Raw genomic sequence first — 144,179 nt, 5'->3', positions numbered from 1 at the left:
GATGTGAACTGATTTAACCATTCTGTACAGTAATTTGGAACTATGCCCAGAGGGATTTAAAATCATGCATACAACTTTCAACCAACAACATCCCTATTAAATCAGTATCCCAAAAGAGACTAAAAATAACACAAAGGAAAAACATTTCTATATGTACAAAAACATTTAGAGCATCTCTTTCCTGGGGACAAAGAATAGCTAACTAAGAGGATGCCCATCAACAGGGGAATGGATGAACACATGATAGAATACTGTTGTTCCCAAAGAAACTATGAGCAGGATAATCTCAGACATAACACAGAAAGACTTACATGAGCTGATGCAATGTGAAACATACTGTGTACAAAGTAACAGTATTATTGTACAACGATCAGCTGTGGATCACTTAATTATTCTAAGCAATAGAAAGAACCAAGACCACTCTGAAAGACTTATGATGAAAAATACTATTCATCATCAGAGGAGAAAGTGATGGTGTCTGAATACATATAGAAGCCTGTGGGGTATTCTATTTTCTTAAATTTTCCTGAGGGTTTTTTTGCTGTTTTTCTTTCAAACCATCACTGTTATGGCAATGTTTTACATAACTCTGCATGAATAAACTGTATCAAATTCTTTCCTTCTTAATGAGGAGAGGTGGGGAGAGGAAAGAAGAGTTTAGAACTCAAAGTTTTAACAATGACTCTCAAAAATTGTTTTTACATGTAACTGGAGAAAAATAAACTACTAATTAACTTTTTAAGATGGAACATCAAAAAGCAGAAAATAAATAGGAAGAAAAGTCCAAGCGATGCAAAAAACTTCCCTGAAACTTGTAGCTGAAGGGCACAGGTTTTGTTGTTTATTGTTTGTTTCTTCTTTCCTTTTCTGAAGGTGATACATGAATGCTTTAAATTGACACTATTTCCTTAATCAGAAGTTCTGGGCAGTTTTCTTCTGTTATTTCTTGCTTCGCTTGTAATTTCTCCCTGCCATGGCTTATGAATATATACATAAATACAAGCATGGGAATTCTTGCATGACCACACATGAATATTTGTGTATGTTTACACTTTTTTGTTGTTGTTCAGTTATATCCTACTCTTTATGACTCCATTTTGGGGCAAAGATACAACAGTGCTTTGTCATTTCCATCTCTATGTCATTTTTCATATGAAGAAATTGAGGCAAAAAAGGTTAAGTGACCTACCCAGGGTCACATAGATAATAAGTGTCTCAGGCCAGATTCAAGCTCATGAAGATGAATTCCTAATTTCAAGATCAGTGTTCTATTCACTCTGCTACCTCACTGCCTATATTTATATCTATACAAAGATATTTATTGCTATGGTAACGGCATAGCACACTGAGAGGAACAAGTCTTATGCCTGACCAGCAGGCTGCTCGTCCTCCTGTGGAGCTCGCGAGTAAAAGAATGAGTCAGGAGAGTGGGTCATGAAGCAACTCTGATTTATTCAAGCAAGCCCTCTGATTATATAGTCTCTGCCAGCCGGCCCAATGAACCATGGTAACACACACAAACAAACCTGAAACTATAATAATGAACACAAGCTGGAACTATAGTAACAAAAACAAACCAGGGGTGGGGCTGTCCCTTCCAGTACCATCTTGTTCACCCTTCCCTGCACTGGACTCAGTTTACCTGATGTCCGTCAGTGTGGCATCCCAGATGGCATGGCGGTCAGCTCCCCTTACAATTTATATACATACACAAACTACCTTTGTTCATATGTGTACTTGTGTAAACATATATATGTATGTGCAGATTTATCAATAAATTTTGTTGCCATGTGTGTGTATGCGCATAGCAAAAGCCTCTCTCCAATACATTAATGAAGTAGTCAGAGCATATGAAAAAGCAGTTCTTAAAAGAAGAATTACAAACTATTGATAACAATGTGAAAGAATGTACCAACTTACTAAATATAGGAGAAATGCTCATTAAAAAACTCTGAGGCTTAGCAAAAATGACAGAAGATGGAAGTAGTCCATAGTTTAAGGATTATGGAAAGATAAACACATGGGCATTATTGGTGGAGCTCTGAATATATAACAAAAATGAAATTATAAAATAACATGACTGTATTGTTAAGGCCATGGTGACTCTTTATATGAAAGCATAGCTCTCAGTTGCCAAGTATAAAAGATTCTCTATATAGAAAGCAGAAGAAAAATATTTATTTAACACCAGAAAGTCAAATCTTAGAACCACAAAGCAAAATCCGTCATGGCAACCAAGAAGTTAATACACATGATCACAGCAGGGGGCAAAGCCATTCGCAAACCTCCTTTCCCTTAGCCTGGGCCATCTCACTATCAACTGTTACACTGTGTCAATTACCCTGTGCCAGGCCTAGAGGCCTGTGTGGGCTACCCGAGTCTTCTTACCTCACCTCCGAGGTCTTCGGTTGGCCAAAACCGGATGCTCATATGAGAGAAAGGACGTTCCAGAGTCGAACAAGGGTTGAGCTTTATTTCAGGGTCTCCGTTACAAGTGCAGGGGGGTCTTCCTTAGGAGGAAGAGGGGGAGATTTCCTAAGAAGGCTAGGATCTTAAGGGATTGGAAGTAGAAGTACAAGCGGGGAGAGAGGGGGAGGGGAGAGAGGAAAGAAGAGAAGCGGAGCCTACTGTCCTCTTGGCTCCTCACGTGCTAAGAGAGCTTTCAGGCTTCCTCAATCCTACTTAACCTTCAGCCACATAGTTTGCATCTGAATACCATGCTGTTAGGTAACTAGGTGTGCCCAGATCCGGGACAATCTCGAGGGCGGGGAGATCTCTCTCCCATCACGTTTCTCACGGGAAGAGGCGGAATTACTCGAGATAGCTCAGTTCACCTCGATTCCCTGCTGTTTCCTGGGGGGGTCTCGTGAGAGCTCTAAGATTTAGAAGCTCCCACCTTTACCCGCCCGAGACTGTCCACACGGAATTGAGCTTCCAATCCCAACAACCCTGCATTCTATCCCCTCTGACCTGACCCAGCTCACTCACTTCCTTCCAGTTCTGCTTCACCCTTCCTGTTCTACCTGGTCAGGAAGCTCCTATAAATACATGTGACTTAGGCTTCCAGGTGATTTAAAGAGATCATATGGGCCTATTAATTAATGAGAAAGATCTTTCCATTTAAATTACTATTAAATGACTTATTTTATTATTTATATATTGTATATAACACATACAAGCATATATTTTGTTATTTATGGATTTCGTATCTGTCCATATATATGATATATGCATATATATGTGTGTGTGTTTGTGTCTGTGTATATATATTCATGTAAGTATCTATACATGTATGTATGTATGTGTGTATATATGTGTACATACAGGGTAGGAAAGTGACACAGTTGATAGAGCCTGGGGCTTGAAATCAGAAAGACTCTTCCTCATGAATTCAAATCCAGCTTCAGATGCTTACTATCTGTGTGAACTTGGCAGGTCACTGAGCTGTATTTGTCTCAATTCCTCATTTGCAGAATAAGCTCAGAAGGAAAAGGCAAACCATTCCAGTAACTCAGCCAAGAAAATCTTATATGTGGCCACAGAGAGGCAGATATAACAGAAATATGACTTGAGACAAAAGGAAAAGAGATAATTTAAATAAGTTTTATCTCAAGAATGTTATTGATAAGAAGAAATATCAATAAATATCAAAATATTTATGAAAGTGTGGTAGAAAGGAATTGGAAAAATAATAGATACCTTTCAAATGAGGATGAAGTAGAAAGGTTAAATAAATTGTGGCACATAAATATTAGGGACCAATGCAAGTCTTAATACATGTGATAAATCCAGACCTATAAGGTAATATGTAAATGATAAACTGTAGAGTTAAATTAGCAGAATCAAGAAAACAATACACAAATGTCTGTAACAACGTAAATGTAAAAATGAACATAAAACCATAAAAATGAATGTTACAAAAGTTCAAAAAGAAACATTGTCCCAAGCTGTATTTACAACCGTACAGAGTGTCAGATAAAACACAGACACAGACTTTCATTCAAACAGAAACATCAATGTAACACATACAGACAAGAGCAATACAGATCCAAGAATCAGTTCTTTTGGTCATCTAAAATCATTACCCTACGGCAGATACACTACCCCAATCTACTAGCATTTCCCTCCTCAGTGGACTCCTTCAGGAATCACAGAGTGCCTCCTAACCCTTGTGCGTACCTCAACCTTAGAGCTCCAAAGCTCCCCAAAGGTCTCTGAAGGACCATTCTCTCCTAAGACCCCTGAAACGTCGCTCCAACTGGCCAAAATCCAGGTTGGTCCAGTTAGAAGAGAGGGATTCCTGGAAAAACAAGAGGGTATTTCAGTCACCAGTTTCACCACTCTCTTTAGATCTACCAACATTTCTAGTCAAGACCATCACCAATTTCACCCTATGGTTTGGTTTGTTTTTTGGCATTTCTCTGCACACTTTTCTTGTTTAAAGAAGTTCAGGGTTTCTTCAGGACATCGGGGGAGTTTTCTAAGATACACCAACTGCTCTAAGATTCAGCAGGACCACTCTTACCTCCCTTCTTCTACTTATAAACACCCCTCCCTCCCCCACAGTCTTGAGCCCCACATTAGGCACCAAATTGTTGGAAACACACCATTCTCATGAAAGTAATTCAAAGAATGAACTGAGGAAGACAAATTTCTTTACACATCCAGATGATGGTGCTGTTCTCAGAGAAGTGAATAGAATAGAACCCTGTACAGAAGCAAAAGTGAATTTAAATATTCTTTGGGAGATCAGACCTCTCTTTAGAATCAGAATTGGTCCAGACTCCTCAGGATTACAGTCTTTCTGACACTCCCATTACACAGCAATCCTTGGTGTGTTCCCTCTTCCCAAACATACTTCATCATGGTTCCCATGATTAGAAAATTAAAGGAATAATTTTATGTGAAGTGTGTCAGTTAACATACATGAAACTTACTAAGCAAGCACAACTGAGGGAATGCCTTGGTCTCATCTTCCCCTTTCTTTTGGCACTCTCCTGCAAATGCAGGACCTTGACTTCTTTTGATCAGTACTCTCTATAGTACTCCCTTCCTGTCATTTGGCTACTACATGTTTCATTCTGTGGAGGATTAACAAACTTTATCTCTTTCTTCCTCACAAGGGTGAGGCTTTGTTTTCACAAGTGTGGCCCCAACAGTGGCCATGAATATCCCAGTACAATTCTGAATTGTGAAATACTCTCAGAGGGAAGGTGCTAAGATTAAGGAAAACTAGTTAAGGCCTCCTATAGAAGGAGGGACTTAGAAACCTGAAACTAGGTCAGCTAAGAGGTAGAGTTGAGGAGGAATTGTATTCTGTGAACAGGAGGACAATTAACGAAAATATTCTGAGTCTGGAGATGGTATGTCATGTTCCAAGAACAGCACTGCATCAAAGACTACATGATGGAGAGTGAGGTAGAAGAAGATGGAAAGATAGGGATTGTTCAGGTTATGAAGGATTTTATAGAGAGGATTTTATATTTGATTCTGGAGTTAATAGGAACCAAAGGAGTTTATGAAATATGTAGAGACTATGGTCAGATATGCGTTTAAGGAAGATCACTTTGCTTAATAAAGAATGGATCCTGGAGTGAAGAGAGACTTGAGGCAGAGAGATCAATCAGCAAGCTACTACAATTGCTCAGGTATAAAGTGATGAGGGCCTGTAACAGGGTGATTTCTGTGTCAGAGAACAGAAGGAGGTAGATATACAAGACGTGATAGAGGTGGAAATGATTTGACATCTTATTGGATATGGACAGTAAAAGAGAGTAAGGGGTTGAAGGTGACAACACTTTTTGTGATCTTGGATGACTGGGGAAATAGTTGTACCCCCAAGAGTAACAAGGAAGTTAGGCAGAGAGGAAGGTTTGCAAAGAAAAATAATGAGTTTAGTTTTTGACACAAAGACTTTTACATGAGTATAGAATGTTGAGTTCAACATGTCTAAAAGGCAGTTGGACATGCAAAGACTGGAGGTCAGTAGAGAGGACTGAACAAATGGATCTGAGAGTGATCTTAAAGAGGATAATTGAAACTGTAGGAGCTGACAAGATCACCAAGTGGAACATAGGAAGAAGAGCAGAGGGCATGGGATGGAACCCCAAAGAACCCTCCTTATTAGCAGGTGTAATATAGATAAAGAAGGAGCAAAAGACATAAAGAAAGAGCAATCAGAGAGATAGGAGAAGTAGGAGAGGGAAATGTCATGAAAACCAAGAGAGAAGAGAATATGAAGGAGCAGAGGGTGCTTGATAGTATTAAAGGCTCAGAGAGGTCAAGAAGGAAGAGAATTGAGATGAGATCATTAGATTTGACAGTTAATGGGTCATTATTAACTTTTTGAAAAAGGAGTTTCAATTAAATGATGAGATTAGAAGCCAGTCTCCAAAGAGTTAAGAACAGAGTTAAAGGAAAAGAAACTGAGGCGTTCATTTTAGACATGTTTAGTTTAACCCCAAAGGGGTAAGATGCACATAATGAATGTTCATTAATTCTTGATTTGCCTCATGTTTGACAACTACAGAGAAATTAGTCACCATGCACAAAACATGTAAACCACTAAAAGAATACGCTTTCTCTCTATACCTGCAGACATCAGAAATAGGAAAGATTCTCAGGGACACAAAGGTTATTGGATGACAGATAGATGGATAAATGGACAGATGGATGGAAGGATGGGACAGATTTTCATTGTGAATTAGGAAGTGTTGACGTGAAAACTTGGTTAAAGAAAAGGCAACAGGCTAAATGCACACATTTTATGATTTAATTAATTAATTAATCAGTTCCTTATTAAAGAAAATGATAACATAATGCATTATGGAGCCAGAAAGATGTTCTGGCTACCCAGTACAGAAATCTTCTGGCTTAAATATATTTTGCCGTGAGAAAGGAGTTCTCTTAGATAAACACACTGTAAATAAAGTAGCATCAGTTGGGTTTTATGATCCCACGTTATGGGCATCTTCTTTCCGTAGCATGCCTTTGTGATTTAAGATAAGGAAAAAGTCCCATCACCCAGATTACAGACATCCTGTCCTAAACAGGCCTTTGAAGCTGTTTATCTTAACAGAGTTGACAAAGCTGAAGTTACAACCCAAGGTATCTGTGTTTTTCTCTTATCACTAGGATGCTAGAAGAAGGGTCTGGTAAGGAAGTCCCATTTGCTTGACATCAAAAGGCATCCTCTAAGTTAAACAAAGGGCATTATTAGGTTCAGGCTCTTCTTAAATCAAACTTTGGCCCTTATTAAAGTCTAAAATTTATATTAAATATTATCATTCCCTCCTTTTGGTCAAAGGCAAGCCGAAGGCTTCACCTGTAGACCAACAAAGATATGAAGAACTAAGTTTTCATGTAGATCTTGGGAAAGCTGTCTCTGTCTGGTGTCATCTTCTTCAGGCCCTTTCAAACTTGGAGGGCATGGTCCACTCAGGAGCAGGGGCAATGGAGGTGACAGATGGATTCAAGAGTCTATACAGAAAACTTGACAGGGTCTCCCAGAAAACATATGATTTGATAGTTGACATGAAACAATACAACATAGTAAACATGGCTAAAGGCACTCAGCAATAGTTTGACACATTGACTTTAACATGAGTATAGAATGTTGAGTTCAACATGTCTAAAAGGCAGTTGGACATGCAAAGACTGGAGGTCAGTAGGGAGGACTGAACAAATAGATCTGAGCGTGATCTTAAAGAGGATAATTGAAACTATGGGAGCCATGCAGGGCTAGGCTCAAACAACACATTGAAGTTTTTTTTCAGTTCAAAAAATTGCATTTTTACATTAAGTCAGGTATAATTAAACTTAGATGGCTCACAATAGGCTTGTTTTGAAAAAGGGAGATTTACATGTCATTAAGATAAACAAGAAAGCTTAAACATGAACCACACAAATCAGTGCTAACTAAACAATTACCAGTGTTAACTAACATTAAGTTCCTTGTATCCTAGTAACCAATTTTTAATTTTCATTTAAACAAAACTTTTTGAATCCCAGATTTCTCATGTAGTTATCTGATACCTAGATATCTTTTCTTTGACAACAGGTTTTATTCTTGGGATAGTTCAAAAAGAAAATTCTGCCTTTCTGGTTCAAATCTAGAAGCTCCCGGATACTTCTGACAGTATAAATTAGTACAATTACTTAAAATTTGTTCTCCATTTTTGAAATTTCAGAAAATTTCAATTTATCTTATTTGCTGTTTCTATTTTTACCTAAATCTTCTACCTGGAATAAGAATCTCTTAAAATGTGAAGGTTTAACCATAAAATGAACTCATCTGCCCTTTAAATTACTGGACAGATATTTTAACAGAGAAGAAATAATTTACCATTATCCTATACAATTTGTGTGCAAAATCCAGATTTTAGAAACCAATCATCACATTACATCTTTGTCTTATTACCCGATCTAATAATTTCCTCGATGTTATCTCTATATTATATTTATTTATTTGTCCAGGAATATAGGTTAAAGTTGTAAGCTATTCATTCCTGTACCCCATCATATTAACTCAGAGATGCTCCAATTTCCATTTATTATTTGATAGACTTAGTATTGTACTTACAGACACCCTGGTCTCATGTGACTTCTCAGTTTATGAGGTTTCTCATTTAATTCTGAATTATCCATAAATACTCAAAAAGTCCTAAATGCATATAAATGTCTCATCCTTTACCACTCCTCTTTGAACAGATGAGAATATTGTCTCACTCTCTAGTTTAAAAGGGTCTTCTAAGGCAACAGTGGAGTTATAATCTTTGTAAACTGTGTTTGAAATCTGGCTCATTCCAGGTCCCCTTTGTGGACCTGGGCCTTTTTCTGTTTTAGTAGTTCACAAGGATTTTTATTTTAACAAGAAACACATACTATATGTTCCATAATTTCTGATTTTTATGTAACCATGTCTATATCTCAAGTCTGACAAATTGAGAGAAGTTTGAGTCACCATGTATAAAACATGTAAACCATTAAAAGAATTCATCTCTTCTCTTCAGAGGAAAGACAGAGAGACAGAGACAGACAGAGAGAGAGACAGAGAGATAGAGAGAGAAGAACAAGAAAAGAGGTGGGGGAGTAAGGGGTGGGAAAGATATTCACTGAGAATTGTGAAGAAACTACAGACATTCTAAGGAAATTTGCCAGTCTCATTTTCCATCTGTTATGTTAACTGGTCTCCTTGTGTTCAATGTTCTAGAGTTCCTTTTCAAATAGACCTTTCTGAATGAGACTTATGCTTGTCTCATACTCCTTTTTCTCACTGTATCTCTTGCACAATATATATGACTGTGTCTTCAGTGTTTAAGGAATTCATTTACAGGAGCAACATGCTGCTGCTATTGTCCCTAGAGATGGTAAATCTGCCATTCATAGAGTCTCCATAGTATGTCTTAATAATGGGGTATAGACTCTGGGACCCACCTTGAATTCTCCTTGAATCTTCCCACTTCATCTGGCATTCATCTGAGGTTATAAGCTTTTCATTACCATTATGCCCAAATCTCTCTTCAGATAGTTACCATCCTTAGTCCCTTTCTCCAGGCCACTGGCCACTTCTATCAAGATCCTCCCTAGATTCAACTTTAAGCTACTCGAGGGTAATGGCTATTCCCAATAAGATCCTCCCTAGACCAACCCTCTCCTCTAGACACCCCAGACTATTTGACCACACCTAGATCCCTCCCCTCAGTCTTTCTTGTGACTGAAACACAAACAGGTCTATCTTATTTCCATGAAGGTGCTCGGATTCAATCTGGCCCTCTGGCATGAGAGATACAAATGCTCAGATTCTTTAAGAGTCTGCCCAATATGAAAGATCTTTAATAAATTTAGGGTTTTTTGACTGAAAGAAGGCTTGGGTCTAATTCATTTGGGCAGAACCAATGTGTCACTCTTTTGGGGTCCCAGCACTCCTAAACCTCAGCATTACTGTCAACATGATTGACACTCATTCCAGTTCCTTTCTTGGAGTTTGGTGCACCCAGGACATGCGATAGCTACTGAAAATGAATCCAGAAGCATTGCAGGAAAGGTGAAGAGATCCTCCAAGCTCTCTGATAACACCCCCAGATTTCACTAGCAGAATAGTACAATGGACTCCTGCAAACAAGAAATCATTAAAGACAAAAGTTGCACAAATACAACATTTCAAAGAGAGTTTCCTAAGCCCAAAACTAAACAAACCTTGTGAAACAGAATGAAAATTCCATTGAGCCTGAGTCCCATTGCCCTGGCTCTATAGTGTCACTCCTTAGGACAGAAAGTCCACAAAAAGAAGCTGCAGATATAGATTTTGTGGTGGTTTTCATCCCTACAGGGAGGGCCTTAATTTATATGTCATCCTCTCTTCAATGTGAAAAAGAGAAACTATGCCCCACTGTGAAGAGTCCCCTCCCTGAGCTGCAAAGAGAAGGATCCCTTAGAATTAGGGGGTCTAAAGTTTTGAGGAAGGTGGGCAACACTGAGAATCCAAGTTCCATTGATAAATTCAGTGACTATCCTCTTTCATCACTCCAATTGATCTATTTTCAGTACCAAGAGAACTCCCATTAGGCTGTTCTCTGGTCCTGATATTTTCTGAGTTGACTCTAGTACTATTTCTGATTAGTAAGGTACCCCAAACCTTTGTCATTTCTGATCTGCAGCAGAGATGGACTCTGTCTTATGACTACATTTCTTTATAGGGTTCGTAGCCCTGTTCTTTGGTCTCTCTGCCTATTTTGGGGGCTATGTTTTGCTCATTCTCTTTGCAACTGGATTTCATGCTGATTTTTGGCCCCTGATCCTAATCATATTCCTTCATATCCAGGGTGATCTGGAGTAAGCTCATAATGGTCCAAGAGAGCTCATTGTAAAATTTTCACCTTGAGCATTTCTGCTTCAGAAATCAGTGGACACTAAAAATCAGGACTTGACTCTTTCTATTGTCATTGTTGAGATTTAAGAAAGGGATGAAGAAAATGTTAAATGCAGCTAAAACTATTAAAGACTATCTTCTCTTAGAAACATTTTTTTCCTGGGTTTTTGTGATGCAACACTTCTGGCTTTTTCCACAACCTATTTGGCCATTTAGTCACTTCACATGGTTCCTCACAACTAACTCTGGGTGTACACTGAAGCTCTCTCTTCTAGTCTGATATTCTCTCCATTGGTTACCTTATCTCCATGTGAATTATTTTTCCAAATCTGTATATCCTCCTTGAATTTCTCTGTTGATTTCTGACTGCACACCTTCAAGTGGACAATTTAAAGTGAATGTTCTATAAGCACAGGAAACTCAACATGTGTACAAACAAGAACTCATTACCCTTTTCTGTCAGAACTACTCCTCTTCTGAACTCTCTTTTGAGAACTTGACTACTTTTCATTCATACAAGTCTTCAACCTCAGTATGTTTCTACTTTCTTGAATCTAATTTCTCACATCTAATAATTTTTAAAATGTAATTTCTTACTCTACAACATCTCTCAACTACATGCCCTTAACATGACTCACCTGTGGTTTAGGCTTTCCTCACCTCTTCACTGGACTCTTACGGTACCTCATAATTAGTCTCCCTGCTTCAGATTTTTCATTTTTCCATTCCTCTCTCCTTTATCTGCCAAAGTTCTTTCCCTACTACACATGCCTAACTATATCAATACCTATTGACCATAAAATGCTTTAATATCACAAATTAATTACAAACTAAGTTTATCCTGAAGTACTAAAACTCAAGAAACTAAAAACTTCTCCACAGCACAGAGAAAGTTTCACTTAAAATTATTTGTCTATCACTCATGCTAATGGAGTTATAGCTGGACTGGTATATATTAGTTAGGCTAAGTTTTTTCTAGATTTTTGAGTAAACTATCATATATTCTGTATGTGCAATTCCAGAATGTAATTACTTTCTTGATTTCTAGGGAAAGATTTTATGTCATGACAACCATAAATTCTAATAAACAGAGACAGAAAAAGTAGGGGAAGGAAAGGATATTGAGGAAATTCTTCAAGGCATGGTAAGCTTTTGTTATTTCAACAACAGGAGAGAAATAAGAGTAACTTAGCTCTAATCTATGTTAGAAAAACCTTGCTATTTAAGGTGACATTTCAGGTGTCTGAAATCTTATATCATTCTGAATTCTGATTACAGGTATGATTGTCTTTGTTGTCATGAAGCTGATAATCTACCATTCAAGGTTGGAGCCATGTGCTCCCCAGAGAGAAAACAGTCTAGGAACCATTACAAGTGGGAAGATGATGTCTCTAAAAAGTTGAGACAATGACTGTGGAGTGGTCGAAGGTAGGATTCCCTTGACCTGTTTTCCCCACTGTATTACTTCCTTTTGAATAGGAATGTTTCCCACTTGATTGAATGTGGAGTTTGGCTTTGGCAAGCTGTAAATAGAAATGTGACTTTTGAACTCAAATAGAGCAAAGGATGCGTTATCCTGATACACTTGTGATAAGTCATACTGAATCCTTGAGCTTAAACCTAGAAGCACAGTAGTGATGCTAATGTAATCATGTCCCTGCTTCTTCTTGTCATTACATATCTCTCCATATTTTTAAATTTTTATGATGTTTTATTGTTTACAATACCATATCCTGAAAAAGTGTGTAAATGAGGATTTGGACTTGTCATCTTCCTGCTTATACTTATTAGTATTTGTGTATTAGAAAAAATCCTTCAGTTTTTCAAAATAATTAGACTACAATGTAAGCCTTTGTAAATGTATATATACGTGTATATATATATATATAAATGCATAAGTTAAAATCAGAAATATCTTCAATTTTCTTTTAATGAAAAGAATTCTTGGAGCAGCATATCTAGTAACATATGCAATATCTTGGGTTCCCTCTATGGAAAAGCCACAAGTTACAGCATGAGCTACAGAATCACCAAGCACCTCCTCCCTCCTCTTGGAGGCCCCCACCAAAAAACAACAACAACAACAACAAATGGTCAAGCTTAAACTGACTGAGCTCAAAGGATATAAATGGTTTTCTTTTTTTTCCTCCTGTAATATCCAAGTCTCCTCATAGATACCAGCGCCATGTTGTCTGTTCTCTTGAACCTCCCAACCCCCATCCCACTCTTAGAATTCTAGAAAGGTTTCAATAGTGGGGATCACTTATCATGAGCAGCCGGTATGTTTCCCTCCCAATTTGCCTTTGTTCGTGGAGATTTGATTGGAATTTGATTGATCCCTTCCTTCTTTCATGAGATACTTCCTCCACTGCTACTTTTTAGGTTGTAGTTTTCTCAAGACTGTTATCCACTTTCTTCTCTTAGAAACATTTTCTAAGAGAACCCCAATTGAGTTCCATCCCCAAAATGATATTCCAAGACCTCTGTATCATCTACACTTCTGTGATCCCTAGAACACCTGTAGTGTAGTCCCTAACCTCCATAAGTTCCTGAATCTTGTATCTATGTAGCACTTTTTTCAGTGTTCCCCTTGACACTGATAGTCAATTCCTTTTCACTTTCACCTGGGAAGGTCAGCAATATAACCCAGACTGTCCTACCTCAAGGTTACACCAAGAAGTCAACCGATTTCTCACAGGTCTTGAAAGCAGACTTTTCTGATCTTGAGTTTCCTATAGGGTCCACCACATTCCAGTATACAGATGATGGATTCCTATGCTCCCCAAATCTCCAGTCCTCCAAGACTGACTATTTTTCTCCATAATTCCTTGACCTACAAAGGCCTTATAAGGCACCTAAAGAAAAGGTACAATTTGCTAACTCCCAGTGTAGGTTTTGAGAGCATTTGACCTCAGTGAATATCTCTACTTCAACCCAGACAAGTTGACTAAAGTCTTGGATTTCACCTGTCCTTGAACCAAGTGACAGCTTCACAGTTTCCTAGGACTCACAGACTACTGCAGGTTATGAATTCCCTCCTTTGCTCTGTCAGGTTACCCCCTTTATGCCTCTTTTAAAGATAGCCCTTGAGCTGCTCACCTGGAACAAAATTTCTAGGCTGCATTTGTCAGTCTCAGGGGACTCTCTCAAGTGCCCAGGCTATTCCCTTCTTAACTACTCTCTCCCTGTTTCCTAGTAGAAAAAAGGGGGAATAACCTTGGTGATATTTGTTGACTATTTTAACCCATTGAGAGGGTCTCCAGGAAAATGAGCTAGGAAATCCAGATTTTACTGGTCCACTGATGGTTCCTGCATCTGAAATGATTCCAATGATCTGAAGCCAGGTACACTGTCGCCAAAGTCACCAAGGGAAGAACCCTCCCATTGGCCTCCTTGGATTATATTTGAAGCCCTAACCCAAGTCTGTAAATTGACAAAAGCAAAACAGAGAGCAAGTATGAATTTGGAGTGGAATATGACTTCAAAATGTTGTCCACAGATACAGAGTTCTTGATCTCCTTTGGTAACCCCATTAAGAAAAGGGCATAAAATCAGAGATTGCTTATTCCCTCTTGTTGCCAGTAGCAGTGGCTATTATTAAGGTTCTGCTACCCTCTCATGAAAACTCTGCCCATGCCTGGGGCTATGCCCATACTGACCTGCATTTCAAGCATCCTTGCAATCTCCAGTCACCATAAGCCTGTCCTCCTCTACTTCTGCAGGGCCTGCCCTAGATTATTTCTGACCCTGGCAGAAACTGTGGAGTACCAAGAGATCGTGTCTTGGTTCAATCAGGACAGGTTTGAAAGAGATAGGTGTACAAGGAACAAGATTCTCAGCTCTGGCATAGACCCATTGACCATCTCATCCTTTCTTACTTTCTGTGTCATCCTATGATGGAATATTTGCATTCCTTGAGTTACTGGGGCCCTGATAAAGTGCTTAGTTCATTCTGAGCTATGTATGATGCAGAAGTCTATGGTGTGAAGTTTGTCTCAAGCATAATGCTGGCATGCTTCTGTAGTATCCCCCCAGGAAATTCCCTCTTCCCTGAGAGCCTGTTTCAAATCTGTTAGGTTGACTTTATTCAATTCCTGCAATTGCTTGGATATTAAGTTGTATTAGTCCTATGACCTGTATGTTATCCTGGTGGACAGACTTTTCCTTGCAGGAAAGTCCCTGTAATCACTGTAGTGACATGTTTCCTAGACAGGATTTTTCCTATCTGGGGGATCCCCAAAGAAATCCATAGTGACAAAGGAACTCAATTCACCGATACATTGGTCTCCCATTAGCTGTCGGTTTGACCAGTTCTTCAACACCTACACTAACTCAGCATATCATTGCAATCCTTGGATCTAGTAGAGCATATCAAAGGAGTCATTAAGGTTCAGTTTGCCAATTTTATACATGACTTGATTTCTCCTTGGTCCACAGCATTTTCCCAAGACTTTTAGTTTACAGGGCAACCTCTTTTGGGAAGTTTTCCCTTTTACCTTTTGAGATTATCACGAGGTCCCATGCCCCACCATGGCATCTCTCTTTCTGCCAAAGTTTCCCTTTGGTCCTAATTGTCACTCAAAATCTTCAAGACCTTAACCACCTTGCCTCTCAGTCATTTGCTAAGGACCCAGACTTGGACCTTTTCTATCTTACAACTGGCACCTGAAGCCTGAGTCTATTGTAGAAAAACATCTGCACAAGGACACTCTGCAGCTCAGATGAAAAGGACCTACGAAATCATCCTCCTCCATCCCTCCCCCACAAAGCTGAAGGGAGTTGACAACTTGATGCATCAAACACATATAGAAATGGCACCAACTTCTTTTTTTATGTTTATTTATTAAAATTTTGAGCTCTGGGGGATGGAGCCAAGATGGCAGAGTAGAAAGACACATATACTCTAGTGTTTCCCCCACAGTCCACACAATACCTGTAAAAATGACTCTCAGCAGAGTCTAGATCAGCAGAAGCCACAGAACAACAGAGTGAAAGAAGTTTCCAGTCAAAGGTAACCCAGAAGGCCAACAGGAAAGGTCTATTTCACAGGCCACTGAGCAGGTGGAGCATAGCCCTGGCCATGCAGCACCAGGAGGAACATGACATGAACAGACCTCCAGGCAGAGTTCCTAGCAGGGAAGGTGCCAGATACCTCAACCCACACACAACAAAGACAACTCCAAAGGACAGTGGGGGAGAGCTTTCCCAGCTGAGCAAGAAGGAATGGAGTTTCTCCAGCAATAGCCCGAGGTGATGGCAAAGGCTGCAGCAGCAGACCATAGGCAGCTACAGAGGCTGGGAAGCAACCTGGATCCATTGTTCAGGTAGCTCAGCTTAAAACCTTTGGTGGTAGGGAGCTAAACCCCAGCCTTGAGTGATGGCCCTGCCCCACCCAAAGCCTAGGGGAATCAAGCAGTTGAGTCTAATTTCTTGATAAAGTATTCAGAAGTCAAATAACTGGCTGGAAAAATGCCCAAAAAGGGGAAAAATAAGGCCACAGAAGGTTACTTTCTTGGTGAAGAGGTGTCTCCTCTCATCCTTACAGATGAGGAAGAATAAGGCTTACTGTCACAGGAAGTTAAGACCCCTGCTTCCAGGGCCTCCAAATTGAACTTAAACTAGGCTCAGGCAATAGAAGAGCTTGAAAAGCAAGTTAGCAGCTTGCTAAAGGAGAACCAAAAAAATGCTGAGGAAAAATAACACCTTTGAAAAGAGGCTAACTCAATTGGATAAAGATGTCTAAAAAGGCAATGAGGAGAAGGAGGCATTAAAAAGCAGAATTAGCCAAATGGAGGAGAAAATTCAAAAGCTCACTAAACAAAATAGTTCTCTAAAAGAGAGAATTGAGCTGTGGAAAATGAATGACTATGACATAAACCAAGCAGTTAGAAAACAAAATCAAAAGTTTAAGAAAATAGAAGATAATGTGAAACATCTCATTGGAAAAACAACTGATCTGGAAAACAGATCCAGGAAAAACAATTTAAAAATTATGAGACTACTTGAAAACCATGATCATAAAAAGAGCCTAGACATTATCTTCCATGAAATTATTGAGGAAAACTGTCCAGATATTCTAGAACCAAAGAGAAAAATAAATATTGAAATAATCCACCCATCACCTCCTGAAAGAGACCGAAAGAGAGAAACTCCTAGGAATATTGTGGCCAAATTTCAGAGTTCCAAGGTCAAGGAGAAAATACAGCAAGCAGCTAGAAAGAAACAATTGGAGTATTGTGGAAATACAATCAGGATGACACAGGGTCTGGCAGCTTCAACATTAAGTGATCGAAGTGCTTGGAATAGGATAGTCCAGAAGTCAAAGGAACTGAGATTAAAACCAAGAATCACCTACCCAGCAAAACTGAGTATAATACTTCAAGGGAATAAATGGTCATTCAATGATATAGAGGACTTTCAAGCATTTATGTTGAAAAGACCAAAACTGTATAGAAAATTTGTCTTTCAAACACAAGAATCAAGAGAAGCTTAGAATAACTCCAAATCTAATGAACGGGCTGTGAAGACTTCACTCACCATCAGCTATTGCTTCACCTTTCAAACTCTTTAATCCTCAGGGAATTGGATTTCTATCAAGGCAGAATTCAATTATGCTATCATCCAAGATAATCAGAAGATGAAGCCAAATGTTTTCTTCCAAATATTTCATGCCTGTTATTTTGGCAACATAATTAACATTGGAACCTAGGATAGTGTAATGCAGCATAAGTGTTACATAGGAAGTATTTGTTTGAATCCTCACATCATAGTATATGGTTCTATTGCCATCATCCTTTTCTACTATAAATCCATTTGTATTGGCATCAGGGATCACCCAAGCTGAAAATATAGAGTTGGTCATTGTGTTACTCCTGGTGGGATGGTACTTTGAACTAATGGTGCCAAATGCATCCTCCATTCCACTGAAATACAAAGCATATGTTCCACTGTGATGGTGTCTCCTATGTGACTGTGAATGTACTGAGTTGGGAAACATTCCAATCAATAAAATATCTATCATTGGAGGTAATCCAGCAGTGAACTCATTGGACAGTATTTCTTACCCTACTCATACATCTCCAAAGTTGCCTTGTTGTCTCAAAACAGTGAAGCTGGCAATATAGGACATATCATCATCTGAAAGGATGTCTTCTGCTACTTCCTGTTCCTGGCAATCTGGGTCCAAGACAAAAACTCGAAAAGGGTTGTCATTGAATGGAATCATTACTGTGACATGGAGGTTGGTGTCTGCTAGTTGCCCACCATGACCTGGGGATCCACCTGTGTTTGAAGAATAAAAAATGAGTAAGAACCCAGAATCTAAAATCAGTATATTGTATACATGGAAGATTTTGACTTTATTTAAAAGATAATTTTAATATTAAAAACAAATGCATATTTAACAAAGCTAATGTCACCTATAAAAAAATGCCATAGGAAGAGGGAAACAAAAAAAATCAAATAGAAAGAGAGTGGGAATGTCTGTGAATTTCCAGAAGACAGTGGAAAAGGCAAATTGAGAGGGAATAGGAAAATAGAACTGGTTGACCATGAGCTGAAACTCTAACTCCTTCCCAGATTCTTCAGTCAAACAATCACCACCATAGCTCAAGTCCTTACTGACTCTGAGCTAGACTCTAATAGTTCCTGATTAGACTTCCAACTTCCAGTCTCTCCTGCCTCCTGTCTTCCATGTAGATATAAAAATAACCTTTCAAACCACAATTGTGATGATGCCATTTTCCCTGCTCAAGAAACTTCAGTGGCTATTTAACATGGCCTCTAACATAAAATATAAACTTCTCAGCTCAGTTTTTCATGCAGGCTTCCATCCATCTCTTTTTCTGGGATAACTGCATGGTATTACCCTAACTTATTCTAATGACAGCTTCTGTGGCCAACTTGCTATTACCTGAAGAAAGTATTTAATTTCCTGACTCCATACCTTTGTACATGTTATTTTTCATGTCTGAAATGCAATCCTGACTGACTTCCACTTTTGAGAATCGCTATCTTCTTTCCAGGCTTCATTCATTTACTATCTTTTATTAGAAGTCTCTCCTGGTACCCCTAGTTGTTAGTGTTGTCTCCTTCATCAAATTATACTTATGTATTTACATGTTATATCCCTCCAATAAAATGTAGAGAAAAAAATTAAAATAAAATGAAATGTTGAGTTCCAAATTTTGTCCCTATCTCTCCCCTTCCCTCAATCAATAATGCTTTGCATTCTGATTATCCCTTCCCTCAGTATGCCCTCCTTTCCATCACACCCCTCCTTTCCCTTATCCCCATCTTTTCTCTTTTCTTGGAGGGCAAGATTGATTTCTATACCCCATTACCTGTATTTCTTATTTCCCAGTTGCATGCAAAATCAATTCTCAACATTCGTTTCTAATACTTTGAATTCCAACTTCTCTTCCTCCTCCCCACCCATTCCCACTGAGAAAGCAAATAATTCAATATAGGCTATATATGTGTAGTTTTGCAAAAGACTTCCATAATAGTCATGTTGTGTAAGACTTAACGTAGAAGCTGCTAGACCTTCTGCTATCCTGATTATATTCCCACAATACTCCAATTGTTTCTTTCTAGCTGCTTGCAATATTTTCTCCTTGACCTGGGAACTCTGGAATTTGGCTACAATATTCCTAGGAGTTTCTCTTTTTGGATCTCTTTAAGGAGGTGATTGATGAATCTTTCAATATTTATTTTACCTTCTGGTTCTAGAATATCAGGGCAATTTTCCTGGAAAATTTCCTGAAAGATGATGTCTAGGCTCTTTTTTTGATCATGGCTTTCAGGTAGTCCCATAATTTTTAAATTGTCTCTCCTGGATCTATTTTCCAGGTCAGTTGTTTTTCCAATGAGATATTTCACATTATCTTCCATTTTTCATTCTTTTGGTTTTGTTTTGTGATTTCTTGGTTTCTCACAAAGTCATTAGCTTCCATCCCTTCCAATCTCATTTTTAAAGAACTATTTCCTTCAGTGAGCTTTTGAACCTCCTTTTCCATTTGTCTAATTCCACTTTTTAAAGCATTCTTCTCCTCATCGGCTTTTTTCCAATTTGAGGTAGCTTATTTTTAAAGGTGTTATTTTCTTAAGCATTTTTTGGGTCTCCTGTAGCAAGCTGTTGATTGTCTTCTCATGATTTTCTTCCATCACTCTCATTTCTCTTCCCAATTTTTCCTCCACCTCTCTTATTTGATTTTCAAAATCCTTTTTGAGCTCTTCCATGTCCTGAGACAATTGAATATTTATTTTTGAGGCCTGTGATGGTAAGAATTCTTCTTCCTCATCTGAAAGGATGGAAGAAAATACCTGTTCACCAAGAAAGTAACCTTCTATAGTCTTATTTTTTTCCCTTTCTTGGGCATTTTCCCAGTCAGTTACTTGACTTTTGAGTCCTTTCTCAAGAGGGGGTATACTCTGGGGACCTGTAAGTTCTCAGTTCCTCCAAGGTGGCTCAATCAAGGGAGAGAAGTTTACTTCTCTCCTGGCATGCACTCTGGTCTGGGAGCTACCAAAGCTTTTCTGCCAAGGATTTTCAGGTAGAATTTCCTTTCCAGAGCCTTCACCAGCTCCAAACAACACTCTTCCACCTCCCCAGAAAGCCACTCAGGACTGAGAACAGGATCAGTGGCTTGATTCCCCCAGGGCCTTTAGGCCAAGGGCTCCAAAAATGGATACTGCTGCTACTGCCACCACCTGGGGCCAGGGTTAAGGGAGGACCCTGCTCCCTTCTCACCCAGGAGAAAAAGTTATTTCACTGACCTTTGAAGTATCTTTGGTGTTTGTGGGTAGAGGGATCTGAGAACCACCACTGCTGCTGAGGATTCTGCCCCGCACCAACTTCTGAATGGAAAGCTCAAATTACTAATGGTGATCTCAAGTTCAGTTTGATGCAGAAAAAGCAGCAGATGACAGCAGTTGTAGACCACTCCCCCAAAATGCCCAATGTAGGCTGAATCTTCTGTGTTACATGACTCCACCATTCCACTATTTTGTTCTTTGCTCCTTTTTACCTCCCTTGTCCATTGGATCTCCTGGCATATGTCCTGGCCCTGTTGATAATGTTTTGCTTCCTATTTATGGTTGTTGCCATCTTGCTCACTGACTTGGGCTTCTGGTCCTAACCATTTTCTTTTGTTCTCTTTCTGTTTCCTAACACTTGAGCCATCTCTTTGCCCTTTGCCTCCAGCAGGTTGTTTCCTCTGAAGGCCTTAATCCCTGCCAGATCTGTGCCTATAACAACATTTCTGACCTAGGCCCAGAAATTATTTGCCCTTCTCATTGATCTATCTGAGTAGGTCAATTCAACAGGGACCTGGGTGATACCTTCCATAGATTCCCTTAACCTAATCATTCCTGTCTATGATGATTTGGCCATATGCCCCCAAAAGGAGTTGTCTTAGATTTTCTTCTGCCTTTGAGACCAAGGTGATCAATAGTATCGTGGTTCAGTAGCACATAAAATTACTCATTGCCTCCCTTGGTCAGTGATGTAAAGCCTCTTAACCAAAAGGGGCTATCTAACTCTGACACCATGGTCAGAACAGGTTGAAATGAGTTGGAGCTTATAATGTGGCTTCTCTGGAAGCTCTGTGTTGCAGTGTGGCAGTGAAACACTTCTGGGATTTTGCTGTGACTGAGTTCATCCAAAGGGTGAGGACAAAGGATGCTAAACTCATGGCACAACTTACTTTCTGGGCTTTAGTTCTGGAAAACAGAGTATCTCCTAATAGTATCTTGACAACATTCTTGGATGTAGAATAATATTTAATTAAATAAAATTGTTTTTCCAGATGAGTCTAAAACAAAATAAAGTACTATTTTTTGACAGTGTGCTCTTGTAAAAATTTACTTTAGTTCTTGAAGAGGACCATGATGTAAAGTTGATGACATGATATGACTTGCAGTTGACTTTGATTTGAGTGAGGGAGGGCTGTGCAAGGTCACCAACCTCACTTTCTTCTCGTGAGCCATCTGGAGCCAGTGGCCTGATATTCATCAGGACAACAGACTGGAGATGGCCCAGGATGCATTGTGAGACCTTGAGCCTTTCAGACTAAAGTAATGTCACATGCTCATTTTGAGTGAGATATCCCCATTGAATGAATAGCCTTCTTTAAGTAGTTACTCAAAGGATGGTTCCTTTAATTAAAAAAAAATTAAAATGAGAGAAGACCCTCAGGATTCCTGGATAAAGGAGAAACAATTACTATTTAGTAATTTTTACTAAATTGATTTATCATTACTTATGCTAATTAACTAGTGGACAGAAACACCAATTAGACATGCTTCTCATTGAAAACCATGAAATTTTTTTTAAACAACATTTCAAAACAATACAAAGATCATCCCTTCTAGGAACAAGTCATCGACATGATTTTCTAAGGGTCTCTGTAAGTGTGACTTGATAGTTATGACTCCTATGGCATCCTAACAAGATTTCCTCTCTACCAAGCTTGTAGGTCATGTATCATCCTCCCAAGTTGTCATCTGCACAGTTTCAGTCAAACCTCACTATTCTCTTCACAAATATGGGAAGGATGCTTGGTCTAAAGAACAACACATGACAAGCAGGAGGTGTATCTTATCAGGAGAAAGCAGAAGTCTTAGTTGACATCAAAAAGAGGACTGATGGTTGGGGCCTCTGATTTTTTTTTCTTTTTTTTTGTTTACTTTTACTTCTAGCAATAGATGGTATTTGCTGTGATGAAGTTCTGATTTATTTAATTTAATAATTTTATTGGTAGTTTATTACTTAAGGCTAAAATACTTTCAGGAATCAGCCAAAGTGTGATAGTTTTTATATTTTTTAAATAAAGTTTTACTACATTTTACTACTCATGTGCAGTATGCAAAAAGGTGTATGTTGGGGGTGGAGTATGGATTTACCTCTGTGACCATAGTTTGTAGATACTTGATATAAGCCATTGACAAAGATGTTCGCATTATTTTCCTATTGTCTGTCCATATCAAGAGTGACAAATGCTTATTAGGTTTTTTTAGAGGTACACACAATGTTTAGCAAATCTTATCAAATGAGTGTTTATCTTAAAAATGAAAAACAATTATATAACTTATTGTATTACAAAATAGATGCACAAAAAAAATAGAGTGGATTTTGCTAAACTGACCAAGTCTTTTCTCTATAGACACCACCAGCTCTTGGATAGGACAGAATTCTTCAATTTCATATTAGACTGTGAGAGACAGCAGTTCTTCATATTGTTAGTCTGGGGTCCCAGTAATGAGTGAGAGTAACAGCACTTTGGATAGAGTACTAGTGTTAAAGAGAACTCAGCATATACAGAAAACATCCCATTCCCAACTCATGTCAGTAAAAATTCAACTTTTCTACTTCCCAGAGTTACCAGGGAAGTGATTGATTAATGGGATGGAAAATATAGGATCAGAATGCTCTCAGTATGTGGAAATTTGTCATTTAAACTCCCTAGAACTAGTGTCCTAAAAAAATCAAACCAAATCAAATAAACAAAATAATTTCCTTTATTTTGAGATGATATCAATTGTGCATGAGGTGTTTGGTGTTGCAGTGCATAGAGTCCTAGACCTGGAATAAAGAACACCTGAGTTTGAATCCTTCTTTTCCACATTTATTTAGCTATTTGACTCTAGGCAAATCAATCTCCCTTAGTCAGTTTCCTAACGTGTAAAATAGGGATAATAATAGTACTTACAACAGATTCTTGTTAGGACCAAATTAAGTGCATGGAAAGTGTTTTTCAAAACTTAGAGTGCTATATAGCTGCTAGTTATTAATATTATTACTGTTTATCAGCATTGCCATTATTGTGGTTATTTAGGAAAGTAAAAGTCTTTTCAACAGTTCAGGCAAAGAAGGGGAAAATAGGCAATAAATTACCTGGAATGGGATGGGAGATTACACAAAGCATCAAAGTGTTGTAAGGACTGTTGTCTTTATCTTTTAAATTTAATTGGCTTTAGGTTGACACCTAAATGGGACTTTTCTCAACAGAGTTTAAAACTTTTTCTAGAGATTCTACATTTAAATGCTGACCTAGATAGGGTAGACTAGAGGAACTTTGGGGCAGTTATGTTCCACAGTGGAGAGAACAACTGGCCTGGAGTCAAGAAGACTCACCTTTGTGAGTTCAGATCTGACCATGGACATTTCCTAGTTGTGTTACCCTAGGCAAGTCAGTTAAATCTATTTGCCTTCATTTCCTCATTTGAAAAAAAAAAAAAAAGAGCTGGAGAAGGAAATAGCAAGCCACTCTAGTATCTTTGCCAAGTAATCCCCAAAAGGAGTTCTCAAAGAATTGGGCAACAGTTGAAATGAATGAATTATGAAGATCCAACATGGCCATTTCAGTCCACGGACTTCTTGACAAAACCCTCAGCTAATCCCAATGCCCCCCTGCCCTGATGAGACAAGAGCTGCTTGCTTTTCCAGGAGGACTGACATATGTGCATTAGATAGGTCAACCTCCATCAGCAAGCTACAGAAGTGAGCAAGTGAGCAGGGAGTCTGCTGATTTCATTCTCATCTTACGTGTTGGAATGATGAATGATTGGAGCTCAGTGCTGTGTAGGACATGTGTGTGTGTGTGTGTGTGTGTGTGTGTGTGTGTGTTTTAGATGAATGGTTGTAGATGCATTTGTTATTTTAGGGAAAATAAGGATATATATGTAGTAGCATAAATGCATGGCCATATTCTCTAGTAAATATCAGTAATTCTTTTACATTTAAAAATAAAAATGGCACTTTAGTTAAATAAATTTTAACTGTAAACATATCCTTATGTTATCAAAGAAAGTGAAAGAAAAAGCAGATCAGACAGTGTTGGATGCATTGTGTTAGTCTTACTGGCACTCTCTTGAGAGCCACACTTCTTGGTTCCCTCCCAACCCGAATACTGAAAATAACAATACAGACAATAATAATAATAATATAAGTTTTATATACCACTTCCTATAGACCAAACATTATGCTAAGTGCTTAACAATTATTGTTTAATTTCATCCTCACAAGAACTGTGGAAGGTAGGTGTTATTATTATTTCCATTTTACCGATAAGGAAAGTGAAACAGAGGTTAAGTGACTTGTCCAAGTTCACACAGGTAGTAAATGACTGAGCTCAAACTCGAAGTCAGATCTTTCCGACTCCAGGTCGAATACTCTATCCACAATGCCCTTAGATTAGACCAAATTCATGTTGAAATCTTTAAGTCCTGGAGACACAAAGTGAAAATTGAGGATATTTGAGACTAATGATGTGTTAGTAAATATTTAACAGCCAGCTTTCCTAAAACAATCCACTTGGAACAAACTTTTAATATTTTTCACATATGTAATCTAGATAATGAACAAGAAAATAACATAAAAATTGAAGCCTTCTCTTTTAACTCCCTCTTCTCTCTACTTCATTTCATATCACTTACATGCCTTTGACTACTATGGTCTCTTTAACACCTGTCTCACATGATGAAGTGAACTTTTCCCAGTCCTCATTCTCCTTAAGCTCTTTTTTGCTTTGAAATTGGTGATGACTGTTTTCTCTTTGATACTTTCTTTTTTCTAGGTTTATGTGACACCACTTTCCTGGTTCTCAATCTACTTCTCCAAGTTCCTATTCCTCCCTCTTTTACTGAATAATAATCTAGATCATGCCTTTTCATCACATGTGTTGCACAGGAATCTGTCCTTTGTCCCGCCCCTTTCTTTCTCGCTACTATCTTATTTGGTGATCTTATCAGCCCTCATTGACTGTTGTTCAGCCATTCATGATCTCATGGGCCATAGCATACCAGGACCTTCTATTTTCTGCAGTCTTTCAAAATCAATCCAAGTATATGCTTATTGTTTCCATGATACTATCTATCCATCATATCCTCTCCTTTCCCTTTTCCTTTTACCTTCAATCTTTCCCAACATCAAGGTCTTTTCTAATAAGTCCCATCTTCTCATTATCTAATCAAAGTATTTTAAGTGTCAGTTTTAATATTTGACATAACAGGGAGTAGCTTGACTCAGTTTCTTTAAATATTGACTGACTTGACCTCTTTATTGTCAAAGAGACTCTAATATGACAAAATCAAGAGTGAAAAAACAGAAGAAAATGTAAAGTATTTCATTAGAAAAGCAACTGATCAGGAGTGTAGTTTGACATATTTTTAAGAATTAGTGGATTACCTGAAAGCCATAATAAAAAAAAGAGCCAAGATTTTTTTAAAAAATTAAAAAGAGAACTGCTCTAATATCCTAGAATCTGAGAGTAAAATAAAAATTGAAAAAATCCACCCAACAACTGTTGAAAGAAATCCAAAAATGAAAACTTTCAGGAATATAATAACCAAATTCCATAGCTTTCAGGTGAAGGAGAAAGCACTCTAAGCAGTCACAAAGAAACAATTCAGAGACTGTGGAGTCATGGTCAGGATTGCCATAGGCTTACATAGAATTACACAACTTCTACCTTTAAGGATTAGAGGGCTTTGAAGGCAAAGGAGCACAGATTACAACCAAGAATCATCTACCAAATGAAACAGTATAGTTCTTCAGGAGGAAATAATGAAGCTTCAAAGAAATAGAGGATTTTCAAGCATCCCTGATGAAAAAGTGCAAACAAAACAAAATCTGATTTTCAAGTACAAAGCTCAAGAGAAGTATAAAAAAGTAGAGAGGAGAGAAAATGTAAGGCTTTCAATAAGGTTAGGCTGTTTACATTCCTACATGGGAAGATGATATTTGAAAGTCTTAAGAACTTTGTCACTATTAGAGAAGTTAGAAAGAGTATACATAGACAGAGTTGAGTATGATGAGATGATGTCCAAAATAAATTAAGCAAAATGATGAGAAAGAGGTTTATGGGTAGGTTGGAGTAAATGATCTTACATGAAGAGGTATGAAAGAGCTGTTATAGTGAAGGGAAAAAAGTGGGATGGACAACACTTGAACCTGAGTCTCACCACAATTGGCTACAAGAGGAAGTAACATACACACTCAGTTGGGTATAGAAATCTATCTTACCCTGTCAGGAAGTAGAACAGGAGCAGGATAAGAGAAGGGGGGTAACTGATAAAAGAGAAGGCAGACCGGAGGCAGTGGTGTTCCAAAGGAAGAAAATTTTCAGAAGAGACAGGGTAAAAAGAGAAAGAGAGATAGACAACAGACAGAAACAGAGAAAAAGTAGAATCAAGGGAAATACACAATAATCATAACAATAAATGTGAATGGGATGAACTTACCCATAAAACAGAAGTTGACAGTAAAGTTGATTAAAAACCAGAACTCTACAATATCATGTTTACAAGAAACACATCTAAAGCAGAGACACATGCTTAGATTAAAGGTACGGGGCTGGAAGAGAAATTATTATGCTTCAGCTGAAGTATCAAAAAAAAAAAAAAGCAGGGTCAGCAATCATGATCTCAGGGAAAAAAAGATCTAATTAAAAGAGATAGGGAAGAAATTATATCTTACTTAAAGGTACCATAGATAATGAAGTAATAGAAGTACTAAACTTATATGTACTACATCCAAAATTTTAAGGGAGGAATTAAATGAGTTATAGGAAGAAATGGACAGAAAAATATACTAGTGTGGGACCACAATTTTCTCCCTCATGGAACTAGGTAAATTTAGCCACAAAATAAGCAAAAAAGAAGTTAAGGAAATGGCTATAACTTTAGAAAACTTAGATATGATAAAACTCTGAAGAAAATTGAATGGGAATAAAAGGAAATACATCTTTTTTTAAGCAGCATATAGCATCTACACAAAAATTAACCATCTATTAACGTATAAAAACTTCACAAATATAGAAAAGCAGAAATATTAAATGCATACTTTAAAGATGATAATACAATAAAAATTATATTCAACAAAGGGCCATGGAAATGCAGATTAAAAATTAATTACAAACCAAATAATCTAAACCTAAAGAATGAGAGGATCAAATAACAAATCATAGAAACAATCAATAATTTTGCTACAGAAAATTACAACAAAAGGTAACATATCAAAATTTTCACATCATTTTCTTTAGATAATCAAAGAAGTACTTAGGGGGAAAATTATATTTCCAAATAAAATCAATCAATAAAATAGAGAAAGAGTGGATTGATTGTTTTAATTGAGCATGAAAATAAAAATTAAAAAACTGGAAAAAGAACAAGTGAAAAATGCCCAGTTAAACACCAAATTGGACATCCTGAATATCAAAGATAAAATTAATAAATTTGAAAATAGGGAAAGTTTGGGACTGCTAAATAAAATTTGTAGCTGGTTTATGAAGGAAAAAAAGATAAACCATTGGTGAACTTGATTTTTTAAAAAAGAAGAAAACCAAATTACCAGCATCAAAAATGAAAAAGATGAATTCATAACCAAAGAAGAGGAAATGAAAGTAATTATTAGGAGATATTTGCCCAATTATATGCCAATAAATCTGACAATCTATGAGAAGTGCATGAAGATTTGTAAAAATATAAACTGCCCAGATTAAAAGAAGAGGAAAGAGAATACTTAAGCAACCCAAACAAAGAAGAATAAATTTATATTTTTGTAAATAGTCTTCCATTTTACTTAAATTCTTAAATTTGTTGGCATAATATTTGGACAAAATAATTACTTATAATTGTTTTAAGTTTATCTTCATTAGTTGCATATTCACTCTTTTCATTTTTGATACTAGTGATTTCAGTTTCTTTTCTTAATGAAAATAATCAGTTGTTCATCTATTTTATTTGCTATTTTCCCATAAAAGCAACTCCTTGTTTTATTTATTAATTGTATAGTTTTTTTTTTACTTTCAATTTCAGTAGTCTCACCATTAATTTTTAGGATATCCAACTCAGTGATTAATTGGGGATTTTTGTAGTTTACTAGTTTTTTTTAGTTGCATACCAAATTCATTAGTCTATTTTTTCTCTATTTTATTGATATAAGCATTAAAGATAATGTTTTCCTCTTATCACTGCTTTTACTCTATCAAAGGATCATGTCTGGTCAGTACCTCTAGGCCTGACTTCCCAAAACATCAGGGGGTCCTTCAATCTTTCCTCACTCAGCATCTGCTGTTGTTCAAATGACAGTTTGGGAGGTAAAAAAAGTTCTTGAGAAAAAATTTCTTGAGGCCATGAGAGAGGTGAAAGTTGAGGTAAGATTACTTGAGACTTAATCTGCTTCTCTGTGGGTCTATTGTATGTTAATTCAGTGACATCAGCCTGGAGGTGTTGACACCTCACTCAGATCAAATCTCTGACTCTAGAGCAGGCCTGAAGAGCCTAGGCCTGCTGAGGGGCAATATGTTGTGCAGGCCTGTTTGACATGCTTTACATTTTTCAAGGACTGCCTGAAATCCTTTGGCAGGTCATATGTTTTATATGCCACTTCTGAAGTCTTTTCTGAGGCCCTCTACAGATATCTTAGGACGACAACTGCTTTGTCCCTTTATTTTTGCTATTCTACATTCTTTCTTGGCAATTTTTGTCTCTCTGTGGGGGAAATTTGGAGAGGCTGGAAATTTCTGACCTACTCTGCCATCTTCCCAGAATACTCAGGAATTTATTTTCTATGTCTTCTCTAGTGAACAAATAATAGAGGATCTCAGAGTCTGATCCTGTTCTGGGTTATGTAGTCTGTACTGTAAGGATTCTGAGCTTTGTCTATTTGTCACTGTGTATTTTTTCCCTCTGGTAGAGGACTTGCCTTTCCTTGATTGCCCAATAAGTTTTTTAAAAAAGTATGATTCAAAGAAATCCCATAAAACATTAAAAAGAAGTGGTTTATATGATCTCCCTTGCAGGGCTGATTCTATATATTTTGATTTCAGCAGCACAGGGGAAGCCTCAATCCCTCTCTTCCTTTCCCAAATAATACTTTCATTTTCTTTGATGATGAGTAAATAGAATGCCTTTAAACAGTAAATGAAGAAATTTAAATCCATAATTCAACAGAACAATTCTTGCCATAATTTTGTTTAAATTATTCTGGTTATGAATTTGTTTGCTTTCTATAAATTCACAGCTTGTCAAACTCACATATTTTATTGTCATCTCTGACAATCCTTGCCATGAGTCCATTGAGTTGTTTTCTTAAGTAAGATCATCACACCTATCCAATCTCTGAGATCGTTAGCATCAATGTGATCTTAGGATATCTAAATTATGGTCAGAGAAGACATATAAGGCCATTCACCAAGAACTCTTGTCTTCCTTCCATGTGTTTCAGAATAGTTTGTTGCAATACCTCATTGTCTCTTCTTTTACTTTCTAACAATAGATACCCTCTGTGGGCCCAGAAAGCCAAATGCATTGACATACTTTCTTGTAAATCGGTTCCACAATTATTCCTTCAATTCTTAACCTTGATTCTTTCCTTTTTTGCTGTCTCCTTCCCTGCTCATAAGATACACTTAGGTCTCTCCCTACCATGTAATAAATATTGGTAGATTTTACAATTCTATGAGTACTTATTATCTTATATCTCTCCTTCACTTGACCCAATGATCCAACCAATAAGAACCTTGCTCTTAAGGAACGCTATTTTACCTGATTATCTCGTGGCTCTATTCACTATAAGAGAGGCCTATGCAATTGGACTGAAGCAACCACTATTCTGATGAGAGGAGATGCGTAGGGAGTAGGAATACTGACAACTCCTTCCAGTTGGCTGAACTCCATGCTGCATAGTTGGCATGTGAAAGAACCTAAATGTTCTCCCTAAAGGGATGAAAAAAAGATAATCTTCATCTATATCAGTGACTTTGAATCAGGGCAAATGGTCTGAGGCCTGAAGAAAAAAAGGCTGAACTATCAAAGACTGTCTCCCTTAATATTCAGACCAGTGGAGGAATTCTGCTTTGTCTGGTTATTTCTTGGATCCAATCTCCAGGAAAATTGACCTGATAAGAATGGAATGCTTTGGGATATTGTTCTGGCTAATCTTCTCAAGCCATTCTTTATTCCTTTCCTGGAACAGAGCCTCAAGATCCTTGCCTTCTCAGAAGACTCCATGCATTCTGGAAAAATGATATACATCCTGTGAGGGCAATGCTGAAAGCTCCCGTTCATATTTGTTTCTCTGGTTCCACATCACTGATAGATTCTTAGATGTTCTTTACCTTTTGCAAAATATATTTTAATACAGTTTAGGATGTTAAAGTTTGCTTCTCCAATAACTAGTTCACATGGTGAAAATTAGCTGAAATTTTGTGGATTTATATGAGATCTTAGCAATAGCACCATGAATAGAATACCAAATCAGGAACCTATACTTTACTTGAAACCTCAGAGCACAGGCCAGGGGAGCAATAAGCTTTAGACCATATCACCTTTGAAGAACTGAAAACTTTAAATCTCCAAAGACTAGTTTTGAAGATATCAGGAGGAAATACAGAGCATTCTTCTTCCCAGGAACAATCTTAAAAGTCAAGAAACAGACTGGAAAAATGAGCAAATAATAACAAAAAATGACCTGACCATAGAAAATTCTTATAATGAAGGAAGGTCAAAGCACAAACTCAGAAGACAGAGAAATCGAAATAGCAAATGTGAATGGGTTTCCAGCCCAAAGAGAATTCCTGAAATACCTGAAAAACAATTTTAAAAACAACTAAGAGAAGTAGGGGGAAAACTGAAAAAGGAAGTGAGAGTGATGCATGTATGTATATATGTGTGTATGTATGTATATATGTATACATATGTATATGATATATGTATATATGTATGTGTATAAACTCACTGAAAATAAAAAATTTTTTTTAAAGAAGAATTTGCCAAATGGAAAAAATGTACAACAAATTACTGAAGAAAACAGGTGAAAAGAAATAGGAATAAAAATAGCAAATATAAAGTAGAAGTGGTGAAATGGAAAAGTGGTACAAAACCTTAGTGAAGAAAATAATTCCAAAAAAATCTGATTTGGCCAAGTGGAAGTTAATGACTCCATGAGACGTCAAGAAACAATAAAACAAAATCGAAAGAATAAACAAATTGAAAAAACATGAAAGATCTTATCTGAAAAACTACTGACTTTTAAAAGAAATAGAGGAAATAAAGTTTAAATTTATTGGACTACCTGAAGGCCATGATCAAAAGAAGAGCCTAGACATTATATTTCTAGAAATTATCAAGGAAAACTACCTTGATATCCTAGATCCAGAGGTAGAATAGAAATTGAAAGAATTCAACAATCCAGTCCTCAAAGATATCCCAAATAAAAATTTCAAAGATTGTTATAGTCAAATTCCAGAGGTCCCAGATCAAATGAAAAATATAGTAAGCAGCCAGAAAAAAAGCATTTCAAATATTGTGAATCCTCAGTTGGGAACACATAAGATTTAGCAATTTCCACATTAAAAGATCAGAGAGCTCATGATACAATATTCCAGTGGGCAAATGACCTAGGATTACAACCAAGAATCACCTATACAGCATAACTTTAGGGGAGAAACGTGTATTTCATGAAATAAAGTATTTTCAAGCATTTCTGATCAAAAGACCAGACCTCAATAAAAAAAAATTAACTTTCAAATACAAGATTCAAGAGAATCTTAAAAAGTGTGCGTGTGTTTTCGCCCTTTGTTGCCAAAGACTATGCCATCAGAAATATGATGACATGACTTGCACATGACTTTGTTTTGAGTGAGGGAGGGCTATCTTAAAAAGTCAATGTTAAAGAAAGATCATAAGTGATTCAATAAGGTTAAACTGTCTAAATTCCTGCATGAGATGATGATACTTATTACTCTGAACTTTATCATTATTAATGAAGGGAAATAACTGTGAAAAATTTAAACAAGTTTCTCTTTAATCGAGGCCTCATTTTTTTCAAATATTTAGTGAACTGAGTCATATTTATAAAAATACAAGTTGTTCCACAACTGGTAAAAGGTCAAAGATATGAACAGGCAGTTTGAGATAAAAAATATCAACAGTCATCTAAAAAATGCTCTAAATCACTATCGATTAGTGAAATGTAAATCAAAACTATTCTGAAGTACAATCTCACACCTATAAGATTGGCTACTAATATGAAAAAGAAAAAGAAAAATGCTGGAAGAGATGTGGGAAAATTCATACATTAGGGGACTTTTAGTAGAGTTTTAAACTGATTCAAATATTCTGGAGAGAAATTTGTTCCAGGTTTTTGTGCAAGCATCCTCTTCATCATTCCATCACAGTTATATACCACAATTTGTTCAATTATTCTCCAGTTGATGGACATCACCACAATTTCCAAATCTTTGCCATTACAAAAAGAGCTAATATAAATATTACTGTACATATGAGACCTTTTCCTTTTTTGCCTTTTTTTCTCCATTTGGGATACAAAATTAGTAATGGTATTACTGGATGAAAGGGTATGCACAGTTTAAAAAACTTACATAAACTGCCTCAAAGTGAAATGAGCAGAACTGGGCCAAGTGTCCACAGTAATAGCAATATTGAATGCTGATCATCTGTGAATGATTTAGCTATTCTGAGCAATAAAATGATCCAAGACAATTCCCAAACTCTTATGGTAAAAAATGCTTTTCATCTCCAGGGAATGAACTACAGGAATCTTAATACAGATCAAAGTATACTTTACTTTTCTTCCTTGTTTTTGTCTGTGTTTTTTTCCCACAACATTACTAATATGGGAACATGATTTGCATAGTTGCTTGCCCTCTCATTGAGGGGTGGATGAAATGAGGGAAGGAATTTGGAAGTCAAAATTTTTTTAAATGAATGCAAAAAAATTTATATAAAAATGGAATGAAATATAATAATGAAAAAGTCAAATAATTGAGAATTATTTAAAAACTAAATATTATAAAATGTCATAGAAGGCAGAACTCTGAAAAGCTTTTCTAATTGTGTATATATGTGTGTGTGCGTGCATGTATTCATCTGATCATGTTGCATTTTTTTAAAAAAACTTTACTCCAATTTATTTTCCACTTCAATTCTAATTAACTCTAATTCCTCCCTCAGCAGGAATAGAGGTTGATAGTTATCTAATCCATACATCAAAACATAATTAACAATAGTCTTTGTAACTGGGTAACCACTATTACATAAATTAATTTATTTTTAAGATCTTAATTTTACTCCAACTGGGAAAAAATATGTGGGCTGGGATATACAGGTACAATTAGTAATTAGTTCCAAATTGGGAGAATAGTGTTGACCAAATGAGTGGCCTATAAAACAAGTCTGTACTTAGGGACATGCTCAACACAGATATTTATCCCAAATTACACAGTAAATGTAAGTAAGTAATAAACGTAAGCAAAATTGGATTTCCTTCTCAGTTAAGGTAAAATAATCCAAAGCTTCTTTCTTCTTAGATAACTGATTGAACTAATTTTTTTTTCCTTAAAATAAAATAGAAACTCTAGTACTGGCTAATATGGCTAAAAAATCAATATAGAAATACTGGAATTCCAATAATGGAAAAAGAAATTCCTCTCCAAATATCTAGAAAATGCATAAAATATCTTAGAATCAACCTACCAAACTGACACAAATAGATACAAATCACAAAATGTTCCCTAAAGAAATAAATGACAGGAATGGAGTCAAGATGGAAGAGTAAAAGCAGAGACTTCCCTAAGCTCTCTCCTGAATCCCTCTAAAACCTGTAAAAAATGACTATAAACAAATTCTAGAGCCACAGAACACACAAAATTACCAAGTGAAACAAATCCCCAGCCCAAGACAACCTGGAAGTCAACAGAATGGGTCTATCACAATGAGCAGGGATCACAGTGCAGTCCAGCATGGGCCTCACCAGCACAATCAGGCCAGAGGAGTTCTAAGAGGACTGAATCATTGGCAACTGTGGCAATTTCCAGACTTCTCAACCCACAAACAACAAATGGTCAGTGGGAAAAATCTGTGAGACCTGGGTGAAAAAGGAGCAAGCAGCCTGGCCTGTCCAGACCCATGCCCAGGGTAGTGAGTGTGATGGTGTCAGTGGCTGTGAGTGGTGGCAGCAGCAATGAAGGCTGCTTCTGGAGCTCTAGGCCCACAGACAGTGGGGGATCAAGTGGCTGATACAAAATCCCCTAAGCCTGGGACAGTTCACCCACCCCCACTTGAAGGAGAATCCTACCTTGATGAAGAGTTTAAATGTCAAGTATTTGACTGGGAAGATAAGTAAGCATTGTAAAAGAACTTAGACTATAGGATCTTACTCTGATGACAAAGAAGATCAAAATATACAACCAGAAGAAGACAATAAAGTCAAAACTTCTATTTCAAAAGCCTGCACCAAAAAAAAAAGAATTAGTCTCAGGCCAGGGAAGAATTCAGAAAGGATTTTGAAAATCAAATAAGAGAAGTAGAGGGAAAACTGGGAAGAGAAATGAGAGTGATGTCAGAAAATCATGAAAAATAAGTCAGCAGCTTGCTAAAGGATACCCAAAAAGAAATACTGAAGAAAATAACACCTGAAAAACACAGCAACCTAAACAGCAAAAGAAGTCCAAAAAAACAATGAGGAGAAGAATGCCTTAAAAAGCAGAATGGATCAAATGGAAAAGGAAGTCCAAAAGGTCACTGAAGAAAATAATGCCTTCAAAATTAAAATGGAGCAAATGAAAGCTAATGACTTTATGAGAGATCTAGAAATTATAGAACAGAACCAAAAGAATGAAAAAGTAAAAGACAATTTCAAATATCTCACTGGAAAAACCACAGACCTGGAAAATAAATTCATGAGAGAAAATTTTAAAATGCTGAGACTATCTGAAAGCAATGGTCAAAAAGAGCCTAGACAACATCTTTCAAGAAATTATTAAGGAAAACTGCCATGATATTCTACAACCAGAGGGTAAAACAGGAATGGAAAAAATCCACTGAATGCCTTTGGAAAGAGCACCTAAAAGTAAAACTCCTAGGAATACTGCAGCCAAACTCCAGAGTTCTTAGGTCAAGGAAAAAATATTACAAGCAGCCAGAAAGAAACAATTTGAGTGTTGTGGAAACACATTCAGAATAATAAAAGATCTAGCAGTTTCTACAGTAAGGGATCGAAGAACCTGGAATATGATATTCCAGAAGTCAAAGGAACTAGGAATAAAACCAAGAATCACCTACCCAGCAAAACTGAGTATAATACTTCAAGGGAAAAAATGGTCATTCAATGAAATTGAGGACATTCAAGCATTCCTGATAAAAAGACCAGAGATGAATAGAAAAATTGTCTTTCAAATACAAGAATCAAGAGAAATATGAAAAGGCAAACAGCAAAAAGAAATCATAAGAAACTTATTGAAGTTGAGCTGTTTACATTTCTACATAGAAAGATGATATTTACAACTTGCGAGACCTTTCTAAGCATTAGGGTAGTTGGAGAAAATAAACAGATACAGATAAAGGGCACAGGGTGAGTTGAATATGAAGGCATGATATCTACAAAATAAAATTAAGGGGTGAAAGAGGAATATATTTGGAGAAAGAGAAAAGGAAAGATAGAATGGGGTAAATTATTTCACACAAAAGAAGCAAGAAAAAAAGTTTCTCAATGGAGGGGAAGAAGGGTAAGGCGAGAAGGAATAAATTAACCTTACTATCATTGTATTGTGCTTAAAGAGGGAATAACATATGCACTAAATTGGATATCTCACCCTACTGGAAAGAAAGGAGAAAGAAGATAAGAGGAGGGGATGGTGGAAGGCAGGGCATATTGGGGGAGGGGTAGTCAGAAGCAAACACTTTTGAAAAGGGACTGGTTTAAAAGAGAAAATAAAATAACTGGTCGGTGGGATAGGATGGAGGGAAATATGACTATTATAGAAGTGTTTTGCAAAACTATGTATAACCTATGTTGAATTACTTGCTTTCTCAATGAAGGTGGATGGGGAGGGAAGAAGGAAGAGAATTTGAAACTCAAAGTTTTAAAAACAAATGTTAAAAAATTGTTTTTACAAACAACTGGGTAATAAGATACACAGGTAAGGAGGTATAGAAATGATCTTTACCTTCAATAAAATAAAGGGGAAGGGGATAAGAAAGGGGGATGATAAAACAGAGGGCAAACTGAGAGAAAGGGTATTCAAGATGCATGCCATCTTGGGGTGTGGGGAGGGGAGACATTAGGAGAAAATTTGGAACTTGAAATTGTGGAAATGAATGTTGGAAATGAAGAATAAATAAATAAAATTTTAAAAAAGAAGTAAATAATGTAAATTGATGGAACAATATTAAGTGTTCAGGGCCAGAATTTGTTAACATAATTAAAATGAAAAGATAGCAAAATTAATGCAGCCTTTAAATGCATTCAAATGACTGAAGGGGTACGCTATAGATATTGATAAAATAATAACAAAATCCATTTGGAAAAGTAAAAGATCAAGAATATAAAGGGAAATTATTAAAAGAAGTAGAGAAGAAAGAACAAGGATCTTTTCCTTACCTCAAATAGTCATCAGCTTTCTATTGTTTAAAAAAGAGAGACAGATTACTTGAGCAGACTACACAAGGGAGAAGCAGAAACAGTGGAAATTTGTATTTGAAAAATCCAATGTTGCATAAACTGGAAAATAAACTGGAACTGGAAACAAAGTAGATGTCCATTAATTGAACAAATGCTTATCAAATTGTGGTAAGTGGCCATAATACAATATTATTGTGCAATAAGAAATTTTTTTGTATGAGAAATACACATAATAACATTAGTGATAATTAGAATGATTATTATGTTAACTAATATTTTCATGGGAAAGTAAGGACTTGTTATCCTAAGTAAAACATGGAATATTAATGTAATGAAAGATTACTAATGCACAAGAACTGATTAAATGGAAAAGTTCAGAGAGAACATTTATAAAGTGCTGCAGAGAGAAGTGAGTAGTACTAGGAGAACAATGTACACAACGACAACACCACTGTAGAGAAAAATAATTTTAAAAGACTATAGAATTCAGGTAAATACAACATGAGTCCAAAAAACTGAAGATAAAACATAACTCTCACCTCATTTAAAGAAGTAATGAATTTAAAATAAAGAGGAAGGTCATGTACTTTTTAACAGGTGCTATAACCTGTATCAGATTCTTCTCTGTTTTAGGGAAGTGGAAAGGAAGGGAAGGAGGTAGAAAAATTTAGAACTCAAAATCTTGTAAATATGAATGCTGAAAACTATCTTTACATGCAACTGGAAAAAATAAAATACTATTAAGTGCAAAAAAAATAAAAAATTTTAAAGTTAATCCATATTGGTCAGTAACAGAGTATATACATGCATGAACACACAGAAATGGAGTATGGTAAACATAACACCCAGCACAGTACTTTTCTCTTTTTTTATTATTTTATTTGTTTTCAGTGTTCTACAATCACTTCTATATGACTTGGATTTTTTCCCCTCCCTCCTTACTTAAGCCCCTCCCTCCCCGCTCTCTCCCTGAGATGGTATACAATTTTATATAGTTTCTATACATACTTTCCTATTAAATACATTTTCACTTTAGTCATGTTGCATAGCAGAATTAAAATGAATGGTAGAAATCATAAAACAAACCAAAACGTAATACAAAAGAAAATGATCTGCTATATTCTGCGATTGAACTCTATAGTTTTCTCTGGATGAGGAAGGTATTATGCCTTAAGAAACCATTGGGAAATTTTTACGTCCTTCAATTCTAATGAAGTTCTAAGTCTACCAGAGAAAATCCTGGCACACTGTAGTTGTTACTGTGTACAAAGTTCTCCTAGTTCTGCTCCTTTCACTCAGCATCAGTTCACATAAGTCTTTCCAAGTCTCTCTGAAGTCTTCCTGTTCATCAGTTCTTATACCACAATCGTATTACATTACTTTCATATGCCACAATTTATTGAGCCATTCCCAAGTTGATGGGCATCCCCTTGATTTCCAGTTTTTGGCCACCACAAAGAGAGCTGCTATAAATATTTTTGTACAAGTGGGACCCTTTCCCATTTTTGTGATCTCTTTGGGATACAGTCCTAGAATCAGAATTGCTGGATCAAAGGATATGCACATATTTGTAGTCTTTCGGGCGTAGTTCCAAATTGCTCTCCAGAATGGCTGGGTCAGCTCACAGCTCCACTAACAATGACTTAGTGAACCAACTCTCCCACATCTTTTCCAACATTTATCTTCCTATTTTACCATGTTAGCCAATCTGGTAGGTGTAATGTGGTATCTCAGAGTTGTTTTGATTCACATCTCTCTAATCAATAGCGATTTAGAGCATTTTTTCATATGACTATGCATAGCTTTAATTTCTCCTCTGAAAACTGCCTGTTCATATCCTTTGTCCATTTATCAGTTGAAGAATGACTTGTATTCTTGTACATTTGATTCAGTTCTCTATATGTTTTAGAAATGAGGCCTTTATCATAGATACTAGTTGCAAAAGTTCTTTCCCAATTTTCAACTTCCCTCCTAATCTTGGTTGCATTGAGTTATTTTGTGCAAAAACTTTTCAATTTAACATAATGAAAATTATCCATTTTGAACTACATAATGTTTTCTATCTCTTGATTAGACAAAAATTCTTCCCTTCTTCATAAATCTGATAAATACACTATTCCTTGCTCCACAAATTTGTTTATAGTATCAATCTTTATACCTGAATCACGTACCCATTTGGACTTTATTCTTATGTACAGTGTCAGGCATTGATCTATGCCTAGTTTTGGCCACACTGTTTTCCAGTTTTCCCAGCAATTTTTGTCAAACAATGACTTCTTATTCCAGAAGTTGGGGTCCTTGGGTTTATCAAACAGTAGATTGCTATATTCATTGCCTACTGTGTCTTGAGTACCTAGCCTATTTCACTTATCTACCCTTCTGTTTCTTAGTCAGCACCAAGTGGTTTTGATAATTGCTTCTTTATAATGCAATTTGAGATCTGGTGGAGCTAGAACACCTTCCCTAGCATTTCTTTTCATTAGTCCCTTTGATATTCTGGACCTTTTGTTCTTCCAGATGAATTTTGATATTATTTTTTCTAGCTCTAGAAAATAATTATCTGATAGTTTGATTGATATGGCACTGAATAAGTAAATTAATTTAGGTAGAATTATCATTTTTATTATGTTGACTTGCCCTACCCACGAGCAATTAATGTTTTTCTACTTGCTTAGATCTGACTTTATTTGTACAAAAAGTGTCTTGTAATTGTGTTCATATAGTCGTATATGGATTTAGTTTGGCAGGTAAATTCTCAAATACTGCTTATAATTTTATAGAAAATTCCATTTATTCCTATGTTCTTCAATGTTTTCAATAGGAATGAGTGTTGTATTTTGTCAAAAACTCACTCTGCATCTATTGAGATAACCATGTGGTTTCTGTTAGTTTTGTTGTTGATATGATCAGTAACATTAATAGTTTTCTTAATATTGAATCAGCCCTGCATTCTTGGTATAAATCCTACCTGATCATAATGCATTATTCTCGTGATAAGCTCCTATATTCTTTTTGCTAAAATCTTATTTAAAATTTTTGCATCTATATTTATTAGAGAAATTGGTCTATAATTTTCTTTCTCTGTTTTGGCTCTTCCTGGTTTAGGTATCAAAACCATATTTGTATCATAAGAAGAATTTGGGAGAACTCCTTCTCCTATTTGCCCAAATAGTCTATATAGTATTGGAGTTAACTGTTCTTTAAATGTTTGATAGAATTCACCTGTGAATCCATCTGGCCCTGGAGATTTTTTCCTAGGGAGTTCATTGATGGCTTGTTCAATTTCTTTTTATGAGATAGGGTTATATAAGTATTCAACTTGCTTTTCTGTTAATCTGGACAATTTGCATCTTTAGACTGTTGAACTCATGAGCATATACCTAGGCAAAGAATTTCTTATTATTGTTTTAATTTCCTCCTCATTAGAGGTGAGTTCACCCTTTTCATTTTTGATATTGATAATTTCATTTTCTTTTTTTAATCAAATTGATCAAAAGTTTATCAATTTTATTGGTTTTTTCATAAAACCAACTCCTAGTTTTATTTATTAGTTCAGTATTTTCTTAACTTCAATTTTATTAATCTCTCCTTTCATTTTTAGAAGTTATAATTTGGTATTTACTTGGGGATTTTTCAGTTTGTTCTTTTTCGAGCTTTTTCAGCTGCATGCTCAATTGATTGACATCATCTTTCTCTGTTTTATTCATGTGAGCATTCAAACATGTAAAACTATCTCTAAGAACTGCTTTTTCAGTATCCCAAAATATTTGGTAGGTTGTCTCATTCTCTTGAATGAAGTTGTTGATTGTTTCTGTGATGTGTTGTTTAACCCATTCATTCTTTAAGATTAGATTGTTAAGTTTCCAATTAGTTTTTGATTTATATTTCCATGGCTTTTGATTACATATGCTTTTTATTGCATTATGATCTGAGAAGGATGCATTGACTATCTCTGCCTTTCTACATTGGATTGTGAGGATTTTATGGCCTGTTAAATGGTCAATTTTTGTATATGTGCCAGGTGCCACTGAGAAAAGGGTATATTCCTTTCTATCCCCATTCAGTTTTCTCCAGAGACCTCTCATATCTACCTTATCCAGAGTTTTATTCACCTCCTTAACTTCTTTCTTGTTTATTTTGAGTTTATATTTATCAAGTTCAGAGAGGGGAAGGTTGAAGTCCCCCACTAGTATAGTTTTGCTGTCTATTTCTTCCTGTAACTCTCTTAACTTCTCCTCCAAGAATTTGGATGCTATACCACTTGGAGCATGTTTGTTTAGTAATGAAATTGCTTCGTTGTCTATGGTACCTATTTCAAGGATGTAGTTTCTTTCCTTATCTTTTTTTATTAGATGTATTTCTGCTTTTGCTTTGTCTGAGATTAGGATTGCTACCCCTGCTTTTTTAACATCAGCTGAAGCACAAAATATTCTGCTCCAACCTTTTACCTTTACCCTGTGTGTATGCCCCTGTTTCAAATGTGTTTCTTGTAAACAACATATCGTTGAATTATGGTTTTTAATCTGTTCTGCTATCTGTCTCCCTTTTATGGAAGAGTTCATCCCTTTCACATTTACAGTTATGATTACTGTCTATGTCATTCCTTCCATCCACTTTCCCTTTGTTTATGTTTTTAGTTCTCCCTTCTCCCTTCCCCTCCACAATAGAGTTTTAATTTTTGACCACTGCCTCCCTCAGTCTTCCTTCCCTTTTTTCAGTCCCCCTCCTTTTTGATTCCCTTTTCCCTTACTACTTCTTCCCTCCCATTTAGCTTCCCCTCCCTTTTCTTTCCTCCTTCCCCTCCTACTGCCCATGTAGCTAATTGTATTTCTATACTTAACTGAGTTTGTTGTATCCTCTCTGAATCAAATTAGATGAGAGTACTTCTCAAATAGTGCTCTTCTCTCTCCCCTCTTTTCTTCTACTGTAATATATTTTTCTGCCTCTTCCTGTCAGGAAATTTATTTTTTCTGCCTCCGTCTTTTCACATCTCCCATTACAAGCCCTTCACACCCTTAAATGACATTTGTTATCATCACATCATTTAACTTCTACCCACTCTATCTCTGTATAATCCTTTTACATTTCATAATAAATATGCTATTCTCAACATTAACAAGTTTCATCTTCCTTTATAGGAATGTAAACAATTTGCCCATATTGTGTAACAAGTTTTTTTTCCCCATTTATGTTTTTATGCCTCTCTTGAGACCTGGGTTTGAAGATCAAATTTTCTGTTGAGTCCTGGCCTTTTCATCAGGAAGGTCTGGAAATCCCTTATTTCACTGAACGCCCATCTCCTTGACTGAAATATTATGCTCAATTTTGCTGGTTAATTAATCCTTGATTTTAGTCCCAACTCCTTTACCTTACAGAATATGATATTACAATTCCTTCAATCTTTTAATGTAGAAGCTACAGGGTCCTATGTGATCCTGACTATAGCTCCTCAATATTTGAATTGTTTCTTTCTGGCTGCCTGCAATATTTCCTCCTTCACTTGACAGTTCTGAAATTTGGCAACAATATTCCTTGGTGTTTTTAGTTTTGGGTCCCATTCAGGAGGTGAATGGTAGAGTCTTTTGATGACATTTTGCCCTCTGGGTCTAGGACTTCTGAACAATTTTCCTGGATTATTTCTTGGATGATATTGTCCAGGATCTTTTTTTCATCATGGCTTTCTGGTATACCAATAATCCTTGAATTTACTCTCCTGGATCTATTTTCCAGGTCAGTTGCTTTTCCAATTAGATATTTTACTGTTTCTTCTGTCTTTTCATTATTTAGATTCTGTTTCACTGATTTTTGGTGTCTCATAAATTCATGAGCCTCTACTTGCCTGATTCTATTTTTTATCAAATTGTTTTCTTCAGTTAACTTTTGCATCTCTTTTTCCATCTGTCCAATTGTTCTTTTTAAGGAGTTATTTTCACCAGTTAGGTTTTGTACTTCCTTTTCCATTTGTCCAATTTTCATTTTTAAGGAACTGTTCTCTTCAGTGCCTTCTTTTTTCATATTTTTAAAATCATTGGCCAGTTTTTCTTCTGTTTCTCTAATCTGGGTTTTAAAATCCTTCCTGAGCTCTTCTAAGAAAGCTCTTTGTGCTTCAGGCCAGTTCATATTCTCTTCTGAAGTTTCAGATGGGAGTACAGTCTCAATGCTGACCTCTGGTATTTGTGTTTTGGTCCTTGTTCCCATAGAAAGATTCCATGGTCTTTTCTTTACGGTTTTGCTTCTTACTCATGATAATAATCCTTTCCCTGGCTTTTTAAGTAGATTTCTGTGTTGTGACACAGGGAGCTCTGTCTCACATTTCTTGTGCCTAAAACTTGAGGCTTTGTGTTATATGGCCTCTGGTTCTTTCAGCTAGAAACTAAAATGCTGCAGCTTACCTGGTGGTGAGCTGGCGGGTGTTTGATAACAGAGACAGGTGAGGTCTTTTTGAGTTTTCCATGCAGTTACCTGAAGATATCTGGTTAAGTGCGGGGAAGGGGTGGTTTGAACACCAGAGTCTCCCCTGCTGAGCTAGAGCATAGGCAAGCTCAGCTGTCTGTGCTAGTATCTTCCCAATTCCACTGGGGTACTGAGGCATGCCTGGGGTCCTATTGTTGGCAGTTACTGGCTTCACCCCCCCTGGGGCTCAGCATCTTTTCCCAGTTTGTTGAGGTAGAGCTGTCTAGGGTAGCTCTGATCCTGCACTTGCCACCTTCCGCCACAGCAAGAGGAACCTTCCTTAGCGATCTTTCTAGCCTCACGGACTGAGAGTCTGTTTACCCCTTCTGCTGCTCCCACTGTTCCAGGGTTTTTTCCCTGGAAGATATTCTCTGGGCTGGTCAAGTTCAGCAAGGGGAGGGAGAAAGCAATTACTGATCACTCCGCCATCTTGGCTCCCCAGTTCTTTTCATTAAGGTTAGATAAGTTGAACCCTCACTTTAAAAGATGTTGACCATGATGACTGCCTACACAATTTTTTCTAAACATTTCTATTATGGAACCAGTGGAGTCAAAATTACTGAGTAGAAAGTGCTCACAGTTAACTGCAGGAACCCAAAGCCCCACAGTGAGAGGGCACCTAAGAGGAGCAACTAGAATTTCCTTACTTTTAAAAAGAAACTTAAATCCTTTTCACTACATCATTCCAGCAATGTTTATGCATTTGCTTTAACATATTCGGAATTGTACTGGTCAGTCAATCACTAGAAGTTGCTCAGTGTAGTGTCAATTCCCTTCATACTATATGCTTCAAGGCCCAAAACTCCACTCAGGTTGATTAATGAAATTCTTTACATCAGCTAAAGCTACAAACATTTCTTTACACTTGGTGACAAACTGTGAACTGGACACTCTTTGGACCCTTTGTAAAGGCATGTTTAATCTATACATAATGCATGTGGTATTACTGTATGCTTGTAATACTGAGAAGGTTAAAATTGATCCTGTATTATTGTCTTATTGATCTCATTTACAATTAATTATGTCCTGTAACTGACTACTTGGTTATGGTTCTATGTCTCTGAACTTAGTTCAGAATTCAGCTGACCTATAATGTGTTAAGTTTTGAAAGCCAGTTCTCTTGCTAAGCACTGCTGTATTCTAGTCTCCAAGAATTCTGTGAAGCTTAAGGGAATGTGGCTGCCATAAGGGAATTGGGCCTACTATCTATATACCACCAAACTATCCTTCAAGAATATCTGGTTTGCTATCCAAAGAAATCTAGGCTATTTTCTTGAAACTTTCAAGTGAACTCAATTAATAACCACTTCTTAGTCACAAGATGTGAGAGTTCTTAGGCCACATTCTTAACTTCGAAGCAATCATGTTGTTCCCCAGGCCTCAGCTATGTAATCAGTCCTATTTACCTCAAGCCCTTGATGTTACCTATAGTGTTCTATTCTTTGCTCTGCACTCACCAAAATCGATAAAAGGAGACCTGTCTTTTACTTGGAGTCTTTAACTGGAGAATGAGGCAATTACTGTCCCATCTTATTCTCAGATGACCAGCCTTGATAGTGGAATGTTATCTTTCTTGTAGAAAAGTGCCTTAATTTACCTTTTTTTTAATTTAACTTACAATAATACTCAATAATTTGTTCTACTTCATATGGATAGTTTTGTGCTTAATGTATTAAGATGTCAGCAAATTTACTCATTACATATATCACATGCAAATCATGAATAGAATACATCTCAGTAATATGAGAGAGTCTCAATCAGAAAAGAACCAAAGGTCAAATCAGCAATAAGTTTTTATTTATTAAGCACTTACTTTGTGCTAGGCACAATGTTATCCTAAGTACTGGGGATATAAAGGATGGAAAAAAATAGTACCTGTTTTTAATGAGGTTGGTTTCATTCAGAGAGACAACAGGAAAATAACACTTATATATACAATATATGTATATGTGTTTATGTATATATGCATATGTATACATGTACATAAATTATGTTTTTATCTATGTTCAGTGTAAAGATACTTGAATTAGAGAGGATGGGTAAAGTAGAAGGAGAGGAATATTTTAGGTGAGATTTGAAGGAAGTCAAGGAGTACAGAAGGTAGGCCAGGAGAAGAATTCTAGGCAGTGAAAACACATATAATAGAGAGATGGAATCTCTTGTGGAAGGAACAGTGAGGAGGTCATTGTCACTGAATTGTCAAGTATGTGAAAGGAAGTAAGATAGGAAGGGGTCTTCCTAGGGAAGGATTTAAAAACCATATAGGACTGTATATTCTATCCTGGATATAATAAAGAGTATCTGTAATTTGGGGAAGATGATGAGACCTGTGATTTAGGAAGGTAATTTTGAGAGCTGAATTTACTATGAACTGGAGTGAAGAGAGTACTAAGCTATGAGAATAACCACCAGGCTAGCATAATAGTCCAGGTTGAGCTGGTAAGAGTCAGCCTCAGGGTGTTTACAGTACCTGAGGAGAGAAAAGAGAATATACTAGATATGTGATGAAACTAGAATTGACAGGACATAACTACTGACTGAACATTGGGTGGAGGTGGGAGTGAAGCATTAGGAATGATAGCTAGCTACTGGAAAAGTTTCTTTCTCCTGAGACAGAAGAATAAACAACACAGTCCATAAATACAAATGGTTCAGATTCACTCTACACCTGTTACTGGATCTAAGTATCTTGTACTCCATGCATCATGAGCTCATCCCCTTCTAGACTCACTGGTACCTTACCTTCTGGCAGGGGAAGTTTCTTTCTTGTCTCACATTCCTTTTCCTCCAGAATTGTATCCCCAGTATTAAGGAAATTCATCTCTAGATATAACATGCTGTTGCCATCATCTTTGGAGATGGTGAATCGACCTTTCACAGAGTCTGTGTAGTATGTACTAGTTCCACAAATGCTAATTCTTGCAACCCATTCCAGTCCCTTCCCTGGAGCCTGGTGGACTCAGTTCATGTTGTAATTGCTGAAGGCAAATCCAGAAGCTTTGCAGGAGAGATGCAAAGAATCCCCAAGCTGTCTCACATCTCCCCCAGACTCCACCAGCTGCACATCACACTGGACACCTGCAACACAGAGACATTGCATTAAAGTCAATAGTCACATTAAGTCACCACTTCATATTTTCCTTCCCTCTCCATAAAACTACCTTGGAAAATACTCAGAAGGAAAATCCAGTTAAGTCTAAATTTCATGGTAAATTTGTAGGTTAGTCCTATAGAGCACAAAGAGAGGGCTTGCCTCCCAGAGATACAGGCACAGGTTTGGGGCTGCTTTTCATCCCAGTAGGGAGGGACCGAATTTGCATGTCTTGTTGTGTTCAAAAAGAGAAATTCTTCCTCCCAGTGAGAAGTCTCTTTTCTGAACTTCAGAAAGTTCTCCTAGAGCTGGTTCCAAAATACTGGAGAATGTTGGTGACACTAAGACTCCCAGAACTGATGGTTTGGACTCAGAGTCAATCACTCCACATCATTTCAACAAGTAGACCACATGTAGTAGGACTTTCTCTGTTCCTAATAAACTTCTAACCAATGTTAATCCCATTTTTGATTGTCAAAGCTCCTCAACCATCTTCCATTTCCAATGACCAACAGATTGAATATATTTTGTGAATCAGTTACTTCTCAGGGTCTCTTGTCTCGATCCTTGGCACCTCTACAACTTCCTGAGTCTATTTTATGTTTCCATTTAACTAGCATTACATTTCACCTAAATTGTTTGCCCACAGTCCCAGTTATACTCATCCATTGCCTAGCTAAGAGTAGCTTATGTTTCCTGTTTCACTATTCTGTAGTGACAATGAACATTTAAAAAATTGCAAGTCTCTTCCCACAAACACCTTGTCCTCAGAAGGACATATTCTGTTTGATGGGACAGAGAAACTTTTATTCTTTGTGACATTGACCTAATTGTCTGATTTATGGAGAAAATATTAGTCAGATCTCCATGAGATGATCTTCATATTTCAAATACCATTCTCATAGCCTGAAATATCCAGCTCTGCTGCCACCTGCTGTACATTTAGTTGTATACATTTTTTCATTCTCACTTCCACTTTGTTATTTAGAAGAGGATTTTGTAATTTCAGGGCCCTTATTCTTCTAGAGATCTCAATCTAAAGATCATTTAGAGATCATCATTATTTTCAGAAATTCAACTCAATGGGGAGGGAGAGAGAAGTCACCAATCCCTTTTGACCACCATTATACTTTGGAGTCTTCATCATAAAACAGGGAGTCCAAACTATGTCTATTTTTTTCTCTCTCCTGTTACTGTTATTATATTTGAAGTGGTTTCTTCTTACTCTATTATTTACCAAATTAAGAATAATTTATAATACTACAATGTTGTGAACAGAGTTCAATGACTATAGAAGAAAAAAGTTCATGATTATCTTCTTCAAGTGCTAAGTTTATAAATCATTGTTTTGCACATATTGGTATAAGGTTCTTAGACTTTTAGACTTTTCCCTTTTTAGGCATAAAATTTTCACCCTATATGTCTTATTCACAGATAGTAAAGTTTGTATAACTTGGGAATGTTTCATTCATAATTTGCAAAGGAAATTTAAAGAAATATTTATATTTTTTACTCCCCTTTTACTCCTCAAACAATTTTAATCAATCTGAGAGTATTTGGGGTCCTTGCTCATACGATGAAGGCAAAATACGAGCAAGGACTAGATTAGCCATGTCCCTTGGGTTGATATAAAAAAGCAATCTAGCCAGTTCTGTTGTAAATAGAGGCAAAGTCAGTTCTACTGTAAGGAGTTGAGCTAAAGAGAAAAGCAGGCCCAGGAAATACAATTATAAGATCTGTCCAGCAAAGATACTGTTCCCACAATGAGCAGCATGGAAATTTCACAATAAGGAAAAGGAAGCCAGGGTCTCAGTGGCAGAGATTTGGTCATGTGTATTCCTTATATGTATCTTTCAACTAGCATACTCAATGTATGTGCCCAACCTTCCTTCTGACTATATGTATTTGTGGGAAAGTGGTCTCATGTTTATAGTGGAAAGGTTCATGCTATATATGACCTTTGTGTTTTCTTTGCACTAATTGTATCAACTGGTTTGTGACTGTGAGTGTAGATTCACAAACTACCTGGCTTATTGATCCCCGGATATTCCAACCTGTAAAAGTGATTTTGGAGTAGTAGAGCAAGAGAGAGATGCTACATTGGAAATGATACCACAGCAAAAATATATATATAATCTCCTTAGGTTTCCTTTAATAGGAGTATAAAGAAAGTTATATCAAAATCTGATCAGATATTCATAGTCATGTGACCAACAAGATGGAGGAATCTCTATCCTCATCAATTCTCACAACTTTTCAGGTATTTCCAAAATAACAAGAATGCCTGAGAAGTAAAATCAATTTCAGCTGTCAACATTATTTAAGCACCAAGCACTCTAACAAGACAGCAAATTGATGAATTTAGTAGCAGAGAGGGCTTATTATCCCTAATTCCAAACATCTTCACTCAGAGTTCCCTCTCACATCAGCTCCCAAATACTTGGAGAGGTAGCACAATGTGACCCATGGGCTTACAACAGAACTCAATTCTTCTCACTCTGGACTGTGCAACAGAGGTGGAGGTACAGAATGTCAGATTTGTGCTTTCTTTGGTGTAGCAGTATATCAGCATGCTGTGCTGTAGCAGTACTTAGCTAGAAAACTAATGAACAAAGGGAACTGAAGTAGGAAAACAGAATGTATGAGGCTCCACCAGTTCTGAAGGAAAACGTCCTGGTGTCCACCTGAAGCCATTTTGACCCTTCAGAAGTCACATGGGCAAAAGTTATGATCACTACAATGTGAATCTCCCTAGCACAGGAAGAGAATGAAGCAGCTTTGAGGTCCAGACATTGAGAAATCTACCATCAGAAGGTAAAGGACAGGTGAATATAATGAAAAAAAAATGAAATTACCTAAGATCTCAATAAGAAGAAAATCCAGGTAGATACCTTGAAGACAAGCAAATAAACAAATAAGGAAGACAAAAATAATAAAAGGATAGCCCCTAGAACATCTAAACAATTCCAAATAATGAATAAATATTGCAATACAAAGGAAAATTAATCAATACATGATGCAACAGAAAGATCTGTGGATTCCCAAGCTCTCTTGGAAAGTGACAGTATGGAGTTACAGCAGAATATTTCCTAATGTTGGAAGAAAGAAATAAGAGCTGCAACAGTTTAATTAATCTCCTCCAAAACAGAATAAATGAAACCATATAAAAACTTAAATCCGTGGTGGCAAATCTCACCAAAGAAAAAAAGAGAGAGCAAGTGATTGGGAATATAAATATACAAAGGTGAAAAAGAATCTGGAAGGAAAATCATGATCTCTACCTAAGTAAAATACATTGTTTTCTAAGACAGGATGCAACAAGGTAATTTAAAGATTTGACTCTTTATAATCCCATTTTGAGGTTTTATTGGCAAAGATACTGAAGTGGTTCACCATTTTCTTCTCCAGCTCACTTTACAAATAAGAAAACCGAGGTAAACATGTTTAAATTATCTGCTCAGAATCACACAACTAATAAATGTCTAAGGTCAGTTTTGAGTTCTTGAAGGTGAGTCTTCCTGATCCCAAGCCCAATGTTTATCTACTGTGCCACTTAGCTGACCATGTTTATATCTATCTGTATATGAATTTTTGTACACGTTTATACTTATGAATATGTGCATATATATGCATATGTGTGTATATATGTATACACACACATATATACATACACACATATACGTAATTCATATGTGTATTGTATACCAGAAGCCATTCTCCAATAGATAAGTGGTTAAATGGTCAATGAATATGAAAATAGTTCTCAAAAGAAGAATTATCAACTATCAATAACCATATGAAAGAATGTTCCAAGTTGCTAAAAATAAGAAAAATGCCATTTAAAAATCCACTAATGTTTGGCAAAGGGACTTGCAGAAAGACAACCATTGTTAATGGAGCTCTGAATCTGCAAAAGAAAAAAATAGAATTACAAATAACATAATTAAAATGCTAGGTGGTATAGTGGATAGAGCATATGCTTAGAAATAGAATATTCGGCCTCAGACATTTAATAGCTGTGTGTCCCTGGGTAAGTCATTGTGAGAAATGTACTTACTCTAGAAAGAATAATTTCAATGTTGAATCTAGGAAAGTTCTTATTTTATTTTATATTCTTGTGAACTGGTAACTCCCCTGAACACTTGTTTAGACAAATGCAAGGTTATTTCTTCCCTGCAACTGATTCGAATTTCCCTTGTTCCCCACTGGCTGGATGCAACTTCCTGGACCACATATTCCATGTTTTTCTCCTTGATGTATTCCCCCTACCTTGCCATGCATTGTATGTGCATTTAGATTAGCTTGCTCTGACCTGGGGGTGTGTTGGATAATATTAAACAGCTTGTTAAGCATGCATACAAGCTTCTGACCTTTTACTTATTCAGAAGCCTGGTTCTATTAGGTCACAGCTCCAGTTAGAACCAGTTACTTCTAATTTACTTCCTGTTATTTTTCCTGCAAAGCTGGGTGTAGTGTTGATCATGTGAGAACACAATTCCTTCTTTTGTTCCTCACATCACTTAACTCTGTTTGCCACAGTTCCACACTTGCAAAATGAGATGGAGAAGGAAATGGCAAATCACTCCAGTATCTATACCAAGAAAATCCCAAATTGAGTCACAGAGAGTCCAACACAACTGAAAAATTTACTTAACAACAAAGCTTAACAAAAAAATGTCCATGTTCTTTGACTCAAAGATTCTGCTACTAGGTTTTACTAAAAGAATGTTTCTGATAAGACAATTCCAATAGTGCCAAAATATTTATAGGAGCATGGTACCAAGGAGCAGGATATATAGTAGATACATATCAAATGAAGTAGAAGTGGAAAGACTAAACAAATTGTACCACATATATGTAATGGATACTGTAAGACATAATGAATACTGAAACATATGGAAAGAGTTAAATAATAAAATGTAGAATGAAATAAGCAGAATCAAGAAAACAATACACACAATAACTATAACAATGTCACTGAAAGAACAATAAACATAAAACTATCAAAATGAATGTTAGAAAAGTACAAAAAACAAGCATGGTCCCAAGGAAGAGATATGAGAAAACCCTCCTTTCCCCAGGCTTCAGAGGAGGTTTGTGAGTGTGGTATGTTACATATAGTTTCAGACTTATTTCCTATTTTGATTGGTTTTGCTAATTTTTTTCTTATTTTTTTAAAACAATATTTGTGTTATCCGCAACAGCTCTATAAGAGTTGGAAGGGAAAGAGATACTGGAAGAAATTTTGATGATGAAATAGCAAAAGATAGCATTTGAGAATCATCAGCTTTAAAATGATCACTGAATCAATGGGAGGTGATGAAATCACCAAGTGAAGCAGAGGGATGTGAAAAAATGGTGAGGATAGAACTTGTGGGACACCCACAGTTAGTGGATGCAGTAAGAGTTCTCCATGAGACCAGACAACCCACTTAGGAGACTCCAGTGTTTCTCTACTCCCTAATTACAGAAACTAAGAACCAAGGTGGGAAGTATTGGACTGAAGTGAGATAATGTAATGAAACAGAGTTAGATAACATTAGAAAAAAGCATTATAAAGATGCTGGTGAGTCCCTGGAAGAGTAGTTTATCTTGTTCATTGATAAGAGAGCAGGACCAGTCTTTCTGTTAGGCAAGAGTTGGTGGTCTAGGGGGACTAATAAATAATACTATGGTTATTTTGACACTTGAAAGGTTGTTTCCTATTGGAATGGCTGGAGGGAAGGGTGCTATTATTTTCATATACCCCTACCTGAAGTGACTTTTCTGTTGCCCCAAGAAATGATGGTTAAAACCATCATGGAAGGAACAATTTTGCTTGGTCAGTTGGATGTTCTACCATGACTCTGTGATAATGCAAGAGCAAAAACCTCTTCTGATGATATGCTAATTATCTAGCAGATGCTAGATGACCTGATTTCCACAGAGATGGTTCTGTCATGCTCCTATGAAAACAGGGAGGAGAGGTTGTCAAGGGACAATCTGTCTTAGCACCTTCCTCCTTTGGATTCCAAAGGGGAGCAAAACAATTGCCACCCTAGCAGGATCTACTGGTAACAAGAAGGCCCATAGGAAATATGCTTGTAGAAGATGGTGCTTTACTCTGCAAAACATGCCTTCCAATAACTTCTAGGAGTATGCTGATGCCAAGAGAGAGACCTCTTTCTGCCTTGCACTCAGAAATCCAAACATTTAAAGGGACAAATCTAAATTACAAATATGACCAAATTCATAGTTAAATCCCTCGGGGAACTGAAGGCCTGACTACTGGTGACTTTAAAGTATCCATCTGAAGGAATTCATGACTGTTTCAGTTCCATGTTGGGAAACTGTTCTACATCACTAAGTTTGGACCTGATGTCATCTCATGGTGACTCCAGGTCATTGGAAATATTATTGCTGGCCCTTTCTAACCACTAACATGGATAGTAGTATCAAAGTCCATGGAGGAGTACATTATAGAAATTGACTTGCTAAATTGGCTTACTAGCTTGGCTCTGTACAGAAAATGGCTCTGCTCCTGTAATACTATCTCTATCCTAGCCTTAACAGTTAGGTACCTGTGGCACCCAGTGTTGTTCTCACCTCAGCAGTAGTAGTGGTAGAGTTAAGGCAATATTGAATCCCAAGAGAAGGGAACATAACTCTGTTGATACAAGAATTGTTAGAGGCTGAAGTCCTTAGGTGAACTATCTCTCAGTTCAACAATCCTCTTTGGCCAGTGCACAAGGTAAATGGGGCTTACAGATTAGCCATAGTTTGTTGTTGTTGTTGTTTGTCCTTCATTCTCCAAGAGGACCATAGCATGATGGTATGACTTGTAAGTGAATTGGATTTAAGTGAGGGAGGGCTGTGCAAGTTCACCAGTCTCACTTTCTCCTACAGAGACATCTGAGTCCAGTGGCACGATATAGATCAGGATGACTGGAGATGGCCCCAGTCATAGATTACTAGTGTCTGAATAAAGAAGTTGACTCATTAGCTTTGAATGACACCATCCTAATATTATGACTCTGTCAGAAACTCTAGAGACCCTTTAGAGAGTGGTTTGTTGTGGTTGATTTGACCAATGCATTCTTTTTGGTTCTCCATAAGATGGAGGACTGGAATTAGTTTGTCTTGTGGTATGTGAAAAGGTTTGAGAGACACAATTTCTGAGTAATTAATCATTTTATTAATAATGCTAGTACATTACTAATAAAAAGGGTCAGTGACATCTTCAAATGCCAAAGACAAATCATGGAACCCACTTGAAAATCAACTCTGATTGGTTAACAAGTAATGAGAGAGAATGAATATTATAATAAGAGGTGGACCTTTTCTAATGAGGGGCTGAGAGAGGTGACTCTGATCATATGCCATTTACTTCCAATTCATACCCCAGCCTTGGGCAATCTAATCAAAGAATTTATCATCACTCAAACCTGAGTAGTACACAATGGTCAGGAATTCACCTAGATAAGATGGTCTAAGTGGAATAATTTTTGACAGAGGTCAGTAATGTCTTTTAAAGGCTGGACTTCAAGCAAGGAAATAGGACATGGAAAAAGCCTGAGTTTCTCCAATAACTGGTTACTAATAATCATTTCTCTCACTGACTAGGCATAAATTATTTTTTAATGATTCTCCCACAGGAATATATTGGTAACCTCACAATTTGCCACAAAAGGGCAATCTGGACAAATTTAAGCTTCTGTTTGATCTAAAGGCAATCCATTATCAAGACAATATGTCAGAAGGTCCTAATGAAGAAGCAGTGAGCACTGCTTTTTATATATTTATAACAAAATGTCTGGATTACTAGCCCTGACAATTTCCAGGGCCCCACAAGTTCAATTTCTGGGAACTCAATGTGTAGATTTCCCAAGGTCAGGAACAAGCTTCTGGCCCTTAAGCTCCTGAACAACAGAAAGAATGCACACCCACTTATTAGCCTCTTTAGGTGCTGAAGACAGCATGTCCCCCACATGGTGATAATTCTGAGACCACCTGATATAGTGACACACCAATCTGTACATTATAAAAAGCTTGCAAGACAACAAGAAACCCTAGAAGCTGCTCGGAGAATAGTTTAGTCCTTACTCCTAAAACCCCTGCTGGCAGATGATGCTACCCCTCTGCAAGGATCTATTACCAACAGTGATTCAAATTGGAATTTGTGACAATAAGATATGGCTTGAGTATATACACTTTTCAGATTCTGGACCTGAGCTCTGACTACATCCATTCAGAGCCCTATTTGAAAAATAGTTTCTCATTTGTTACTGGATGCTAGTTGAAACCATGATTGACAGAAATATTTCAATCACTTTCCCACCAGAAAGTCTAATCCTTCAATGAGTGTTGATTGATGCCAAATCCCAGGTAGATCAATTCCAAGAATCATCTGTCATCAAGTAGATGTGAGCTGGATCAAGCCTGAGTCAAGAAAGCCACCTACTTGACTCTGTTGCCAAGCAACACACAGCTAAAGATCCTGTTCCTGGTGGTCTTCCAATGACAGTCTTTGTAACCTAGGGTCCAGAGTTTTTAGAGGAGATGAATCATGGATAACATAGCCCACATCAAAAACAGTCAAACAATAGAATGCTTTGTGCAGCAGATAGGATCATCTATACCATCCACACTGCTGGTCAATTTGTTCAATGGACAGAACACCAGGCAGTTGTCCTTGTGCTGAAATGGTGTACCACCACAAAAGAGATATTTCTTTTCACTGACTGCTACAAAGTAAGTAATAGTATTGCTGTATGGTCAGGCCAGTGGTATCTCCTCAGTGCATAAAATCAAGTTATCACCGATTTGGTGAGCCTCACTCTGCATTGACTGCAAGCTCATTTATCAAACACTCTATCTAATACTTGCTTCAGCACTTCCTAGAAAGAAATCATACTAAAATGAGCAAGCTGACCAATTCAAATAGCCCCCATTGCCTGGTGGCTAATCAACAGCCAGACAACATCCTTTATTTTTATCAAAACCATGGGAAACTGGAGGATAGAGCTTGTTTATACAATTACTGAGGATGCCAACACCAAACTAGGCTTCCTGAACCCTTTCACCACATCACCTTTCTCCGTATCCCTTTTACAGAGCAGACATTCATTGTATTTTCTCTCCCTACAGGTCACTTAATTTTTCTCCAAGAACTCAATATTAAACCAGGGAATCCCATAAGAAGCTTGTAATTATTTAGGATAGCAGTGTTTTATTTAGTCATTTTCACTCATACCCAACTCTTCAAGAGCCTTTTTTGAGGTTTTTTCGGCAAAGATGTTAGAGTGGTGTGTCATTTCCCTCTTCATAGGACATCAGACCCTGTGCTTATATCTGTCTACTCTCAGAAGCTGGTACAGCAATATGGTGGAAAGCTGTCAATGACAGATGGTTCGCTAGATGAAGAAAGAAACTCATGACAAAACACAATACATGTTTATGTTAAAAAAAAGACTTTGAAAATTTATGTTAAAAAAAGAATTTGAGTGAATGATTAATTCCTTAATATGTAACATAGTATATAAGGTATTTCAACCTGGCCCTGGCATCATCTCTAATGGAGAAAACCTAGAGGCCTTTCCGATAAAATCAAGGTTAATGCAATGGTGTTAAAATTGTCAAAAATATTATTTGATATGATTAAGTAAATGCTAGCTATAACAATGACAAAAAATGAAATTGAGCAAACACAAGCAAAAGAAAACAAAATTACAGCTCTTTAAAATAATGGCTAGCATTTATGTATCACTTATTATGTGCCAGGCACTGTGTTAAGCACTTTGCATCTTTAATGCAGTCCTAGGAGACAGGATTAGTCTCTTTTCATAAAAGAGGAACCTGAGACAAACAGAGGTAAAGTGACTTGCCTAGGGTCACAAGGCTAACAAATGTCTGAAGCTGAATTTTAATGCAGGTTTTCTAGACTCCAGGCCTGGCACAGTATCCATATGCCTCAGATGACTAGAAGTTTATTTAGAAAATTTTAGAGATCTGATTAAAATCAATTGTGACAAATTATTTTTGTGAAGGAAAAGGATGTATAATGAAGCATAAGCTTTTCTATTTATTACCAACAGAAAGAAGAATTAAAATGAAAAATTCCATCTAAAATACTACAATATGAAAAAAAGGTTATTGGAATCTAGCTAGTAAGAAATACAAGAATTACTCAACTGCCCCCAACAGGAAAAGATTCTTTACAGAAATAAAGGAGGAAGTATATAAACAGAGAGATATTCATTGCTCATCAATGGGCTGTGCCAATATAATAAAAATGACATACTACAATAATTTAGTTATTCTATCCCATACCCACCAAATTACAAATGGATAACTATAGAATTAGACAAAGTAATAATAAAAATCACATGAATAAATAAAAACAGTCAAGAGATTTAAGGGAAATAATGAAAAAATGTGAAGGAAAGAGTGCAGATTCATTTTCTTACTTCAAATTAAATATTGGGATGAAATTAGACACTCACAAAGCATTTGCAAAAGGAAATTTTTTCTCACTATTGAAGAGTATGCAACAAGGATATGATGGAGTTTAACTTCTCCAGATATGTCTCTGCTCCTTGTCTCCAGGTGGAACTGTATTTCTTCAGCAAGGGAAAGTATAGTCTTCAGAAATTCATCAAATTAGAAAAGTCTGACATCACATGAGATGGACTTTTTGTGTCCTTTCAAAACCAGGAAGCTGCATCAAGGAAAATAGGAACCAATCAGACCCTAAAGACAGGGTGGTTTTTTTGTCTTTTTGAACAAACTAATTCCTATTTCAGCAATTAGTGATAGCTCCACCCCAATGATAGCAAGATCCCAAGGATCTTACAGAGGCCCTTCCATCAGTTAAATGGTTTCAAGACTTTATTTGACATTTCTCCTGGGATAGGCTCTACTAAGAAAAAAAGAGGGATGGAGGAAAGATAGTACCTCTTCCCTCCACCTTGCCAAGCATCATTTTTTTTAAAGTAGAAAGAAAAAAGTGTGGAGGAGTGCAAAAGTCAGAAATCTCAGCTTTCTCTGCCCTCTTTAGTAGGCCTAAGTCTCAAATCTCAACAATCTAGTCTATTTTTGCAATTCACAGTGTATCTCTTAATCCAAGATGTAGAAAAAAGTCAATTAGCTTGAGCAGCACCGCTAATATCAAGGACACAATACAGAAGATGATGCCTCCAGCACAGCTGCAGTCTTTTCCTTTATATATGGCAGTACTGGTGACCAGGAGCAATATCAGAAACATAAGAACTACAACATAGATGGCACTTCTGGCAGAGTTATCAATTCTTAATCACATAGTAGAGTCACGTGTAATATAGCTATTAAAAATTGTACGCCTCTGGCATGCAACCTGTCCTAGAATCTAAGTTTAAATTGAGTTTCTCCCAACAATAATATCCCTTGGTCTACAAAAATCCTTTCTGGGAGAGAATTGTCTGAATTATCCCAGACAAGATATCCGTGAGCAGGTATGAGGAGATCTCTGAGGAGGAAGAACCACTAAGCCAAGATAACTTTTCACTGAAAAAGGAATAAAGAAAGACTAAAGAGGATTAAAAAGAATGATGTCCAAAGACAGTCTATTCTTTTCAATTGTCTTCCTGGGATCAGATCTCCAAAATCATAGTCCAAAGAGTCCTTAACTGAGGGAATTATGGGAATTGAGTGAATTATATTGACTCTATGTTGTGATAATTCTGGATCTAGTTCAGTTGCCTGTCTTTAAAAAACCTTTTCTTTTTGGCAATTACATGTAAAAACAATTCTAACATTCCATTTTTTTTTTTGAGTTTCAAATTCTATTCCTTACTTCCTCCCCCTCTAACTCCCTGAGATGGTAAGCAATTTGATATAGGATATGCATGTGCAGTCATGCAAAACATTTTCATATGACTCATTCTGTAGAAAACTAAAAAAAAAAAAAGAAAGATAGGAAGGAAAGAAGGAAGGAAGGAAGGAAAGAAGGAAGGAAGAAAGGAAAGAAGGAAGGAAGGAAGGAAGGAAGGAAGGAAGGAAGGAAGGAAGGAAGGAAGGAAGGAAGGAAGGAAGGAAGGAAGGACTATGCTTCAGTCTGTATTCAGACATCATTAGTTCTTTCTCTGGAGGAAGAGAGCATTTTTGATCATCAGTCTTTTGGAATTATTTTGGATAATTGCTGAGAATAACTAAGTCATTCATAGTTGATTATTACATAATATTGCTGTTATTACGTACAGTGTTCTCCTGCTTCTGCTCATTTGACTCTACAATATTTTATGTCAGTCTTTCCAGGTTTTCTGATAACATCTTGCTTGCCATTTTTCATGGTACAATAACATTCCATTATAATAATATACCACACCTTGTTCAGTCATTCCCCAATTGATAAACATCCCCTCAATTTCCAATTCTTGACCACCACAAAAAGAGCTTTTACAAATATTTTTGTACAAACAGGACTTTTCCCCTTTCTTTGATTTCTCTGGGATACAGACCTAGTGGTGGGATTGCTGAGTTGAAGTATATACAGTTTTTTTTTGCCTTTGGGGTATTTTGGGGTATTACCTTTGGGGTAGCAGATTGTTCTCTAGAATTGTCAGGCTGATTCACAACTCCACCAATAATGCATTAATGCAATAGTGCATTTTCCAAATCTTCTCGAGCATCTGTAATTTCTCTTTTCTTTCACATTAGTAACTCTGATAGGTACAAGAAGGTTTCTTAGGGTTATTTTAATTTGCATTTCTCTAATCAAAGTGATTTAGGACATTTCTTTCATATGACTATAGATAGTTTTGATTTCTTTGTTTGAAAACTACCTATTCATATCCTTAATCATCTATCAATCAGGGAATGACTTGTATTCCTATAAATTTGACTCAGTTTTCTATATATTTGAGAAATGAAGCCTTTATCAGATATATGTGCTATTAAAATTTTCCCCACTTTTCTGCTTTCCTTCTAATTTTGGTTTCATTGGCTTTGTTTATGCAAAGACTTTTTAATTTAACATAATCAAAATTACCCATTTTACATTTGCAATGCTCTCTATCTTTTGTTTGGTGCTAAATTCTTCCCTTAGCCACAGATCTGACAAGTAAACTACTCCATGCTTCCCTAATATGCTTGTGGTATCACCCTATATATCTGAAACGTATTCATTTAAACTAATCTCAGGTTATACGGTGTGAGACATTGGTTTAAACATAGTTTCTGCCTTTCTGTTTTCCAGCTTTCCCAGCAGTTCTTGCCATCTAGTAAGTCTACATCCCAAAGGTTTTGGTCTTTGGATATAGCAAACAATAAATTACTATTGCCATTTTCACAATGAAGTGTGTACCTAATCTGTTCCACTAATGTATAGCTTTATGGATTAACCAATACCAGATTGTTTTGTTGACTACTGCTTTATAATACAGTTTGAGATCTGGTATATTTTTCTCCCTTGAAATTCTTGGTCTTTTGTTCTTTGAGATGAATTCTTAAATTATTTTTTTCTAGCTCTATAAAATAAATTTCTAGTAGTCTGACTGGTAAACCTCAGTTCCCTTTCTATTTAATTATGAGTCTGGTCCAATTTCTCCTCACAAAACTCATTTGGACATCCTGAGCTAGATTAAAACATAATTGGATGAGATCTTAAACTATATTATAAGGCAAGAATGATCAGAATTATCTTGTATTGGATAAGAAATAGAAAGACAGATCATTGGAATAGAATAGACATGCAGTTTACAGCAGCAAATAAATATAATAATTTTGTATTTGACCATTGTAAAGATTTGAGATTTGGGGATAAGAATTCATTATTTGGTAAAAAAAAAAAAAATTGTTGGGAAAACTGGAAAGCAGTATGGCAAAAACTGGCATAGACTAATATCTTAACGATTTACTAAGATAAGGTCAAAATGGATACATGCCCTAGATATAAGAAAGATTTTACAAGAAAATTAGAAAAACATGGAAAATATTTCTTATCAGATTTATGAATAGGTAAACAATGCAGACTCTGAAGCTGAAATGCAACAAAGTATGGATCATTTCTCTGCTGCTTGTGCTAAATTTTGGCATAACAATTAACACCAAGAAAATGCAGGTGCTTCATCAGCCACCACCACACCACCCATACATGAAACCAGAAATTACAGCAAATGGAGAAGTTTTGAATGCTGTGCATAAGTTCACTTGTTACTTTTCAGGGATATACACATTGATAATGAGGTTGATGCATGCATTGCCAGAGCTAGCTCAGTGTTTGGGAGACTCTGGAGGAACATATAGGAGAGAAGAGATACTAGACTGACTACCAAATTGAAGGTCTACAGAGCCATTGTGCTCAATGTTGTATGCCTGTGAAACTTGGACAGTTTATCAGTGCCATGCCAGGAAACTGAATCACTTCCATTTGTCAGGAAGATTCTGTCAGGATAAATAAAAGAATGAATAGATAAATGAATAAATAAGTGGATAAATGAATGAAAAATATACATAGATAGGTAGATAGATAGATAGATAGATAGATAGATAGATAGATAGATAGATAGATAGATAGATAGATGGATAGATAGATAGATAGATAGATAGAAAGATAGAAAATTTGTCTAATGGTAGCCAACTCCAGAATGGGGAGATGAGGGTGAGGAAAGAGAAAAAGGAAATGTATATGATAATTTTGTTGTATATTTGAAAGGAATAGCAAGTTGTGCATAGTGGATCTGCAGTTTCATGTATACTTTCATGTTTTTTTTTATTTTACTATGTTAAGGAAATGCTTGTTTTATTCCATAAATTAAAAATATAATTAAAAATCATAACTGTAAAATTATTAAAATGTAAATAAAAATAAAATACAATATAGAAAACATTAATTTGAGATATAAAGACAAGTTTGGGGGATAAAAATTCATTATTTGGTGAAAAAATGTCTGGAAACCTGGGAAACAATGTGACAGAAACTGGGCATAGAGCAATATCTAAACACCGTTTACCAAGATAAGATCAAAATGGATACATGACCTAGATATAAAGGGAGATATCATAAGAAAATTAGGAGATAACTATCAGACTTCTGGATAGATGAAAAAATATGAATAAACAAGAGAGAAAGAGCATTGTGGGGTATAAAATGTATAATTTCACTTGACTAAAATTTTAAAAAGTCTCTGTACAAATAAAACCAAAATAGCCAAGAACAGAAGGAAAACAGAAAATTGAGATGGGGGGGGCAGAATTTATGAAAAGTTTCTCAGATAAAGGTCCCATATATCAAATATATAAGGAACTGTGTCAAATCTATTTGAGTTATTCCCCAGTTGACAAATGGTAAAAGGAACCAAAAACAAGTTGCAGTCATATAAAAATGCTCCAAAACACTATTAATTAGAGAAATACAAATTAAAACAACCTTGAGATATCCTCTTAAACCTATCAGATTGGGTAAAATGATAGAAGGGGAAAGCAACAAATGTTGGTGGGAAATGTGGAAAAACTGGGACACAAATTCACTGTTGGTGGACTGAATTAATCCAACCATTTTGGAAAGCAATCTGGAATTATGCACAAAGAGTTATTAAACTACCTATATACTTTGATCCTGCAATACCATTACTAGCTCTATTTCCAAAGATAATTAAGGGAAAAGGAAAAGAGCCTATATATTCTAAAATATTTATAGCATCTCTCTTTGTGGAAGCAAAGAAATGGAAATTGCAAGGATGCCTGTGAACTGGGGAACGGCTAAACAAGTTGTGTTATATGACCGTACTGGAATACTATTGTACTATAAGAAATGATGAACTTGCTGATTTTAGGAGAACATGGAAAGATATATGAAATAATGAAGAGTGAAATGAGCAGAAACAAGGGAAGGTTGTATATAGTAACAACAATTTTGTTTTAAGAAAAATTTTGAGCAATTTTAAGAACAATTTATACCCAAATTAACTACAAAGGACCTATCTGCTATCAGCATCCAGAGAAAAAACTGATAAATAGAAGTAGCTATAGTATCATTTTGTATATTACACACATATATTTATGTCGGATAGTAGCCATCTAGGGAAAGAGAGGAGTAGAGAAAAAATACCAAAAGTGCGCAGCAAAGATTATAAGATAATGTAAAAGAAAGCACAGAAAGAGTAACATTGAAAATGATTAGCAATACTTATACAATTTTTCAAAAGTTGTAAACTGTGAAAACTAAATTCATGATTTTGCAGTGAATATTCTTTTAAGGTTGTGCTATGTGCATTGAAATGTTCTTTTTTTTGTCTTTATGTAATTAATTTCAAAATGAATTAAAAATAAACCAAAAAAATTACCTAGGCAATTAAATTCTGACAAATCATTCACAGAAGACAACTGTTTACTTTTAAAATGATATTTGAATTTTTCAAATTTACCTTTGACTCAAACATCTTTCTCTTTCTAAGTTGGAGAGAAGAATGAAAACCTGTTTTAGATGATTCTTAAGTACCAGATAAGAATTTGCTGTTTTAAACTGCAAATTTGTTTCCTTTTTTTCTTTTTCTTTGGCATCACTGAGGAAAACTTGTGGAATTACTACAGTTCTGTTTCAGAGTAAGATTTCTTTAATCCGGGAAATCATTTTCTTATCTTCTAGGAATAAATTTTCATTCTCCAAGAGAGGGAGAATATGATAGAGGGTTGAGGTTCCAATCCCCTAATTCTGAGTGTTGTTCAAGGCAAATTATTTCTCTCTACTTTTAACATAATTAGGAAGCTGAATAACAACCCCCCAAACCCACTAGGCTATTTCAGCATTGCTGCCTGAAGTCAGGAAGATTCTTTGTGAATTCAAATCTGGACTCAGACATTTACTGTCTTACCCTGGACAACCTGTTTGTCTCAGTTTCCTCATCTACAAAATAAGCTGGAGAAAGAAATGACAAACCACTCTAATATCTTTGCCAAGAAAACTCCAAATGGAGTCATGAAGAGTTGACCTCAACTGAAACAGCTGAACAGCAACAAAACATTCAAACCTATTCAAAACCATTCAAATAGTTCTACCATAATTTTGGAAATACACAGCATTGATAGTATACTTCAGTCACAAATTTAGTCTTGAGTTTGCAATCCCATAACTTTTTGCAAATGAAAAAAAGATCTCTCTCTCTCTCTCTCTCTCTCTCTCTCTCTCTCTCTCTCTCTCTCTCTCTCTCTCTCTCTCTCTCTCTCCCCCTCCCTCTCTCTCTCCCTCTCCCTTTCTCCACAACTTCACCAAAATCAGAATGAAGAAATGACCAGCCCATAGGAAAAAGTCAGCTGGATATAACAGAATGTAGAATATAAAATAAAGACAATGCTGATAGTGTGTACTCTAAATTATATAAACCAAACAAATACCATCAAAATGCTGCTCAACCTTCTTAACGATGATTGCAATGTCTATAGGGTTTGGGAGCCCAGAGGAGTAAGACTGAGGCTTTATAGCTTTCTGGGGTATAGGGGGAGGTGAAGGGGGATGGAAGGAGGAGAAGAGGTGGAGGAGGAGGAGGAGGAGGAAGAAGAAGAAGAAAAAAGAAGAAGAAGAAGAAGAAGAAGAAGAAGAAGAAGAATTTTAATGATCCTTAAGTGGAATGGTTTTTTTTCTTTCTCCAGAGCTTTTACTTTAGCAATAAAACTCTAGCTTCATCTTTTTAGTTTCTCCTTTCCAAAAATACTGGTAATCCATGTCTTAGTTGGAAAACTTCTCCAGACCTGCTCTGAAAGTAGGGCCATCATACACTCATCATTTCTTATAGCACAGTAATATTCCATTACAGTCATATTCCACAACTTCTTCAGCCATTCCCCAACTGATGGCTATCCCTTCAATTCCCATTTCTTTACCACCACAAGAAGAGTTGCTATAAAAATTTTTGAAAGAATAGGTCCTTCCCACACACACATTTTTTTTAAAAATCTCTTTGGGATAAAGACCTGGTAATAGTATTGCTTGATCAAAGGGTATGCACAGTTTTATAGCCCTTTGGGCATAGTTCCAATTTGTTTTCCAGACTGGTTGGATCAGTGCACAACTCCACCAAAAATGTATTATTGTGCCAGTTTTCCCACAATCCTTTGAACATTTACCATTTTCCTTTTTTGTCATATTAACTGATCTGATGGGTGTGAAGTGGTACTTGAGGGTTGTTTTAATTTTCATTTCTCTAATCAACAGTTATTTAGAGCATTTTTTCATGTGACTGCATATAACTTTGATTTCTTTATCTGAAAACTGTCTGTTCAATTGACTGTTTATCAATTGGGGAATGACTTGCATTCTTATAACTTTGAATCAATTCTCTATATATCTGAGAAATGATGCTTTAATCAGAGACACTTGCTGTAAAAATCGTTTCCCAGCTTTCTGTTTTCCTTCTAATGTTGAATAAACTAATTTCAATTATGCAAAAAAAATTAATAAGTTTAAAATTGTCCATTTTACATCTTGCAATGCTTTCTATCTCATGTTTGGTCATAAATTCTTTCCTTCTTCCTATATCTGACAGGTAAACTGTTTTTGCACTCCTAATCTGCTTATATTATCACCTTTCATGTTTAAATCATGTACCCATTTTGATCTTATCTTGGGATACCTTGTAAGATTTTGATCTATATCTTGTTTCTGTTGTTCTCTTTTCCAGTTTTCCCAGAAATTTTTGTCACATAGTGAGTTCTTGTCCCAGAAGATGAGGTCTTTGAGTTTATCAAACACTGATTGTTTTGATCATTTACTACTGATTCATGTGTACTTAATGTATTCCACTGATCCACCACTCTATTTCATAGCCAGTACCAGATAGTTTCGATGTTTACTGCTTGATAATATGCACATTCCTTTATCCTAATTCACTTGATATTCTTGACCTTTTGTTTTTCCAGATGGATTTTTTATTATTTTTTTCTTTGGTGGTTTGATTGTATATCTCCAAGGCAATATTCACAGCACTGGTGGTGACTATAAATATTCCAGAGTAGTTCTCAATTGCAAAAATATAAAAGACTCTCCATGTAGAAGACAGAAGAAAAACATTTATTTAAATACCAGAAAGCCAAATCTCAGAACCAGAAAGCAAAATCCATCATGGTGACTAAGAAGTTAGTAAACGTGATCACAGCAGGGGGCAAAGCCATTCTCAAACCTTCCCTCGCTCAGCCAAGGCCTTCTCACTATCAAATGTCACAATGTGTCAGTTGGCTTGTGTCAGTTGGCCTGTATCGGTTGGCCTATGTTCTATCCCCTCTAACCTGAGCCCATTCACTCACTTCTTCCCAGTTCCACTCTACCATTCCTGTTCCACCTCTTCAGCAAGCTCCTCTCACTACATGTGACCCAGGCTTCCAGGTGATTTAAGCAGATAAGTGCCTATTAATTGATGAGAAAGATCTTTCCATTTAAATTACTATTACATGTGGCCCCAAGATCTTTCATATTCATTACATAGGTCGGTGGGGCAATTGGTATTACAAGTACCCCATCATTCCCCCTCAACAAATGAGGCCCAAAATCTTAGGGGTAAGGTGTGAAGGTCTCTTCTTCCACAACTACTTCCTGTTGAGATTGGATGCAGAGCTGCCCCTGCCCCAAGAAGTCCCATTTGAGAGGTCAGTTCTTTAGCTGGCATCTGGACTTTGGTCAGCTTCAGGTTCAGAGATGACACATCATCATCATGGATAGGAGGTGACATCCAGTTTAAGAGATCAGGCATCTGCAGGTGGAGGGTGCTAAGCCTATAGGAAACAAATCTAGCAAACAAGTTTAACAGATGAAAAGACAAAAACAAACAAAATAAGGAAACAATATAAGGTCATATATAGATATAGATATGTAGATATATATGGTCAGCTGTGGTTCTGGAGTCCATAAACCCACTATCACAGCCTCATTCATAATAGAGTATATAAGTTAAGGGTACAATTTGGTAATCATCCTCTCCTGAATAACAACAGTTATGGTATTAGTTTTCCCATGTGCTGTAATTTCCATAGCCTTTGGATCATCATCTGGCTTCCATTTTACCCATACTTTAGCTCCTTATTTTATTCTATCAGTAGAACCCAATTCTTCAGCTCCTCCATTAATTATTTCAGAAGGAGGGTAAGTTTTCACAAGTGCTCTTCTTTCACAAGGAATAATAATCACTTGAACTATTTTATCATTTTTACAAAACTGTATGAGTATATCACCTAAATTTTGGAATGTTACAATAATTTCTCCTTGATAATTAGAGTCCATCACTCCTGCCAATACATGTATTCCTTGAGCTGCTAATCCTAATCTGAGCTGGGGTTTGGCTAAATTCCTGTTCTCTTTGAAGGTAGGGGCTCAGCAGCATCTGTAGGGGCAGTTCTTACTTTTCTATTTCGTCTAGTATCAAATCCCTTTTCTTGGTACATTCTGTATAGTTCATTAGTTAGAATACCATCTATGCTTCTAAAATCCACCCCTGATCTCAACAGAGCAGCAAACAATTCTCTCTTTGTCAATTTTTTCTGATTTTGAATCCGCTGGCTATTTACTCTTCTCTCTTTCTAGCAATGTTGTCTTTTCCCCAGGCTCCTAAGTCATCTAACTGTGAAATCTTGTCCAGCACCTCTGAAAGAGAATGCCCTATTTACCCAATTATTAGAGTCAAAATCAAATGCTTGTAAGTAGGAAGAGCTGTCTTCAGTATTATATTCCTCTGGTAAACTGCAAAGGTAATATCATAGTATGCATCTACATTCCCAGTCATTGTGGCAGTCTTCATTCCCTCTTCCTTTAACTTTCTTATACAGTCCCTAAGTGAACACCAGAGTCTGTCTCCACTAGGCCACAAAGAGTCAGTAGGATACTGTCTACTGCAGCCTTCTGCAGCCAAAGCTAACAGATTAGTTGTATTGTTACCTCCTTGCATATTGTAATCTCTAAAAGTTTGCTGTACAAAAGGATTCTGACTAATATCTATAAATTTCAGGCAGTTGACGGAATCTATAGCTATTCCTCCAGCTCTGTCATCACTGATTCTCACTATCCAAGATACTAACATTTCTCCCATCCTTTGGGTGAACAGACTCAAAATTTCTATGACCTCCTGCTGAGCAAAACCCTCAGTTATTTCCCTAAACACTGAGTTACTTACTTGGTTCTCCTGTTTCCATCTCACTATTGGGTGTGCTTCTGACTGAGAAACTTCTTCCTCTAAAATTATTTCACTTTCCCTGTCACTGTGGCAACTAGTCTGGGTCTCCACAAAGGTCAGGTGCACATTTCTTTGTTAGCCTTCAGCTTCTTCTGAGCTAAATGAACAGCCTTTCCTTCCACCTGAGACCCCCCCCCCCAACTGCTCTTGTACTCTTTTATTCATCTGATTTCTTTCTTTAAGCAGCTCATCCCTGTTTCTACATATAATACGGTAAGCCATTAGTAAAATCCAGCCTCTCCTACTTACCCTTGCCAACTCCTTCCCTGGTTTTATTGGTATTCCTTGCAAACACCTTTCCAAATCTCCAGGCTCCCCCTCCTATAGCTTCACTTCCCAGTTTTCACAGGGTCCAGTGCTTTTAGCCCACTCCTTTGCTAGCTAGAAAAAAGGAAAATTTTCCCATCCTGAGATATTGATGTCTCCCTCTAAATCATTTCCACCTCCAAATAGAGATTTTTAACTTTGTGATCCTGTTCGTGACACCAAATGTATCACCAAGGCAATATTCACAGCACTGGTGACTATGAATATGCCAGCATAGTTCTGGACCGCAAAAATATAAAAGACTCTCCATAAAGAAGGCAGAAGAAAAACATTTATTTAAACATCAGAAAGCCAAATTCCGGAACCAGAAAGCAAAATCCATAGTGGTGACGTGGAAGTTAATAAACGTGATCACAGCAGGGGGCAAAGCCATTCTCAAACCTCCCCTCCATAATGTATTTTAATGTTTTCTGGTTTAACAAGCAATAGATTATTAAGTTCCATTGATTATGATTCTCCCTGTCTAGACCTGTCCATTTATCCATTACATTGTTTTTTTTAAAAAATAATACCAAACTGTATATATAACATATAATATGTATATGTATATATAATATAATTTGAGGTTTGGAAGCACTATTCCCCCTTTGTCCTTATTTCTTCTCATCATTTTCCTTTGTGTTCTAGATCTTTTGTTTTTCCAAATGAATTTTGTATTATTTTACCATATTCTATAAAGTTTCACCTTGGTCATTTGACTGATATAGTATTAAAAGTTTCCATTATTGCTTGAGTTTTCCTACAGCATTACTAGGTATCCTCAATGAAATCTAAGGCTATTCAGAACAATTTGGTATAGCAATACACAACAATTAATCAGCAGCCTTTTATTAAGCACTATCTTTGTTCTGATCACTGTGCTAGATACTAGACAGATGAAGCAGAAGTAAAATAGTTCCTGTCTCAAGAAGCTTACATTCCCTTGGGATGATGCAGCATGTTCACATCTAAGTAATTAGAGGATATATAAAAAATAAATACACACTGCTTAGGGTAGGACACTAAGGATTAGCTGAATCAAGAAAGATCTCTTGGAGGAGGTTGAAGTTGAGTTGATCCTTTAAGACAGTTGGAATTTCCAAGAGATGATAAGGAGGAAGAGTAATCCAAACCTTGACAATAGAATGTGTAAAGGCACAGTGGTGACCACTAGGGTAGTTGTCTGAAGTGTGGACTGTGTAAAGGGTAGTAACATGAAATAAGCTAGGAAGAAAAAGCTGAAAGCTTATTTTAAGTGCTTTAAATGACAAACAGAAGTATTTCATTTTAAATGAAAAAAGAAGCCTTTGAACTATCTTGAGCAGGAGAATGTTATAGTCAGATCTATACTTCAGTAATGTCAATTTGGCAGTAGATAGATTGAAGAGGGAAGATATAAAATACAAGAAGCTCAATTAGGAAGCTATTGCTATAATCTAGGTGAGAAATGATGAAAGTCTACAATAGTGTTACTGTTCTATGAGTATACAAGAGATAGATGTTCAAGATGTTGATGAAGTGGAATCAACAAGTCTAGGAAACTAACTGTATATGAGATATTGATAAGAGTGAATAGAAAAGGGTCAGTCAATCTTAGTTAATAGACATTAAGGACCTACAAGGTGTCAGGCACTGTGCTAAGTGTTGGGGATACAAAGAAATTAAAAAGACATCCCCTGTACTAAAGGAGTTCACAGTCTAAATGAGATCACATATATATCCTGTGTATACAAGCTCTATATAGAATAAAATGGATGTAGTAAACAGAGGTAAGGCACTAGAACTAAGTCAAATTGGAAAAAGTTTCCTATAGAAGGTAATGTTTTTAATCTGTGATTTGAAGGAAGCCAGAGAAGCCAGGAAGCTGAGATGAGGAGGGAGAAAAGTTCAAGCATAGATAGCTCCTGGTCGGCAAATGTGTAACTAGAATATTGTCAATGTGTTTGAGGGGAATGTGAAACTTAGGTAAAGACACTGCCTTAGAGAGAAAGATAATTGGTTCTGTTACAGACATAATGAACTTGAGATGCCAATGGGATATCCAAATGGGAAAATCTGACAAGTTAATTAGAGATGGAAGGTGAGAACAAGGGAGAGATGAGGCTTGGATGTGGATGATAGTTGCATTCATGAAAGAAGAAGTTGATAAAACATGAATAATGTGTACATTGTAGTGTAAAGTTTGATTCCCAGACTATTAAGTTATTCTGTCAACATAGGAGACACTTTATTCAGAGGGGCAATTTAAAAATATGCTTCTTTCTACCAAGTAACATTCTTACTATTCTTGATGTTGTAATAAACAATAAATAATGCCAAATGTTGTGTATTTTATAACTGTCAGTTGTGCAACTGTAAATATGTAGTCTGCTTTAGAAAATCATTTGTGAGAGTCTGTTCTACATGTTCAACTGTATTTCTGTGAATGGTCTTTGCATATATCGATGATAATCTTTATGAAAATGTTAAAGAGAAAGAGGCAAAAATTTCAAAGATGTTTAACAGTGGTGTAGAAAATAGTCTCTGCATAAAAGTGAAGTCAAATTGTAGAATTTCACAATTAGAACAAAGCTTAGTAGACGTCTAATCCAAAGGAGTCACATTTGTAATATATATATTAGATGTTCATCTAAATCTTCCTTAAAGACCACTGATGGAGTAGGACACACTTCTCTCCAAGACAGATATTCTGATTTTGAACAGCATTAACTGTTAGGAAGTCTCTTTCCTAACCTTGGACTTAAATTTACCTTTTCCACAGATTGTTGCTTATTCTACTCTCTTTAGCCAAAAAGAGTAATTCTCTTCCACGCAACAATCTTTCAAATATTTGAGCATAGCTATCCTATTCACTCACCATTCCTATATTTTCTCGTCTAGGTTAAATAATTGAAATTCTTTAGAACAGTAAACACAAAATAAATGCTTTAGCATTGTTAAGACTGAGAGAAAGAGAATTGGTGGGAATAAGGTTGCCATAAAGTAGATTAAGCAGTATAACTGAAGAAACAAAGCACTGTCTTGAAGGAGGAACAGAGAACAAATTCCTAGATCATGACTGTTGAAAGGATCAAATGAGTTAACATGCGAAAAGAACTTTGCATGCCTTAATGTGCTAGATAAATGGTATTATTCTTACGACTATGTAAACCCTACTCTCATAACTTTGGACATAAATAGATAAACAATTGAACAAAGTGAAAGTGACACACTGAAAAAGAAAACAGAACTCCCCAATCTCTTATGAGAAGAAGCCCTAAAAACAAATACACAGAATAAAAATGAGGGTGCAGAAACAAAATTCACCATGCAACAGATGAATAATAATAAAGCAGGCATTGCTGTTATACTACTAAACAGAGCAAAAACTCAACACATAGAGATGAAAATGAAATATCATTATGCTGAAAGGAATAGCAAGCCATACCAATATTAAATAGTCTTGGCAGCTAAATTTATAATACAAAAGTTGAATGAACTACAAAAGACACAAATAATACAATAATAGTAGAAGAATTTAATAGCTATCCCTTGGTTTGGGATAAATCTAACAAAAAGATGAACAAACAAGCAAGAAACTTACAGAATTGATTAACCTTTAGCGAATTAAGAGAACAGACAGTCAAATCAGCAAAATATCAAATGAAGAAAGTGAAATCACAACAAAACATGAAGAAATAAAAGTAACAACCAGAACCTACAATGCACAGTGATATGTTAACAAAACTGAAAATACAAAGAAATAGAGAAATACTTCAAAAAATATGAAATACCTAAACTAACAGAAGGTCAAATAAAAGTATTAAATAATCCAGCATCAGGAAAGAAAATAGAGATAAGTGTAAAGGAACTATTAAAGAAAATGCCCTACCCCTGTTGGATTCACAAGAGAATTCTCCCAATTTTTTTAAAAGAACAACCAATTTAAAAAAACACTACACAACTTATTCTCAAAAAAATGTAGACAAAACACTGCCAAAAGATAGCTTTTATGAGAAAAAAATATGGTTCTAATACCTAAATAAAGAAAAATCAAAGAACTATTAATCAATATCATTAGTTAACATTGAATAAAAGTTTTAAATCAAATCCTATCCTACTGTAGCAATTCTTCCAAGAAATCATTCTTTATATCCCAGTTGGCATACAAGACTTTTTAAGGCTGTTTCAATATTCTTTAAAAATAATCAGTATGATTAACTGTATCAAAAAGAAAAACAACCAAAATGTAATCATTTCAGTTAAATATTTTTCTGGGTTTTTTTGTTTTGTTTTGTTTTGGTTGGTTTTTTTTTGGATAGGGGAAGGCAAAGCAATTGAAGGCAAGTGACTTGATCACACAGCTAGTAAATGTCGTGTCTGAAGCTGGATTTGAACTTAGGTCCTCCTTACTCCAGGGTTGGTATTTTATTCATTGCACCACCTAGCTGACCCTAAATAAAGTGTTTTTAAAAACCTTTTGACAAACTACAAAACTGTACCAAAAAACTTTGCAAGCTATAAGCCTACCAGAAGCTTTTTAAATATCATAAAGTGCATTTATCTAAAACCAGAAGTAAGCATCATATACAGTCGTGGTACACTAGAAATTTCCCAATAAATGCAAAAGTAGTACAAGGATTTCTGTTCTCCTCACTTTTACTTGATATAGTTCTAAAAATGCTAGCAATTGCAATAAGAAAGAAATTAGAAGTTTAAATCAGATTAAAAAAAGAGATAAAACTCTATTTCCTAAGGACACAGTTTTACTTGAAAAATCTATACTGATATAATAACAATGCTCATTAAAATAATTAATAGCTTCAGCAACATTGCAAATTACAAAATAACCTCATACAGATGGTCAATATTTCCATGCAATATAATTCTATGTATTTCTAAACAATATAATTTATATAATATAAAAAAATCCAAGAGGCAATAATAGACTAAGAAATCTCATTTAAAATAACTAGAAACTACATAAAATATTTTGATATTGACCTTCCAATGCGAATAAAATACTTGCATAGGTTTAATTATTAATTTCCCTTTAAAGAAAAAAGAGCAAAATTCATTTGGAGAAACAAATGATTTAGAATAATAAGTGGAATAATGAAGAAAAAGCTAGGGATGAAGGCAGAATAGTACTTCCAAATTTCAAATCAAATCACAAAATATCATTCTTAAAAATCAGTTGGTATTATCTTAAAAAATAAAGCAGTAGATAAATGGACCTGACTAGACAGGGAGAATCATAATCAGTGAAAATTAATAATCTGGTATCCACTAATCTGGACAAAAAACTAGTTAAGAATTCCCAATTTATTAAAACATATTGAAAAATTTGAAAAAAGTCTGGCAGAAATTAGACTTAGCCCAACACGTTACATATCTTTCCTAATATATTCAAAACAGATATATGTCTTAATATTTAAGATTGTACCATTAATATATAATAAAAGCAGATCATTTATTTTCACAGCTATGCATAAGAGCTGTATTCCTCACTAAATGAGGGACAGAGTTAATTGCAAAGATAAAACAGATAATTTTGATTATGTTAAATTAAGAAGTTTGTGAACACACAAAAATCAATAGAGCTAGATTAAGAAAGGTCAAATGTGAAAAAAAGTATTTTAATGTCTCAAATAGATGTTTGGTGTCTCTAATATATAGACAACAAATAATTTGGTCCTGATTTCTGCTTACCCTTCCCTGCTTGGAGAGAGTGAAGGGAGTTCCTTAATGATTTACTCTGTTTCTTTTTCCTGAATTTGTGATAAATTCTCTATTTCTTATTCTGGTAATCTTGTAATTTGTTTTTCAAATATGCATCTTCCAAGTTTCATTTGCCAATTTTGCTTTCATATAATTGGGAATAAACAATTTCTTATAATTTCCATATTTCAATCTTTATTTACTGTGGTCTCTCTTTTTCCTTTTTTCACGTGACCTTTAGGTTTTCTTCAAGCTTACTGTCTTTTTTATTTCATCTAATTTTACTTTATTCATTTTCTATTTTAAAAGGCCAATATTTATAAATTTAAAGTTTTTGAGGGCTTTTTTCTACATTAAATTTTGTTAATCTCTTCCTCCCTTTACTTTTTACTATGTCTAAATTTCTGCGTAGATGGGGTTTTGAAATTTTTTGCTTTTCCAAATTTGTTTTTTTTTTATTTTCAATCCCAGTTCGTTAATCTGGTTTTGTTCTCATTTGTTTATGAAAATGATTAGTTATGTGAATTTTTCACAAAAGAGAACTTTGGCCGAATTCTCAGATCATAAAAATAGGTAGCATTTATGTAGCTAACACTTTAATCTTTACAAAGGACTTACTCAGGATAGCTCATTTGATTTTCATAAAAACCTTTTGAAATAGGAACAAGTATTATTCCCATTTTACTGATGAGGAAAGTGAGGTTGGGAGAGGGTAAGGGGATGTGCCCAGGATTACAGATCTAGTAATTATCTGAGATAGGATTTCGCATTTGATATTCCTGACCCTAGAAAAAAGTTTTGAAATATTATCTGATCTTTGCCCTTTCCTTTGATGATCTATTTGTCCTTTCTGTGATTTGTGCTTTGATTTACCAGTTCTTTAGTCTCCATCTACTTTGATTCTGTCTTCAATGGTATTTTATTGAATACATTTTTGTATGATATTGCAGTCCCTAAAGTATATATTTTATAATTCTGTTTTTCCACATTTTGGGGAGATTTCTATAACTAACATTATCAGTTTTGTAAAAGACAAATATACACATTCATTTCTATTTCCATTCAGTAATTACTACAGATATATGTCTTACTTTTCTAAAATTCTAACCAAGTCCTTCACTTGTTTCTTATTTAACTTTTTGTTAACTTTAAAAGGAGTGCTTTGAGGTTCCTAATTTATATTTTGACTATCCTTTTCTCCCTGTTATTCTATTAACTTTTTCTTTAATTGATTAGATACCATATCATATGTATCAAGTAATGACATTTATTCATTGTCTGCTATATCTTTCAGCAAAATTTAGTTTCCCTTTTCTCTCTTTTAATCATATCTTTAAATGTGTGTGTGTGTGTGTGTGTGTGTGTGTGTGTAACTTGGTCAAAGAGCATGATTGCTACTTTTACTTTTTTGTTGTTACTGTTGTCCTTTTAATTCATTGGAAACATAATCAATTTTGCTCAAGTACCTTCATGCTTCAGTGGATTTTCTTGTAAATAATACAGTATTGGATCCTACTTTCTAATACATTCTACTTTTCTCTTCCTTTTTATAGGTGAGTATCCTATCCCATATAATTATGGATGCCAATTGTATATTAATCCTGCATTGTATCCCATTATGCCTTTTACTTTCTTTGCTCTCCTCTCTTTACAAAGAAGGCAGTTAAAGAGAGAGCATGTGTTCCTTAGTAGCAATCCATAATGAAAATTGGCTTAGCTGTGTCTGTCCACTTAGTCATGCGTTCTTTGGCCATGTCAAATCAGGAAACAAATCAAAATCCAAAATTACCATAGTCCTGTGCAGACTCTTTCTACTTCTATAGTAATAGTATTAGGGTACCAAAAACATGGAGAAAGGGTTCTAAAAGTTACAAGTCTTGAAATAAACTATGAATATTAACTTCTCTGTTGCTACTTTAAATATGAGATTCTGAATTGTACCAATTTTGACATTCTCAGAGAAAACAACATTGGCTCTAGTCTCAAAGGACCTAGGTTCAAACCAACCCTTCCTCTGATGATTGCACCTGTTTGATTGGAAAAGTCATTTTACTTCTCTAGGCCTCACTTCCTTTACCTGTAAAATGAGAGAGATCTAGTAAATAGCAAGTGAAATCTTTTTTGAGCTCTTGGTCTCTATTCACTATAACTGAAATCAGAAAACAGGCAGGAGAGGCAAGCAAATGGACAGAGAGCTCGTAGGTTAAATCTGAAGAAGCAAATAATGGTTAGCTTATTTGGTTTTATTATGCAGCCAAAGGCAAGAAGAAGAGTTGTATCATGGGATATGTAAAAATTTCATGTTGTTTGTTTATGCTATATATTTGCAAAAGATCACCATGAAAAGCATTTTAGCTATGTATCAATGTCTGTTGCAGAAAATGACGTAAATTTTATAAGTATCTAAATTATATCTTACAAATTAAAACAACATTTTCCTTGATATATAGTGACTTCACTTTAAAGGTAGAAATAGTCAAGGTCATCAAAAATATTGTTACCCATGGCCCAAGACCCTCTAAGACTGTGCTCCTAGAGACAGAATCTAATTCTGAGAGTGTGATCACAAAGTTGGTCATTTTCTGTTTATTTCTTGCCCCCATTCTAGAATTTTAACCTGGGAAAAGCTCCAGAATAAAATTTAAGTGTGAATCATGTTTAAGTTTCATCAAAATTGCATAATAGAAAGAATAGTCTTTACAAATATGTATTACAATCTAATTAAAAGAATAGGAGTTAACATTTTATCAGTGTTTACATCAGTGGTACAGAAGTGTTTCATATTTTCATTTTTTTCTCAGGGTAATGGAAAAATTTTTGTTCTCTATCATCTACATAACCCAAAATTTAAATTATCCCAACTAGCTTGGCAAATTATAAATAAATAAAATATGGAAAAGTTAAAATGATGATTTTTTCTCTCATGAGATTGATTTATTTTATGTTTTTCCTACTGTTGAAAACACTAGCTCTCTAGAAGATGCAGTTAAACTTCCTAATCTCCCTAGGCTTTCTATCAAAACTACTTTGTGTTTCCTTTGTATATAGTTTTTATTTACTTACTTGTGTAAATTTTGTTCCATCTATTACAACTCAAGTTCCTTGATGGAAGGAACTATTTTATTTATGTTGTTTCTCCATTGCTTACTTCAGTGCTTAACACCTGTTGGCACTTTGGAAATGCTTGTCAAATTGGAAATTTAATTACAATTAGAACTTTAACATACGATCCACAGATAGCAAACAAATAAAAGACAAAATTACAATAGATTTACAAAACAAAATACAAATATACTGTAGTGGGAGCAATATTTTAACTTCCTCCCTCATGAAAGTTAATCTTTCCTTAAAAAGAATTGAAACCATTCCTGAAACTTGATTAGCTTAGAGAACTAAAGGCTCAGGTGATAACCTTTCTAGTCACCTAAATATAAAACATCTACAATGAGCTTTAGATGCACTGTAATGCTTGGCTGGTAGAAAATGATGGGCAAGAGAGCTTCACTTAACTGAATCAGCTTGAAATATTCTCAGTCCACATCCTTGTTGAATAGCTTTCTTCTGTGGCTACAAAAATATGTGTTTATATTAAATGATCTATAAGAGTGTTATGTGTTCCAACATTAAACATAAAATACCAGGAGATTGAGCTGAATTAAGTCTAGTCTGGAACAACTGACATAGTCATACAGGTTTGGAATAGAATGATTTCTTTGAAGGGAGGGATAGGCAGTTCATAGAAAAGTGATTCCAATATGTCCTTTGTGCTTTTGGGGGTGCATTTGCTGATGCATCTTGAGATGCTAGTTACTTACTGGAAGGTCAAACCCAGGCTGAAGATATTAGAATATAAACTTCTTGTGGTCTTTCAGCAAGGAGAGACTTGATGGGGTGTTTTGGTGCATGTGCTCGGGCCCCAATTCTAAAATCACATTTCTCTTTAAAAATCACATTTCTACCTAGCCTCAACACACTGTCCCAGGCAGTTTTTTCCCCACCCAAGGACAGCCTGCCCCAGCAACAACTGTTATCTTCCTTTCTGATACAGTAACCATCTGTACCTATAGATCTTATTAGTCTGAAGCAGCTGCTTACTGGCTGAACTGGCTGTGTACTGGGTCATAATGACATTTACTACTCACTGACCAATCATATGTATCCTAGATTTAGACAAACATATACTCCCTTACATTAATCTTGTCTAACAAGATACTGATGAGAGCAGCCTGGTATTCCTTAGTCAGCCCTGACCATTAATTGACTTAATGACGTTTCAGGCCTAAAACCGCACTTCCATGTAGCCCCTCCTTGGTCTCTTTCCCAATAAACTCTGGGTAAAATATCTGCCCAGTAGATACCAAAAGTGCATACTCTTTTAATCGTGCTTTGAATCACCTAGTTAGCATATTTGGCATGTGTTTTACTATAAAATATCCTATATAAACTTTATCTGTCTTCCTGTAAGGTTGCAGGTTCCCTAAGAACTCTTGCCCAGTGAAAAGCATAAATCTTTACCTTGACCTCAACATTGCTTGAGTCCTTGAATTCTTCTTCAAATACCCCACACAGGAAATTTCAGTCCTGGAGTTCCTGTACCCTCCCCCCTTCCAGCCCTCATCAGCCTTAGCCTGATTGGCCAGAATCCTTTGGACTTGGCAAACCTCATTTACTATGACAGACCAGCCAGGGATAGTGACACTTTGGTATGCAGCAGTCATCCCCAAAATAGTTACACAGAGTGGGGTCTCAGCAATAAAACATTCACAGCATTGCTGGCAAGTAGTATTGTATATCAGCACCAACCCTCTGCATAGGAGGCTCTAATCTGGCCTAAGAGTAAGGCATTGACACTTGCCCCAAACACAGGGGATAGAACTGATTCAGGTCTACCTTAAGAAGGATAAATTTAGGCTGAAGCACTGACACTCCAATACTTTATAGTAAATGCTCTGTCCTAGCACAAAAGAGCAGAAATCTAAGCCCCAGTGTTGGTGGCTAGAAGGTAGTAGGCAGATATGGGAGTCCCAGTGGCAAGGGATATAAGTTGACAGTGGAGTGGCAAGCACTGGAAGTGGGAGCCAGGAGAAGGAAGACAAAAGAGCCAGATAGCCCATTTTTTATTCTAATGTACAACTAATTGTCTCGTTCCACATTGTTGACAGTACAAAACCCCGTGATCATTGTGGATTTCTCCACTGGGAGGGCATGGAAGACAAAATGGTAACACTGTTGGTGGGTGGTTTGCTTTCTGGCAGTGAGGTGAAAGTATTTACCACCCCCCAAAGAAGAAAAAGGGAATGCCTCAGAGAAAACTAATGGGTAAATATTTTTAATTCCCCCTTTGGGGCTCCCAGTGAGAGAGGGGTCAGAAAACACTAAGTGGTTTTAAGTAAATGGTATTTCTTGACGTGGGATGAAAATTGGTGATTACACAAGAAGTGATATCATCTTTGCTGTAACCCTAATGTTCCTGTGCTGCTTCTGTTTATGATCACTTCCTTACACTGAGAAATTCACTGTAAACTACAAAGTTTGGCTTCATCCACCAAATGGACTCGGTTAAGGTCATGATTGAATTCTTTTGAAGGAGGAGAATGAAACCTAAAATTTCTTATCTTTTTTTCCCATCATCAGAAGATCCTTTAGGAAGCTGTTACATTGTTTTGTTTTATTTTTAGTTTAGTTTGAGTTTTCCTCCTTTAGTGCTGACTATATTAGGCTTCTTGAATATGGGAATTGTAACAGTAACAGTAATAGTAACAGTAAGATTTAAGGTTCTCTAAAAGGATCTTGGCACCAAAGGGATATATTGTGATTGGAGCAATAGCTTAACATTTTCCCCTATTCGAGTTAAGCTAGTTTTTCTTTAAAAAGGTTTTAAAAGCATCCCTGAGACTTGATTGACTCAGGGGACTAAAATCCCAGCCTGCTGAAATCATTCCATGGTCACTTGAGTGTAAAACAGGTATACAGAACTCCTGGTGCTCTCTGATGCTTGGCTGGTAAAAATTGATGGACAGCTAAAGTAAGGCAGATTCACTAAGCTTAATCAGTTTGAGGTGTATTTAATCCAAGTCCTTCTTTTGCCATAGCTAATGGAATCTCCTTTTATTAACTATTGAATGACCTGCTGAATGCATGTCATTTCATTCCACTCTTGAACATAAAGTACCAGGAGATTGACCTAAGATAGGCCTAGTCCAGAACATAGACACAGACACAGATGCGGGCACTGCACACCACATACATACACATACACACACACACACACACACACATCATGTATTGGCTTAAGGAAATGTAATATTAATTGAATATTTGAATACTTAAAATGCTAATGAAGCACACCAAACACAAATTAAGTTAATTTAAAAATATTTTGTAGACTGCAATTTTGCTAAAGCTACTGTGTCAATTAAATTAGTTTCTTTACAGATTCTAAACAATTGTACCATCAGCAACTAGGAATAGTTTTATTTTCTCTTTATCTATATTTGCATGTTTAATTTCTTTCTCTTGTCATTGCTATGGTCAGCATTTTCAGAAACATATCTAATTATAGTAATGAGAATAGATATCCTTGCCTTGCAATTGTATTTGTTGTAAAAAGTTCTAAATGGATCCTAATTGCATATGATGGTTTTTGACAGTTTGATGGGTTTTTTTCTATGATATTAAAAGAAGACATTTTCCTCCATTTGTTCCTAAGTTTTTCCAAAAAAATTTGGATGTTTCCCTCTTCCACTGTAAACACAGTACTATGTCTCTTAAATTATTTTAGCTTGAAGCATTTTGAAGCAACCCTATTTCCATCAGTTTTCTTCCCCTTATCCCTTCTTAAGCTTCTTAAGGCAGCTTCCATTACTCTGGTACAGCTTCTTCACTACACACAACCTCTACACAACTTTCTTGTATACCATTTTCCCTAGTTCCTCACCAGTTTCTTTGGTGAGACTTCCCTCATGAATCTGATTGGCCCTACCTTCTCTGAAGCATCATGGCTTAGAGCCAATAAAAAGTTCATGCCATATGGGATTCAGGTCTCTCAGACTTGTTTCCTGCTGGACAGCACACTGGACCTATGCCTTTAACAGCTACAGACAGTGCTCTTGGCTTTCAGGGACTGTGCAATGGAAAGGGGCAGCTAGTAGAGCTGATGGGGCAGCTAGGTGACACAGTGCTGAGTCCGAAGTCAGGAACGCTCACCTTCTTGAGTTTAAATCTGGCCTCAGACACAACCTATGTGTCCCTGGACAAGTCAATTAACCCGTGTTTGCCTCAGTGTTCTCATCTGTAAAATGAGAGAAGAAAATGGCAAACCAATCCTGTCAAGAAAACTCCATGTGGGGAAACAAAAAGTCAGATACTACTGAACAACAAATAGAACTGATAGCTGCAAAGGTGAAAAAAATGCTCTTTGGGGGTAGGGTAGGGGTTGTGGAGAGTGAGTGACCATAGTCTATGAACTATGATCTCTGACCTAAAAGTTTCAGTTTCTGATGAAGTAAGAGACTTAAGACTGGAGCACCCTAGAGGAAGAGACTAGGGAATTTCCATCAGGGATTAGAAAGTCCCAGCTTTATTTTCTGAGAAAAGTTGTAGTCTCTACATGCTAAAGTAGTAATGGTTGCAAGAGAAGTTCAAACAGAAACCTGAGGAACCCCTGGAACAATGACTCCTGAGGGTGTGGTCAGCCAGTGCTGGAAGGCTCTTTAGGCGCTCTCTCTCTCTCTCTCTTTCTCTCTCCCTCCCTCTTCATATATATATATATGATACATGTAAACTAACTTTCATGTTTTCATCTGTTACATGTCCTTTATCTCTATTATATGCTGTTTTTGTTTTTGCTCAGTTTGCAGTTGGAAATACTAAGGCAGTGAAAGCTCTTATCAAGATAAGGAAAGGAATGCAGATGTCAAGTTTTTTTGGTTGGGCTTGAAGTCATGAATGACCATTTCTCTCTTTCCCTTCCCATGATCTAGTCCTAACGTATAGAAACAAAATTTTTAAAAAGTAGAAGCTGTAGATGTTTAGAGGCAAGTAGGTAGTGCAGAGGAGAGAATGCTGGTCAAAAGACCCATATGAGTTCAAATCTGGTCTCAGACAGCTTATTAGCTGTGTGACCCTAGGCAACTCAGTTTTCCCTGTTTGCCTCAGTTTCCTCATTCATTAAATGAGTTGCAGAAAGAAATGACAAACCACTTCAAGATATTTGCCAAGAAAACCCCAAAATGGGGTCATGAAGTGTCAGACACAACTGAAACAGCTTAGCAACAAGTAGATACTTTATAGTTGTATAAGTATGTACATACATACACTATACATACATACATATATACATATCTATATGTATGTGTATAGTTATATGTGCATGTATATAGATATATGTGAATATGTATGTGTGTATACACACATTTCTCTTTAAAAAAACTATATTACTACCTAGCCTCAAACACTTTCCCAGGAAGTTTCTCCCCAGCCCAGGGACACAGCCTGCCCCAGCAAAAACTGTTATGTCCCTTCCGGATACAATAGCCAGCTGCACCTATAGAACTTACTAGTCTGAACCAGCTGCATACTGGCTGAACTGGCTGAGTACGGGATCATAATATTTACTACTCTCTGACCAATCTTATGTATCCTAGACTTAGACATACATATACTCCCTAACATTTATCTTGTCTAACAAGACATTGATGAGAGCAGTCTGGTATTCCTTAGTTAGTCCTTTTAGTTGACTTAGAGACATTTCAGGACTAAAACCACACCTCCATTTTGACACCCCTCCCACTCCAATTTGGCTATTTCCCAATGAACTCTGGGTAAAATACTTGCACAGTAGATATTAAAAGTGCAAGGTACTTTAAGAACTAACCACCCCCTAATCATGCCCTAAATCACCTAGTTAAAATATTTGGCACATGTTTTACTATAGAGTAGCCTATATAAACTTTACCTCTACTCCTCTAAGATTGCAGGTTCCCTAGGAACTCTGGCTTGCTGAAAAGCATAATAAATCTTACCTTGACCTCAAGAATGCTTGATCCCCTAGCACTCTGGTCTTGGGATTATTTCAGAATTTCATCCATCCCATCCCTCTTTCTAGCCCTCATCAATACTGTTACTAAAAAACCTTCTGAAATTAGTAATGACCAATTCCAGCAGCTTATTACCAGGTTTGAAGGCAGCCCAAAGTTTGCAATTCAGTTAGATGAAACAACTGATATTTCTAACTTGTTTACTTATGTAAGATATTTACTTTATGTAAGATATGTTTATGAAGAAAGCATACATGAGGAATTTTTATTTTCTTTCCCTTTGAAAGGGCACACAAGAGGGGAAGATATATATCTTAGAGTTGATGAATTTTTTACAAATGAAGGTTTACAGTGGAAAAATTGCATTGGAGTCTGTACAGACAGTGCTGGAGCAATGACCTGTGAGAATGTTGGATTTGTAGCAAAAAATTAAAGCTGAGGCCAATGAACATGTCACTTTTACTCCCTGCATGATCCATGGCACTCGTAGTCAAAAAAAAATATCAACAGAGCAAAATGTTGTACTTCATGATACTATTAAAATGATTAACTTCATAAAATACCATGCCTTTAATAGTCATTTGTTTTCAGGGCAGCTAGGTGGTACAGTGGACAGATCACCAAGACACCTGACACTCACTAGTTTGGGCAAGTCACTTAACCCCAATTGCCTCATCCTGGGTCATCTCCAGTCATCCTGATGAATATCTGGTCACTGGATTCAGATGACTCTGGAGGAGAAGTGAGGCTAGTGACCTGCACAGCCCTCCCTCACTCAAAAAACAAAGTCAAGTGCAAGTCATGTCATCATTTCTCTGATGGCATGGTCTTCTTTGGCAATGAAGAATGAACACACATGTTTGTTTTCAAACCTTTGGAAAGATTTAAAAAGCTTATTATTTATATGCAGAGGCAAAGTGGTTCCCAAGAAGGTGAAGTTTAAATAGATTATTGAAATTAAAAGATGAAATTGTTTTATTTTTTGACTGAGCAGAAATCTGATTTTGTTAAATTTTTCATAACGATTTTTGGCTTTCAAAACTGTATTATTTGTTGTATATATTTTAAAAACTCAATGACTTAAGCATGTCAGTTCAAGAAAAAAATTGTAACATTTATGTTAAAACATAAATTTTTTAAGTTTTACTAAAAAAAGTTAACATATGGAAGAATTGTGTCAAAAATGGTTCTTTAGAAATGTTTACAGGTAGAAATGATTTTACAATTGAAAATAACCTTCCCAAAGATTTTATTGTAAGAGTTATAATTGACCATCTGAAGTGCTTGGAGACACAGTTTCAGAAATAATTCCCTTCAAGCTTTGATTCTAAAAAAACTAAATTGGGTTCATCAACCATACTTGATTGAAATAAAAATCATCAGTCATCTGCCATTAAGAGTTCAAGGAGAATTTGCCGGGATTTCATGAGACACGGGTTTAAAACTTGAGTTTTCTAAAAAATCATTAAGTGAAGTTTGGCTTGGGATTAAGATATCATTTCCAAAAATTTCTGAAATATTCCTGAACATACTTTTGCATTTTTGTACCATGTATTTAAGCAAAGTGGCATTCTCAGCATGGACGATTACAAATAACTGATCAACTCTTGAAAAACGTGGAATATGCTCTACGGCCTGCAGTACCAAATATTCCGCCAAGACTTAATTCTTCATGTAGAAATAAACAGGCATATCCCTCTTATTAATATGCAAATTTGCTTTCTTCTTTAATAAATGGTAAAACTACATGTAGAACAAAGAATTGTTTTAAAACAGATTTCTCTATGATTTATCAGTAAATGTTTGATTTGTATACCTTTTTTTTTGTACCTATATACCTGAGGTCGGGCATAAATGTCTTGGGTGAAAAGGAGTTGAGAGCTTAAGAATCTGTGGTTTAGGACATTCTTATTCACATCTCAAGCCCCCGTGCTCCTAGCAATGCCCTTCGAGCCACCGCACAATCAGTTCAAACGCAGCAAAAGAGAAACTTCAGCACTGGTGCAGGGGAGAGACCGCAAGTGTCCAACCAATCAAGAGCCTGGAGGAACGCAGATTCTTAAATCTTAAATCAAACATTTACTGAGAATGCCACTTTGCCATTAAATGATTATCACTGGTATTAAAATATTACATATTTTCTGTGGAAATATAAGTTCAATTCAGCTCTCACAATAATTCTCATAAGTGATAGTCAAATAATCCTAGATGAACTCACACTTCACCATAAGCAAATTTTTAAATTACATTACCTTGGCTGGAAATTGTCCTAGGTTCTCAACTACAACACTTCAGGATTTTTACAGCACATGATCAGCAAGGCAGATAAAAAATCTATAATCCAACACAACTAGAAAGTCCCCAAGGAACCTCACAGGTAAGGATAACTTAAAGGGTCTGTAGTATTTTTCTCTCAGCAGTAAGTTATTATTATCCACTTTAAAGCAAATATACCCTATTAAATATTTAACAGTTTTCAAACATTCTGACCACATTCTTTTAACAGCTCAACTCATGATCTAACGTTATCCAGATGTTACTTTTCTAACAGTATTTCTGACATATGGTATACAAAAATTTCACAATTTAAGAAAATTTAGAAACAGAGTAAGAACATACCAATCAGGTAACATTAATTCTGTTGAATGCATTTCCATATTATCTTATCTAGAAAATCATAACATGTTATCAATTTTGGCATTTTATACTAGCCATATCTGAAACTCAGTATAAAATAATGCCATAGGGAGTAATTACATTTAATAATGGCAGTAGTTAACATTTACATAGTGCTTACTATCTACACTGTATTGAGCACTTTACAATTATGGGATCCTCACAACAGTCCTGGGAAAATTGAGGGAAACAGAGGTGAAGCACTTGCCCAAGGTCACACAGCTAATAACTCATATACTTCCCAGCATTATTGGCTTAAATAGCAAACATATTTTGTATGAAGTTCTGATTTACCACACTTATAACTTAGTTTCAGAACAAAATTTCAACCAAATTTAATCTGCATTTATTGTAACATCTAATTGTTACTTCTAAACTAGTTTAACATCTAAAATGCCAGCTTTGCTACCTGTTCTACACTCTTCTCATCCCCTGGATGCTGCTTCAGTCTCATTTTATTCTCCTCCCCACCCCCACTCAAGCAGGGACAGTTCCTTTGTCCCTCTCTCAAAAGCGTTTGAGTGGATGGTGAAGCAGACAGGAGTGCTGAGGCAGAGAAGCAAGCAGGAGGCAGAATATGAGATGTGAGATAGGATGCAGGGTGTGACTAGCCAGAAAAGACTATGCATGGAAGCCCCTCACCATGGGGACTTGCCTGTGTGCTTTCTAGCTATACTGTGTTCTGGGCCCCACTTTGAATCACTTTTGCTTCTAGTCCCCTGATTCCTGATGCTCACCCTGTGCCCAGGTTTAGACTTGCTTCCTCAGGACTTGGAAGTATAATCCTTTAATTCAAATGGGGAACTCTGTGGAGTGGGGCAGAGTACATGATCGCTGGGTGTGTCACCATCATGGCCAGGATACTAGCTTACTCTTCATAGCTCTCCTCCTGTATTCCCTGAAGATCCTACATGGAAATTTTCCTTTGAGGACTCAGAAAATATTATAGGCAGCTTCTTGAATGCAAGACATCCACTCCAGCCTGATATTGTCCCTTGCCTCCTCTTGCAGGTCATAATTTCTCTTCCTTCTTTCACCTTATTGTGACCCCATTATTGATCATTTTACTTGCTCTTATACTTGGTCTGTGCTTGTTTCACCTTCTTTCTGACTTGCTTTGTATCTTCTCTCCAGCAGCAGCTTTTAGGATACCAACTCCTTAACTTGATGGCCCCGAGTAGTTTGCCTTTGTTCCTCTACCTTGGACTCAGTTGGCACCACATTCTGCACCCATGCTGATCACCCTACCCCCAACCTATTCTGACCCCTGAAGTGGACTCTTCGCCCCTTTTCAACAGGAAGCAGCTACTGAAGACAATGACTTTTGCCCCTTTGCCTGAAAGAATTCTCCTACCTAGTGATTGAGGAGAGAAATGATGTGGATACAGAGGTACTTTAAAGGCTGAGCTGCCTTTTCCCTGGTTCATCCTCTAAAGGTGCCTTAAAGTCTCTTGATACAAAAGCCCCCTAAGGGGTTGAGTTGCTCTTTCCCTGGAGCCTTAACATCTCCTCTTATCTTGGAAAACCATAAAACTTCTCCCTTATCCTGGACCATGAAATTCCTTGTCTCCTCTCCCCCATCCTGGGTCATAATACTCCCCTGTCCCTCTGTAAATTGCTAGTCCTTCCTCCAGGGCTGCTGCTTTTGCATCAATAAAGCTCCCTTTGGCTAAAGAGAAGATTTAAGTGAATTCTTTCAAATTTGAACCAGCTCTCCCATCTCTCTCTATTCAGAACTAATCTCTCTCAAACCACTTTCCTAACTCTGGATCCTTCCCTCCAAGTTTCTCTCCACTCCCCATGAAGAGAGAAAAAGGGACTCCAACTTTCTTTAACTTTCTCCTCATTTTCCTCCTACATCTTTTTCATTGCCTTCAAATTCAACTCATCTACTGAATATAACCCTCCAGAAGGGAGAAGTGGTTTACCCTTAACTTTTGATGTGTAAACCTCCAAAATATGCAAAGATGATTTTGCAGTTATCAAAAATTGGAAATTTACAGTAAAGATATTACATTTTATGCACAAATTTGAATTTCTAGTTCATAATGCTAAATTTCTTCAAATTGGAAAATTCTTTTTTTATGAGTCTTTTATCTGCCCTATAAGTTTGGCTAGTTAGAAAAGTAGAGGAAGGGAATTTTTTTTTTGAAGAATTTGAAAGTTCAGCAGGAAGTTTTCATTCTCCAAACAGGTATTTGGGGGGCTGATTAGATCACAGGAAAGAGCTAGTTTAATTTGCCAAGACACAAAATACAATTTGGCAAAACAACTAAAATTCCATTTTTGCCTAGGCTGTTAATATGGAAATCTTTTTTTTTCCAATTTAGTATTTTTCTCCATGTGGTTCACCCCTCCACTACCATTTGATGCTTTAAATAACTTGTCTACCCAGGAGTCCCCAGGAAGTTTAGTCTGCTGTCTCTGATTTAAAATACTAGCATTTCCTTTGCAATGAGGGACATTTCCATGCCTGCAAGCCCATTTTTTGCCTGCCTCTTACATACATGCCTTACCTTCCTCTACCTGCACAAATGAGGAGGAAAAAAATCAAGATTTGATTTTGGTGATTTATTTCTCATTTATTCATCAAGAGTTTGTGGGAGTCAAATTTTCCATTCCTTCACAGGAATGATGCAGCTTAGGGGTTCAGGACCCCAAAATTATCATGGTACAGGGTGGAGTCATCTGGAAAGAATTCTCATTACTCTTACAGTCAAGTGGCAAAAGTTTATTGTAGCTCTAATAAAGCAGTCCTTAGGGAATTCTATTGGGGATGAAAGTAAAACTTATATAGGAAAAGTACAGTGAATGGTGTGCCAAGTATACTAATTGGATGGTATGGGGTGGAATCAAGGAATGATCTTAAAGGAACATACAGTTTCTGTACCTTGAGTGCAGGAGTCATTCACTACTGGAATGACTGTCCTATTTGTACAAGATAGCCTCAGGAACTGACATCTATAGCTAGACCTCTGGATTGTATACAATAACTGTGGGAATCAGCACTTAAGAGTTGTGCTGGTACAAGATATCTTAGGAGTTAGTACAAGATAGTCCTGTTTATACAAAGGAAACTCTATATAGGTCAATTTCTTCTTGTAACAGAGAGAGAGAGTTTGCTTCACTGGGGCTCACTTAGGAGCTATTTCCAAAGATAGTGTCTTTGGGCTAGGGAGAGATATGATCCTAAGGGTTGGGGTCGAAGTACCACACCATAACCACCTAAGGGGAGTCATTTCCACCCCATTACCAGGAAGTACCTGTTTCTGATGTCTATAGGGGTGGAGTCCTCAGGAATAAAAAATTAAAAGGAGTTTATTTTTGGAAAATGGCAAGACTGGGGCAGCTAGGTGATGCAGTGAATATACCACTGGCCCTGGAGTCAGGAGGACCTGAGTTCAAATCTAGCCTCAGACACTTGACACTAGCTATGTCAACTTGGGCAAGTCACTTAACCCCAATTGCCTTGCCTGTCCCCTGCCAAAAAAAAAAAAAAAAGAAAATACCAAGACGGAAAACATCTTAATGGGCTGACCCCACAAAGGGATCAGCCTGGAATTCAAGATGGAAGACACTTTTATTGATGACTTTTGTAATAGGAGTAGACAAATCTCATAAGCTCACATCACCAAAAGGGGATGGGCCATTTCATCTCAGCTCCTTCCCTACTGGAAATCATAGGGAAATAAGATTAGAGATAAAAGGGATGGGGTGAGAGGCCAATGTGACTACCTGTAACTACATACTAATTTACAGGTAAAGGATCGATTCAAAAGCATAGGAAGCACACTGACTATTGTCTCCTCCAACCTATTAATTAAGAACACCCAAAAAACAAGCCATACTGGAAACAGTTAGTCTTGCTATTATGGACATGGCCTCTGTAATGTTTGTACTAACCAGTTAAATATACTACAGTTTCCCTTTTTCACAGAGAAACAATATAATGGAGTAGTGCAACAACTAGCAAATCAAGAGGACTTCTGATACTCATGGCTGATTGACATACCATTGATCCTTTGAGGAGTAACCTTTAGCTGAATTCAAAGACTCCTGCAACTGCTGAAACCAGTTTTGACCAACTCAGAGAGAAAAGAAGATATCTTGCTTTGTTACTTATCCAAAGAACAACAGTCCTCCTTGCTTTCTGATTTATTGTATTTAAACATATCTTCTCCCTAGACCCTCCACTTCCTGCCTGACTTCCACTCAAAAAGTCCTAAATACCTCAAATATGTACAAATACCTCCACACTTTCCTACTTCCCTTTGAACAGTTGAGAACATTGTCTCACTGTTCCAGCTTACAGGCTGCTTCTCAGGAAATACAGTTATAATCTTTGTAAATTGTGACCTGATTCTGGCTCATTCTGGGTCTCCCTTTTGAACTTCAGGTTTCTTCCATTTTAGCAGTTCACAAGGGTTTTTATTTTAACTCTACATAAATTTCAAGTGGAGCAGGAGAATAATTCATATCATAATAATAACAATAACATCATAGGAGAAAAAAACCTTAGAACTCTGATTCAGTGCAATAATGTGTTCAAATGAAGGTGAAATATGCATCTCATGTCATGACAGAGAAAGGATAAACTAAAATGCAGAAAGAGATATATGTGAAGTTAAACTGACCCAACATATTAAGCAGGTAAAGATGGAGTTCATGGCTTCTCATGACCATGTAGTCAAAAATGAGGGACATCTAATGGAGCAAGTGAAAAGGGTTCTGCTGATTAGGGGAAATGCCAATCTGAAGCTGGGAACAGGGCAGCTAGGTAGTTCAATGCTGACCCTGGAATCTGAAAGACTCATCTTTCTGAATTCAAATCTTACCTCAGACACTTACTATCTGTATGACCCTGGGCAAGTCACCTAATCTTTGTTTGCCTCAATTCCTTATCTATAAAATTAGTTGGAAAAGAAAATGGCAAATCACTCCAGTATCTTTACCAAGAAATCCTCAAATGGGTTCATAAAGTCAAACAGAATTGAAAGCAAATGAACAACAGCAATGTGACAACGTGTTGATATTGATTCATTGCTTATTGTGCCTTTAAGCATAATATGCTTTCCTTCTTTTTATGTTACCGTCAAACTGTGAAGATAAATGAACAAATAGCCACAAGGGTTATTATACCATTTGTCAACACTTGAAAAATAAAGCAAAATAAAACAGAACCAAAGAGGTCATAGGCAAAAAGCCTTCTTTAGGGAAACTAGATATACACGCTGGGGTCGGCTCTAGTACTGAGGAGATCCAAAGCAGCAAGGCTGAGCCTTCATATAGATAGTAGTGGCTAGACAAAGAAACAGGCAATGAGCTGTAGCTGTGGAAATGAGTAGGCAATAATGGTAAGTTTGATTCATAACAGGGTTTGATTACTGCAAGTGCTTGTCTGAGTCCAGGGAGTACTTGGAATTTGTGTGAAATAATCTGGGATTTTGCTTCAGTAGAGTTCATCCAGATGGTAAGCACAAAGGATTATTGTTAAATCAAGATCAGGGCAAAGTTTGCTTCCTGGAAACAGGACATCTCCTAATAGTAAGAAAGAGAGAAATGAAAAGAGAGGGGTTGTCTTGGCATGGGGAACCTGACATCTACATTTACTACAACCATACTGAAGTCATGTCTGCTACCTCTGCTTTTTTTTTAGATCAGGTAAAGCATAGATTTTGCTTTAGCCCCTTGTTTTAATTCCAAGTAATTTTTTTTTTCAAATATGTTGCAATATATATTTGGATTCTGTTTTCTCATCCATTCTGCTATTTGCTTCCTTTTTACAGGTGAGTTCATACTGATAGTTAAGATTGTTAACTGTGTATTTACCTCCTTCAAGGATATGGGGTGTTCAAGGAGGACTAGCACCTTTGGTATAAGAGCTGTCTGAGCCCTTTTCAGGACTTTTCATCTGCATTTGGTGTTCATCTGGCACACAATTCTTACCTGTTGCCCCAAGAATCTGTAGTATGGACAGAGGATAAAGCCTGGTAAAATTGTCTCAGCAGATGGGTTAAACCAGGTTGAGGGTAACTGACAGGCCTAAAATCCACCTATGAGTAAGAAGGATGTCTGCCCCAAATATGTGAAGACTTCCCGCAGTGGAATGGATAGATGAGAATAATTTCTTCCAAAGGCAAACTGAAGCAGGCACTGTGGAGTGCTTAGAGCTTGGTCAGACATCAAGGTCATCCACTATATCCTGGGATATCACCAATCATCTTGACTTTTGTTCTGCCACTGGACTTCAGCAACTGGAAGAGAGAGTGGTACTGAAGAAATTTCACAACTCCAGCTCACCTAATTCAGTTCACAAGTTAAGGTATCACTGCATGATATTGTTGAGGTTTAAACCCAGGAACACCAAACACTGTTGAGGTTTCATGATGTGTTGTGGTGGAATCATCTCAAAGAATTCAGAGTCAGACCACCTCTAATCCAAGTGATGGGGTGCTTGGGTGCATGTACTTGGACCCCAATTCTAAAATCACATTTCTCTTTAAAAATCACACTTCTCCCTAGCCTCAAAACACTATTTCAGGCAGTTTCTCCCCAGCTCAAGGACAGCCTGCCTCAGACAAAACTGTTATGTCTCTTCCTTCTACAATAGCCATCTGTGCCTGTAGAATTTATTAGTCTGTACCAGCTGTGTACTGGGTCATAAAGACATTTACTACTCATTGACCAATCATATGTATCCTAGACATACATATATTCCCTTACAGAGACAGAGAGAGAGAGAAAGGCTTAGCCCCAGTGCTTTTGGTCTTTGTCCTAGACTGGACCCTTGCATGAGTGTCTTATTTTCTCTCCTCCAATGGAACAGAATTTTTTTTTTTGCATATAAATTCTGTGAGCTATCTTTATTTTTCAGAATTAACACAACTATTCCCCTACTTATCTTGCCATATCTCTTAAACAACCTCTTTCTGTCCCTCCTTTTATCCCTGTTACCTATTTCTCTTCTGAATTTAATATATTTGCACATCAAAGTGCCTACTATGTATACAAAGTCAAAAGACAGTCTCTAGAAAGTCAAAAGATAGTGTAAGGACATGGCAATCTAATGGGGAACTTTGTACAGACAAGATATATACAAGATAAATTACAGATAATCAGGGAATGAAGATACAAGCTTTAAATTGGATTGTGAGAAGCTTGTAGAAGGTGGGATTTTAATTGAGACTAGATATTATAGAGAAGACAATTTAATCCATGATTGCTAATAAGGATCATCAAGTGAAATAATATAGAGGGGGAAGATAAGAGGACCTAAGACCCTAAGGTCCCTAGGGACACTCATGATTGGCAGGCATGAACTAGATAAGATCCAGAAATGGAAACAGGCAGAAATAAAACTCAGAGAGAGTAGTGTCACAAAAATCTAGAGAGAAGAGAGTATCAAGGAGAAGAAAGTGACTTGAGTGTCAAAGGTTGAAGAGAGGTCATGAAGGATGAGGACTGAGAAACTTCAATGAGCTTTGGCAATTATCACTGGTAACGTTAAAAAAAACTGTTTCAGTTGGATGATGAAGAAGTAAGCCAGATTTTAGAGAGTTAAAGGAGCACTTCTCCACTTGCCCCCTCCTAACTTGACCAAAACTCACCTGTTCCCCCTCCAACTTGGAAAATCTAACATCTTTCCTCCAATTAGAAATCAGATTATCTAATCTTGTATCCTGGTTTTTATCTTTTAATTGCTTTCTTTTAATGTGTAAAAATTGTTTTCCCATTTCAGTGTAAAACTGTGGTGGTATAATCCGAATTTATAATGTAATTGGCACTCATTGCTCCATAACTTGATTTGTTTGGAAGCTTGAACCTTTGTTTCCCTACTCATTTCATATTTCAGCTAACACAGTTTGTGGCAAAGGCAAACAGGTTGAGACAAGACTTGACCCTATATCACTGGTTTTCAAAAATTTCACAGAAGATTGCTCCCAAAGGTTGGACTTCTATCCTGAATCTCAAATTCTTCTGAGCTAAGATAAGCACTCATATTGGAGCTGATGTGGTCATAAGACCTCACATTGTTGGGGCAGGTGTTTTCTGGGACAGTTTAACCCTAAGCTGCTGTGGAAGAAATACGCCCTTTAAGCGAATGATGGGTTCCCTTACTGAATATTCCTCTTTGGAAAAATGTCCTTTGGCATGAGAAAAGGGGAAGAGCTTGCTGTTAAATAGCTTCCCCCTTAGAGGTAGCAGAGCCAAGATGTAAAGGAAGGCACTTGCCTGAGCTCTCTCAAATTCACCTCTAAACAACTTTAAAATAATGACTCAAAATGAATTGTGGAGTGGCAGAACTGACAACAAAATAGGATGAAACAATAATCCAGCCCAAGACAACTTAGAAGGTCTGCAGGAAATATCTGTCTCACCAAGGTGTGAGTGCAGAGCAGTGGAGTGCAATTCAGGGCAAGTCACCCCAGTCAAGATAGTAGCAGACCTTTGGGGACAACTGAATTAGTGGTACTAGGGTGGCTTCTGGATCTCTCAGCCCACTGAGGGTAAGAAGATTGGACACCAGGTCAGAAGAAGATTGTAAGTTTTAGGAATAAAATCTCTAGAGGAAAAACAAGGACTCCTGAGGGAGATGAGGCAAGCTCATTCATTTATGTTCTTGCAAGGAAAGGGAGTGCTGTTAAGGCAGATACTAAGGTACAGAAGTAAGAGCAAACAGTTATATCCTTGCCCTGAAATGCAATGTCCCTCCCTCATTTCCTCATTGGCTGAGTACTCTGAGGTTGCACAACTTCCGGGTCCACCTACTGCATGTTTCCCCTTGATATGTTCTCTCTTCCTTTACATACATTGCATATGCATTTAAATGAGCTTTAACTGCTCCCATGGAGGAGAAGTTAATATTCATGAAGCTATTAAGTAGGCATACTGCAAGTGGAGTTGTGACTCCTGTCCTGTATTCTAAGTTCTTGACCACAATGCCTATCTTAGTTGGTTTCTTCTGGTTTGTATAGATATATCCTGTTGCTGGCTGATTTCACCTAAATTAACATCTTCCTTTTCTATGTGGGAACCATGTTTCTTCTATCTTATCCCTTCTCTGTGGAATCATAATATTCACATCTTACACAAGGGTCCCTTGGTTGGCACTGGATGCAGGTCTCAGTTGCATTGTTCATAAGTGGTTCCAGGTTGCAATGCTAGTGCAAGGAGGAGCACTAGCAGGAGCAGGGAATGCTTGTGACTATTCACGGAACAGAGCAGAGGCCAGGAGAGCAATGATCACACTTCTCCTTAGTTCCAAAAATCTACACATACCCAATACGATCTCTGAAAAGTCACACAAAAACAAAAAAAAAACCCTGAAGCTTGGGACAGAGAGAGCAGAGCCCTAACTTTAATATAAAGTTAAAACTCATGAAAAAGACTGGAAAATTGAGCAAATGTCAAAAAAAAAAGACACACAAAAAAGAACCTGATGATAAAAAGTTATTATGATGACAGGAAATATCTAAACAAAAACTCAGAAAAAGACAAAAATGTTAAAACAAATCTAAAGCCTCAAAGAGAAATGTGAATTGGTCTCAGAGCCAAAAATGAATTCCTAGAAGAGCTCAAAGAGGATTTTATAAAGCAAATAAGACAAGTAGAGGGAAAAAATGGAAAATGAGAGTGATGCATGAAAATCATTGTAAAAAGAGTCAAAATCTTGATGAAAGAGACACCCTAAAATACTAAAGAAAATCCTTAAAAATCAGAATTGGTCAAATGGAAAATGAGGTACAAATGCTTACTGAAGAAAATAATTCCTTAAAAATTAGAATTGGACAAGTGAAAGTTAATGATTTCATAAGTTATCAAGAACAACAAAATCAAACCAAAAGATGAAAAAAAATAGCAGAAAAATTTGAAATATGCCATTGGAAAAAAAGTTAAGAACAAGAAAAGGTAATTTAAGAATTATTGGACATGGAGGCAGAGCCAAAATGGCAGAGTTAAGGAAGGGACTCACCTGTTCTTTCCCCCAAACCCCTCTAAATACCTTTAAAAAGGATTCTCACCTAATTCTAGAGTGGCACAACCCACGAAAAGACAGTGAAACAATTTTCCAGCCCAAGATAACTTAGAATATTGGCAGGAAAGGTCTGTTGCACTAGGGTGAGACAGGAGCAGAGATCAGCACAGGCTGTATCAGCACGACAGGGCCAAAGAAACTAGGAACAGGCCTTAGGGTAACTGAATCAGTGACATCAGTGGTAGTTTCCAGACCTCTCAGCCCACAGACATTAAGGGGTTCAGACAACAGATTAGATGGAAATTTATGGGAATTCCTTTGTTGGTACCAGGGGCAGGACTCTGTAGCACTGCCAATACTTGGATTTGGATCACAGACCTGGTTCTTAGTCAAAATGAAAGGAGGAGCACTATCACAGAAGAACTTGTGACTTCAGGAGAGTGGAGATCCTGGTCATAGTACCAAGGTTGAAAAGAGTGCTTGGGGATAGCTCACAAAAGGTGCACAGTACAACAGAGTAGGAAATACACCTTTTCCTAGATTGTACCACCTTGGAAGAACCAAAAACTTACAAGTCCCCGTAATTACCTCTGAAAATAGCTGCACAAACAATGAAGCTTGGAACAGTGCCCTCTCCACATGGGAAGCAGAGTCCCACTTCACCACAGTTAAAAGTAAAGAAATAGACCGGGATATAAGCAAACAGCAGAAAAAAAGTCTGATCATAGAAAGTAACAAGTGATAAGGTAGATCAAAATATACCCAGAAGACAACAAAGTAACAATTCCTGCATCCAAAACCTCAAAGAAACATATGAATTTGTCATAGGCCATGGAAGAGCTCAAAAAAGGATTTTAAAAATCAAGTGAGAGAGGTAGAGGGAATATTGGGAAGAGATATGAGTGATGCAAGAAAATCATGGAAAAAAAGGTCAACAGATTGGTAAAGGAGGCACAAAAAATGCTGAAGAAAGTAACATCTTAAAAACAAGAAGAGGTCAAATAGTAAAAGAGGAACAAAAATTCAGTGAAGATAAAAATGTCTTGAAAAGCAGAATTCGCCAAATGAGAAAAGATATAAAAAAATTAACTGAAGAGAACTCCTTAAAAAGTAGAATTGGTCAAATGGAAAAGGAGAAAACCTCACTAAAGAAAGCAATCCCTTAAAAGTTAGAATTGGGCAACTGCAAGCTAATAACTTTATCAGACATCAAAAAAAAAAAACAATCAAAGAAAATTAAAAGAATGGGGAAAAAAAGAATTATTGGACTATTTGAAATCCATGATCAAAAAAGAACCTATACATCATATTACAAGAATTATTAAGGAAACATCCCCCTTATATCCTAGAATTAGAAGGTAAAATAGAAATTGAAAGAATCTACTGATCACCTTCTGAAAGAGATTCCAAAATAAAAATTCCAAGGACTATTATAGTCAAATTCCAGAGCTCCCAGTTCAAGGAGAAAATGGTGCAAGCATCCAGAAAGAAAAAAATTGAAATATTGTGGAGCCAGAGTCAAGATAACACAAAATGTAGCAGCTTCTACTTTAAAGGATCTGAGGGCTCACAATATGATTTTCTGGAGGGCAATGGAGTTAAGATTATAATCAAAAATCACCTGCCCAGAAAACTGAGTATTATCCTTCAGGGGAAAAATGAATATTCAATGAAATGAAGAACTTTCAAGGATTTCTGATGAAAAGACAAAAGCTGAATAGAAAAATTTGATTTTCATTTTTTAAAATTCCTTTTTCTTCCTGATCACATGTAAAGACAACTTTTAACATTCATGTAAATTTTTTGAGTTCCAAACTTTTTCCTCCCCCACACCTACACCCTAAAACAGTAAGCATTTTGATATAGGTCATACATGTGTAATCATATAAAATGTATTTCCATATTAGTCATGTTGTAAAAGAAGAAACAGGCCAAAAGAAGAAAATACCTAGGACAAAAATAAAGAGTGAAAAATAGTATGCTTTGATGTGCATTCAAACTCCATCAGTTCTTTCTCTGATTATGGGTAGCATTTTCAATATGAGTCCTTTGGAATTGCTTGGATCAATTCATAACTTAGAATACCTAAATCATTCACAGTCAATCATCATACAGTATTGCTGGTACCGTGTACAATGTTCTCCTGGTTCTGCTCACTTCATTGTGCATCAGTTTCCAGGTTTTTCTGAAATTCACCTGCTTATCATTTCTTATAGCACAACAGTATTCCATCACAATCATATACCACAACTTGTTCAGCCATTCCCCAGTTGATGGGCATCTGCTCAGTTTTCACTTCTTTGCGACCACATAAAGAGCTACTATGAATAATTTTTGCACAAACAGGTCCTTTCTCCCTTTTTGGGGATCTCTTTGGGATACAGACTTAGTAGTGCTATTGTTGGATGAAAGGACATGCACAGTTTGATTGCCCTTTGGGCATAGTTCCAAATTGTTCTTCAGAATTGTTGGATCAGTTCACAACTCTACCCACAGTGCATCAGTTTCCCAGTTTTTCCACATCTCCTCCAACATTTATCATTTTTCTTCTCTGTCATATTAGCAAATCCCATAGGTGTGAGGTGGTACCTCAGAATTGTTTTAATTTGCATTTCTTTAATCAAAGTGATTTAGAGACTTTTTATGTGACTATATATAGCTTTGATTTCTTCATCTGAAAACTGTCTGTTCATAATCCTTTGGCCATTTATCAACTGGGGAATGAATTGTATTCTTGCAAATTTGATTCAATTGTCTATTTATATGGGAAATGAGACTTTTATCAGACATACTTGGTGTAAAAAAATTGTTTCCCAGCTTTCTGCTTTCCTTCTGGGAAGGGAATTATTATTTCCATATGAATCAATATGATATGTGTAATGAATATACTTATAATTTAGATTCCTCAGAATTCCCATTTCATCAGCAGATTCTGGCTTGGGAGTGAAAAGCTTACAATGTAGCTTGAAATGATCAATCAGACCCTTGACAACACTCTCACAATCACTGCATTCCTGTGCCTGTATACTTTAAGTGAATGGAATTAAAGACTGAAGAACCTGTTCCCATTGCAGAACTCTGGTCCTGTGCCCCACCAAGTAATGACTCCCAAGGACTTGAAACAATGCTGTTCCCACAGACTCCAAAACACCTGTATTGGTGGGCTTGTCCTGGGAAACCACTCAGGTCCTGCAAATGATTGTTTGCAATACATCTTCCTCCTTCTTTCCCACTTGTGATTTGTGTACATAATTTCTGCCTTCATTACAGCAAGCTGGAATACTGATCAGGAGAATTCTCAAATTGCAGATCTGTTCCTCATAATGAAACAAATAAATTAAACTGGTACTTGATTACTGGCACCTTGTCTTTGGCCTGCTCTGTCTCATCATTCCCACATTAGAGACTGGCCCATTAAAATTTTGTCAACACTTCTAATCATGGTTACATTGCTTTTGTTTCTGCAAAACCTTTTAAATTTAATATAATCAAAATTATCCACTTTACATCTTGTAATGCTCTCTATCTTATCTGATTTTAAATTGTTCCTTTCTCCACAGATCTGACAGGTAATATTCCTTTCTATTCCTAATTTGCTTATGGTATCACCCTTTGTTTCTGAATCACGTATCCATTTTGACTTTATCTTGGTAGGTTGTATAAGGTATTGGTCAATATGTTGTTTCTGCCAAGTTTGGCTTTCTTGAGAAGCATATAAAGGAAAACAGGAAAAAGAAAACATAAGTGATTCAGTAAGGTTAAACTGTTTACCTTTCTACATGGGAAGATGACACTTGTAACTCCTAAGAACTTTATCATTATTAAAGTAGTATACATAGAGAGAGGGCACAAGTGTGAAGTGACTATGGTTTATACCTATTGGTTTATATGTTCTCCCATATTGGACTGAACTTCTTGAAAATAGGGATTTTTTTTTTTTTTTACCTTTTTATGTATCTCCAGCACTTAGTACATACTGCCTGGTATATATCAGATGTTTAATAAATGATAGTTGAATGACTGATGTTTCTGGTGCTGTTTTGGTTCATTTTCACCACCTTACATTAAGAGATGCACTGTGAAATGCAAATATTTGGCATCACCTACCATATGGATTAGACTATAGACATTTGAGACTTCCTGAAGGAAGGAAGAAAATTCTAGCATTTCTAACTCTGCTTCCCTTCCCTATCCCACCCCACTCCAATACCTTCATCAAAGGGAGCTTGCTCCTTAGCTTAACAAAAGAAGCTTATTTTTGATTTCCCATCTTACTGAGAGGAAAGAAAAAGTAAAAGTGTCTGAGACAGATAATTTGGCCTGGAGCCTAAGCTGTGTTTTTTCACTTGTTAAAAACTGGGCACCACTTATATAACGCGGCTAATTTAATGCTGGCTGAGAAGAGGGTTTTTTGCCTTTAAAGGAATTTGAGATATTGTTTACCCTTCAGCAGTAACTGAGGTAGAGATGGGAGCCCAACATAGAGAGAAAATATTATTCTCTCACTCTCTGAAATTATCCCTAGAACCATCATTATTATACATTAGTATGCTATATAATTTCTGCATTAATAGTTTTCTTTACAATGAAAAAAGCTATAAACTCCCATTTCTCTCTCTGCCTTTGTCTCTCTCCACCCTCCCCCTCTCCAACCATAGGATACATGTGAACTCACTCTAATGTTATCAGATCTCTTACATGCCCTTTCTCTCCATTTTATGCTGTTTTGGGTTTTGCTCATTTTGTGATTGGAAATACTAGGGTAGTGAAAGCTCCTGTCAGGGTAAGGAAATGAATGCACAGTTGGACTTGAAGTTACAAATGATTCTTTCTCCTTTCTCCTTTCTCCTGATCTGGTCGTCACTTACAGAAACAGACAACTTTAAAAAATGTATAAGTAGGTAGATGCTTGGGAGCCGCTAGGTGGTGCTGTGGATAGAACGCTGGGCCTGGAGTCAGGAAGATTCCTCTAACCGAGTTCGAATCCGGCCTCAAACAATTTGCTAGCTCTGTGATCCTGGGCAACTCAGTTTTCTCATCTGTAAAATGATCTGGAGAAGGAAATGGCAAACTACTCCAGTCTCTTTGCCAAGAAAATCCTAAACGGGGTCACAAAGAATCTGAAACGACTTAACAACAGACAGGTAGATGCTTATAGTTGTACACTCCAGGTCACAGTGGTCCTATGGAAGCAGGATTAAGAGATGTCCAGCCGGGCTCTAAGGAAGTCTGCTATTTAACTTTATGGAGGCAGGGCACCCCGAGGAGCGAACTACCAGGTCCTCTCCCTCGGTCATCCTTGACATTTGGTGACCTTTCAAGTTATCCTACCAATAGGTACTTTCACTCCAGCTACTTTTTCCTTCAACTCGGCTAAGACTTCTTTAGGACATTCTTATTGACATCTCAAGCCCGCGTCTCCCCAGCGATGCCCCTCGAGCCACCGCACGATCAGTTCAAACCAGCGAGAGACAAGCTCGAATCCAGCTTTAGCACCGGTGCAGGGGAGAGGGGTGCGACCCATCCTGGCAAGCGGTGCAGCCAAGCGAGAGCCCGGAGGAACGCGAGGTGACGTCAGCACGCACACGGAGCTGAGCGTGCGCGGTGACGTACGTGTTTCGTTAGGCTGAACGGACTGAGAGCGGGCTTAGCTGGAGAGAGTGGGTGTGGACCAAGAAGGAGACACACGGAAGACACATCTCTCGGTAGAGGTTCCGATGGCTGGCAGGACGCTGGGAAGGGCTTGGCAGCAGATGTCTTGGTTCTATTACCAGTATCTGCTCGTCACCGCGCTCTATATGCTGGAACCCTGGGAGAGGACTGTCTTCAGTATCCTGCTCGATTGGCTGCGGGGGCGGGCGGTGAGGGACTTGGAGGTGGGTGGGCGCGGAGGGAGGGAGGGCGGTAATAAAGGGGCCAGGCCCCTGATGCTGAATGGCGGGGAGAGCTCCTGATAGTCTGAGGTAGATCTGTGGGGAGAAAGCTAGACTAGACGGCAAGTGTAGGCCTGTAAGTGCGTGGGAAAGATTGATGGGTACCTGTGGAAGAAAGGGCCTGGAGAAGTGGGGGTGGTCAAAAGGGGGTGGGGTGGTGGGTGGTAAGCGCTCGCGTGCATCCTAGTGCTGGATACCGCTGAGATTGGGGAGGGGAGGAGACGAACGAGGTGAGGGTGACCTCTGAGCAAAGTGTCCAGGCAAGTGAAGATGCATGCTGCAGAAGCTGTGGGGAGCTTAGATTCGTGTGGTTGGCCTGAAGGTAACCTGCATTCCTCTTATGTGTGTGAAAGAGAGGCAGAGATGTCTGTGTGCCTCTTGTAGCGCAACACCTTGAAGTTCATTATATCAGCCTTTTTCAAAGTTTCGAAATATTTGGTGCAAGAGAAACAGTTTAGATTTATCTTTGTGATGGATCAGTTTTAAGTTTCAGATTTTATGTATATGGTTAGGAAAGGAATTCTTAGTTACATTTAGATTAGAAAGACTAGTAACAAACGCCTTAGAGGTCTTACTGAAGTGGACAATTGTGTCGATTTTCCAGAGGAAAAAATATTCCAGATGATGGCGTTTATTTCCTTGACATAATTATTTTGTGTCCTGTCTTAGTGGCAAATACATTGCTTTCGTTTCTGCATACCATTGGTGTTTTCATTATGGTTTTCTGGAAGTGGCTTAGTTTTTAAAAGAAATATGTGACATAATAAAGTATTGAAGTAATTTTATTACTACTGTATATAAAATATTTATCTAAATTCATTTATGATTATGTGCTAACAGGATTAATAGAATGATAAAGAAAAAAAATCTATTGATGCCATATCAGTCTTACAGAGTGTGACTTAACTTATTTTTAGACCTTTCTGTTTACCTTTCCAATACCCTGAACTCCTAAGGCCTTTCATTTATCTTATGAGAAATTTTCTAGGATTGGCCAGGTTTGGTGCTTTGCTGATAATAGTTTCAAAAGTATTGCTATCAGTCTCTTAACTTGATGTGAAAGATGAGAAAACTATCCACACTCTTAGTTTGGGTTTCAAGTTCTTTGTGAGTTACATGATATTATTGTAGCTTGATTTAAATACATATGTATATAGATATATGAAGTACTTTGAGGTTTCAGAATATTATTGTTACTTTGAAATTCAAACAAGCAATTTTTTGGTTATATATGTGCCCAACATCATTTTGTGAGCATGAATAATGGAATGACTTATGTGAAAGATGCATTGTTATAGTTATTCTTTTAATTCCTGAAGGAAAACAGCAACTAAATAATTTGTTCCTCTAGCTTATTCTGTGTTTACTGCTGCAAACATGAATTTCATCACTAGTTGGTATGTTTCAATAAATAGCTGCGTTTAGAAGAGGTTTTTCTAATTACAGAGTTTTTGAAAAGATGACTTTTCAGTGACTTCAAAACTATATTGGAGCATTGAGAACTACAAGAACTCAGAGGTTCTAATAGGTTCCTAATTGATATTTCTGCTTCCACTGTATCCCTTCTAAACTGTCCTCACAACTTCCAAAGTAATCTTAAATCACAGATCAAACCATAAGTCTCAGAAAATGTCTCACAGAAAAAAATGAAAATTCCCCAATCAAGTGAACCTGACTTTTTCAGTATTTTTTTGTTACTTTTATTCACAAACATTACTTTCCCTATAAACTGAACTGCCTGACAATCCCATCATTATCCAAGGATGACTTGTTGCTTTGTTGTTGTAGATAGGAGTGGCCACTGCAGTTGAAGCTGTTCTCTACTTTTACCCTGACTCACTCCTTGTGGGCTCAACACTCCTATCTCCAACTGATTTTCTTCAGGAGCTGGCCCCCATCAACTGGCTTTGAAGGGAGGGCTCCCCAGGGTAATACTGAGAGGGGTGCTTTGAGAATACGTTGAATGAGGGTCTCTTTTCCACCCTTTTCTTCTGTGTTTCCTGATGTGCTGTATTGCAAAGTATCCAAAATCTATGTCTGAAACTGCAACAGTTGGGAGGCTTGGGCTATGATGTAAGAGAATAAACAGGGGTGGGAGTGCCTTGCATTGCTAGCACCTCTGTTTACTTTTGGATCACAAATCCCCTAGGAAACTGCCAAGGGGTTAATTCTGAAAATTGGTGCCTAAAATCCAAGTAGCCAGAAGGGTTGTTAGGCATAATCTTTTCTCTCTTTTTTGTTTTAAATAATATTTTTTTCCCCAAGCTTCCTGTAAAAGCAATTTTAACATCCCTTTTTTTAAAGTTCCAAATTCTGTTCCTCCCCCACGCATTGAGAAGGCAAGCAATATAATATTAATGTTACATAGGAAGTTATGTAAAACATTTCCATCTTATCCGTATTGCAAAACACACACACAAGAAGTAAAAAACTATACAGGCAGTCCAACTTCAGTCCTCGGTGCTCTGTCTCTGGCTCCAGCAGAGATGGGGCGGCAGCAGCAGCAGTACTGAAACCACTCTGGCAGAGAATATGGGGGAAAGTAAGGTGTAAGAAGACTAGAAAGGTAGAAAAGGGGCCAGGTTATGAAGGGCTTTAAAGGCCAAACAGAATTTTATATTTGATCCAGTAGTTAACAAGGAGTCTTTGGAATTTATTGGGGGGAAGTGGGTAATGTAGTTAGATCAATATTTTAGGATAATTATTTGGCCTTCGAGTGAAGTATGAACTGGAGTTGGAAAGCAGGAATGTCATTTATAAGGCTATTGGATTAGTCCAGATGTGAAGTGATTAGGGCTTGTAATCATAGTGGTTGTAGTATTTGAGGAATTTAGAGAGATCATAGGAAAGATTTTTCTTTTTTATTATTATTTATTTGTTTTTTAAAATTTTCTTTTAAATTTTATTGACTTTTTTGGTTTTAAAATTTATCTTCACTTTTCAGCATTCACTTCCACAAAATTGTGAATTTCAAATTGTCTCCTCTCTCCCCTCACTCCAGGACAGCATGTATTCTGATTACCCACTCCAATGTGCCCTTCCCTTCTGTCACCCCACCCCGTCCCCTTCCCTTCTGTTTTTCTACACGGCAAGATAGATTTCTATATCCCATTGCCTGTGTGTCTTATTTCCTAGTTGCATGTAAAAACAATTTTTTAACATTCACTTTTAAAGCTTTGAGTTGTACATTCTCTCCCTTCCCCCATCCCCATCCACCCTCATTGAGAGGGCAAGAAATTTGATATAAGTTATACATGTGTAGTCATGCTAAACACTTCTGTAACAGTCATGTTTTGAAAGACTATATTTTCCTCCATCCTTTCCCACCCTCCATTTATTCAGTTCTCCTTTGGCCTGTCCTTCCACCAAAGTGTTTGCTTCCAATTACCCCTTACCCCAATCTCCCTTCCCTTCTATTATCCCCCCTCTCTTATCCACTTCCCCCCTGTTTTCCTGTAGGATAAGACAAACTTCCATACCCAATTGAGTGTGTATATTATTCTGAAGCCAAATCCAGTGAAAGGAAGGCTCGCTTAATCTCTCTCATCTTCCCCTTCTTCCCCTCCATTGTCAAAGTGCTTTCTTGCCTCTCTTTTGTGAGGTGATTTACTACCTTCTACCTCTCCCTTCCTCCTTCTCCTAGTATATTTCTCTCGACACTTCTTTTTTAGATAGCATCCCTTCATATTCAGCTCACACTGTGCTCGCTCTCTCTCTCTCCCTTTTTCTCCCTCTCTCTCCCTCCCTCTCCATCTGTCTCTCCCTCTCTCCCTCTCTCCACACATGCACACACACATATATATTTACATATATTCCTCCAACTATCCTAATACTGAGAAAGGTCTCATGAGTTACAAATACCATCTTTCCATGTAGGAATGTAAACAGTTTAAATTTAGTAAGTCTCTTATAGTTTCTCTTTCCTGTTTACCTTTTCATGCTTCTCCTGATTCTTGTATTTGAAAGCCAAATTTTCTATTCAGCTCTGGTTTTTTCAACAAAAATTCTTGGATGTCTCTGAAGTATTATTCTCAGTGTTGCTGGGTAGATGATTCTTGTTTTTAATCCTATCTCCTTTGACCTCTGGAATATCATATTCTAAGCCCTTCAGTCCCTTAGTGTAGAAGCTGTTAAAATCTTGTGTTATCCTTATTGTGTTTCCACAATACTTGAATTGTTTCTTTCTAGCTGCTTGTAATGTTTTCTTCTTGACATGGGAAATCTGGAATTTGGTTACAATATTCCTAGTTTTCCTTTTGGGATCTCCTTCAGGAGGTGATCTGTGGATTAGGAAAGGTTTTTCTAAGGTAAAATTGACAGGACTTGGCAACTGATTGATTGGCAGTGGTGATGTTGGAAGTTAGAAACCAAGAATGACATCTAGTTTTCCTGTTTCCTTTCTAATTTTAGCTGTGTTGGTTTTGTTTGTGTAAAGCCTTTTTACTTTTACATAATCAAAATTGTCCACTTTTTATTTTCTGTGATCCTCTTTATTCCTTGTTTGGTCATGAAGTGTTTTCTTTTCTATAGATCTATAAGGTGATTTCTTCCTTGCTCCTCTAATTCATTTATGATAGCATCCTTCATGTCTAAGTTATGTGTCCATTTGGAGCTTATCTTGGCAGTTTAGTAACCAGGGTCTTTAGGTTGGTTTATCACTTACTAGACTACTGTTCATTAGCTTCTGTATATCTTACACCTAATTGATTACATTAGTCAGCCTCTCTATTTTTTAAACTAGTAGCAAATTGTTTCACTGCTGCTGATTTGTAGTATAGTTTGAAATAGGTTCCCTACCATCTCACTCTTTTTCATTATTTCTCTTGTTTCTTGACCTTTTTACTTCCTCTAAATTCACTTCCTCTAAGTGAATTTTTTGGTACATATAAGTTCCTTTTCTTTTTTCTTTGATCTCTTTGGAGTACAGACCTAGGAGTGGTATTGCTGAGTTGAAAGGTATGCGTAATTTCATAGCTCTTTGGACATATTTCCAAATTGTTTTCCAGAATGTTTGGATGAGTTCATAACTCCACCAATAGTTCATTAATGTACTGTTTCTCCTCATCTGATCCAGCTTTTGTCATTTTTGATACTTATGAGGTGTTACCTTAGAGTTGTTTTAGTTTAATTTTAGTTGCTTTAGTTTTCATTTCTCAAATCAATAGTGATTTAAAGTATTTTTTCATGCTTATAGATCGCTTTGATTTCTTCTTCTGAAAACTGCCTATTCATATCCTTTAGCAGTTTGTCAGTTGTAATTTGGAAATGGTTTTTATTTTTTTAATTTTATTTATTTTTATGAGAATTCAGTTCCTTATGTATTTGAGAGAAAGGCCTTCATTGGGGAAACATTAAAAAAATTTTTATATGACTTCATTGTCTGTGGTACCTTTTAACCAAATGTATTTTCCCAGCTTATCTTTTTTAAAATATTTATTTACTTTTAGTTTTAAACATTCACTTCTATAAGATTTTGAGTTCTAAATTTTCTTACCCTCCCCAAGACAGTGTGTAATCTCATATATGCTATATATGTACAGCCATATTAAACATATTTCCATATTAGTCCTGTGTAGCACCACCGTGATAATCACAGCACCTATACTGGCCATGAATATGCCAGCATAATTCTGAATCTCAAACATAACAGACTCTCCACATGGAAGACAGAACCAAAACATTTATTTAAACACGAGAAATCCAAAGCCATCATAGCAACAAAAAAATCTATACACAATAACAATGCAGGGGGGAACCACCACCCCCAAACCTTCACCCTTCTTGGGCCTTCCCACAAACAAATACTAGCAGCTCAGCTGCCTGCTTTCTCTCTCCCTCAGCTTTAACTGCTGTGTTCAACTTCTTCCAAGCTCCACTCCTGCCTTCCTCTTCCACCCATTCAGCAAACTCCTCCCACCACAGACTCATGTGACTTAAGCTTCCCTGTGAATCAAGCAAGTCACATGAGCCTATTAATGGATAAGAAAGATCTTCCCATTATGCAAAAATACATTAACAGTACATCATATTGTAAAGAAGAATTAGAACCATAGGGGAAAACCATGAGAAAGAAGATACCAAAAAAAGAAAATCATTTGCTTTGTTTAGCATTTAGACTCCATAGTTCTTTCTCTGGATGTAGATAGCATTTTCCATCTTGAGTCTTTTCCAATTGTCTTAGATCATTCATTGCATCCGGCTTACCTCTTAATTGGGTCTATTTTTTTTCTTTTTCTTTGTCTGAAATCATGATTATTACCCCTGGCTTTTTTACTTCAGCTGCTCCATCTCTTTGTCTTAACTCTTAAGTGTGTTTTTCTCTTTCAGATGTGTCTCTTATAAACAACATATCATTGGTTTCTAATTTCTAATCCGTTCTGCTATCCATTTTATGAGTAAGCTCACCAACATTTGCATTCAGTTATGATTAATAACTATGCATTTCCCTCTATCCTATTTTCTTCTGTTTATCCTCTCTCTCTCTCTCCCACCCTCCCTCCCTGTCTCTCTATCTCCCTCTCCCTCCCTCTCTCCTGTCCCTCCCCAAACATCTGTTTTGCCTCTGACCACTGCCTCCCTTAATCTGCCCTCCCTTTTATTATTCCACCTCTTTCTCTTATCCCTTTCCCCTTTTATTATTCCACCTCTTTCTCTTATTCCTTTCCCCTTCTGTTGCCCTGTTGGGTAAAATAGATTTCTATACCTAACTGAGTTTGTGCATATTTTTCCCATATTTATACCAATTCCAGTGAGAGTGAGTTTCAAGCATTGCCCATCACCATTTGCCCTGTACTCCAAAGCTTTTCCTTGTGTGCCTCTTTTATATGAGATAGTTTTCTCCATTCTGTCTTTCCCCCTTTCTCTTACCTCCCTTTTTTTTACATCATCCCAACATAATTCATTTGTCCTTGTGCCCTCTGTCTATGTAGTCTGTATCTAAGTGCCATAATAAGGATAAAAAGTTCTTAAGAATTACAATATTGTCTTTCCACATAGGTGCATAAACACTTTAGATTTATTGAGTCTCTTATATTTTCTCTTTCATGTTTACCTTTTTTGCTACTCTTGAGTCATGTGTTTGATTGTCATATTTTCTATTCACTTCCAGTCTTTTCATTAGGAATGCTTGAAAGTTCTCTATTTCATTAAATCTCTATTTTTCCTCCTGAAGATTTTTCTGAGTAGGTTATTCTTGGTTGCAGTCCTAATTCCTTTGCCTTTTAGAATATATTCAAGCCCTCCACTCTTTTAATGTGGAAGTTACTAAATCTTGCATGATTCTGACTGTGGCTCCACAATGTTTGTTTTTCCACAACTTGGGAGCTGAAATTTGACTGTGTTATTCCTTGGAGTTTTCTTTTTGGGGTCTCATTCAGGAGGTGATTAATGGATTCTTTGCATTTCTGTTTTACCCTCAGGATCTAAGGTATTGGTATAGTTTTCCTTGATTGGTTCAGTTTTTCTTAAAAAATGGTGTCTAGCTTCTTTTTGTTTTTTTTTAATCACGGCCTTCAGATAGACCATTAATTCCTAAGTTGTCTTTCCTTGATCTATTTTCCAGGTCAGTTTTTTTTTTTTTCTGTTGAGAGAGTTCGCTTTTGCTTCTGTTTTCTTATCCTTTTGGCATTGTTCTATTGCTTCCTGGCGTCTCATATAATCATTAGTTCCCAATTCTAATTTTTAAAGAATTATTTTCTTTAGTGAGCTTCTCTGCCTCTTTTTCACTGTTCCTATTTTGCTTTTATCATTAGGTCAATTCTGGTTGTTTTTTTTTTTTTAAGTGTTATTTGGTATTTTTTGTGCCTCTTTTACCAAGCTATTAATTCTCTTTTCATAATTTTCTTACATTACTCAATTCTTGTAGGAATTCTTGTTGGGCTTGTGTCCAGTTCACTTTTTTTTTCCTTTGGAGCTTTGGCTGTAGTTATTTTCACATTGTTGTCATCTTCTGAGTTTATCTTGGTCTTTCCTGTCACCATAGTAGCTTTCTATGGTCAGGTTCATTTTTGTTTGTTTTTGTTGATTTTTCCAACCTATTTCTTAACTTTGAACTTGATGTTAAAATTGAACTCTTCTTACCCACACATGAGAACGCACTGTCCCACCTTCAGGCTTTTCCATTCTGCTGTTTTCAGAGTTAGTTCTGGAACTCTGCAAGTTTCCGTTACTGCCAAGGTGGTGTGTTTTGGGGAGAAGTGTAATCACTGGTCTCCTGGTCTGTGCTCTGGTCTTTCCCAGGAAGGGTTCCTTCTGTTCTGCAGTTGCAAGCACCAGTGCTCTTTCTCGTTCTGACCTTGGAACTGTGACTAGGGCTCCTGTTCCCTTGCAGGCACAGCTCCTATGTTCTTCTTGGTCCTGTGACTATTGGGGGGCCCCTGCTCCCTTATGATCAACCACAAGTATTCCTCTCCGCCCCAGAGTTACAACCCAGAACTGCATATGGGCAATACAATTGCCAATGAGCACCAACTGCACCCTGTGCCAGCCAAAGGTCTTCTGTAATTTATTTCTACCAGTTGTCCAACTCCCTTAACCATTTCCAAGCTGGGAGTGCCTGAAATTGCTGCTGCTATTGCTATTACAGCTGCTTCCAAGGCACATGTGCTCCAGGCCAGCCATTATGATCTTTTAAAACTTTTAAAGTTAATCTCTTTTGACTTCTGTTTGGTTGAACTAGGAATTTTCTATTTTACAATTGTTGTAACCTTTTAAAATTTTCCATATTTCTGGTTTTCTTGAATATTAAAAAATTTTAGATGATTGGACTATTTGGAACTTAATTTATTGCATGATATGAGAGGTGGATGTAATTCTTATTTTTGTGATTCCTCTATCCAGTTTCTCCTCCCCCTGCCAAAAAAACAATCTAGCAATTTCCTTCTCCCTGTTTTTAGTGTTGTTGAATCTGTCAAATACTATTATGGACTCTTATTTTTAGTTCATCTTTCTCATTGTTGAATCATTCTGTTTTTTAAAGCTAATACTAGACAACTCAGATAATTACTGCTTTGTAGTATAATTTAATATAGTATAAAATATTACCTGTAATAAAATTAAATCTTTAATATATTATAATATAGCTTATTTTAATATTTAATATAACATAATAATAGTATAATTATATAGTTTAATAATTGAATTTTTTACCTTTTTAGTAATTCCCTTCAATACATTTGATTGTTTACATGTTTTTTATTTTATAAAGTTGGTATCATGATTGGTATTGTTAAGCTTATAAATTAATTTATAAATATGTAAATTAAATTAAAAGATCCAATATATGGTTTGATCTAACCATGTGTATTGATCATTTCTCCAACTATTTCAAATAATGAAATATTCTTCCTTTATTTCTGTATTTCAACGGATCTGTGGCATCATTGCTGTTGGTACTCCTATTGAGAGTGTTAGAAATTATAATCTATTCTGTGCCATTCTTGACCATGCCCTACCATAAATTTTCTGCAGACATTTTTAGCATCATCAGCATCTCAGGTGCTATATTGTCCAACCTTCTGTTTTACAAGTGAAGAGGTTAAAATTAATAGTGGTTAAGTGACTTGCCACAGATAGTAAGCATTAGAGGTGGGATTGGGTCTAGTTGATCTTCTGTAGGCCTTCTTCTAGATCCAATTTTTTTATGTGGGTATCAATGGGTATCATTTCTTATCTTGTTTTATTCTGCTTCTGTGTAAGTTATTGATTATTTAAATCCATTATATGTACCTTGTTTGGCCTTTCATAATTTTATATTTATCTTCACTGAAGAATCTGTTTATGTCTAGATGTATCACAATAGTTGGTTATTGAATCTGTTGTTTTATTGTTAACAGCATTTTCTTTTCTCTTAATTTCCCTATTTTATTAGTGATATAATATGACACTTTAAGGTTTGCAAAGTGCTTTACAAATATTATCTTATTTGATCCTCACATCAGCCCTGTGAGATGGATACTATTTATCATCTTCCTTTTACAGATGAGGGATCCTAAGGTAGACAGAAGTTAAGTGACTTGCTCAGGGTCACAAAGTTAATAAGTGTCTGAGGTCAGATTTGAACTCTGGTTTTACTCTTCCAAGGTCTAGCAGTCTGCACTGTGCTACATAACTGCCACTCTGTAGAAAACTCTCTTATTTCTCCTTATACCTTTGAGGAAGTATGATGTTGAGGGATGGCCTTAAAATCAAGAAAACCTGGGTTCAGGTCCTGTGTCTGATAGTACAGTTATCCCTTACACATCACAGAGTCAGGGGGAGGGGGTAGGAGCACAGCATCCTCTGGAAAATCTACATCAAATGTTTTGGTCTTCTCTTTATGCCAGAGAATTTTTTTTTTCTCTTATGGGTTTTTTACAGTTCCTTATTGTAAAATTTGGGTATATTTATCTTATTAAAAGATAAACTATCTTGATATTATACAATACTATACATGTATTTTATGCATTTCTGAGTTTCTAAACTTTTTTGTGTCATCTGCTGGCCTTCACATGTTGTTAGTAGCTTCCACAAAACTCCCCCAAAATTCCCATTTAATTTTGTATGCCAACCCATCATGTATTGAAACCACGATGGGGAAAGTTGCAGTGTAGAAGGGATAACTGTACTAGCCTGATAATATTAGGCAAATCAATAAACCTCTTAGGGAACTCACATTCATCTATAAATTATATATGAATTGCCCATCTAAGGATTTCCTTATACCAATAAAGTCACAGGTCTAGAACAAAAAACCAAAAAATTATATATCCTACTACTTATGAAAATTACTACTTTCATTTCTGTTGTCAAATTTTGTGCCTCTTCTAAATAAGCCAGAGTTTCATCCATGAATAGAAATAACTTCTTTGCTAATACCTCTTCAATTCACTAATGTTTTAGTACTAGGTCTCCTTGTCTCTGAAAATGTATGGGTTAGCCACGGGCCTGATCACACAAGTCCATTGACCTGCCCCTTGCCAACTAGTCTTTTTTTATCCCCTTCTTCTAGGTAATTTGTTGACCCCTCCTTTATTCCCTGGGGTTTGCCACAATTGATGCCAGACTTTGTGTAGACTCCTGACCAGCTTAGCCCACTACTCTCAGAACTGTGGGGCTCAAGAGAAATGCCAGTGCCTTCTCAGGGTAGATGTCTTCTCATCTAGTTTAATACATTTTTCTTGATTAATTCTTTTCTTGGCATTTTTAGAACTGTCAGTTATCAATATCCTTGTTTTGCTCCTTTTTAAAATGGAAAAACCTATTGTTTTCTTCATTACATAGTACTCACTGTTGGTTTCAAATCTGTACTACCCAGATCAGAAAAGATTTCTATTCCTTTACTATTTAATGATTTCAACACAGATGAGTTTTATTTTATCAAGTCTTCTTCTGTATATAATGTTACTATCCTGGTAACTGGACCTGTGATGTCTTTGCTGTAGGAAATTCTCAGTAAGGAAATTTCATCCACCACCTTGTGACATAGTCTTAAAGAGCAGCCAGCCTTCTGTCTACTAGTGTTGAGGTTTGGGATGGTGTGGACCCCAAAATACCAACACACCGGGTCCTGCTCAAATGAATTCGACAGAGACCTTCTTAAAGCCAAAGAAAAACAAAGTTTATTAAAGATTTGCCATACTGGGTTGACTCTTAAGGAGCCTAAGCATTTGTAATGCTTGTATTCACAAGCGGACCAGATAGAATCTCAGCCAGCCAGGGTCTGAGTATCTTCATGGAGGCAAGATGGAACTTAAATACAGAAAAAGACTGAGGGAAGAATCCAGGTGTCCCCAAATAGTCTGGGGTCTCAGGGATGGTCTTGATACGGGAGGTCAGCCTAGAATGTAGATCAAACCCAGGGAGGATCCTGATGGGAGTGGCCGGTGGGCCAGACAATCCACAATCCAGGCTCGATGAATTAGACCTCTAGAGAATGCTAAGAAGTGGCTGGTAGTAGGATCTAAGGGAGGAATATCAGAAGAATGCTAAATCCTATAAGGAGAATCCATGGAGCCCCCAAGGCCAGGCTTTCTGGGGCCCTTCAAACAAATGGGACCAAAACCCTCCCGGTCCAAGCAACAAAGGTCTCAACTTGGGCTTGTACCCCATCACTAGGACATAATTTCTCTAATACAGTCAGGTAGTTTCTTAATGTTTTTAATCAAATTGTTGTGTCCCACATTAGGAAAACATAGAAACAATTCACACATATGTCCAAATCTCTGGGCCAACGATTTCATAGGTATAGGGAATTCCTAATAAGGAAACCTTTTTTTCCACCAGTGCAGATTGACCACTGGTCTGTAAGAGGTGGATTGGTACATAGAGCACTGGGCCTGGAGGCAAGAATACCTGAATTTCAGATATTTAGTAGTTTTTGACTTTGGGCAAATCACTTAATCTCTGTTTGCCTCAGTTTCCTCCACTGTAAAATGGGAACAGGAATATCATCCAGAGTCGTTGTGGGTTCAAATGAGATATTTATCAAGTGTTTGGTAGAGTGCCTGAAATGTTGAGGCACTGTTTGAGTGTTAGTTGTATTTCTTCTTCCTGTTCTCTTTGTTCTTATAGTTCTTCCTCTTCCTTCCCTTCTTCTTTCCTCCATCTCCTTCTCCTGTTCCTAATTGATTCTCTAGCATATTCCTCATAAAAACTGCTCCAAGCATTTTCTCTCCTTAAGCTTCACAATTCTCTTCTTTTCTCTACCTCCCAGCTGATCATCTCTAAAATTTGCTATGAAAACTGAAGGCATTTACTATGAGTTCTCTTTATCTCAAAATGCCTTGACATCATCTTATTTTCCCCAGTTGCTAAAAAGTACTTCCCCTTCTCTTTACAGAGGTCTGTTTTCCTACATGGCCGTTTGAGTCTGTCCCTTCCCATCTTCTCCAACAGATTATGACTTCAATCATTCTCTTCCCTAAAAATCTTCCATCTCTCCCTGTCTACGGTTTCCTTCCCCTACTTCTTTCAAACAGGCCCAAGTCTCCCTCACCACAAAAAAAAAAAAATGTTTTCTAGACCTACTCAGCTCTCAAGCTATCATCTTACATCTTTATTCCCTCCTTCAGTCAAATTCCTAGAAAAAGCTGCCTACACTCATTCTCTATTTCCTCTCCTCTCAACTACTCCTCAACACCTTGCATTCTAGCTTCAGACCTTCAGCTGAAACAACTCATTCCAAAGGCAGTCTCTTAATTGCCAAATTAGATTTTTTTGTGTGTGTCCATGCTACTCAGTTTGTCTGCTGCATTTGACATTTAACATCCCTCTTTTCTTGGATTCTCTGGCCTCTGCAGATTTTTGAGATGCTGTTCTCTCCTATTTGTCTTTCTGTTTAACCATTCCTTCTCTATCTCCTTTGCTTGTTGGCTCATCATCAAGACCTGTAACTGTAGATGTCCCCTGAGAGTCTGTCTTAGACTCTCTTCTCTATCTAGCAAGGGATCTTAACCTGTTGTCCACAAACTTGTTTGTTTGTTATTGTTGTTGTTATAACCATTTAAGTAAAATTGTTTTTCTTTGTAATGTTATGGAAGAGGGTCCATAGGTTTCACCTAACTTTGAAAGGAATCCATGATCCCAAAAAAGGTTTAAAAACAAAATCCTACTTATATACTTTCTTTTGGTAACCTCCCAGTCTCTTATGTGTTTAATTTCATTGTTATTCTTTGTGTGTATGTGTGTGTGCATGTGCATGTGTGCGCCCATGTGCACACATTCATATCTGCATATGGCTCTTTGTTTTCCTCCTAAATTTTAGTCCCACATCACCAGTTAGTAACCTGTTGGACATTTCAAACTGAATTTCCTAGAGAGATCTCAAGCTCAACATATCTCTTATGTGTTTAATTTCACTGTTATTCTTTGTTTGTGTGTGTGTGTGTGTGTGTGTGTGTGTGTGTATGCATGTGAGTGTGTGCACACATTCACATCTGCACATGGCTCCTTGTTTTCCTCCTAAATTTTAGTCCCATGTTACCAGTTAGTAACCTCTTGAAACATTTCATTTCAAACTGGATTTCCTGCAGAGATCTCAAGCTCAACATGTCCAAAATAGAACCATTTTCTTTTCCCCAAACCCTCCCATCTTTTACATTTTCCTGTTTCTATTGAAGTACTACTACTATCTCCCAGGTTCCAGATCCCCTTTTAACTCCTGATTTTAACACGTACTAGCTGTGACTTTGGGTAAGTTGCTAAACCTTAGTGTTCCAAGTAACTCTAAGACTGTAAGTTACAGATGAGTTGCCAAGCTCCAATACTAGAGGGAGTTTTTATACCTAAATACCTTCTTCCTACTGTGCAATGGTATGTAGTTCTTCAAGAACTATTTTGTAGTAAATTATTCTTATTTGAATAAAATTTGTGGTTATGGCCCCAAGTTAGTAATCTGTCACTGGAAGTTACTGCGCTGCCATGTTATCTCCAGTCTTGGAAGAGGGTATAAATTATTTGTGTAATATGTGTATAGTTTTACAAGAAATGAAGATAGGGCAAAGAGGATTTTTATAATAATAAAAAAATAGCATGTCTTGAAAAAGTATGCTCTGGCCCTTCTATAATAACTATAAAATATATTGATGGCTCATCATCATGACCTATATCTGTACATGCCCCCTAAGAGTCAGTCCTAGGCTCTCTTCATTCATTTCATAAAACAGATGAGAACTGAAGCAGTTGAATAAAGCTTGCTGATGAATCTTTTTAAAGTTTTCAGGGTATGTGTTCTAATTGTATTTTTTCCCCTCAAGAGTATGTTTGTAATCATGTGAGCTGTAAAAATATTTCATAAAACCTATAAGTTTTCATATTTGTTAGTGATATATTGTTGACATGCCCTCCTGTGCATGGGTCCTGGGTAACTCATATTTAACATTCCCTGGTCTAAGTAATGTTGCCCCTAGAGAAGAACTGGGACATGGGACAGATAGTACAAATGAACAGATAGAAATGAGATATTCTGGAGGTACCAGCAATCTTGATGCTGAGATAGATTGTTCTTAGCAATAAGTCCTGACTTCTCTCTCTCTTTCCATTTTCATTTGATAACCTATGATGGTAACCTTAATGATGGTAAGGCTTTGCCATTAGTAGTCTCACCTTGCCTCCTTACATAGGGTAAGCTACTTGGTTCATAGGACTGTGTGAATCAGGGACCTCCATACCCACCATTAGGCATCACTGTAACTTTGGTGGAATCTTTCCATTTAGGTCTGGGTCCAGGGAGCAAGAATTGTCTTTGTGTTTAGTTGTGAGGGGGTAAAAGTTCCCTCTGGGTACATTTGTCTTTCTCTTTATGGGTGGTATTAGCTGGTCCCAGATTAGACCTTTTGTCTGGGAAGAGAGTGAGAGGCAGTTGAAAGAACACTGGCTTGTTAGAGTGGGTTTGTTGTCTGTTTGTTTTTTTAACCTTTTTATGTCATGGGTCCATTTGGCAAACTGGTGAAGCCTATGGACCCCCTCTTAGAATAATGTTTTTTAAATACATGAAATACAAAGAAAATACAAAATAAAATATGAAGAAAAACTGTATTGAAAGCAGTTATCAGATGTTGTTTGTTTTTTAAGATCTTGGATACCTCATTTAACCTCCCTGCAAACCTGTAAATTGAGAAGTTTGGACTCTATGTTCTCTGAAGTTTCTTTCAGTTACAGACTTATTTATGATCTTTAGATTATGGCCCTGAGGTAATCCCTGTTTCATCCTTATTGTAACACCCAAGAAATTTAATTTTGTTAGTAATTTTGTTAGTAATATTTGTGCATTGTGTAGATTTAACTAATTTTGTTGTGGGCAGGTTTGGGGAATAAGTATAAAATGCATAATTATTGGGTAGGTCACATGGGTTGATTTTTCCTCAACTGTTTTTACTTATTCATGTTCTCCCTAAAGTTTGCCACAGAGGGTCTGCCCATTATGTTGAAGGCCTTCCTTGCTTTCTCATGACACCATGAGGTTCTAGTTCTGGCTGACCATTTGCCCAACCTGTCTTCTCTTCCTGTCTTCCAATTTATTGGTAATAGCCTTTACTCTTGTTCTTCTTGGGAGATTTAGTTGGCTATATTTTGCAATATGCTCACATTCACTTTATGGTTCTCTGTGGCCTCCAGTGTGATGTCCATCTTTAGTTCTTTGCAGGCATTGGTATTTCAGATTTTGCTGCCATACAGCAGTGCTTGTGAAATGAATTGAAAAGATCATGATTTTACTTTAAGTTACATCCAGTGTTGGTTTTTGATGCTTTGCCACTTGTGATTATTTCAGTTTGAAACACTGCAGTTTAGAAAGAAAGCTCTCCTCGTTTAAAAATATTTGAGTTTACTTTTTTAGACTGCATTTTTATATTTTAAATTATCTTTGTTAAAATTCTCAGTTGTTCCAAGAGAAATAACCTCATAATTTCCTTAATTACAACTCAGATTCTATGTTGATTTCCATTGTTGGAATGGCATTATACACTGGATACATCTTCATGCCTCAACATATCTTGGCAATATTACACTACTTCGAAATTGTACAGTGAACACAATATGCTCCAAAAGCAACGGACCAGAGATCCATTGAAGGGAAGAAGCCACTTCCCTTGGTGAAATGAAACTTCAGAAGATTCCAGACATATGTTATGAATATGAAGACTAAATTTCAAGGAAGCAGGACAAGGAAGCAGTCCTGACTTACGTGTTGTATTCATTGTTCAAGTGTTCCCCCATATAATAGTTTTATCTATTTTGACATTGTGGTGGTTTGTACTCTAAATATCAATATTTTCTTAGCCTTTGGAACTGTTTTACTATTGTTCTGTGAAAGCTTTTCTTAATGTAACATTTAGTAAATTTTGATTGCCTTGTATTTTTTAATCTGATATCATTAGTTAGGCATCTTGCTTCAGCAGTTGTCTGGCACAAAAATATGCCATGGATATATTTAAAATATTGACCAAAACTTAGTAGAAATAATAACAAGATGAAGAGGGTATACTTCAGTTGAGCATAAGAGACTTCTTTCTAAGTTTATACATGTATAGGAGTAGTTTCAACTGTCTATAAGTATTAGTTTTGAAACATTTATTTTGCTTTATTGTTATTAAAATTTGCCACTTGTGATTACTTCAGTATGAAACACTGTAGTTTAGAAATAAAGCTCTCCTCATTTAAAAATTTTTGAGTTTAATAGTGAAAGAGCAAAGAAGATTCTTCTACAGTTAGAATAAAGGAATACCTAACCTTTTAATAGCCCTATTTTATGTATTTCACATTGACAAAAAAGTTCTATGATGAAATGTTTGGACAAGTAATCAACTTACTTAGCATTATTATGGAATGCTGACCTCAAATGGTAGTTTTATTAAGTAAACAGTAAAAGATTTCCCAACGGTTATCACTAACATTTGCAGTCCTGTAAAATTGAGTTTCAAGATTGTAACTGGTGCTGAAAAATAAAAAAAACATATTTTTGTTCACAGTGAATAATTAGTAAAACTATAATCCAAGGAACTTTACAAACTTGTTAAAATAGCATTTCCCACTTTGTGATGTGTGTACATTAGGGTGTGTTGGAAAAATGTATGTTTCCAAACTAGAATTTTTTGTGGTGAAGGCTGATTATTAGAATTGAAAATCAACTGATGGGGAAAATTCTTTGTTTAAAATTAATGCTCTTCTTGATTTTAATCTCATATTGTGTATTTTTTTCTGTTCTAAATTTATTACTACTAAAGATTAATCATTCTTAACTGATTAGTTTTCAGTTTCTCCCCACATTATAGAATTGATAAACTTTAAAAGGCAATTCAGTCATCAACAGGCATTTATTAAATAACTTTTATGTATCAAACACTGGGTTGCATGCAAAGACACAAAGAAAAGCAATTTCATAGAATCTGAGATATGATCCAGCTCTTTATTTTATAAATGAAGAAAGGGTTAAATGATTTTTCCGAGGTCATACAATCAAGTTGATAACATAAACTGGGTTAAAACTTAGAATTCTGACTCTCAGGCTAGTATTCTTTCTACTTTATTAATAGTTTGGGCAGTATTTGGAGTACACCTAAAATTGTGTAGAGAAAATAAACCGAAGAGGGAATATTTTAATTGAACTTTTTTGTAAGTTTATACCCAGGAGTAGCTTTAGCTGTCTAGACTCTGCTCTTTATGAAATATATATTTTGGATCATGGAAACCTTACTTAGAGGTAGGCTGCTTAATTTCCTCATTCTACAGCTGAAACTGGGGCCTGGAGTAGTTAAGTGATTTGCCAGAGGTCACAGAAGCATTTCTAATCCCATATTTGAAGTAGACCAGGAAAACTGAATCACAGTGAGAAAAAGATAACAAAGCAGTCTGTAAGCATGATGCTGGTTGTGTGGAATGGACAAGTTGCTTAACTTCTCTGAGCCTAGATGTCTTCATCCCTAAAATGACTAATTAGAATAATACTACTTTGGTATTTACCTCAGAGTATAAGACCTTTTGTAAACCTTAAAGTGTTTGAAGAATATGGAGAGTAGTTTATTCTTACACCATTGAGCTAGAAAAGACCATCTAAAACTGTTTTAGGAATAGATTTAAGGAGATCCAGGAACTTGAATGGGAAAAAAGAGTTTATTTTCACTAACTTCTAGCTGAAATTTGACATTTCCTTCAGTTATGAATATAAGAAACTAAACTTATTCTCCTAGGCTTTAGCAGGCTGTACAAGAGATCCATGACACAAATAATTTGTAGTTAATTCTTCATTAGAGAGGCATTCTGGCATGGCAGAATGAGACCTGGGGTCTGCATTGAGGGGAATCTGTGCTCAGTTCTGCTTCTGACATGCGGGCTCTTTGCAGTTAAGTGACACTGGATGAGAAACCTCTCAGTGCCCCAGCAAATCTTCTAAGATTTAACAGAGAAGGTCCATGCACATCAGCAACTTATGTGAATCATGTAGTTACTTGGGGCACTGAGAAATTAGGTGACTTGCTTGTCTTGACAAGTCTTTCTTGCTCCAAGACTGGCACTCTATCTACCATCTAATACTTCCTCTTGTGTGCTTGCTGAAATACTGCGTGGTTTAGTGCAATTGTCATAATATGTGTATGCCAACAATGCCAAATGGTACACTAAACATTTTTTGAGTACAAATATGTCTACTAGTACTCTATGCTTTTTAAAAATTATTTAATAGGACAAACACACAAAGCATTTAACTACCATCTCTCTGCATGCTAAATATTAAGCAGTAATGTTTAAACACAAGTTGATCACTTTTCCTTTTAGAACCATGTTGAGTACCATCCTTAATATAATCTGGTAATTGAAGCCTGCTGTAAATATCATTAAGTTTTTTGAAGTAAGGTAGAACCTTGGTATTATTGTCTTCAGTTCTCATTGCTTAATTTAATTAACAGTTTGAAGAAAGGGTTTACAGTAGTACGTAGAGATCCTGCCTTGTGGTCAGGAATGCCTGGATTAAGTACCATCTGTGACATGTACTGCCTATAGCCATGGGACCATGAGAAATCACTTAACCTCTAGGGGCCCCAACCAACTTTCTGGGACTAAATTACCCTACTAAATTATCCTACACCCTACTTATAGGTCTTAAAATGGAATTAATTTTGTATTTTTATTAAGCAGCACTAAATTTTATGTGAGTCAAAATAATAGAGTGAGTATAAGCAAATTTTCAATATAATTTTCAAAAATATTAATAAATTCAGTGCTTACTATTTCAGGCATGGTGTCAGTGATGCAAATGCAAGAAAAACAAGTTTTCAAGGAGCATACATTCTAATAGGGAAAATAACACAAATGGAAGCTGAATTGTAAAGACTGCCAAAAAGTGGCAGAGAAGCCTGGTCAGAGCTCCTCTGGTTCATTCCAAGCGTCAAATCCAAAGTTCCTGTGAGGACAAAATGGAGATGATGACTAGAGTCAGGGACTTTTCCAGCAAGACACTAGGAAATTTCAGATACCTACTGGCTCATTTCCTACTGCCTGCAAACATGCCCATCCATGTCTTCCCTGTCCTGGAAAAAAGCATCACTTGATTCTTTCATCTCTGCTATATCTCTTTCTGTATCTCTTTTGCCCTTTTTAACCAAATTCCTCTATAAGGTTATCTGTATAATAGGTGCCTCCATTTTCTCTCCTCTCACTTATAGTCTGGCTTCCAGCATTATCATTCCACTAATTCTACTGTCTCTAAAGTTAGTTAAGATTTCCTAGTTGTGAAATGTAGTGGTCTTTTCTCAATGGTCATTTTCCTTGACCTCTTTGACACATTATAGCCTTTGACCCTCTCCCTTGATATGCAGTTTCTCCTGGTTTACAGGATACCACTCTCTCCTGCTCTTCTACATATTTGGTCATTCCTTCTCTGTCTTCTGTGCTGGCTCTTCCTCCAGATCACACCCTCTAACCATAGGTGTCCCTCAGGGTTTTTCTCCTACTTCAAATCATTTGAAGATCTCATTACCTCCCATGGATTTAATTACCCTCTCCATGTTGATGATTCATAAATCTTTCCATCCCAATCTCTCTGCTACCGTTCAATCTTGCATCTCCAACAGCCTCTCAGACACCTCAACCTGGATATGCATGTCATCTTGAACTCAGTGTGTCCAACACAGAACTCATTTTCTTTTCTGCTCATCCCTTCCCTATTACTGTAGAAGGCAATACACTATCCTCCCAGTCTCTCATGCTTAGAGTCATCCTTGATTCCTCATTCTTTCAGACATCCAAGATGTTACCAAGGCCTACAATTTCATCTTTGCAACATCTCATCTATATGCCCCTTTCTCTCCTCTGACATATAAACCCTCTTACTTCATGTCTAGATTATTGCATTATAGCCTGCTAGTGAGTCTGCCTGCCTAAAATATCTCCCTAAAATGCACGTGTGATCATGTCATTCCGCTACTCAGCAAACTCCATTGTCTCTCTATTGTCTCCACAACCCACCCCCCTCCTACCTTTATAACAGTCCTCTTATTCCCACCATATATTTTTCCATCCAATAACACTAGCCTCCTGGCTGTTCAAGCCACAAGACACTGTCTCTTGACTCTGGGCATTTTCTCTGACTCTCCCCCATGCTGGGAATATTCTCCCTTTTCCACTCCACCTACTGACTTTGCTAGCTTCCTTTAAGTTCCAATTAAAGTCCATCTTCTACAGGAAGCCTTCCCTAACCCCTCTTAATTCTGGTACTTTCCCTATTTAGGTATTTCCTGTTTATCTTATGTAGCATGCTCTGTGTATATTTGCATGTTGTCTCCCCCATTAGATTATAAACTCCTTTAAAGGAAGGGTCTTTTGCCTCTTTTTGTATTCCTAGGCACTTAATAAATGTTTTTTGATTAATTGATAACATTGATCTGTGAAGGAGAAGTGACTAACACAGTGGAGAGGCAACATCTAAAAGGGTGGAAGAAAAGGTATAGAGAGAGAGCATAAGCCAAATAACTGATGTGGTAAAAACATTCATTAGAGAAGCAAAGCTTGGGTTATCAGAAATTTGTCATTACAAAAATTCAGCACTCATTAAGACAGTAATGAAGTTGTATAATAATGTGTGCTTCATGAGCAAATGAGAAATAATGCACCTCATGAAATTCAGCAAATGTTTATTGAAAACCTACTACATGCAAGGTATTCTACAGTATTTGAGGAATACAAAAAATAGTAATAATGACAACAGCTAACATACACTTTTACATATGTTATCTCATTTGATTCCTTCAATATTTATCACTGATTATCTTTACCATACTTTGCATGTGTTCCAGGCACAGTTATGCCATTATTTTACCTGTTTAAACATTGCAAAAGTAAAGTCAGACCTTGCACTTGTAGGATAACAGTGCTGTTCTGGGTAGTATTTTATCTGAGCCTTCCAAGAAAGCTAGGGAAACTAGGAAGCCCAATGCAGAGACACAGGAAAATTGGGAAGAGGGTAAGGTTTAGGGGAAATCTGTCTTCTGGTTGGGAAATTTTCATTTTGGGATACCTATAAGAGAGCCAAATGGCAGTCAATGGGTCAGTTTTGGAACTCAGAAGAGAGATTCAGGCTAGATAGTAAAGGTTTATTGAGAGCCTACTGTGCACAAGGCACTGTGCTAAACCGTGGGAATACAAAACATGATGAAAGATAGTCCCTAATGTTAAAAGTAAGACATTCTGAAAAAGTTTTAAGTTTTGCAGAGTGTTTGTAAACTGTTTCATTTGATCCTGACATTCCTCAAAATACTTTTAAGCTTCCATTTTGAAATTTCTTCAAAAGATACTTTATTAGTCACATGAGAAAATCAGTCCTATTTTATAGTACTTGAATATACATGTTCTCCCTGAGTTAGATGCCTTTTTATCATTCTACAAAGAAGGGAGGAAAAAGGGAAATATGAATGGACCTGTGGGAATTAGAGAACACTCCAGGCTGGAAAGAATACTTACCTAGGAGAGTTATTAAAAAGTAAAGTAAAACTACATCTCATCCAATATAACTCCAGAATATGTTGTATAGGTTTTGGGGAAATGAGCATCAATAGCTCAGTCTTAACTCAACATTTACTAAGCACCTACTATGTGCCAAGTGCTGTGCTAAGTGCTGGAGATACAAAAGGAGACAAAGGACAGTCGCTTTCCTCAAGGAGTTCACAATTTTAATTGAGGAGTCAGTAGGCAAACAAATATGTACAAATAAGCTATATATAGGATAAATAGGACATAATTAAAAGGGAGAAGGCACTAGAATGAAGAGGGATTCTGCAGAAGATGAGATTTTAGTTGGGACTTATAAGAAGCCAATAGATGGAGATGAGAAAGGAGAGCATTCCTGACATGAGAGACCACCAGGGGGAATGCCTACATCTGAAAGATGGAGTATAGGGTGGGGAGTAAGGTGTACGAAGACTTGAAAGGTAGGTTTTGAAAGCCCTTGAACATGAAACAGAGGATTTTATATTTGATCCTAGCAGTGATAGGGAGTCTTGGGCATTTGAATAGCAAGGTGACATGGTCCAACCTGCTCTTTCCAAAATCACTTTGGTGGCATATTAGAGGATGGATTAGAGAGGGGAGAGACTTGAGGCAGACAGAGGTACCAGGAGGCTGTTGCAGTAGTTCAGGTGTAAGGTGATGAGGGCGTGCACCAGAGTAGTGGCAATATCAGAGAAGAAAAAGGGGCATATTTGAGAGATGTTACAAAAGTGAACCTTTTTTTTACCCCTATAAATACCTAGAAGTTTATTAGGCAACAGATTGGATATGGAGGAGGCCAGTGAGAAACAGCAAGGAGCTAAGAAAAATACCTAAACTGCAAGCTGGAGGGGCCTGGGAAGATGATGTTGCCTTCTACAATAATGAAGGTAGTATGGAGAGAAGAATTTAGGGGAAAAGACAATGAATTTGGTTTTGGACACAAGTTGATGAGGTCTACTGGACATCCAGTTCCAATGTATTTTAAAGGCAGACAGAGATAAGAGATTGGAAGTCAGCAGAGAATTTGGGGCAAAATAGGCAGATTTGGGAATCATCATTTGTAGGAATGTTAATAATATCCATGGAAGTTTCTGAGATCAACACTAAAATAGCATAAAAAGGAGAAAAGAAGTTCACCCAGGGTAGAACCCTGTGGGACACTGATAGTTGGAAGGAGTCATCTGGATGAAGATGCAGCAAAGGAGTCTTGAAAAAGAGGCCATATAGGAAGGAGAACCAGGAGAGAGCAGTGTCTTCAAAACCCAGAGAAAAGACAGTAGTAGACAGGCAGAAGTCACGGTAATCAGAAATATCAAAAGCTACAGAGAGGTCAGGCAGAATGGGAATTGAGAAAATGTCATTGGACTCCACAGATGATTATGGAAAAACTTGCATGAAATAATGCAGCAAAAAGTGAGCAGAACCAAGGGAACATTGTATGCAGTAACAACAATATTGTTCAAAGAGCACTGTGATTGAGTAACCTATTCTGGGTGATATGATCATTCAAATCAACTGCGAAGGACCTATGAAAGAAAATGATTCACCTTTTGAGAAAGAACTGGTATAGGGAAGTAGGTATTGTATGATTCCACAAGTAAATCTATGTCTGATGCTGGCCTCTGATATGGGCCTGGGAGCAAGGGAGACAACTCTACATACATATCTAAATGTAACCAGAAAATATTAAAAGTTTTAAAAGGAGATCATTAGCAACTTTGGAGAGAGCAGTTTCAGTGGAATGATGATGTAAGAAGCCAGATTGCAAAGGGTTAAGAAGAGAGTGAGAGGAACAAAATAAAGTCACCTATGGTAGATGACAACATTTGCAAGGAATTTAACCACACAGGGTAGAAGGACAGTGGCAGGGATGAAATGATCAAATGGCAGCAGGGAGGGAGTCAGTAGACAGGGCAAGATAGAAAACAAATGATTAGAGTAGAAATGACAGAGTACAGCATATTGCAGGAGATTAGATGAACTGAGATCTTGTGCAAGTAGAGGGGTTAACACCACTGGTAAGGAGTATAGCTACCTTTTCATTTGAGACAGGGTAAAGGAAAAGAAAGTGGGAGAAGGCAAATGAGTGATGTGAAAGGAAGAAGGGCCTCATGAAGAGCAGCCTGAGGTTTGTTTTTGTTTTTGTTTTTTTTATGGAGGAATGGGACATTTGAGAGGGATAAAAAGGTTTAGGAGAGCCAAAGTGGGCTGAAAAAAGGAGGTATAGAAGGATTACCTAGTGGAAGTGAGGGCCCAGTTGAGGTTATGTATATTCATTTATAGTGGACCCATTCAGAACAGTTGTATGACTTTACTAGCATTCAGTTGCCAGATGGTGGGAGTCATCCAAGGTTGAAGGTTGACAGGGTATAATTAGTGAGATGATGGAGGGAGGGACTAAAGAGAAGAGGACAATGTAAAGAACTGGTTTACTAAGAGGTGAAGATGGGGAAAAGAAGAGAGACTGGCTAATGCAGGGAAATTGGACTGGGAGACAGGTGAGAGGTCAAGGACTTTGAGGTCATGGTGTGGGTGAAGAGTAGGGGTTGCTAAGAGAAGGCAGAGGGAGAGGTAGAATGCCCATAAATCATTAATAGATAAAGGGATTTGGAAATACTTGAACACAGATGTGGTACATTTGTGGACAATGGAAAGATTGGAGGTATAATCATTTGTATATGGCTGAGGTGGGGTGGAGGAATAGGTCATGGGAAGTGAATAGGTTAAGGGAGTAGGTTTAAGTGAGAGATGTTGAAATTCTCAAGTGTGAGAGCAGGAATTAGAGAAGAGAGAAAAATTGTGAGCCAGGTACAAAACTCATTAAGCAAGCAAGGGGAGTAACCTGAACATTTGTTGACAACAGCTGCCAGGATTTTGGTATTAAATATGAATTGCACAAACCTCAGAAGAAGAAAGGTGTTACTAAGTGATAGAAGTCAGGAGAGAACCTGAAAGTGGCAAATGGTGGTCAAGGAGTATTCTAACTTCGTTGTCTTGACCAGTGAGCCAAAGGTATAGCCAATACTGGAAAGGGTGTCCGAGAGAAGTTGGGTCACTGGGGGAAGCCTGCTTTCAAATAGAGAATGGAAGGAGTAGGAGAGGGAACTTTGTTGCTTGTGAAACAGGTATTCCAGAGGCTGCAACAGAAGTGAATGGTGTTTGAGGGAGGATGGTTGAGGGGAATGGGAAATAGGGTTTGGATGATGACCTACAGGGGTTCAGAATCACTGAGATCTGTAGGATATGACCAGGTATGAGAATCTTCAGCACTAAGTGGAAGGTACTACTTCTCTTTTCAGAGGAGACAGAAGTTCAGACTGGGGAAAAATGCAGCATGAGATGAAAGGACAAACGGGAGGACCTAATTTACTCACTAATTCTCTACCCTCCAAAGACTGGATAATAAGCACAACTGGAGATAGAAGTTGAACCTGCATAAAAAATTTCCTCTTTTCTCTTTCTCTTCCCTCCAGGGGTGGACACAGTAGATTCAAGACCTGAGGTCAAAAGGAAGGTTTCTCCTCTTCTCTGTACAAAATCAGGCCTGCAGCAGAAGGTGGAACTTGTCTTGTGCTGGCATAGATGGAAGACATACTACTAGCCTGTAGCAGCCTCTCCTAAAAGACCACTCAAAGCATGAACTAGAAGTCTCCTGGTTAGAGGAAAGTCTTGTTTTGCTCACCTGAGAAAGAAGTCTCCCAAGTGCAGGGGGAAGTCACTGTGGGCCAAATACAAGTCAGTCTGCAGTGTTTATAATCCTCTGAATTTTCCCTATCCACTATATTCCCCAAAACTTAGCAGGCTGCACCCTGTACTTTCTTAGACTTCATTGCCCAGTCCTGGACCCTGATATGGGCCAGGCTACCTTCCTCTCTAGGGCTTCAGTCATTGTGGCCTTATCTGGTATAGTCAAACTTGTCATCAGTATAATGGTGTTAACATCAATGCCCTCATGAAGGGAAGCCTCCCACCTTAATAGATCAATAAGAGCTGTCCTATATAACACAATTATGTAAGTTGCCCTACATAATCAATAAGAGTTGTTCAAGTTGTCCTACAGAAAGATGGCTAAGGTATACTGGACTCTTCCAGGTGAAAACAAAATGCTTCTGACTTGTCTGAGCCACAGAAACTAAGAAAAAAGCACTGATGAGGTCAGTAATTCCATACCACTCACCCTGGGCTTGAGCTACTTGGTCAATGATATTGACCAATTGGAACAACTGTTAGTTTTGATGGGAATGACTTTGTTCAGTTCCCTGTGGCAAGATGCCATCTACCTTCCTCAGGGACCACAAAGGTTTATAGTGTGGGAAATTAGGAGATGCTTCTGCTTTTGTCATCTCCATCACTAATGAAGAAATATGTTTCACCATGGTCCTCCACCCCCAGGGAGCCAGTATTGTTTGGTTAACTACATGGGATGGTTCAGAAAACACCAAGTGTTCCCATGTATCCTGCGCAAAATAGCCTACATAGAGGTTCCCAAAAGAGACTCAGTACAGATGCTGACCCCCAAGACCTCATGATACCCCTTCCCTTGGGGTTAGATAAAACTGAAGAGCCTTAGTGCTGTGGTGTTATATTTCATAGTAGGTTTACTGATGCCTCCATAGGCTGACTATCAGTTATTTTATTATCAGTCCTATCTTTTAAGAACCGCATACCCAAATCTTCCTCCCAAACTGGTTATCATCAGTCTTGGCAGGATGGTGAATTCTTTGCCTCCTGCCATGCCCAAAGTGCCTATTTGAATCAATTGTTTGTCTGAGTCACATCTGTCTGGATCCCTGCTTCAGATATTACTAGTTTATCAGAGTACTCCTGTATAGGTGTTTAGTAAAACCCATTCCTAAAGCCTGATGTGATCTGAGTGGTGTTCTATTATGAAGGCAGTATCTAATTGCCACTGTGTTAGACTAGCTGTAGATTATGGCAGGTCATTTTAGGGCTGGAATGAATCCAATTTATCAAACCCATTTCTTTTAGGAACTTAACCCCTTCCTTTGCAGACCCTCATTGGTAAGCAAGGTACAGCATCATTTTATCTTTATGGGACAAGGTATGTATAGCACCCCAACTTATCCCCCTATAAAGGGACAAAAGGTAACTTCCATGTGGATTGGGTAACAATTTAACCAGTTTTGTGACTTAAGTCTTCTGAGAACTTCCCTATGGATCTCTACTAGTGAGAGAAGTTTCTCATGAGCTCCATTTGACCATCCCTCAGCAGCCATTGTTCCAATGACTCATTAGGTTGCTCCTTGAGCTTCTCTTCCAACCTCCTCAGTTGCATCATCATCATCATTATTTTTAAGGTTTACAAAGCATTTAATATATGTTGTTTGATCCTCATAACATTGCTGTGAAGTAGATTCTATTATTATCCCCAATTTCCAGATGTGGAAACTGAGACTGAGAGGTTAAGTGACTTGCCTAGGGTCACACAGCAATTTCGTGTCTCTGGTAGGATTTGAACTTAGGTTAGTGGTGAAAACTCTAATCCCTGGGTAGAAGTCTCCCTTAGAGAAACAGTAAATAGGAAATACCAGGAATTGTGTTACCATGCTTCCCAAGTCTCTGCCTCACTCTTACTCTGATTCTCCTCTCTTATGATTCTGATCTCAGTTCAGTGCAGTGAAATCTCTGAGGTTGGAAACTGTACTTGCCAGTCTCAGTCCATCAGTTGCTGTTGTGTTCCCATCCCCATCAACAGAGTCCCTTTTATTTGTTCTGTTATGGACACTATTAGCTGCCTTTCAGTTTTTTTCAATTCTCAGAAGCCAACAGCTCTCTCTCCACTTGCTGAATGCATTGAGTAAACTTAACTTTTATTCTTATTATAGTCATTCTGCTTGGTTACAACAAAAGGAAATCATCTGGAAGAACAAAAGGCCAAGAATATAAAGGGAAACAGTGAAAAGAAATGTGAAGGGAAGTAGCCTAGCCACATCAGACCCCAAATTGTATTATAAATATTATAAAATATTATCAGGGCAATCTGGTATTGTCTAAGAAATGTTGCTAAGAAAGAGTGGAATGGATTAGATACACAATACATTGTAGTAAATGATCGTAGTAAACTAGTGTTTAATAAACCCAAGGATTAAAGCTTTGGGAGCAAAAGTTCATTATGGAAAAAAAGTTCTGTGAAAACTGGAATGCCGTTTGGCAGAAACTAGGCAGTGAGTAAGATTTGACACTGTATACCAAGGTAAAAAAGTCAAAATGATTAGAAGTAAAGGGTGATAACTTAAGCAAATTAGGAGAGCATAAAAAATTTATCTGTCAGACATGGGAATAAAGGAAGAATTTATGAAGAGCAATTTCCCAGTTTCTAAAGGGTCAAAGAACATCAGCAGGCAGTTTTCAGAAGAAATCAAAGCTATCAATAATCATATGAAACAATGCTCTAAATCACTAATGATGAGGGAAAATGTAGAGTAAAACAACTCACACCTGTTAGATTGGCTTGCATGACAAAAGTGATAAAGGACAAATGCTGGATGAAATGTTGGAAAATTGGGACTCTAATGCATTAGGTGGAGTTGTGAACTGCTCCAACCCTTCTGAAGAGCAATTTGGAACTATGTCCAAAGGTTATAAAAACTGCATACTTTTCCATAAGTTGGGAAGTGCCTGAACAAGCTATGGTATATAATTGTTATGGAAGAAATTGTGCTGTAAGATATGACAAGCAGGATACTTTCATAAAAACATAAGACTTACATGAACTCATGTCCTGGGGTGGAGTGCCCATCCCTTACCTCTCATCTGGCTGTTGTGATAAAAAAATGTAATAAAGAGAAACTGAGACACAAAATTCTGAGGTGATCAGGCTAGTATTTGCCAATAAAAGGGATCTACAGCTCCTCAGTAGCCAAAGATGCATCTGACAATCAAAGCATCTCTTCATTACAGTTAGTAACATAAGGCACAGGAAGTAGTCCAGTGATGCAAACTAAACTAAGACACAGATTTGAAGGGTAGGCGATACTTGGCTTGATTCAGAGGGCTGATTATCATAACCCTGAACAACAGAGAAAAACACAGTTAGCTAACATCTTCTGTAATGTTTCATGGTGGGCAACAGAACTAGATTGCCCAGGCTGAGATAGCCTGTAGGTCCAGTTCATGCAGAATCCAAGGAAAAACAAGAGAAGAAATTTGTAAAAAAGTGAGTGACAGGCAATATAAGAGGAAAAGAAAGAAATTTCCAAACATCTCAGGAGGAAATGAAATAGTCAAATGAAAACGTTTATCCTAAGCAGTGGATTAATAAGGAAAATAAAGAAATAAAAATCTCTGAATAAATATTATAAGACAAAGGAAAATTAATCAGTTCCTGATGAGGAGGATGACCCTGTGGATTTCTAAGTGTATGGAACCCCAGCAGGATGTTCCTGAATGGTTCAACATAGAAATGAGAATTGCAAGAAAAGAATTTATGACCCACACAGCACAAATGATTGACAACAAGGAACAACTTGAATCTATGGTGGCAAAAACTCATTAAGAATTTTCTTTCTCACAATCCAGTGCAGAAAAGCAGAACTAGTCAAGGCATCCTTCTCAGATCATAATGCAATAAAACTTTTATGTAATAAAAGGCCATGGAAAGATAGAACAAAAATTAACTGGGAACTAAATAATCTAATCCTAAAGAATGAGTGGGTTAAACAACAAATCATAGAAACAATCAACAACTTCATTCAGGAGAATGACAATAATGAGACAACCTACCAAATCAAATGGGATACTGCAAAAGCAGTTCTTAGGGGAAGCTTTATATCTTTGAATGCCTACATGAATAAAATAGAGAAGGAAGAGGTCTATGAATTGGACATGCAGCTGAAAAAGCTAGAAAAAAGAACAAATTGAAAATTCCCAAGTAAATGCCAAATGAGAAATACTGAAAACCAAAGGAGAAAAATTAATAAAATTGAAATTAAGAAAACTATTGAACTAATAAATAAAATTAAGAATTGATTTTATGTAAAAAACCATAGAATTGATAAACCTTTGGTCAATTTAATTTTAAAAAAAAGAAGGAAGAAAACCAAATTACCAATATCAAAAGTGAAAAGGGTGAACTCACTTCCAAAGAGGAAGAAATAAAAACAATAATTAGAAATTACTTTGACCAACTGTATGCCCATAAATTTGACAATTTAAATGAGATGGATGATTATTTTAAGAAGTATAAATTTCCCAGATTGACAGAAGATGAAGTTGAATACCTAAATGATCCCATCTCAGAAAAAGAAACTGAACAAGCCATTAATAAACTCCCTAGGAAAAAATCTCCAGGGCCAGATGAATTTACAAGTGAATTCTATCAAAGATTTAAAGAACAGTTAACTCCTATACTATATAGACTATTTGGGAAAATTGGGGAAGGAGTCCTCCCAAATGCTTTTTATGGTCCAAATATGGTTTTTATACCTAAACCAGGAAAAGCCAAAACAGAGAAAGAATATTATAGACCAATTTATCTAATGAATATAGATGCAAAAATTTTAAATAAGATTTTAGCAAAAAGAATACAGCAACTTATCGTGAGAATAATACATTATGATCAGGTAGAATTCATACCAGGAATGCAGGACTGGTTCAATATTAGGAAAACTATTAGCATTATTGATCATTATTGATCAACAACAAAAGTAACAGAAACCACATAATTATCTCAATAGATGCAGAAAAAGCTTTTGACAAAATACAACATACATTCCTACTGAAAACAGTGGAGAACATAGGAATAAATGGAACTTTCCATAAAATAAAAAGCAGTCTCTACCTAAAAGCTTCAACAAGCATTGTATGCAATGGAGATAAGCTAGATGCATTTCCAATAAGATCAGGGGTGAAACAAGGATGTCCATTACCACCACTATTGTTCAATATGGTACTAGAAATGTTAGCTGTAGCATAAGAGAAGAAAAAGAAATTCAAGGAATTAGAATAGGCAAAGAAGAAACTAAGTTATCAGTCTTTGCAGATGATGTGATGATATGCTTAGAGAATCCCAGAGATTCAAGTAAAAAACTACTTGAAATAATAAACAACTTTGGCAAAGTTGCAGGTTACAAAATAAAACCACACAAATCTTCTGCATTCCTATATATTAGCAACAAAGTCCAGCAGCAAGAGATAGAAAGAGAAATCACATTTAAAGGTAGGGTAGACACTATAAAATACTTGGGAGTTTACCTGCCAAAACAAACCCAGGCACTATATGAACACAATTACAAGACACCTTTTACACAAATAAAGTCAGATTTAAGTAAGTGGAAAAACATCAGTACGCCAAACTAATATAATAAAAATGACAATTCTACCTACATTAATTTACTTATTTAGTGCCATACCAATTAAACTATCAGATAATTGTTTTCTAGAGCTGGATAAAATAATATCAAAATTCATCTGGAAGAACAAAAGGTCCAGAATATCAAAGGGACTAATGAAAACAAATGCTAGGGAAGGTGGCCTAGCATTAGCAGATCTCAAATTGCACTATAAAGCAGCAATTATCAAAACCACTTGACACTGCCTGAGAAACAGAGGGGTAGACCAGTGGAATAGGTTAGGTACTCAAGACACAATAGTCAATGAATATGGCAGTCTACTGTTTGATAAACCCAAGGACCCAGCTTCTGGGTTAATAACTCACTATCTGACAAAAATTGCTGAGAAAACTGGATAAAAGTGTGGCAGAAACTAGGCATAGACTAATGCCTGACACTGTACAGAAGGATAAAGTCCAAATGGATACATGACCTAGATACAAATATCAATACTATAGCAAATTAAGGGAAAAAGCAATACTGTATTTGTCAGATTTATGGAGAATGGAGAAATTTTTGACCAAACAAGAGATAGAGAGCATTACAAAGTACAAAATGGATAATTTTGATTACACTAAATTGAAAAGTTTTTGCACAAACAAACCCAGTGCAACCAAGATTAGGAGGGAAGCAGAAAACTGGGAAAGAATTTTTGCAACTAGTGTCTGTGATAAAGGCCTCATTTCTAAAATATATAGAGAACTGAGTCAAATGTACAAGAATACAAGTCATTCCCCAATTGATAAATGGTCAAAGGATGTGAACAGCGAGTTTACAGAGGAAGGAATTACAGCTATCTATGATCAGCTGAAAAAATTCTCTAAATCATTACTGATTAGAGAGATGCAAATCAAAACAACTCTGAGGTACCACATCACACCTATCAGATTGGCTAACATAACAAAACAGGATGATGATAAATGTTGGAGAAGATGTGGGAAAGTTGGACCACTAATTCATTATTGGTGGAGCTGTGAGCTGATCCAACCATTCTGGAGAGCAAATTGGAACTATGCCCAAAGGCCTACAAAAATGTGCATACCATTTGACCCACCAATATCGCTTCTGGGATTCTAACCCAAAGAGATCAAAGAAATGGGAAAGGGTCCCACATGTACAAAATTATTTATAGCAGCTCTCTTTGTGGTGGCTAAAAACTGGAAATCAAGGGAATGCCCATCAAATGAGGAATGGCTGAATAAGTTGTGTTATATGAATATAATGGAATAATATTGTGCTATAAGAAATGATGAACAGAAAGACTTCAGAGAGACCTGGAAAGATTTATATGAACTGATGCTGAGTGAAAGGAGCAGAACCAGGAGAACTTTGTACACAGCAGTAACCACAGTGTGTAAGGATTTTTTCTGGTAGACTTAGTACTTCATTGCAATGCAAGGACTTAAAAAATTCCCAATGGTGTCTTAAGGCATAATGCCTTCCACATGCAGAGGAAGCATGATGGAATTGGATCACAGAGAGAAGCAGACAATTTTCTTTTGTATTATATTTTGTTTTGTTTTATGGTTTCTCCCATTTATTTTAATTCTTCTATGCAACATGTATTTAATAGGAAGATACGTGTAGAACTATATAAGATTGTAAGCCAAGTCAGGGAGGGAGTAGTGAGGGAGGGGAGAATGAGGTGGAGGAAGGGGAAGAAAATCTAAGATATATGGAAGTGATTGTAGCACACTGAAAACAAATAAAATAATTTAATTTAAAAAAAAGGAGTTTTCTTTCTAAAAGTGCACAAAGAGATATGGGAAAATTGAACTTAAAAACATGGTGGAGGAACAGACCTGAAATACTTTGAAGTGAATCTCACAATATCTACAGGTAAAATGGTTGTTGCTGTTATTTGTGGGATCAAACTGCATAATGGGAGGGCATATATAAGAAGAGAGGAAAGGAAGCAGGTAGAGGACAATATATGATTCAATGTATATAAAGTGTGCATAATCTGCAGAGATTTAGTACTGAGAGAGACTCTGAAAGAGTACTGTGCCTCTGTAGACAACATTCTCCTAGAAGGATAAGAAAACATGATCCCAAGAAGGAGATTTCTTGGCAAATGGGGAAGAAATTTTCATGATGAGAGAAAAGGTAAGTAATGTAATGTTAAAAGGAAAATTCTAAGCTGGTCCTTCACCCTGATTAAAGAGGCAAAACTCAGAGAGTAAAAGTTAAAAGAAATTCATTAACACCCCAAGGCAGCAAGCATTGATGGGACAGTGGACCCAATTTCAACTGTAGACAGAAGTAATAAGTATCTTGATGTGGTGATAAAGCATAGTGTAAAAGCTGCCTTGAAGCTTAACATCAAAAAAACTAAGATCTTGAAGGTGACTGGTCACATCATTTTCTGGTAAGTAGAGGGAGAAGAAATAGAAGCAGTATGAGATTTTATAGTCTCAGGCTCAAAGATCACTGCAGAGGGCAACTGCAACCATGAAAAGAAAGGTTTGCCTGCTATATGCAATTTTTGCCAGATTTCTTTCCAATTTTCCCAACACTTAAATTTTTTCTTTAATTTAGTTAATTTTAGTTTTCAACATTCACTTCCATAAGCTTTTGAGTTTTAAATTTTTTCCATCTCCTTTCTCTCCACCCTCATCAAGATGGCATGCCATCTGATAAAGCCTCTACATACACACTATTATTAATTATTTTTACATTAGATATGTTGCAAAGAATATTTGGAATGAATGGGAGAAACCTTGAGTAAAAAAAAAAAGAGTAAATAGTATGCTTCTATCTGCATTCAGACTCTATAGTTCTTTCTCTGGATTTAGATGACATTTTTCATCATAAGTCTTTTGTAGTTGTTTTAGGTCCTTGCATTGCTGAGAAGAGCTGTCTGTCAAAGTCAGTCATGGCACAATGTGACTGTTTCTGTGTACAATGTTCTCCTGGTTCTGTTCATTTCACTCAGCATCACTTCATATAAGCCTTTCCACATCTTTCTGAAGTCTGTCTGCTCATCATTACTTACAGCACAATAATATTCCATTATATTCATATAACCATAAGTTGTTCAGTCAAATGGATGAATCCCAGTATCCATTTCTTGACCACCACAGAAAGCAACTATAAATATTTTTGTATATGTGGGTCCTTTTCTCATTTGTATGATCTCTTTGGGATACAGTCCTAGAAGTCGTATTGCTGGCTCAAAGGTTATGTACATTTTTATAGCCCTTTAGGCATAGTTCCAAATTACACTTCAGAATGGTTGGATCAGTTCACAACTCCACTAGTAATGAATTAGTGTTCCTATTTTCCCACAATTTCTCCAACATTTATGTTTTTCTTATTTTGTCATGTTTTGTCATGTAAGCCAAACTGATAGGCGTGATGTGGTACCTCAGAGTTATTTTGATTTGCATTTGTCTAATTAGTAGTGATTTAGAACATCTTTTCTTATGACTATTGTAGCAGTAAGCACCCCAACATACCCAAGGGCACCTGCTATCACAGGTTCTTGAATCTGCATTCATAAAAGGAAAGGTAACTTTTGAGGGGTTAACAATCACTTTAATCAAGCACATGTATCCTTTATTCACACACATATATCATAGATTCCTCTGTCTGACCATAATTCAACAGACAGGTACAGCTGTCTGACCAGTTACCAGAGAGGGAAGTGTGACATCTGGGTTCTCAAAGTCGGGGGTGGGGGGGAGGGGGAGTGGGGAGTGAAGAGAGGGGGGAAGGGTAGGTCTCTCTTTAGCAGCTTCCCAGAGTCCTCATCTGGCACTCAAACCTTCTTAACAAAATTAAGCCCCAAAATAAAACTGCACCTAAGAGTCTTTATACACTTTTTAGAGCCAGAGGGCATGACATCCTTTAAGAACCCGTGCCTCCTTAACAAAAGGGATGAAGCTTCTTACAAATCTTCCCAGGCCAGACAATGGGTGGGAAATATCCTCCTCAGTCACATTCAAATAGAAGCATTATACTTGATTATACTAAAACAAAAATATCAAAAGATCCTACTTTACTTGTCATTACAACTATAAATAGCTTTAATTTCTTCCTCTGAAAACTGCCTGTTCATTTCCTTTGACCATTTATCATTTGGGGAGTGACTTTTATTCTTATAAATTTGACTCACTTTTCTATATATTTTCTATATACTTTAGAAATAAGGCCTTTATCAGATATACTGGTTGTAAAATTTCTTTCCCAATTTTCTGCTTCCTTCCTATTCTTGCTTGCATTGGCTTTGTCCAAAAACATTTCAACTTAATGTAATACAAATCATCCATTTTGCACTTCCTAATGTTCTCTATCCTTTGTTTGGTCATAAACTCCTCCATTCTCCATAAATCTCACAGGCAATCTATTCCTTGCTCTCCTAATTTGCTTATAGTATCAGCCCTTATATCTAAATCATGTATCAGTTTGGACTTTATTTTGGTATACAGTGTTAAATATTGGTCTGTGCCAAGTTTCTGCCTTGTTCTTTTCCACTTTTCCCAGAAGTTTTTGTCAAATAGTGAGTTCTTATCCTGGAAGCTGGGGTTTTTGAGTTTATCAAATAGAAGATTATGATTGTGACTGACTACTGTGTTCTGTGTACATAACCTATTCCACTGATCCACCACTCTTTTTCTTTGGCAATACCAAGTGGTTTTGATGATTGCTTCTTTATAATACAGTTTAAGATCTGGTATGGCTAGGCCACCTTCACTAGCATTTCTTTTCCTAAAATCTGTGGCTTAGCCTTATTTTGCCCTATTTGGTGCTCTGCACATACAACACTGTCTCCTAAAGCTGTCCCTGTGCCTGGAATAAACTCCCTCCTTATATCCACATTTTGGAATCTGTGGGATCCTTTAAAACTAAGCTCAAGTACTAGTTGGTTGTTGTCTTGTTCATGAAGAGGACCAAAATGATCTCATTATACTAGTCAAGTTTCAGTGTGTCTGACTGTGTCTGATCAGACCAACATGAGCTCAAAATGTTCTACCACAGGTCAGGCACAAATAATCTGTGTGAACATTGGGGGTGGTTTCTCTAAATTTATGTATCTTGTGTTTCTTTTGAGCTATTTCCATTTTGCTTTGCTCATAAAGCACAGCACCTTCTCCAATGTGGGCATGCATGTCATGCTAGCAGTCCTATGCCAGTGTCTCTCACATCACACAATCAATTCCAAAGTTCTTAAGAGAGACTTTGAGAGTCTGGTTATTAGTTGTAACTGATAATGTTTAATATAAAATTTTGGAATAATCTCTTTGTTCTCTCTGAAGTAAACTCAGAGAGTGCCTCTTTCTATGCCAGCAAAAGCCAGCCAAGGCCGACTCTACACTCCTTAAGGAGACCTTTAACCTAAGACACTATGTCTTGAATAATGAGACTTTCCTTTGTATCTTATTATCTATAGACATATACTATGTTATGGCATATTAATGGTAAAGAAAATATAGACATCTTAGGTCGTAATTTCTATTGAACGTTGTTTACCCTTTCCTATGTCAATTATCTGTTTAGGGGAGGAAGCCTGCTACTTACTAGTGGTGGGGTTTCTTTCCTTATCACCGAGACATGTGCTTACCCAGCCTGGAATCTCAAGGCCTGACTAACATTGCTTTGTTAATTGTCCTGTCTTACTGAATTTATGATTTGCTTAATTAGGAGAGTTTCTTTCTCATGGCAAAATGTACTTAAGACAGATGATTTCTGTACTACGTAGTCAGAGTCACCTCTGACTCCTTAGTGCTGTGTAACTATTTTCTTTATGTGGAACTGATCAATTAATTAACTAAATCATAAAATGTATGCATTCAGCCTGTTGCCTTTTCTCTAACCAAGTTTTCAGGTCAACGTAACATGCAAGGGAGATAAATTGGGAGGAGTATAACTCCACTAATGGCGATGAGCCCAAACCATAATAGCTGTTTCCACCAGCTATCTCCAAACCAGGACCACCAAGAAGTGTTAAATGGTGATGTCCAAGTCTGAACTGAAATGTGAGCCAATTTTCTAATATTCCTAGTGATTTCTTTTACTGCATTTACATTGTCATCTATTTTCATACAGCAGGTGGAGAGATTTTGCTTCCCACAAACTCCCATTTTTTATCTTTATTAAAATTCCTATTTCCACACCTAAATCCAATAAATACCTTCTCACATTCTTTCCCCTATGAATTCTTCCCTTCATCTATCTTCCCTTTATATGAATATGGGAAGGAAGGAAAGTTGACCAATGCATTGACAGATTACAAGGGGGCAGTCCCCTTCCATAAGCACAAATACAAAGATTCCAAATACAAAGGTAGATTAATGAATTATCTATTCAGAGGTTCTATTTCATACAGCAGTCTGGGAAGGAACATCATCTGATGCAGCTGTCTGGTCTAGATGCTCATTCAAGCCATCTTCAGGAAAGCATCTCAGCATCTTCTCCCTTTTATCTTCTTGTAGAAATCTAGATGTCCACTCTCCTACAAACTAACCTTAATATGATTGTAGATGACCATTCCTAAGCTTTATACACTTATCACTCTTACAAAATCAAAACTGGAACTTTGGCCAATTGTCATGTTTAAGAAATTCACATTAGAACCCAGTTTTTACATTTTACATTATTGTACTATTCATTTCCACCATAAGGAAAATGAGATTTCACTAAGGAGTCAATAACAGACTCCAGTACTTAAATACAATAAATAATCATTTTTAACACAGAACATATCACCTCATAAAACAATTCCAACTTCTGGTCATGTGATAAAGCATTTACAATATAGACCATAAACTATTTTCCTTTTAACAATAACCACCTGAGACAAAAATAATAATAAATATGTATGCTAACTTCACAAGCCCTTGAATTGATTTGTCTCCATACTATTACTAAGAATTAAAGGACCCTAACTTATTGTAGTTGGTCTAAAGTACTAAGCCTAATAGCTTAATTTTTTAACTTAAATTCAAATGTTTCCCTACCAACAATCTATTGTTTAATAGATCTGGTATTAAGCTTGCAAAACTTTTGATTATAGGACATTGCCACTAAGAGTAGGGACATTTCAGGGAAACAACATCTCCCTAACTTCATGTCAGTTCCAGAAAGGAGTAGATTGTCAACTGACATTCAGCCAGGCTTAAAATCTGCCGGGTGTCAGTGGGGAAATTGAGTAAGGAGAATCCTACCTCAGCCCAAGCTGAACAGCTGCTCTCCCAATCTTCCCATGAGATCACCTTTTTGCAGTTCATACCAGCATCTCACAGGCTCATAGGCATCATGGATCAGTGGCTCAGACCACCTTTCTTGCTATCCATGCCTGGAGTTAGACTCAGAAGAACAGTAAATTAAGAGTCCCATAAAATCTTAAAAGAGCATGCTCCAATAATCAGTTTCAGATATGACTATAACTTCACATTGGCTAAGGAATATCTTTTGAAGCAAGTCTTAAGCAGTTTTCATGACTTTCTATACTTTTTCTAGTTCCTGATTAAATAACAATCATAAAATAAAATTTACCATTAATAACCATAAGTTATTGCTCTAATAGGTTTACATCTGTTTCCCAAACTACTTTGTCCCTTTCTAACCATGCTCAATCTAAAACAATGAGCTACATGAATGATAAGTTGTATCACATTTATACTTTGGTTTCCTTTTTCTCTAATCATTCCCATGACATTCAGAAAAATGTTCTATTTCAGAGTTCTATTTCAGACCATACCAGAGTACCCGTTTCCCCAATTAATTGAAAACAACAAGATTCCATTACTTGCATTGTACCATCTTAAACTATCTGCTTTGATTATAGAAACGTGCCATGAAGATGAAAAGCAAGGACCTAATTAGATATCATCTCCACTTTATAGCCAGACTCAGAAATAGTCAAGTGGGAAAACATTCCTTTTCAAAGGAACACAATGGGGAAACTGAGTCAGAAGACTCTCATCCCAGGCTGAGGACAGGATTTTCTCCTGAGGCATATTTCTGCCTATAGGTCATATTTCCCTCCTAAAAACCAATCACTAGAGATTATTTATCACCAAAACAAGTTCCTTGTTTAGGAACTCCATCTGAGTTCAGATTAGATCTTAAGCAGTATTCCTGTAATGACTGGACTTCAAAAGGAAAGGGCGATGGGGCCAGGAGGCATTTTGTCTTACAATTATCACAGACTTTTCTGGAGCCATAGAATCCCTTGTCTCCCTTATCTTGTCCTTTATCTTCCAACCCCCCATAACACCTGAAGTTATTATAAGAAATTAACTTATAAATATGGATGGTGTGGTGGTGGCTGATGGAGCACCTGTGTTTTTTTGGTGTTATTAGGCCAAAACTAGCACAGGCAGCAGAGAATTGATCCATACTTTGTTGCATCTCAGCTTCAGAGGCTGTATTGAGTGTACAATATCTGCAAACAGAAAATCATGCACCAATACTCCCTCCCACTTTGGTCTTGGTTTGTACTTCTTCCAAATTAAAGAACTCACCATCAGTACAGTAGTTGACCTTGATGCTGTGTTCATCCTCATTGAAAGCATTTGTCAACATAGCTGAAAATATCATGCTAAAAAGCATGGGAGCAAGCACACAACCCTGTTTCACTCCATTTGTGCCTGGGAAGGCACAAGAGCTTTGTCCATTATCCAGAACCCAGGCAAACATACCATCACGAAATTAACATACAATATTGATGAACTTCTCTGGGCAACCAGATTTTGACATAATTTTACATAAGACCTCACAACTAACAATGTCAAAGGCCTTGGTCAGATATAAAAAACATAACATAAGAAAAAATATTGTCCTTCATCTGGGGTTCCAATTCCATAGGTCTTCTCTAAATATAGATGGTATTTTGCCTCAAGAGTCCTTTGGGAATGTTTTTGGTCCTTGCATTGCTGGGAAGAGCTAATCCTACCAGAAAAATTCCTCACACACTGTGCAAGTCACATACTTTAGAAGAAGTATGTGAGGTATACGAGTCAGGGACTTCACCTGAACACATTGAATGCAAGGTTCTAACCAAAAGCTAGAACAGGTTTCCTTCAACCATTTCTGCCATATCTCCTCTAGTTGAAGCCTTTTCTAATATGCCCAGGCTGATAGAATCAGACCCATACATCCAGGTTCTGAATCCTATCAATAAATCAATGAAGCTATGATTCATCTCCAAGGAAGGGAAACTGTTCTACTACACATAGACCCTTAATCACTGCTGCCCAGTTCACCAAGCACCACCACAATAGATGCAAATTCCCTCTATTAGTTTTGCTTTTGTTGACTTTGATTTGAACTTTGTTTCATCTTAAGAAAAAAATTTTATGTACTTATTCAGGAGTTGTGCTAGGAAGTATCCAACAATAATTTTGGCTACTGCTTTTTGCACCATCCTCCCACAATTACCCTCAAAGTCTACCAAATCAATGGTTAGAAAATTCTGGACTCCAGTAAGACCTGCAGTCATTAACACCACAGCAAATATGCCCAACTACAGATTTTTAGGTGAGTTTCTCCTTTGGCAGAAAGTCTAGAATCCAATCACAAGGTACTAAATTAACTGCAAAGATGATGGCACATCAGGCATTTCCTTTATCAAGAGTGAACTCTTCTCTGACAAATAGCTAGGCTCTCGGGAATTAGAATCATGGCAACCTGGAGTACTCTGTGGAGGACATGTTTGAAAAACAGAAAGGAATAAGGAAGAGGGAGCAACTCAACCAGTAGAAGACTGGTTAATGCATCAGGAGTACAGATATAGATTCCAGATGGACATGGATATGGAGAGATAGTTACCAGAAAGAGGAAGTAATTTCAAGGAACATGACCCCCTGGCAGAACAGAAGAGAGAGCTGGGCTATGGAAAGGTATAGCCCTAGAGAACCCAGATGAGCAACCTTCTCAGTAGAGACACTGCACCCAGTGGGGGCTTCTATAATGAAAGGACCTTAACACTCCACAGTTATGAGTTGCCTTTGTCATACATGTATCTATCCTTCACATGTTGTTCCTCATTACCATTGTACTCTACATTTAAGCCCACTCTTCCTATGAATATCTGTGGAACATCTTGTGTATTTGTGGAAATTTGGGGGGGAGGGGGAATATTTTGTAGCTACTGCTCTCATTACATCACCTTAAAGGACTTCACTAAGTGTTAATTGTCTTGGACTGTTAATAGGAACTTGTGGGCTATATTGTTTTAAGAACAGGCTCACTGGGTTATCCCTAGAACCTGAAGGAGTAGCTACCCTCAGAGGATCCAACCCACAAGTCTGGGGTTGTACTCCAGAAGAGTACACATTTAATATTTATATCCTGGGGTGTTTCATATACCATATTATCTTCAGTTCATTCACTTAACAGATCAAAGAAACTGATGACACAAAAAAATGTTTCCACTTCCTGTGCCCATCCTTAAGGTTTATAATATTAGTTAGAAATAACTAGCCTAGACAATGTATATTTTAAAATTAGAATTTAACATGCAGACTTTTTTTTTAATAATAGGAAATCAACATACTTGCTTTACTAATGGAAACATAAACTATACACATGCCATTAATAATCTAGCCTATAAGAAAAAACAAGATTATCCCAATTAGGGATAGTTATCAAAATCATGCTAAAAGCTATTATTTCTTTGGATGTGGGGAAATTATTCTAACATGAAAACCATTCATATTTAAAGAACTATACTCAGATGTGACCTTCTAATGAAGTTCTCATTTATGACTCATCCAATAATACAAATAGATTATAAT

At 36.8% G+C, this 144,179-nt stretch overlaps 1 protein-coding gene and 1 long non-coding RNA gene across 2 annotated transcripts; both read left to right on the top strand.

The window, feature by feature from the left end:
* Positions 1–66,049: 66,049 nt before the first annotated feature.
* LOC140517958 (uncharacterized) lies at positions 66,050–87,419 on the top strand. The gene is made up of 3 exons (XR_011971794.1): positions 66,050–66,169; positions 85,324–85,427; positions 86,861–87,419. It is a non-coding gene; the product is annotated as an uncharacterized lncRNA (long non-coding RNA).
* A 13,897-nt stretch (positions 87,420–101,316) lies between these two features.
* Positions 101,317–119,349, top strand: SPTSSA (serine palmitoyltransferase small subunit A). Its single transcript, XM_072629642.1, has 2 exons — positions 101,317–101,531; positions 118,037–119,349. Exons 1-2 carry the CDS (start codon positions 101,420–101,422, stop codon positions 118,138–118,140), a joined length of 216 nt encoding a protein of 71 aa, XP_072485743.1. The 5' UTR covers positions 101,317–101,419; the 3' UTR covers positions 118,141–119,349.
* The last annotated feature ends 24,830 nt before the right edge of the window (positions 119,350–144,179 follow it).

This window comes from Notamacropus eugenii, chromosome 1, assembly GCF_028372415.1.
Source record: "Notamacropus eugenii isolate mMacEug1 chromosome 1, mMacEug1.pri_v2, whole genome shotgun sequence".
Lineage (NCBI taxonomy): Eukaryota > Metazoa > Chordata > Mammalia > Diprotodontia > Macropodidae > Notamacropus > Notamacropus eugenii.
Note: the sequence above shows the minus strand (reverse complement) of the source record. Positions and strands in the feature narration are given on the sequence as shown.

Excerpts from the sequence above, each read along its gene's own strand:
- SPTSSA (XM_072629642.1), top strand. The coding sequence starts at position 101,420 with ATGGCTGGCAGGACGCTGGGAAGGGCTTGGCAGCAGATGTCTTGGTTC. Across the intron at positions 101,532-118,036 it reads CTGGGAGAGGACTGTCTTCA|ATTCTATGTTGATTTCCATT; the intron begins GTATCCTGCTCG and ends ATTACAACTCAG.